Source organism: Lygodium microphyllum, chromosome 16, assembly GCF_053477565.2.
Source record: "Lygodium microphyllum isolate KBCC chromosome 16, Lygodium_microphyllum_v1.1.10, whole genome shotgun sequence".
In the NCBI taxonomy this organism is placed as follows: Eukaryota; Viridiplantae; Streptophyta; class Polypodiopsida; order Schizaeales; family Lygodiaceae; genus Lygodium; species Lygodium microphyllum.
Window position 1 is genome coordinate 106,064,699 of NC_141150.1, and position 144,179 is coordinate 106,208,877.

General features: G+C 42.1%; 1 protein-coding gene across 4 annotated transcripts; it reads left to right on the forward strand.

Annotated features, from left to right (window-relative positions):
• The first annotated feature begins 6,204 nt into the window (after positions 1 to 6,204).
• On the forward strand, positions 6,205 to 116,700 carry LOC148023202 (uncharacterized). 4 transcript variants are annotated; one of them, XM_087696190.1, is made up of 15 exons: positions 6,205 to 6,714; positions 14,619 to 14,686; positions 14,941 to 15,038; positions 15,200 to 15,247; positions 48,155 to 48,227; positions 51,272 to 51,316; positions 52,167 to 52,235; positions 52,325 to 52,357; positions 94,831 to 94,871; positions 94,977 to 95,054; positions 109,067 to 109,171; positions 109,412 to 109,519; positions 114,711 to 114,762; positions 114,874 to 114,960; positions 115,965 to 116,700. In XM_087696190.1, exons 1-15 carry the CDS (start codon positions 6,279 to 6,281, stop codon positions 116,067 to 116,069), a joined length of 1,446 nt encoding a protein of 481 aa, XP_087552316.1. In that variant the 5' UTR covers positions 6,205 to 6,278; the 3' UTR covers positions 116,070 to 116,700. The 4 variants fall into 4 exon arrangements, with proteins under 4 accessions (XP_087552316.1, XP_087552317.1, XP_087552318.1 ...); XM_087696191.1 differs by lacking the exon at positions 15,200 to 15,247; XM_087696192.1 differs by lacking the exons at positions 109,067 to 109,171; positions 109,412 to 109,519.
• The last annotated feature ends 27,479 nt before the right edge of the window (positions 116,701 to 144,179 follow it).

Sequence of the window (144,179 nt, forward strand, 5' to 3'; positions counted from 1 at the left end):
TCTTTCTGCTTGCATGCTTGGTCTATCCTCTTTTTCCTTGCCTTTCATTTGGGAATCCATCCACATTGAGAACTTGGCTGCAAGTGCTTCCTTGGTAGAGGTCATTTGGCGCATCTCAGTCACCATTTGAGCTTGACCTTCCATTACTTCCCTATGCCTCTTCTCGTGTGAACTGAGGGTATGATTGAGTGCATTAAGACTTCCCATGGAGTGAGAGAGGTCTTCCTCTTCAACCTCAAAGTTGGTATCATCCCTTGGGGTGCGCGCATCCCTTATTTGTTGCTGAACATCTTCATTTGCTTTGTTTTTTCCCCTGTTACCCGCCATGTCTAGGTGCAGTCCCGTGAGACCACTTGTCACTGTTTTGGCTATAACTAGAGCTAGACAACTCCGATCGACTTACCTTTTTGTTCAAAACGAAGGCAACGATGCCCTCTTCGAGATGAGCATAGGCACGTATTCCCAAGTTTTATATAGAAATTTCTATAATCAGAAATGTGGGACAACTGTGCAGTCGAGCACCCTGTCCACACCTAGGAGAGGCCTGTTTTGGGCCATAGGTATTTGGTATGCTCCAAGTGGGTATCCAAAACTGAGTAGGGTTTTTAGCAAGGCCTGAAGGTACTCTCCAAGGTCAGTACCTCAATTCTTGGGAGTGGCAACACCTCTGCAAATGCAAGCAATTTCTCCAGCACCCTGAAACAGTCCACAAGAGGGCTGAAATTGGGTTCTCCTTCTATTGCACTATGGGATTCACTGTTTGCTTGGCATCATGCATCACTTGAGCATCCCTTAGCATGTTTGGCATTACTTCGGCCTTACTGAACATAAGAATAAGCATTCCCATGACCATATCAAACAAGATAGGCTCTCATACATTTGTAATCACTGCCATTACTGCATATATGACTGCATAGGTGTATCCAATGATACATACATCCATCTTCAATCCAAGTAAGGCAATGCATTCCCATACAACACTGTATACATAGCTGCATGTGTATCTAAAGATACATTTGCTGAAGTACATCCATACATCCCATGCACACAAGAGTGTGTCATGGCATAGTCATCAAAATTCCATCATGCCAAGTCAATTTCTCAGTTTCCCAAGAACCACCTACACCTGCAAACGAGTTTTGGGCTTCGGATCACCGGGAGGTGGGCAAAGTTCCCCCTGGGCCAGGTTGTGCACCCCTTTAGGGTCTTTGATGGCAAGGGGGATCATCCCTCTTTTGTCTTGCCACCTCGCCTAGCATCGGGCTTTTCCTCACCAGGAATATACATGGCATACATTTATTAATTAAACACCCAGCATGAGATGCATTTTAGGAATGGAAAATTTGGGCTTTTCATGAAGTGCATGGAATTGGATTTGGGAATAGGGATAGAGAGCTTATCGGCAGTGACTCATTGCCTACTCACCCTTATGCAATGGATTTCTTAATCAATTCTTGGTTCAGCCCATCCACAAGAAGCTAAATGGGTTATAAGTAAGCAAAAATATAATCTCAATGAAGCTTTAGCATGAATAAAATCCATTCCAATGCCATAAGATCAAATAAGAATGAGATTGATATTCAGCATGTATACACTGTTTGGGACTCCTATTACCTACTTGGACTCATGCATCCTCTCAAACAAGTGGATAGGATTCAACAAGAGGCTTAATGGGAGAGAATGAGAGCCAAGAATCGGTTACCTTGTGTTGTTTGATGAAGATTACAGCCACTAATGCCACTTCAGTCCTTCATGAGAGCTCCAATTTGATCCCGCATGCTCCATAGCTCCAAAATGGTTGTGCTCTGTCAAGAAGAGATGAATTCAGCTTGGGGAAGAAGGATTTTTCAATGGGGGAAGGGCATTGCTTGCATAAACTGCTCCATAGCTCCAAAATGGTTGTGCTCCATCAAGAAGAGATGAATTCAGCTTGGGGAAGAAGGATTTTTCAATGGGGGAAGGGCATTGCTTGCATAAACTGATCAAGAGAAGGATTGCTTCCAAATGAGCACTCCATAATGCTTTCTTGATTCCAAGAAGCCTTCAAATCTTGAGAATGAGCTCCAATGTGGCTGTAGCTTGGAGATAGGATGGCTTAGGACCTTCCCATGAAGAGCTCTTGCTGAAATTGAAGCTCTACTTCCATAGCCATTGTTGCCCACAAGTGCATGTCTTCAAATCTTGCTTCTAATCTTCTTCCTGTACTTCTTGATGGCCAAATCTTGAGCTAGGCTTGAAGAGGGAACTCCTAGGACTAAGAAAATACCAAAATCTTCAAGTTTTTGAGCTTGATGCCAAGCTTTCATGGCTGCCCTGGACTACACATGATCAGGGTTTCTGAGGTGGAGGAGAAGTCCAAGAAGCTGAGAAAGAAGGCTTCAATCTTGCCCAGGGGACCTGCAATAAGCTGGGAGTGAGAGCCAGAAAGGAGAGGAGGATTGGTGTGTTCTCAATTTGTCTAGGAAGCAGCCCGCATTTTGCATCGAATTTTACAGGGCTGCTCCTAGAGGGTTGAGATGGTCACCACAGCTTCCACACTGCTTGGTCAGTTGCTCTTGAGCTCTAGGAAAGCATGGAAGAGGGCTAACACTTCATGGAAGAGAGGGGAGCAAGATTTGGGGCTGATTTCCTCCATGAAAGCTTGCAAGAAGCTCGAGAAATGAGGAGAGAGAAGACCCTCCCTGAAAACTAACCCCCAACTAGACTTTCTTCTAACTCCTGTGACCACGGTTACTAAGAGTTTACCTTCAAAATGGACCAAAAATGACCCACGAGTTGCCAAAGTCGGTCTTCCTTCCTCCAAACTTGGTCCAAGCCGCCATTAATGCTCCTTCCTATAGTCCTTGTGGTCCATAAATCTTTGGGAACTCCCCTACTACTCCCTATATCTGTGTATGTGCGACTCAAAATTTCGTGTGACTAGAAAGTTGTAATTGGGTAAAATGAGGGACTAACTGGGACCAAGAACCTAGGCACTGATGCCAATTGTCAAGGAGAGGGACTGGGAGAGAGAAAGAAGAGAGAGAAGACTGTAGAGAAGAAGAAGAAGAAGAGCAGAAGAGAGAGAAAGACAGTTACGAGGAGAGAGAAAGACTAGAAGAGAGGGAAGGAAGACATGGAAGCTTGGAGAACAAGGTGAAGGAGAAAGAAGACTTGTATAATTATCGGATAATGAAAAATTAAGTCTCTCTCACCTTATATACCAGCCGGTGTAGCTAGTATTTCCCCGTTATTAAATCCCCCTCTCTTACATAACTGGTACGTAGAAGTGATGTACTTGATCTCATTATATGAAATATATTAAGTTGTCTTTGATTTGAACATTTTTTATCTTTGTGTCATGGATGTTTTGCTTGATTCTATTTGTGCTTATCTCAAATATTTGTGGATCTTTTTGTTGTAATGCTACTAGTGTGGCTATGCCTATTGGAATATGACATATTTGAGTGTTTTGGATTTCTGGTATCCTTGATAAGCTATTTGCAATAATGTTGTGTTGCCCTTTGTAAACTGGATGATGGAATGATATTCATGTAAAGATAGTATCCACATAAGTAGCCTCCTTGGGGGATATGCTTTATTTTGCTACAATAAGATTGCTCCTAAACCTCTATTTGATGCATCTATTTGCAAATTGAATTCTTTGTTAAAATCAAGATAGTGTAATAGCATTGTTGATTGCATTTCCTCCTTTAGTCTCTTGAAGTTGTTCTCACACTGAGTTGTCCATTCATATTTTTGCCCTTTCTTTAATAGGTTTCTCAATGGTTGTGTCTTTGGTGCCAAATTGGATATAAATTTGGTTGAGAATGTTACTAATTCAAGAAAACTTTGGAGTTTCTTTGTTGTTATGGGCCACAAAAACTATTATATTGCATTGATTTTAGTGAGGCCTATACGTATCCTTGCAGGGTTGAAATTATGAATCCAAGAAATTTCAAGCATGTGGCTTCCCATTTGCATTTGCATGATTGTAACTATATATTGTACATTTTTATTCATTCCAAGATTTGGATAAGTAATATTTTGTGCTCTTCCCATGTTTTTGTGTGTATTAAAATGTCAACCAAGTACATGGCTAATTGTTTGAAGTCAATACAAAAGCAGTATGTGCCATCATCTTTCTTTACTAGATGGGGTTGTGATATCCAGTCATTTGTTGATGGTTGAATAATTCCCTTTGCAAGCATGTCTTTAACAGCTTCATTGATATAGTGGTTCTCATTTGGGGATCTCCTCCTCATTACCTTTTTGATGGGGCTTGGTGTCCCTGTTCTTATCTAATGGTATATTGGTAAATTCACTGTGTTAGTGGTTTTATTTTGTTGAAATAATTATTTGAATTGTTGTAGTATTTCTTTTATATCTTTTGTTAACGTTTCTTGTGGAACTAGTGGTTTATTGTCAATGACATGTGCATAGTTGATGTCGTGTTTTTGAAGTGCTATGATAGGGATTTGTGTTCTTTGTACTCTAAATGTGTGGTTCTTGAAACCTAGTTTTGCTTAGTCTTAAGTAACCAATCTAAGCCTAGTATGATGTAGGTAGGACATAAAATTTGTGCGTGTCTACTTTTGTTCGTGTGTCTAAGTTAATTTTGTAGTTTTATTTGTGTGATAGGAATTCCTGTTGTCTCTAAATAGGACTGTAATGGGCAATGTGTGTCCATTTTGTTTACCAAATTTTGGCTTATGGATGAGATTGTACTTCCTATATCGATGAGTGCTTCTACTTCTTAACCTTGGACCTTTACTTGCACTGTGTGGACTTTGTGCTTCAAAGGCTTTGTAGCTATATTACATTATGAATGTGTGGCCCTCATGATCCATTTGCTCCAATGTTTTCTGAAACTATTGTAAACTCGGTTTGCTCTATTGTGACTACCTGGAGATTTTATGTTTGTGTCCTTTGTAAATTTCTACAGTATTTTTTAACATGGGCATAGTTGTTGCAAAAGAAACGCTTTGGTCTTCCTCGTTGATCCCTTGTTGGTAGTAGTCTTCTATTAGTAACATTGCTTTGAGTGTTTGTCATGTATGGCTACCTTTGTATTTTGGTTTGGACATTATGTACATCTATATCCATTGATGTGGGTTGCTCAAATTGTTGCTTGAATTGGTTTGTTGTACTAGCTGTCTTTGTGTGAGTGTTGGATTCAATGCATTGAGCTATCTATACTGCTTGATGAAAATATGTTGGCCCTTGATCCCTCACCCTTCTTGATATATCATGGAGCAGTCTTGGCCATTAAAAAATTAGTTTCATCTCTTTAAGCATTGTGGGATCTGCATGAAGCAACAATTGATTTAATTTTACTACAAATTGAGCGACGAGTTCATGTTGTTTTTTGCTTGAGGTTTTCTATTTGTTGTAGGGCTGTTTGCATTATATTTTGTTATGCAAAATCTCTTATAAGATCTTCCTTCATTATGACTAGCTTGTCTTGGTTTGTATAGGCTGCTACAAAAACCATGTTGTTGTGACACCTTCAAGGAGTGTTCGAATTTCTAGTGACTTCCGCTCATCTGACCATGCATGGTAAGTGGAAAGATTCTCCAATGATGCAGTTAGATGAGGACATCTTTGGTTGGCAGTCCAATTTGCTAAGGTTTGATTAATGTGATTCATGTGTAGCATTAATGAAGATATTACGTGAGACATCAGCTCCGTGCTTATGTGTTGAGGGTCTGGAGTGAAATCTAGTTGCATAGTGGCGTCTTCGTAAGGTGGGGAGTTGGATGTGCATGAGGTGAGCGTGCTTGACTTGATTGCTTTGTAAGGTTGTATCCTAGCTCCTTTTTCAATAGATTTACTAATGGAGAGGTTGGTGACGGAAGAGGAGATATAAAGGAGCTTTTCGAAGGTGGTATGCTGAGAGAAAACAAGGGCATTAGAGAAAATAAGGATGTGAAAGGGGTCTACACACGATTCTACCCACCATCTCCACCAATGTTAAATACTATTACAGAGTTTCTCAGTTGCCAAAGCTCTCTTTTCTCCTCTCTTATACAAATTTTGTAATACACCAAGAAGGTCATGGTCACATCAAACCGTTGAAGCATGCTGGAGATCCTGGTGAATTTGGACAGCCACATATCTTCCATCTTCTACCATTGGTGTAATGCCACGTGTCCTTACTGGTGGGACAGATCATATGATGAACTTGTTGCTAATATATATATACGTTTGCGCGAAAATAGGAAAAAGCCCACAAGTAGCGGGATAAACTTATAGAGAATAGTAGCAGCTGCGCTTACAGCAGCCATTTGAAAATCGCCATGGATGCTGGCCGGCTCTACTTCCACAGCACTGCCACGGCCACGGCCACGGCCACTCCCACTCCCACTCCCCACGAATGCGGGTGCCTTCAATGGCCGCTTACTAGCAGCAAGTCCTCCCCGATAGGTCCCCAAACAGCTGCAGCAGTCTCCCGACGGCATTCTGCTCCCGTTGCTGCTGCTTCTTCTTCATTTGTCCCTGCTGCACGACGACAACATAGAGGTCGAGGAGCTGCTGCGTGCTGCATTGCGGCCTCTTTGATGGTTGCAGCTTCGCCTCCTGCGCCTATCGCTGCTGCCGCTGCCGCTGCTGTTGATGATGATACTGATGGTGATAATGATGCTGATGGTGATGATGGTGCTGATGAAGCCAGTCAGAGTAACGTGGAGAGGCGTCTGGTGTCTGGAGAGCGTGTGTTACAAATTTCCAAGGCAGGTAAACTTCTTGGTTAGAGACATGCCGATTTTGTGGCCGATGGGGATCAGCGATTCATGCGGCCGGTTAACAATTCAGAGCGCCTGTGCCTCCTCTTGTATGCCCAATGCCTCTAGCCATCCATCATGGATGTCTCACAGCCTAGGAGCCTAGGTCTAGGTACCAATATTCCTATCATAATGAGCCACAATCATCTCTCTGTCTCCTTCTCTCCGTGTTCACTTTCTCCTTTCTTTGCGCACTCTCTCTCACACTCATTGAGACAGTACTATAATATAAGAATGTTTGGGAGATGTTGCTGCCCGTCACTTCTTATCGTGCTGTTCTCCTTTTTGAGTAGATTGAAAAGTATTGGCAATCTAACACTCATTGAGACAGCACTATAATAAGAGTTTTGGGAGATGTTGCTGCCCGTCACTTCTTATCGTGCTCTTCTCCTTTTTGAGTAGATTGAAAAGTATTGTTGTGGGCCGCCTAAAAAGATTCAGGATTTTTGTACTAAAACCATTGTGCCCAGCATGTCACAACTCATTGAGATAGAAAATACTGCCAATCCTTTGCTATGTGGAAAGTCTTTAGGCTTCAATTGTGATGAAGAAAAGTCATTGAAGCAAAGTTTGCTTATCATAAAGAATCAACCATTGCAAATCAATGCTTCATTTGTCAGTAGAAGGGCCATTTGGCAAGGAGAAAAGGCTGAAAATCCCAATATAGTCATTGAACAACCCAATGATGATGCTGCTGAGATAGAGTATAGGGAAGATCAGAAATTAACATGCATTAATTTCCTTTGGCAATGGAGCAAGAGCCTCTATAGACATGGCAACCCATTCGGGCATTAGGGAGGATGAGATGGGACCCATGAGAGAAATTGATATGGCATGCAAGGGCCATGCAAAGTCTATTAGATCTCTTATTGGAAAGCTTTGTTTGCACATTTAGAATTATGTAGACAGCGAAGAGTTTTTCATTGTACGATTAGAGGATTGTGATGTATTGCTTGGTATGCCTTGGTGTCATCGTCTACATGCAATGATTGATTCCTAAGATAAAGTTATCACCATTCAGCATAAGGGTAAGATCCATACTCTTGATGTAAAGCTAAAAGGGGAATTAGACCCAGTTGTATCCACTTCAGTTGTTTCTGAAGTAGTAATGAAAATTCATCTTTCAACGTACTTGTTTTTTGTCAAGGATAAAAATGATAGCGTGACTGAAGAAAATATATCTAGTGTATATTCTATGTCATTTTTGAAAATGTATGCTAATTGCTTCTCATAGTCACTTCTAAAAAAGCTATTGTGCAAAATGCTAGAGAATCATGCAATAGGTTTGATCTGCGGTAGTAGCTCTCCTAATAAGCCACTATATAGAGTGAGTGTAGTCCAATAGGAGATAAGGAGCCATGTTAATGAGTTGTTAGAAAAGAGACCGATTCATCCTAGCTCATCCCCTTTTTTCTCACTTGTGCGTTTGGTGCAAAACAAGGATGATTCCTGGTATATGTGTATTGGCTACTGTGCTTTGAATAAGATCATGATCAAGAATTGATTTCTAATTCCACAAATCAATGACATTATGGATAGATTGGAAGGATCAACAATTTTTGGCCGTATTGATTTGAAAAGTAGGTATCATTAGATATGCATTAGACAAAAGGATGTATCGAAGATAGCTTTTAGACGTCATGCTATTTTTTGACTTAGACTAAGTTGTTTGAGAAGGATATGAGATGAAAAATTTACTCTCTATGTTTCATTTTTAGATTGTGTATATAGATGGTAAAAAGAATGTAGAGAGTGACACACTATCTCATAAGCTTCAAATTTCAATTAGTCTTGTTTATTACATTGGGTTGGATATCATGAAGGATTGATATCCAACTGATTTTGATTCCACTAATGTTTATGATTAGCTTAGTAGTGGCGAGAGGATAAGCACATCATGTTAAGAGATGGTTGTTTGATGATGCATGGATGGCCATGCGTCACAAAGCAGCCAATGGTGATGATAGAGTCATGCTTCTCCTTATGCAAGGCATAGAGGTATGGATATTGCAGTCATGGTTGTTAAGTACCAAAAGTATAATATGGTATAGTATGATAAAATATGGTACTAAATGGTATCTTAAGATTCTTTAAGGTACGGTACAATAAAAGTATGTGACTCTATGTTAGTAGAGTATATTAGCTCATGTGCGAGTCTGAGCATGTATTGTGGGCTGGAGATTTTATATAGATATTTTAGGCATTTTTATTGTGTAGCATTTTATGCTTTATAGCATTTATTGTTGCCAATCGGCTAGCATTAATGCTAGCTGATCTAACATATTTTATGGCATTATTCATGCTTATATATTATGGCCGCCTCCTCCCCAGTCAATCAGTTCACCACTTGGAGTTCTGGTGGAGAGAGGAGTTGGTGCTAGTGCCCACGCATCCAATGACTCATTGTTGTATGCGAGAGTCTCATGCTTGATATATGGATTCCATTTCTCGAGCATACATCTGAGTTCTCATCTGTATTGTGTCCTTTTCTTTTCTTTTCTCTTTTGTCTTGTGTTTTAGAAGTTTATTACAGCATATGTTTACGCTTTCGTTGTTGCTCCACTTTTGACATGGTATCAAATTTCAGGTCCTAAGCTATTGCTGCATTTTCTTTGTTGATTTCAGTATATGTTAATGCTTTCATTGTTGCTTCACTTCTGACATGTTACCTGCGTTTTTGCTGACGTTTGTATAAGTACAGCCTGCGTCTTCTCCTCTACTGCCCGCGCGTCAGTTTCAGTTTGCGTTTTGGTATTTTTGCATCTTCTCTTCGCTGGGCGACTACAGTTTCAGGTGGTTTTTGCCGTTTCGGGCAGTTTTTGGCTGATTTTTTTGACTTTTTGTAATAGTTTTCTTCTTGTTTTGGTCAATTTTTGGTGAATATTACATGTGAACTCACATTTTTTTTATTCTGTGCTTATGGTTTGGTTGTGTACCCTCTTCAAAGACCTTCTTTTCTCTATCTCTCTTCTAAATTCTCTTGAAATGGCTCCTCTGTGCACATCCATTGATGATAAGTTACATGGATTTGATTATCTTACATGGAGTGTTGCGATGAAGGCTTGGTTTATATAAAAGTAGTTATGATACGTGGTGTGTGGAGCTATTGAACGTCTTCAATGGCCTTTTCCAGTTCCAGTTGATTTTGATGAAGACAACCATGAGAAAGCGGTGCCTACATGGGATTCGGATGATGCTCATGCTTACTCAGCGTCGCTTCGATGTATTTCCAAAGAAGTCCTACTGGCAGTTATGTGCAGGACATCTTTTGAAGTATGGATGAAGTTGCAGCTGCTGTATACAACACCTTCCACCATGAGGGCAATTACTCTTTATGGCCAGCTTCAACAAATTCCGTTTGAGGCCAAAGATACTATCCGATCTTTTCTACTTTGTGTGACCTATATCTAGGGCCAACTTTGGCACATGTAGTTCGCCCTTTTAGAGGCTCATTTTACTAGACTTCTACTCTCCAAATTCCCTTCGGAGTTTGATGGAGTGGTGAATGCTTTACGGGCGCAGACATCTTCGACTCCTGATAGTTTTACACATATGACCTTGATGCTGCTTGAGCATGAGGCATCATTGCGGTTACAGGGCTGGCTGCGGCTCTTATAGCTTCAAAGAGGGTTTTGAAGAAGAAGTCGAAGACCCAATGTTACCACTGTGGGACGAAAGGTCATTTACGGAAGGATTGTAAGGCTTCCAGGAAGATGAAGTGGGATTTGGATTCCTTCGACAAGTCATATTCTAAATCCAACTTAGATCCTCCGGCCAAGGTAAAGTCTAATGCGCAGAAGGGATCCTCTTCTTCGGATTGTGGGAAAGGCTTGGTGGCCCCTTCTTGAGCTGCTTTCTAGTGGTGATGAGGTCATCCCTCACAACTCTCCAGTGCTAGAGAGGGAGTGTGAGAAAGTGGTGAGATGGGGGAGCCGTGTCTCATCTATATTTCTATATAGATACACAAGATCCAGAGAGGGACGTCCTTGATGCATCAACCCAAGTTTGGCAAGTTCAAATCTTAGAGTTGGGATTGATATCCAGGTTCATGATGGGCTGGTTATTTGACAGAGAGCGGGTGGCTTTCGTCTGGAGCTCAGATGAGGGGACACTTTGGCGGTCTGGCCAAAGGAGGGGGGTCCATTGTCATTTACACGTGCAATATTGGTGACAGGATGGTCACGTGTGCTACATCAGAGGCATTGTTGATAGACATTGAAAGCTGCTATGATCTTCTCTATCTTCAGGAGGTAGTACGATTGACATCGACATCAGGTTCTCTTCGAGGCACCTTGGTGGTGGCTTGATCATCCACTGCTTGGGTATCCATGGCTCTACTTGGTGGTTCTTTGTTGTATGGACTATGATGAGTCATTTATCATTGTATCATTATATTGTATTAGATCACCGATGATCTAAGAGAGGGTGTTAGCAAAGTATGTTAGCTCATGTGTGAGTCTGAGCATGCATTGTGGACTGGGCACATTATGTAGATATTTTAGGCATTTTTATTGTGTAGCATTGCCAACTTGTTGTGATAACAGGCCATGTAGAAGAATCCGCAATATAAACAGCGTGCTCGGTGAAGACAACCCGGGTACCAAGCCTAGCAAGGCCATAGACTAAGAGGAGTGGAAAGCCCAAGTCCGGAACATAAAGAGCTTGTGAAAGGGAGCTCGACGCACAATCGGGATATAAAGGCAAAGTGCCAACACCACAAATAGGCACCGAAACAATGTCACCAACAATGACTAACCCTTAGAAGGGTATAGATCCTGCAACAAATCACCTCGTGGAGTCATATGACTGGAAGCTCCACTATCAACCAGCCAAGGCTCTCAGAAGATGAGGAAACCACTGAAGAAGGCTCCTCCAAGTCAACAAAATGAAGGAACACTGACTCATGGATAATCGCCGGAGTAGAGGTAGAGGCCTCAGATGCTTTAGCTCCATCCTTTGCTCCCGGAGGAAGGTGAGGGTACTTCTTCCAACATTTCTCCTCTGTATGTGTCCCCTTTCCACAGTATGGGCATTAAGGCTTCTTCGAGTCGGAGTCAGAACCTAAAGAACTCTCCTGCCTTTTAGTGTGCGACTTCCCTTTCTTCTATGTCCCCCCTCCCAAACTTGCAACAAAAGCTTTAGTGGAAGTGGATCCACTGGCTACTCTGTATGTGTCCCCTTCCCATAGTATGGGCATTAAGGCTTCTTTAAGTTAGAGTTAGAACCTAAAGAACTCTCCTGTCTTTTAGTGTGCGACTTTCCTTTCTTCTATGTCCCCCTCCCAAACTTGCAACAAAAGCTTTAGTGGAGGTGGATCCACTGGCTACCTCTTTGGTGTGCTCGTCATGCTCCAAAACAAGTGGGGCAAGCTGCCAAAGAAGCATCTCACGGGTCCTCGATGTAAGAAGGCTGGTGTAGAAGATATCAAACCGGGGAGATGGCAGCTGAGTCAAAAGAATCATGGCTGTATCCTGAGATCATCCAGCCAAGGAAGGCAAGCTCATTCCTCATGTCCTCCAACCTGTTGAATTAATCCTTCATGGAAGAATCATCAACAACGAGCATCCATAATTTCTTCTCGAGAGTAATCCAATGGGCAAAAGTCTTTAGATGGTTCAAAGAAGCAAGCTTTGTCCACACTTCCGCTGCTTTCCGGGACGTGTGCACATGCATTAGGACAGAATCGTGTAAGCTCATAAAGAGAAAAGATCGAGCCCTCAAGTTGAGCGGATTCCATAAGGTTGAACGATCCATTGATGATCCAATGGTGGGATCCTCCACTGGACGGGGAATAGGATGGGTAACAAACTCCCAAAGATTGAAGATATCAAGGATACACTCCACCTTATACAACCAAAGTGAGTAGTTGGAACCATTAAGCCAATCTTCTTTACGCAAAGAAGGGAGTACGCTGTATACGGACACTTGTATATAGGGTGCCATGGAAGGCATATGAAGGCCAACAGAACGAGCCTTCTGTGAAACATGGAGAGAACAAGGAATAGAGGGATCTCGTACAAATGAGCTAGGTGACCTCCAATCGTCACGTGAACTAGCACAAAAGTCTCTCCATCTCTCAGAGGAAGGAATAGAGATCTCATCCTCTGAGTCAACAAAGAACTGCTGATAAGACATCTTCATATATATATGCAATTACCAAACAATTTGCAACCAATAGACAGTCAAGATGGAGCTGCCTATGTCAGAAAAGACCGAGAAGATTCTGGCGGCTACAAGAGGAGAGAGAAAATGCTGCCGCTTGGAGAGAAAAATTGCCCCCTATCCTCTAGATGATGACACCTCCTCCTCTATTGATGTGGAAGATGCAAATGCAGGTTGCAAACACCTAGAAAACTGTTGCATGCTCCTCTTGATGCTGCAAAACAGCAAAACACAGGTATGGAAGGCTGTTTTCAGCCTGGACAGCACCACCAGGGGCTGGAAAGGATGGAAAAAGGGCTGCACGCACTTGATGGTGCCCTCCTCTGCAATGGAAGCTCTGCTTTGTGCTCTCAGTGAGGCTCTGATACCATGTGAGAGTGCGTAATGGAAGAAGGAACACGGACACACAGAGAGAGAGAGAGAGAGAGAGAGAGAGAGAGAGAGAGAGCATAAAATGAAGGAAGAAATACTGCACAACCTCATGAATAAAGGGAAACTCAATCGAGTCTAAGGAATCATATTATATTCAACTTGTTGCTCTGTCCGTCCCTCCTTGGCAGAATGTAACAATCATCCACCAAAGCCTTGAATGTTCCATGAGAAAATCCTAATGGGGAGTGTCTAAGTCTTTCAGATTGGCGTGGGTCCATGGTCCATGCTTGTCTCTTTTGTTGCCTTGTATAAGCTCCAATTTGTCTCACCATTGCAATTTATGCAACCTCATGAATAAAGGGAAACTCAATCGAGTCTAAGGAATCATATTATATTCAACTTGTTGCTCTGTCCCTTCCTCCCTTGCTCTGATGGATAGCCAGTATTTGTGGGACCAAATTCCTCTCTCTCCTTGAGAGGAATTCCTCCCTCTTGTTGAGTGCTAAGGGGGGGTGAGAGCAGGTTGCTCAGTCCTACATGGAAAGGATGTTGCTGCCACCAGATGCTCAAGTGTTGGTGCTACTGGTGACTGAGCAGGCTGTTCCTCAGTCACCGGTGGCTTGGGAGAGGGGTGCTCAAGCATAGCCATGTCTGTCACTATGGATGCCATTGCCATAGCAATTACTATGTCTCTATAAGCAACTGGTCTGGTGTCTCTTATGATGCTACATCGTGTCAAGCTGCTGCTTGTGTCCCTCTCTCTCTCAAATTTGTTGCAAAGAAGGTGATTTTCTCATAGTTATGTCATGAGAAATCCCTTTGTTTGTGAGATGAACTATGAATGTGGGATTGCATGGGAACTGTGTAGGGCAAGTTAATTTGGAAGAGTGCACTGTGAAGTTGAGCAGCTGTCATCTATGAGGCAGCAATAGAATACAGTTCATTCCATTACCTCTTCAGAGACTGTGTTAGTTGTGTGCAGGTTGCTAAAGACCTGGAGTGACAAGACGAGTAGTATTTTAGGTATCTTTACTGTTTTCTTTTTGGATGTGATGCTATTTTCTTTATGGATATTTTTAATCCCAGTCAGACCAACTGAGGTTTTAAATACCTAAGATATGTGGCGTAGTTTTTACTGTCAGCTCTTTTTAATGGGACAGTCTACATGAGGGCACTTTAAAGAATTCAGAAGTTTTATGTACTGCTCTGTGTTTACTCAAGGAGATAAAGTCGCGTCTTTAGGTTAGTACCATTCAGCTCTTATGTCATTCCGTGTTCCTGCTCTTGTCATGCTGACAATAACATACAAATTTTGTCTTGCAGATTTCACAGTGAGCTCAGTTCTTGACAAAATTAAGCGTGGAAAGCTCGACTTGCGCCCATCTTATCAGGTAAATTTGTTTTGGGCTTTCCATTATGTTATAAGGCTTATGAAACTGGGCCATGATTGGCATTGTGAACTGTAACATATCATGATCTTAGTTGAGTGCGATATGAAACATAGTGAAAGCAAGATGAATGGTGGTGTGGTACGTAAGGCTCAGCTATGCATATGACTGACGAAATCATTGTGTGCAAGATGAATGGTGGTCTGGTATGCAAGGCTCAGCTATGCATATGACTTACAAAATCATTGTGTCTGCAGCGTGACTATGTTTGGGACAAAAAAACTGCCAGCAAACTGATTGAATCACTGCTGCTCAATATACCTTTACCAACAATGTTTTTCCATGAAAAAAGCCAGTATGTTATTTTTTCAAAGCAATACAAAATTTGAAGTTTGGTTTATGTTTTGGATCAATATTATGGCATTGTAGAGGTTTGTCGGGTCCACTGAGTGCTTCATACTACATATTGCAAGACAAACTTCTTTTCACGTGTACTGAAGCCATTCAACTTGTTAGGGGTCAGTTGGAGGTGGTGGATGGTAAGCAACGACTCACAAGTATTTGGTAAGAATGCTTTTCTAATAGTGTGTTAAGCTGGAGAAGTGCACATATTGTAAGGGTTTTTTTGGTGAAAGGCTAATTTCAAGGGTTTTCTTAAAACAATAGATATTCAAAGTTCAGTAGATGACGGTAACAACTTCTCAAGCTTATCAATGTTTTTAAGCCCAATATCCATGAGGTCTAGTCCATGCATACTTATGTACCTTCCCTATCAAGTACCAACAATTGAGGTTTTTGGTTTGGTGAAAGGCTAATTTCAAGGGTTTTCTTAAAACAATAGATATTCAAAGTTCAATAGATGATGATAACAACTTCTCAAGCTTATCAATGTTTTTAAGCCCAATATCCATGAGGTCTAGTCCATGCATACGTATGTACCTTCCCTATCAAATACCAACAATTGAGGTTTTTGGTTTTGTCATTGATGCTCTCTAGAGGAAGAAATTTGCTTGTATGCAAGGAACCTGTTATGGTGTCCCTATATACATGTTGCCAGACAGCATTTGCAGCATTTGTTTTTGGGTAGATGAGCTGGAATTGCACTCTCGTTTGCATACATCTAGCTTTGTTGTCTTTCTAAGGCGGGGTCTGTATTGCATTATGGTCACCGCTCTTGATCCTTAGACGATTCTTGATGTGTGGGTTTCCATTTCTAGGCAAGACAACACTTTGTAGCTTGGTTGCTATAAGCTATTAGGTGTCCCTATTAAGCTACCAAAACTATCTCTAATAATTTCTCCTTGCGGTGAGAGATCAAACCGGATGCATCAATCTCTATTATGACCTGCAAGAGTTTTCTATTAAGGAAGGGGATGATCTGAAAGTCAAGTATAGGTGGTTACTCATCGAGTTCACCACTACTAGCTCGTTGAAGTCAGATGACAACCATGTTATATTCTTCTTGGACAAGCTGCTCTCTAAACATTTCCACTTTATGCAACACATCATTTTGTTAGAAGACCTCATTTTCCTATTTAGATGGGCTTTGGTAACCACTTCTATGAAGGGGAACATTGCAAGTGGCAAGAACTCTCAAGCTGCTAGGAAGGCAACTCCAAATAAGGGCGGTACCCCTTCCTTAGATGAAATTAAATACACTAAAGAAACCAAACCCATATGGTATCAACTCACTAAAAAGAATAGGTTTTGCACACATTGTTAGAGATTGGGTCATGTGGGCAAGAAGTGTCATATTAAGGCCGAGGGTCTCCCAGCTAAGACATCTTAATCCAACGAGTAATCGTAAGGGCAGTTGTGCACACAGATAGCCTCATATGTCCTTGCCTTACAACACTCTCGAAGGTTTGGGTGACTAGTTTGCTAACGCCACTCCATTCACACTCTTTGTATCCATTTAGGGGTCTCTTGCTACTGCCTAGGACCATTTTCCCACCGAAGACCATTTCTCCACCTCGACACAAGTTTCATTGGTAGAGACTTGTTGATGGCTGTGTGCATTGGTGACCACACACTTAGGCTAGCTGCCTTAGGTTACACTAGATTAGTTTCACATTAGTTAGCACTCATAGTTCGTTATGCTAGTGAGTTGGGCCCATACGCTAATTTGCCCTTAGGTTTTTCAGGCTTTGGGATTTCCTTAATTTATCTTCTGTTGCATTCAGACACTTACTCATTCTAGGCAAGACAACACTTTGTAGCTTGGTTGCTATAAGCTATTAGGTGTGCCTATTAAGCTACCAAAACTATCTCTAATAATTTCTCCTTGCGGTGAGAGATCAAACCGGATGCATCAATCTCTATTATGACCTGCAAGAGTTTTCTATTAAGGAAGGGGATGATCTGAAAGTCAAGTATAGGTGGTTACTCATCGAGTTCACCACTACTGGCTCGTTGAAGTCAGATGACAACCATGTTATATTCTTCTTGGACAAGCTGCTCTCTAAACATTTCCACTTTATGCAACACATCATTTTGTTAGAAGACCTCATTTTCCTATTGAGATGGGCTTTGGTAACCACTTCTACGAAGGGGAACATTGCAAGTGGCAAGAACTCTCAATCTGCTAGGAAGGCAACTCCAAATAAGGGCGGTACCCCTTCCTTAGATGAAATTAAATACACTAAAGAAACCAAACCCATATGGTATCAACTCACTAAAAAGAATAGGTTTTGCACACATTGTTAGAGATTGGGTCATGTGGGCAAGAAGTGTCATATTAACTTGTTGTGGACTGCCTATTGATTGATGGCTCCAATGGCTGTCACCTACTGTAATTTGTTGTCTTTTGCTCAGAAATGGACTAGCAGCCTTCTCTCTCTCCTCCTCTAGTTGAAAACAAGTTTTAATGGTTGAGACCAAGTCCCAAAAACTTTTTCTCAGTTTGCATGGGTACTTTATCCAAGTGGCAACCTTTCAAACCCAATTTTAAGAATCATCAGCCATTAAAGTAATTTTCAAAATTAAATTAATTTCAGCCCTTCTAATCTTGCCTATAATTAAATGTGCCCATTTATAATTAAATTGACTAGGCCATTTGCAACTTGGAGTGGTCCCCAATCTCTCTTGACCCTTAGACTGAAATTAATTAATTAATTAATGCTAGTCCTAGTGTCACTACTGATACTTATTGGCCAAACAATTGTCCTAGGGTTAAAATTGACACCAACTAACCACCAAAGCCTAGCTAGTATAACTTGTCACAAATTTTGCCTTTGACACCTATTGCATCCTCGGGGTCCTTGGCTTGTTACAATGAAATAACTGCCATATGCATGACATGTGCTAAATAACCTTGCACATTTGATTAGTAACTTAATCAAATGTTATTAGCAAGATTAAAGCATCTCAAATTTCATGTCCCCATGGCAAACCTCCCTCTTGAAATCCATGCAATCGTCTTCAATTGCACTACATGGTGCCAAAGAAAAAGCATACTGCACTGGAATATCCATGAGGCATTGGAGTCACAACATTGGCTATGGTTGTCTAACCATGCCATATACCTCGAATCTGCTGAAAATTTCCTACCAACATAAACATTAGATAAAACTGAGAAACAATCTAGGATTGTGCTAGAAGACCATTGGATGTATCCATAAGTCATATTTCTCAACTGTTCTGACTTTACAACCATAGTAAAGCATATTCTCAGCATAAACCATGGCTGAAATTGTCAATGGCATTTAGTAACATGTTGTTGTCCATGGGACCAGCTGTAATTGAAAATAGAGTATAAGCTGATCATAAGTTGATCACTTGCTGATGTAAGAACTGATCACAAATTGTTGCAAATGTGACCCCATATTGATCACAAACTGATTGCGAAATTTGATAAAAAACTGATTCCAAAAGTGTCCATAAATGGTTCTTAAACTGATCAAGAACTGAGCTGAAACTGATTAGAATTTGATCTAAAAAATGAGGCAAAAACTCATGCCTAAACTGATGCAAAAGTATAGTTTTAGTGCCCGGGTGAAACTCATACTCACCTACATACATGTCACAATGACTAGTACATTGAGTAGTGACCCCATGGCAACAGGCATATTGTTAGCACAATACCTTGGATGCACAATGCTCCGGACCCTTGCTCTGTTGAACCTAGCTAAGCCCAAACCAAAGTCGGCTTTAATTGAAAGATATCTAGGTAAAGTTGCAACAAGCGAGGATGGTCTACTAAGTCATGCTCTTCCATCCATTTTGCATCCATTGGTGAATAATTTTGAAACTTCACAAAATATCTCTTGGAAACTTTACCTTTGACCTTTCTTTCCTTATGTGCTAAAATTTGCTCGGGTATCAAGATCTCATCCATCTCCTCAATCTCAGGCTGAATTTCTATAAATACATCCTTTGACACATCACCATGGAAAGGCCTCAACAAACTGACATGAAAGGCATTGTGTATGTGCCAATGTGGTGGTACACAATGGTGTCGTCTTGAGGCGAGGGGAGGCTAGAAACACAAAAATGGGCAAAAATAAGAAAGTTTCAAGAAAAATGAATAGTAAGCACAAAGAAAAGGAAAAAGCTCAAAATGATGCTGAAAAGCAAAGAATTGAAAGTTTGTACGCTTCAAAGAACAAAATTTTGGCTCAATGGCATGATTGTGAGGACGAACGCAGGATCTTATGGGCAACGAAGGTGAAATGGATGAAAACTAGGTATGGATATTAAAAAGGGAAGAGGATGATATGGAAAAAAGATTGAATCGAGTGAGAGATAGACAAGGCGCAAATCTTTGTGTGTTGAATGACAAGCTAGAGGAATGCTATAAAGAACATCAAAATGACCCCAATTATGAGTTGCTACTGGTGGAATAGAGATTGAGAATGGAAATTGTTGACGAGTAAGGTGAGGTTGTAGTGTGAGGGGGTATGCCAGATGAGATGGTAAAAGTTGAAGAACCCCAAGCGTGTCAAGCAAAGCCATGCACTAAAATGCAAGAACCTTAAATTGAAAGTGAGTTAGAAAGTGAAAGGAGTGAAAATGAAGTGAATAAAGATGAGAACATCTATGTTGCAATGAAAAACCAGTTGGTTATGTCTAAAAAGATGATATCAGATGGGCAACCGAGTAGAGCACAACACAATACGTTACAACAGCTGATGACTACATTGAGAAAAGGGCTGGTAGAGTGTAAAAGTCGATATGAGAAACTGCCAAGCTACTGGATACCATTGGCGAGTCTGAAGATGAGGATGTAGAGACCGGTGAACCAGATACCTTTGTAGATGAGCCTTGGTTGAATGAACAGATAGATGGGGATGCTGAAAGACAATTTTGTGAAAGAGATGATGTGAAATGAAGCAAACTAGATTGGAGAGGAGAGGGCCTTATTAGACGAATATCCAGGTCGGTTTGATGATGTAGTTGAAGAAGTGGAAATGCATGGGGGGAGTCAAATGGATGAAATGGAAGAGTGGGTGCCAAATGAGCCATACCATGATTATTTTGACGAACTTGAAGAGAGCTATGTGCACAAAGAGATGATTAAAGATCAATATGCCCAATATGAAGAGATGTGTTGGGAAGAAAGAGATGATGGTTCCAAGACTATTATGAAGAATCTTTTGAACCTGGATATGAAGTTGATGATGGCGAGTGGCATCAAGATGAAAATGAAGAGGCCTACGGGCCGTACTATGATGAGGATGACTACATGTTATGCGAGGAAGAATAGCCATGAGTTGATGGGCCAAATGTTGAGTGGTAGAGTGAAGAACTTGTGAGGGTATGGGCGAGTATAATTGAAACCGTAACCACACAGTCTCTAGAGTACATAGAGGTGGCTTGCGGGCCGAGTTTCTTGTTTGATGGAGTACTCATTGAAGAATGTGTGGAAGTGAAGACGACTTGCGGGTCGGATCTGTTGCCAGACGGAGTAATCCTAGAGGAGTGCGTAATGGGGGATGAGGCTAAAGGAACCGAGTCCCAACTTGATGATCCTTTTGGACACGAAGTCGATGGACCAAGTGATGAGGAGATCGAAGAAAGTGCGGCAGCAAGGCTGAAGACTCCTGTACTTAGAGGGAGTATAAAGAAATCGAGACATACTCAAAGAATCCTGCACCTAGGGGGAGTATAAAGAACCCATGATAGATTGAACCACCATGTGCTGAGGAGCAGGTGAAGCCCAAGTGTTTTGATGAGGTGATGACTTGAGTTGAGGGAAGGGAGTGTGAGGCTTGGGCAACCCCATGTCTCCCCCCCTCCTCCATGGTGGCCATGCATCATGGAGCAAGCATTGTTTTTGCCTTCTGGCGTGCAGGGTTCTCATTTTGAACAAGGCAGCCGGGCCCCCTGCTCCGAGTTCAAGTCGACATGACTCATAGGAGATGAGACTTATGAGGAGAGGGGATTTTGACCCATGTCGCCCTTGAGGCACCGTGGTCCAAGATGGTTGAAAGTAGATTCTTGTGAGCCACCACGGAAGTCTTTCGTGGCGCAATTCGGCGACTCCAAGTGCCAAGTTACCCATGTGCGAGTTAGACAAACGCGTTATGCATGCTGTTAGCGTGCGGCGATACGGAAGGTGTTGAAAAATAGACAAATGGTGTATGCTTCAAGAAGAGCTGTCCTGAATCCCATATGCATAGTGAGGAAAGTGGAACAACCCAAACTCTATAAAGCATTGTACTTGACTATGAAATGAATACAATGTCATGGTGCTTTGTATTTTCAGTTAAGTGTCTTGTCATTGTCAATCCTACACAAGATTGTGTTTACGAGTCCAAGCTTCCATCTTGGAACTTAATTCACTTGTGTAACAGTTTGTCTCTACTTGTCCATGTTATTATGAGTTTGGTCTTCATCTTTCATCCACCATAGCTTGTGTCATGCTCTAGATCCGCATCTTGTAACATGACTTCAGTGAGAAGAAACTGTGAAGAATGTCAAATTTTGAAGCTTTGGCTATGGCTTCCTGGATTAGGGTTTAGACACAGGTCTGGTTTTTTACCGATTTCATGAGCTAGAGTGGATCATTTCTAAAGTTTTTTTAATGGAAATGTAGCTCTCTTCAAGCTCTACAGAAGCCCTATGATCTCGGTGGAAATCACGTTGTGGAGAGAGAATCAATTGGTTGAACGAAACCAGGCATAGATCAGCCAGCGTCTTCCAATTTTCGAAATGCTGAGCAGCTGGGGGGCCAATGTCTAATTGTAAGGTTCCAGATAGGAGTGCCTAGAGTTCACGAATGTTTTCCTAGAAGAGGCCTTGGAGAGATATGGCCTCTATGTGGAGATACAACTCCTCCAAGTCAGGTGGGTGCTGCTGTCCACAGACACAGATATGGCAGCAACTTCAAAAACAGGCAATGCTGAGGCAATAGCTGCCCAATGTCAATGATTGAGGATTTCATGCTTGGAAGGAGAAGGCCATGTATTACCTGATGCGAAAGGACTTGTGGGACCTGTTTGAAGATGATGCAGATAGCAAAGGGGAAGATGATGAAGACGAGTTCTTTAAAGAAGACCAGCTCAAAACCAAAGAATGGATGAAAATGAATAACAAGGCACTAGGCTTCATTGCTTGGGGACCAAGTGATGATGTACTACATCATATATCTGGCATTAGAAATGCTAGAATCGCTTGGGAGGAACTTGACAGAATGTTTGGTACCCAAGCAAAGAACTCAAAGGTAAAATTACTCATGCAGTTTTATAAACTAGATATCAAAGATAGTGCTTCTATGACCACACACATTAACAAGTTCAAGAGCCTGAAAACCCAGCTTGTAACTCTTAAGAAGAATATTGATGAAGATGAAGCAATAGCTGTACTGCTTGCAAGTGTAAACAAGGATCCATATGAGAACCTTGTGTCCACTCTAAGTAATGTTCCCAGTCTCTCACTCAAAGATATTGAGTACTCACTGCTTGATGGCGAAAGCAAATTTAAAAACAAAGATGTAAAAGAGACCAGCTCAAGGAAAAATTTGGTATACAACAAAGGAGCTATTGGACCCAAAGGAAGAGGGTGAGGATTCAACACTGACAACAGAAGTCGAATGCAATGTCATTATTGTGGTAAGACTAGCCATATTGCCAGTGAGTGCTTTCACAAAAAAAGAGCACAACATATGCAAAATGACCACCACCAAGGTCAATTCATGAATGAAGAAGAAGAAAAAGATACTTCAGCTACCATCAACAACTCTGATAGATTATTCTAAGGAATTTGGTGTTAGCCAGTCATTTCCTGGACAGAGTGGACATTAGTACCATGTCAGCAGGTGCCACGTCAGCACCTGCAGTTAGACAGGTTGCTGCAGTCGGACAGTATTTATTGCAGTCGGCTGCATTTAATGCAGCCGACCTGCTGCAATTATTTCCTATTTTTCGGCTATTTAATAGCCGGTTCTTGTGGCACACTTTGTTATTCACTCTTCAGTGATTTCAGATTTTGATCTTGAAGATCTGTTGGCTGAGACAGACTGTGCTCGGGCTGTGACAGAGATCGAGGTCATCAAGTCGGAGACATATGCAGATATTTCCTTTGCCCCCTTGTGTATTTCTGCATTCTTATACAGCATGCTACACTGCAAATTTTCTGCATTTACAATGTCTCCTTTTCTCTTTTTTTTTTTTTTCGTAAATCTCCTTTTCTCTCTCTCTCTTCTCTCTGTGTTCTCTCTCAGTCTTTGTCCTATGCTTTTGCATCGCTGCACTCTGACATGGTATCAGAGCGGTGAAGAAGGACTGACTGAGGGCTGAACCTATCTGAAGAGGAGATTTCATCGCGACACAAGGTTGCGTTTCCAGGTTTCAAGGGCGAGCGGGAGGGCTGCACGTCGGATTAAGGCTGAAGCCAGCATGGGCGTGCGGGAAAGGAGTCGGTGAATTTGCTGCAGGTTATTGCTGTTCGAATGGAAGGAAGGCTACGTTTGAGGCCTTTCATTGCAAATTTTACCTTTTCATGGCCTCCAACTGGTGAAGAAGGTTTGGGCAGCGGAGAATCAGTCCTAGAAGGCTGCATTTTCATAGCTAGAGGGGGCTACTTTTGCATTTGTGTAGGTATTGCAGGTTAACATGTCTTCAGAGATTGAATTGGAGTTCCAAGCGATCATGGACAGGAAGGTGCATGTCCTACCGCCTCTTCCAACGGATCAAAAGCTTGATGGTGACAATTACTGCATTTGGCGGGTGATGATGTTGGCCATTTTAGAGTCTTATGATTTGGCGGAACTCGTGATGGAGGAGATTAACAGGCCCTCGATGAGGGATGAGTCCAAACTCTCTTCCAATGCTCGTGCGGAGTTGACCAAGGCCCAGTCTCATTGGAACAAATTGAATGCCAGGATTTGATCTTTTCTGTTTCTGTCTTGCACCACAGCCGTGATAGCTCATATCGAGCACTTGACAGTGGCTCGTGAGATATGGCTGGAGCTCGATCAGATGTACAACCGGATGACCTTGATGAAGAGGGTTTCTTTGGAGGTGCAAATGTGGACTTTGTCCGTGAATAAGTCTTCTTCGCTTCAGGAACACATCAACAAGCTTCGACAGCTTCAGATGCAGGTTCAAAATGTGGGGAAGCCTATTTTCTTCGAAGACATGGTGATCATCTTACTATTTGAGTTGCCGCCACGATTCGATACTTTTTATTCCGCTCTTATTGCTTCAGGGCGGGAGTCGACTCTTTGGTGGGAAGAGTTCGTTTCTGTGGTCTTGGACCAAGAGGAACAATTGAAGGGACAGAATGCTTTCAAATTGGAGGCATTGGTTGGTCAAGCCTCTCAGAAGAAGGGGAAGGACTAAAAGAAGAAGAAGGAGGACAACAAATCCAAGAAGGACAAGGAGAAGGAATCAACTTGCCATATTTGTGGCAAGACCGGTCATTGGAAGAAGGATTGCTCTAACAAAGACAAGACTGGATACTAAGAAGAAGGACACGAAGGACTCTAGAGCTGTGGCTGCACCCTCATCAGCTGCTTTTGTACACTTAGTAATCATTGAGGACTCTACACCGACAACTTCTGATGTTGCAATGACAGCTCCCTAGGCTCGAGAGTGGATTGTGGACAGCGGTGCCTCACAGGACATGACTCCTTCTTCCGTTGGTGTTGCCCATTTGCGACCTTCGTGTGGGCAGATTCTCATTGGAGACAGCTCTTCTGTGTCTATTGCTGCGTGGGGTGAGATGCAACTTATTCCAGATAGACATGGTGGTACCCACATCTCTAAGGTGTTGCATGTGCCAGGATTGGGGTATCATTTACTTTCGGTTCATAAGATTTGTGCTCTTGGTCTCTTGGTGGAGTTTGACAGTGATACTGTTCGAGTCTTTGATCATGGATCGAGGAAGGTTCTCTTTGCAGGGTATGAGGAGAATGGAGTCTACAAATTGAAGTCTTCTTCAGCTCTTACTTCTCTTCTTCTTACTTCTCAGACATAGTCCGAGCTATGGCATGCTCGGTTTGGCTACCTGAACTATGAGTACCTTTGGAAGGCGTCACGAGGGTCATTTGTCCGAGGCTTGCTAGACATAGTGGTGAGCCATCAGCCATGTGTCTCTTGCATTCGTGGAAAACTGCATCGGGATGCGATTTCCAACAAAGCTTCTAGGCAGACTACTTTACCCATGGAGCTTGTATCTATGGATCTTTGTGGCCCGATGAGGACCGAGTCCTTGAAGGGGAGCTTGTACTTCATGTTGATCGTAGATGACTACAGCAGGATGACTTGGGTCTATTTCTTGACTTTGAAGTCGGAGGCTTTCTCTCATTTCAAGGATTGGCTTCTTTTTGAGGAGAACTGTTCTGGCCGGTGATTGAAGACCTTGCGTTCAGACAAGGGAGAAAATTTATATCAAATGAGTTTGCTCGTTTTTGTGTAGATAGGGGCATTCACCAGGAGTTTGCTAGCACTAATACTCCCTAAGAGAATGACATTTTGGAGCGGAAGAACCGAAGTGTGATCGAGATGGCACGCACCATGATGGAGCATCGACAGACACCTTAGTTTCTGTGGGCCCAGGCAGTGGCTACCGCAGTTCACATCCTTAATCGATCTCCCACTTTGGCCGTTGACAGGATGATACCTTTTGAGACTTACTTTGGGACTAAGCTTGATATCTCTTATTTCAGGATCTTTGGGTGTGATGCTTATGTGCACATTCCGAAGACGTAGTGTGATAAGTTCGAGGCGGCTTCCCAATGACAGGTTTTTGTTGGCTATAGCTACCAATCCCAAGGTTATCGTTTGTTTGATCCCGTTAAGCGGGATGTTTACGCGAGCGGAGATGTGCGGTTTGTGGAAGTACTAGCCATAGAGGGGGGTGAGGAGCACTCCATCCTTGGAGATCCAGGGGAGAGTTGGGCTCCCGAGACAGCTTCTTTGGAGCCAGAGCCTCTTGATGGAGATTTTTCTTCGGATTCAGAGTCTTCTCTTCCACCGGTCGCCCCCGAGGAGCTTCCGCCGGTAGATGTTCCCGAGTCTTCAGCAGATGGAGAGCAACGGGGAGAGGTTCGTCCTCCTCCTCGTTGGGCCGGTGACACACTCCGAGATTTAGGGATCGAGGGGGTCCTTGAGGAGTGGGAACCGCAGGATGGACCGCGGAGGTCACGGAGGATTCAGGCCCATTCTTCGGAGCTTGTTTGCTCCAACTATTGTTTACTGACTCGTGTTATGCAGGATCGAGAGCCCACTTCAGTGAAGGAGGCTTTGCAGTTTGATCATTGGCGGAAGGCTATGGAAGCCGAGTTGGAGGCTATTGAGAGGAATGGCACTTGGTCTCTTGTGCCTCGTCCCTCTCACAAGAAGGTGACTAGTGTCAAGTGGGTCTTTAAGACCAAGTACCTTAGGGATGGTTCTTTGGACAAGCACAAGGCTCGCCTTGTTGCTAAAGGTTTTGCTCAGCGCCCAAGCATTGATTTCCATGATACTTTTGCCTCCACTGCTCGTATGACGACTATTCGAGTTGTTCTTGCCTTGGCTGGCCATAGGAGATGGCCTGTTTATCAGTTGGATGTGAAGTTTGCCTTTCTGAATGGTGACTTGCAAGAGGAGATCTATGTTGAGCAGCCTCCTGGCTTTGGATCCTCGGATGGAAAAGTTTACAGGTTGAAGAAGGCCTTGTATGGCCTCAAGCAGGCTCCGTGTGCATGGAACGAGAAGATTGACTCGTTTCTTCAGTTGAAGTTGGGATATTGGCGCTCCACGGCCGATCCGTAGCTTTATGTACACACTTCCGAGATTGGTCGTGTTATATGTTGATGATTTGATTTTGACAGGGAATCATGCACAGAAGGTCTGAGAGACCAAGACAGCTTTACATTAGGCATTCGAGATGACAGATTTGGGGCTTCTTCATTTCTTCTTGGGTCACGAGATTTATCAGTCTCAGAGGGGGATTTTCATCTCTTAGCAGAGGTACATTCAGGAGCTCTTGGCGACTTTTGAGATGGAGACTTGTCGGCCCATTACTACTACTATGGATCCGAATTGGAAGGCCCCACTTCACACTCAGATTCTCCTGTGATGGATGCTTCACGCTACAGTCAGTTGATTGGATCCTTGATTTGGCTTCTCAACACTCGTGTTGATCTTTGTTTTGTTGTGGGTCTTTTGGCAGGGTTCATGACGGAACCCAAACAGGTGCATTGGCAGGTTGCCCTAAGGATTCTTCGGTATTTGAGGGGAACCTTTGACTTAGGGATTTCTTATCCCGCAGGTACAGATGCTACAGATCTGGTTCTTGCAAGTTGGAGTGACTCGGATTGGGCTGGAGATGTGGACCACTGACGGTCTACTACAGGCTACTGTTTTATCTTGGGTACAGGTGTTATCTCTTGGAGTAGCAAGAAGCAGCCCAAGATAGCCCTTTCTTCTACTGAGGCGTAGTATTGAGCTGCGTCTTCCACTACATGTGAGGTTGTGTGGCTTCGGAGATTGTTGGAGGAGCTTGGTTGCCCCCAGACTCGTCCTACTCTTTTGCGGTGCGACAATGAGAGTTGCATTGCCTTGGTACGGAATCCAGTATTCCATGCCCGGACGAAGCACATTGAGATCCAATATCACTTTATTCGGGAGAAGCTTATGGATGGGACCATTGATGTGGAGTACTGCAAGACCGAGGACAATCTTGCAGATTTGTTCACGAAGGCGCTTCCCCAGGCTCTTCTTCGACAGCATTCCGGATTCCTCTGTCTTTTCACCCGTCCAGGATCTGAGAGGGGGTGTTAGCTAGATTGCATGCTAGCTAGATTGCACGTTAGCCGAAAAATAGTTGACATACACCTAGATTGCATGTTAGTCTTATATGAAGTCATGATATAGGATGTGGATGAGTGGTACCTTTATATTAAAGGACTCTTGCTCTTTGTTTGAGAAGAGTAGTTGATGCTTGCTTACTCTCTTTTGAACAACTTTTTCTTATGCTCCTACTATTTCAAAGCACCTATGCACAACACCACTTGATTAGAAGATTCCAACAATAAGAAAAATTTCCCTATAAAGTAAAAGATTTGGACCTTGGGACACATGGAACCTATTGAGTATTGGGTCTAAATGAATCTATCAGTGTCTAGCAGGTCTAGTGCATTGGATCTTGGGACTTGTGGGACTTATTGATGTGAAGAAGAGTGTGGAGACACTGCTAGGGTTTGCATCGAGGAAACACTGAGTGTACGACCACAACAGAAGCAAAATGAGACAAACATAGACACTGAAAGAAAAACTCAAACTCTACATGCAAAACTCAAAACTCAAACGTAGAAACTCCAACACAAATAGAAGAAGGGATAGAAAGAACATAACTCTGTGAAGGGAATGAATGCTGTAAATGAACATAAGAGTATATAGTGTGCCGAAGGGCAGGGCATTGCATTGGAGAGTAACGTCCACTAGAGACGGATCCGAAGTGTTGTGACCCATCAGTCGGAGTGAGAGAAACATGAAACACTGAGATCACCAGTGTGTGAGGAGATTGAGGCGACTGTAGAGGAGGATGCCCGATGATGTGGGCGCAGTAGTAAAACGCAAGGGTAGAACAACGCAGTAAAATGTGGCACCAAAACGCAGCGGTAGGACGTTGCAGTAGAGGAGTAAATGAGGTGATGGCAGGAGTTGCAAAGGTTGGACCGCCACGTGGTGGGAGACTAATGGCTGAGAATTGCACACAAGGGTGAGAAACTTGCAGGGAAGAGATATGGCCGAATGGGGATAGGCTGTCTATGTATAGATAAGGATGGACCCTCCCAAATTAGGGTTTCATTGAACTCTCTCAAACCGCTCCTCGTTTTAGGGTTTTCATTAAATTAAACTTGTTTTGGGGTTGTTTAAGTGGCTAATTAGCATGGAATGCATTTCTTAGCTCAACACCCCCTCTCAAGCCCAAAATAGGGTGAGAAAAGAAGGCCAACCTAGTTTGCCCAAGGCGTCCCACCCCAAAGCAGCCAGGGCATTGGACAAAGGGTGCATAGTGGATGCCCATTGGCCTACCAAGACTACAGAGGCGATGATTATCTTACAGAGGGAGTCCAAGTAGTCATCCCAAAGAGGAGAGGGTATCGAACAAAGGTTGCTCATCAGTTGCCCAATGGCCTACCAAGCCCTACAAAGGCGAATGGAACTACAATGAACTTTGATTTTTGTTTTGTTTGTTTGTTTTTTTTTTTTTTGGTGTAAGTGAGATGGTTTGCGGTCTACTGAGAAGAAGACGAGAGAATAAGAAGGGATTGTTAGGTCCAACCCATCACAAAACAGACAAGTTACCCATCCACTCGAAGATGTTGATGACGAGGGAATGGTGATGAAGTAATGGTGGTGTGGTGTACAAATTGCCGGTGGAACCAACTTAGGATCCATGTAGTGGTGCTCTACACAGTGAGTATGCTATATGCTTTGAAATGCTCATGCAGTAGGTGCCATTTGGACAGTGTCCCTTGTGGAGAAATTGTTCACTTACCCAAGTGCATCCTAGTACAAAGACGATGAAATCATGCAATGCAAAGGGTGAAGGTGCAAGGGGGGGGGGGGGGGTGAGGGGCGATATCGAAGACAAGTGCCGAAACTTGTAGAATACCAAGAAGAGTAGGAACCCCCCCTCAACTTGGAATGGCAACGTTGAAGGAGGAGGAAGAGCCAAATGTCTTCATGTGGTGCCGAGAACCATGATGAGAAAGAAGCATCCCAATCGGAAGAGCGAGATAGAAGTCACCGCTATGATAGCATCAAGAGAGATGCTGTACGATTCGCCTCAAGAGGGGAAGGCTCCATGCTGGTAGAAGAGCAAAACTCCTAGGAAGATGAAACCATGAATGGATCAGTGTGCATCCCATGTCTCTAGCCCAAGTAGGACTAGACAAACCTGTATGTTAGCCTTGCATGGAAAACAAAGTCTATAAAAGAGAGTAAGCTTTGCAATCATAGAGATCAGTAGTGAGATGCTGTCCAGTAGCCATGGGGATTGAAGGAGTAGATGGGGCAGCAATGGGAGCCGTAGCCCCACTAGACTGTGTAGTCGTAGTAGCTTGTTGCAGTTTTCTAGGATGAAGACCTTGGGCCTTGGTACGACACTCCTCGTCCACATGGCCCGACCTCTAGCAGTGAGTGCAAAACCTATTTTTCTTAGGACTTTGCTACCAGAGGAGTCATGTTTCTTTGTTTTTGCCGGAGGAAGTGGTGTCACCCTTGTTTTGGCTTCCCTTCACATCTTGTGAGTTCTTGCCACTATTGGTTTTTCCTCCCAAAGAAGAGGCGACCAACCCTCACCCCTTTGAATAGATGTGAGTGGAGGACTTCTTGTGGACTTGATCACGCAGTCTCGTGCAATGCGAGATCTGAGACTCAAACTGAAACCAGCCTTCCTTCTCGGATAGGGTGGTTTAACCTGATTAAGCACTTAATTATAGCAATTAGCAAATGAACATAAATTGAAATGCTCACTTACCTTCATAAACTTGGACAGTGGACACCCTGTTGGCCCCAAAACTGGGGTCCCTTTCGGTATTTCTTTAATTTCAATTACTAATGGATAAATTACAAACCGAGATTTCACGATCTCCTTGGCTGATTCAAAAGCCCCTTGCTGTTCCAATAATCAGCAAAGCATTCGGGCAAATTGCCCCTTGATTTTCACCCAGGACTTGCTCTAATGGAACCCCAACTGGTCAAATGCTGCCCCAAATTCACAATAGATGGGTTGGCATCTGAAATCCTCACAATCCCACGAATTCCCGGTGTTGATTTCAGTGTACAGTGCCTTTGACTAATGGCACGGGTCCCAAGGTGGTTGCTAAACCCTAATTACTGCTATAATTGAGGGTTTACAGCAGTAAACTCTCTGCTGTCCACCAAATTTGGCTATACTCTGCTACCAATGGTTGAGAATTACTGAGAATGCTTGAGCATAGACTAGAGGAGATGAGAGAATGCTGTAGAGAGAGAGATAATCAGCTGAAATGTATCTTTTGATTTGTAGCTCTGATGACAAATCTAATGGCACCAACAGCTTGAAAAGGGGGGTAAAACACCAGCTCGATTGGCGAGCCCTCCGCTTCTACTGCCGCCTCTCTTGAGGAAGAAGAGAAATCCTGTTGCCCCCTGTCCTATCGCGGCGCGCGATCAGTCGTCGTAGCCTCTCAGAGTCCATCTGATCACCTCCTCTCCCTCTACCAAGCTCCGAACGGTTGCAATTCCACTTCCACCACCCTCCAACAGCCTTCTCCCTAGTTGCATGGGAAAGTTTTGCCAAGTGGCAGCCTTCCTAATGCATTTTCAGCCATTAAGTTAAATTTTCAGAATTAAATAATTCTGAAAATTAATTTCAACCCTTTTGACCCTGACCAAAATTAAACATGCCCATTTCTAATGAAATTGGCTAGGCCATTTGCAACTTGGAGTGGTTCCCAACCTCTGTTGACCCTTAGACTAGCATTAATTAATTAATTAATGCTAGTCCCTAGTGTCACCACTGACATTTAATGGCCAAACAATTGTCCTAGGGTCCAACCTGGCACCAGCTGACCACCAAAACCCAGTTGGCATAACTTAACACAACTTTTGCCTTTAACACCCACTGCATCCTCGGGGTCCTTGGCCCGTTCCCATGAAATAACTGCCATGTGCATCACATGTGCTAAACAACCTTGCACATTTGATTAGTAACTTATTCAAATGTTACTAGCAAGATTAAAGCATCTAAAAATTTCACGTCCCTGGGACAAACCTCCCCCTTGAAAACCTTGCAATCGTCCTCGATTGCACTGCACTGGGCCAAAGCAAAAGTATATTGCATTGGAATTTCAATTTGGCATGACAGTCACCACAACATTGGCCACTGTTGTCGAACCGTTGCATATGTGCAAAACTTATTGAAAATTTCCAGCCAGCAAAACATAATACAAAACTGAAAAACAGTCCAAAACTATTGCTAGAAACCATTGGATGCATCCATAACTCATGTTTCTCAACCATTTTGACTTCAAAACCACAGTAAAGTATACTCTCAGCATAAACCATGGCTGAAATTGTCAAGACATTCGTTTACATGTGGCTGTCCATGGAATCAGCTGTAAACCATTAAAAACTGAGCATGACCTGATCATAAACTGATCATGGACTGATATGAGAACTGATCACAAATGGCTGCAAATGTGACTCAAAATGGATCACAAGCTGATGGTAAAAAAAAACTGATCAGAAACTGATCCCAAAGTGATCATAAACGGTTCTCAAACTGATAAAAAACTGAGCTGAAACTAATCAGAAATTGATCTCAAAATTGAGGCAAAAACTCATGCCAAACTCGTTCAAAAACTCATGCATAAGTATAGTCTCAGAGCCGTGGTGACAACCATACTCATATACATGTATCTCACAGTGACTAGTACATCGAGTAGTGACCTCATGGCAGATATTGTTAGCACAATACATTGGATGCATGCTGAATAGATCCGAGATCCACTCCATATGAGAGCTGTCCAAAACCGGTGGAGTGGACGTGCTACCTCCCCCTTGAGCATCAGGCAATGCTCCGGACCCCCGCTCTGAACCTGAGAAAGCTCGATCCAAAGTTGGCTCTAACTGAAAGGCATCGAGATAAAGTTGCAACAACTGAGGATGGTCTGCCAAGTCATCTGCTTCCATCCGTTTTGCATCCATTGGTGAATAGTTTTGAAACTTCACCAAATATCTTTTGGAAACTTTACCTCTGACCTTCCTTTCCTTATGTGCCAAAATCTGCTCGGGTACCAAGATCTCATCTAGTTCCTCAACCTTTGGCTGAATTTCAGCAAATACATCTTCTGGCACATCACTACGAAAAGGTCTCAACAAGTTGACATGAAAGGCATTGTGTATCCGTTAATGTGGAGGTAATCGTTGATCTTTTCCAGCACTTGAAAGGGCCCATAGTATCTCATGCTTAACTTCGGATACAACCTCTCTCTTCCCTTCATCTTTTTCAGCCTTGCCTTTTCGAAACGCAGCAATACTTAATCGACATCTGCAAATTGCAAAGCATGTCTATAGCAATCAGTTGCCCGCTTTTGCTTGTCCTGTGATCTCTGAAGTGCATACTTTATCTTTGCATAGGCTGCATCCAAGCTTTCCACAAAGCGATCAGCCTCAAAGATCTTATCCTTAGTGTGCAAAATAGGTGGAACCTTCTTGCCACCCTCAACCACCTCAAATGGAGCCTTGCTAGTGGAACTATGCACTGTATTATTGTATGCAAACTCAACCAATGGCAAATACTGCTCCCACTGTGTCTTGTGGTCTGAAACATAGTACCTCAAAAGATCCAACACTATGGAATTTGCTTCCTCAGACTGACCATCTGTCTGCGGATGGAAGGATGATGAGAATTTCAGCGTGGTACTTTTGCCTTTAACATAACTTATAGCAACTTTTGCCTTCGACATCTTGTGATTTTCTCGGGTCGTGGGCTCGTAAATTTACTCTAACCTCAGTTGCACCTCACATGTGCAACATTTACTTAATCATGTGATTAAAAATTAATCCACATGCTAAGTGAGGTTTCAAAAATACATGTCCTCATGACATTGACCAAATCGTAAAATTCAACCCATTGAAACGAGTCTTATCCGTGAAGGCATTCTTGGCCGAGGCAACATGAGTGGTATTGCTCGGATAAGGTTGATAGGGTGGGTATTGTGGTGGAAAGGAGTACACTTGGGAATGGGTCCCATAGTGCCCACTAGGCATTTGGGAAGTGTGCATGATGGATCCAAACGTATGCATGGGATGGCTAGGCATGGGCATTGCCTCCGCACGAGGACCCCATGGTGGAGGGATAGGGTCACATAGAGCAGAGGATTGAAATCCTTGCATAGGAGTGACCCATGTAAAGTGTGACGACGCACCATAAGTAGATGATGGAAATCCTTGCATCTGAGAGGTCATGGTGTGGGTGTAGCTGGGGGTAGTGAGGGGGATGCCCATCATAGCCGTCCTAGTAGGAAAAGAGATGCCTACATAAGAAAAGGCAGAGGGAACTACGTTAGAGGGTGGCATTCCCTGTAACGAAGTCTCATAGTGTGGAATGGCTTGTGGAAAAGGGTACATGACAATGTTAAGAGGTGGAATGCTCCTTAACGAGGCACTGTGATGTGAATATGGAATAGAGAATGAGAATGTGCTAGGAGTAGAGACAGAAGGTCTAACTCTCAGTGTGGTAGAGGCAGATGTGGAATGTTAGCCGAGGTTGTGAAATGAGTGTGATATGGTTGCAAGAGAAGAGGGTGAGATGGAGGGAGAGAAGAAGAGTAATTGACTTGCTCAAATGAAATAGAAGGTGTAGGTATACTTGATGATGAATGCTTGCTTCTTGCACCTCTTATATTAAGATTTACATACATTTGACCATTGTGCACATCGAAAGGCAAAATAGGAGAGGGTTTTGATTCGAATGACTCAAGAGGGTTGTAGGAACTTGACATGGGGCTTGGCAAAGATGATGAAGATTGATCACCAGTCATTCCAAATGTCGTATTGCCTCCATGATAGAAAGGTGGCCAATCTCACCAACCGGTTCGGAAGGAGTAGCAAAATTGGAAAAAGGGATGTCTTTTGGTTCATACTTGTTGCGTAGGTACTCCTCAAACTCCTCCTGTGTGAGGTCAATGAAATCTGGAATATTTGGCATAGGTGTAAACATTAAGGGTGATGGTGAGGGTGAATATGGAGTGTTGTCATCCTTGCTGAGTCCATAATGCCTCCTCAGGGCCTTCAATGATGGAGAAGCCATGATAAGACATCATGGGGTCATGAGCAGAAGGTGTCTGTGACATTACGATTCAGTTACGAGTCGTATTGTGTGCCTTGTGCAAAGATTAGCACTCCACAATATCCGCAAGATACTCTTTATAAGAGCACCAACTCTAATGCCATGTGAAGAAGAGTGTGGAGACACTGCTAGGGTTTGCACTGAGGAAACACCATGCATGACCACGACAGAGCAAAACGAGACAAACATAGACACAGAAAGCAAAACTCAAACCCTAAATGCAAAACTCAGAACTCAAACACAAGCAGAAGAAGGGATAGAAAGGACACAACTTTGAAGTGAATGAATGCTGTAAATGAATGTAAGAGTATACAGTGTGCCGAAGGGCAGAGTAGTGTGTTGGAGAGTGACGTCTATCAGAGATGGATCCCAAGCATTGTGACCACTAGTCGGAGTGATGGAGTAAGAAAAACACCAAATGTTTATCACCAGAGTGTGAGGAGACGAGGTGATCGCAGCAGTCACGAAGGTTGGACCGCCACATGGTGGGAGATTAATGGTGGCGGATAGCTCTATACACGAGGGTGAGAAACCTGCATGTAAGAGATGAGATTGAATGGGGGTGGCTTGTCTATTTATAGATGAGGATGGGACAAGAACCATCACTCTTTGGCGGTGTGTGGGGTACGGTGTGCATCCAAATGCATGGATGCTTACTGGTGCACCCAAGTGAGCTAGTGTTAGGATATGTGGTCCAAAAGGTCCCAAGGTAGGTACCCACATAGGTGCGAGTGAGTATCTCTATTCCAAAGGTCACTGTGTGTCCCAACTTAAGGAAGCTCCAAGTTGTCAACTCGAGGTAGGACTTTGAACTAGTTTGTGTATCCATCTCACGATGGATGTCCAAGTCGGGGAGAGGATGGCTCTTTGTGTTGCTAATTGGATCATGGATGTCCACTTTCGTGGTAATAGATCATCAGCTCAAGTAGATTAGGCATGACTTGAGGTAAGTGTTTGATGTCCAGCTTGAAGTGGTGTATGATGGCCAACTTGAGGTGGTTAGTGGGTGCAACTTAGGTTAAGGTGAATGCTACTTATAGTAGCTAGGCTTCTTAGTTGAAGAGAAAAGTTCTTGAGGTATAAGAAGGTGTTTAGTCAAGGTATTGAGTCTTGTCACTTGAGGAATTAGAGGTGCAAAGAGTTGAGGTAAAGAAGCCAAGGACTCAAAATATTAGGTAAAGACTTGATGTATCAAGGTATCTAGAGCCTAGCTTGAGGTATTGGGGAGGTGAGCAATCAAGATATTGGGTCTAAGCTTGAGAAATTAGATGACCAAGCATGGTAGATAAGCCTAGATGACGTATTGCAAAGCCACATGGGCTCCTCATGGTGAAGGGGCAACAATTGGTTGGATGTGGTTGAGGGCTGAGATAATGCCTTGCGATGGCCGAGTTGGCTGATAGGTAAGGCCACAAGGGCCGAGAGACAAATTGGCAGCAACCAATTGGGCAATAAAACTCTAACTTGTGCAGCCAAGATAGTGAGCCGAGTGAGGGAGCCCCTTAGGAACAAGGATAGTTGTCCAAGTGGGGAGAGGGCCAAAGCTAATAGTAAGGTCTCCAGATTGATGATCATGGACAAAGCTAGGTGTTGGGGCCAAAGATCATGTGCTTGATCGATAGGCCGAGAGGCTTGGGCAACGCCAAGATAATGCCTTGCGATGGCCGAGTTGGCTGATAGGTAAGGCCACAAGGGCCAAGAGACAAATTGGCAGCAACCAGTTGGGCAATAAAACTCTGCCGAGTGAGGGAGCCACTCAGGGACAAGGATAGTTGTCCAAGTTGGGAGAGGGCCAAAGCTAATAGTAAGGTCTCCAAGTTGATGATCATGGACAAAGCCAGGTGTTGGGGCCAAAGACCATGTGCTTGATCGATAGGTCGAGAGGCTTGGGCAATGCCAACATCCTATTAAGCGACTTATGTGGTATTTTGATGGCTCCCCCACACAAGGAAAAAAGCTAACCCTATCTTAGCACAAGAAGGAAGCGAAGGATCCTGAATCATACTTTTGTGTCAAGGGTGAAAAGCCACCATTGGAGCTTGATCTCTACCTTCTTTCTCTCGGCAAGGTGGCTGCTCCCAAACCCTTCCCGACTTGTATGGGACAGCTCTTCTTGATGGGCACCCTCTGTTAGAAGTGGTGCAACAATATCTTTGACCTTCAAATTGGTGTTAGGTACCATTAAACGCCACTTCTCTAGTGTCACTAACTGACACTTATGACCTAGGCTAACAACTGGCATTGAAGACCACCAAGTACGTGTGCGACATAACTTATAAGAAGTTCTCTCGCTCTCTCTCTCTCTTTCTGATTACAAGAGGCACGAGGGCCCTAGGCCAACGTGGGGAAAATCCCAGTAGTAATGCACTAAAAAGTTACACCAATCATGGCAACGACCCAGAGGCAATTGCCATATGCCAAGGAAGCAAATCCTCCCGAGGGAGCAAGTCGGCGTGTCGGATGAGATCTAACTGCCAGTGCAAGAGGCCTTTAAGCCTGGCAATATGGCGCGGTACATTAGAGGCCGAATCAAAGAGAAAAGCATTGCGCGTGGTCCAAATGTGCCAGCATCCCCAGTATCTGAAAAAGTGAAATAATATCTTCATATGCAACTGTGGCGGTGTGGGATACTTCGGGCGCACAAAAACCCAGTCGAAAGGAGTTAGTGAGGACCCCACCACAGTGCGCCAAATGTGCGACAAGAGTAACCAGATATTCTTGGCGAGCGGGCAAGAAAGAAAACGATGTCGAGCCGACTCCGCCGTTGTGGTACAGAAGAAGCAATTGCCATTTGAGATGCGACGCTTGGCAAGGGCCGAGGCAAGAGGAAGACCACCAATCATTACCCGCCAAAGAAAGACCTTGCATTTGAAAGGTGCCTTATTCAGCCAGCCCTCCATCAGCGTTGTCTGCCACCATGTCAGTGATTTCCGCAGTCCCCAAACAGTATTAGCTTTGTCACCCAGCCATTGGCGATCCTGAATGAGAAGATGATACACCTGATTAGTAGAGGCCTTTTCCAGACTCAACCGGCCTGCAAGGTCCCAGTCCTGCCAAGGGCGATCCACAGCCAGGGCAGGAAAGGGTTGCCTGCCCTGAAGCTCCGCCGAAAGCTTTCCCCATAAATCACGGTATCCGCGCGGGATCTTGAAAAGTCGCCTAGCAGTTCGAAAGGATACGAGGACATTGCGCGTGGCAAGGGTAGCATCCGCAACCGACGTCACACCTAAACGGGCCATGCGGTTAAATCGCAGTCTGAGCTGATGTTTATCTTCCCATGAAAGTAGTCTCGATACTGCCAACAATTCCAGCTGAAAGGAGTTAGTCTGCAAGCGGTCCCCTACCGGGTGCCAACGGGCCTTTTGGAGCACCACTTTCCAAGAGTCGACCAAGTGTAGTAACAAAGCGGAAGAGGGGCTGGAAAAACGGGAGTCAGCATTAAGGACATGCCACCAAGAGGCCCGAAGCCGGGTGTTACCATGGCGGAGCCCGCTGTCCTCAAGAAAATAACGGGCTATAATGGTCCACGGGTGATGATCCACACACATGGCACGAAAAAGGGACCAACGGAGAGCTAGCATATGATTTTCTGCATCCAAAAGAGCTCCACCACCCATGCGTTTAGGGGTACATGTATGTGACCATGAAATCCAAGAAATGCCTGCCTGCAGAGAATCCTTCTTCCATAGCATGAAACGGATGGGATGAGTGAGAGGCTTCAAAGTAGTAGGCGTCCATGGCAACAATGGCAGGAAATACGATAGCATTGGGAGCATAATTGACTGAGCCACTTTGAGGCGGACATGGAAGGGCCACGCTTGCGACTTCCAATACATAAACTTTGCCGCCAGTTTTTGTGAAATCCAGTCCAGCAGGTCCTTTGGCCGTACATCCACCCCCACTGGGTATCCAAGATGCCTGACAATAGAGCCACGGGAAACCACCTGGCCTTGCCAGCCTAATGACTGTAAATTAGGCTCCGTGCAACTGAGAATGGCGGACTTAAAGGCATTGATGCGAAGCCCAGAGGCTTGACCAAAAAGCGTCCAAACATCTAATGCCTTGCAAATGTTGTCCCTGTCCGCGTGCAAAATCATAAAGGTGTCATCAGCCAAAGATTGGCTAATGAAGTGTTGGCCCAAAGGAAGAGACAGCCTTGCCAGCTGAGCAAAATCTGCCATGGAGGATAACATTGAAAGGACCGGGTGAGTCGCCAGGGCAAAGAAGAGCGGACTCAAAGGACAACCCTGTCTGATTGAGCGTGCAAGGACAAAGGGCTCTGTAACCCCACCATTGAGCATAACTCTAGATGAAGCCGCAACACTAATGGTGTAGATCAATCGGGACATTCGGGTACCAAAGCCCATAGCAGACATGAGATCTGCAATGAAAGACCAGTCCACATAATCAAACGCCTTTTCCAAGTCCAATTGAATCAATACCACTTCCTGACCGAAGTGTCGCGCATAGTCAATAGTCATTTGCACATTTAAGATATTATGCAGAATGTTGCGGCCCTTAATGAAACCATATTGGAGAGGATGCACAATAGCGGGAAGGTGCTTGTGAAGCCGATTCGCCAGCACTTTGGAGTAGATTTTATACATGGAGCCCATCAAAGAGATTGGTCTCCAGTGTTGCAGCTTTGACGGTGAAGGGACCTTTGGAATCAGTTTGATAAGGCCTTCTTTCCATGAGGAGGGCATGACCCCCGTTTCCCAAACCTGCTGAAACAAGACCACCAATGGCTTCACCAACTGCGTGGCCGAGCTCTGAAAGAATTCATTAGTGAGACCATCCCAGCCAGGACTTTTATCCGTCGGCAGGTGCAACAAAACATCCATGACCTCCTCCTCGCAAATATCCGCCTCCAAAGTGGCTTGCATATCCAATGGAACCTGCTGGCGGACCAGATGATAGAAGACCGAGCGGGCATGCGTAACCTGGCTAGAAGGCAAGGGAGAAGAACCAAGGAGTTCCATAAAATAATTTCTGCACATATTGACAATGGTCTGCGGATCAGTGACCATGCGACCCTCCGAATCCTGGAGTCTGGTCATATTGTCGCGAGCCGGAGACGCATGCAAGGCACGAAAGAACTTATGAGACTGGCAGGCACTATCTTGCAATGTGTTAGTCAAGTTATGCAGCTTGGCCTGCTGATAAGATTTCAACTGAAATACTTGAAGAAGATGGGCCAAACGCCTCTCCAATGACAGCAGAAAATCATCATCTGGGGAATCCAGGAGCAAGGAACGGACCAAAGCCAGTAGCTCCTCTGCTGCAGATCGACGACGGCGACAAAGCGAGGCATGATGGATCCCATACTGCCGAGCAACACGCTGTACATTAGAGAGCAACCGTGCAAATGAAGGCAAGCCCTCAGAGGCGAAGTCCAATAAGAACCTCTCGATCAATTGCTGCATATAGCCCTGAAAAATTGAATGCTTCAAATAAGAGGAGTTGAAACGTAACGGGAGCCTTTCCAGCAACTGCATAAAAGGTGCAACAGATTGTGCCCGCATCTCCAGCTGAAGGGGGAAATGATCCGACAACGCATACTGCTGCAAGACCTTCATTTCCAGCATCTCGGGAAGAAAATCGTCCCCCTGCATGATATACATTCTGTCCAGCCGCGACCAAGTAGTTGCATATTGTGCGGAATGAAAAGTAAACCCCGAAAAAGAAGGGTGAAGCCAGGACCAAAGATCCTGCTTAAGAACATGCAAAGCAAAGGAATTCCACACCCGGCTTTTCGGCGCATCCATTACCGAATGCGCTGAAGTGGACTGAGAAGAGTGAATACACATATTGAAATCTCCCATCAAAAGTCCCCTTCGGCCACGTGACATGGAGGCCTGCAAAGTGGACCAAAGATCCCGTCGGGATGCGGGATCATTCGGCGCATAGAGGCCCAATAACCATAAAATCTCTCCTTCAAATAAGACTTCGATAACCAGAAAGCGGCCCTGCACATCATTTTTAATAAGGACAGGCTGATATTTCTCATGGACAATCATCAGCACGCCCGAATAGTGCGTAGCATGGGTGTCTGCATAAAACAGACGGAATCCATGACAATCCACAACTTTTCCTGCTTCACCGTGACTTTTGTGCTCAACTGCACACAATACATCCCACTGATTTTCATGCAAGACGGTCCACATGGCATGTTGCTTATGGTGAGAGCAAATGCCTCGCACATTCCATGTGGCTATCTTCATATATCTTCAAAAAAGAAAGTCAGGAACGAGGCACCTGTTGCCTCGATTTCACCTTTTCCGCGAGAGCATCCAGGACGCCCTCATCGAGAAAATCAGCCAATACTGCAAACGAATTCTGGCGACCTGCTTTAGAGGTAGAGGGTAAATCCACTGCCTTGGGAGTGGGGCGGGGATAACGCCGATCCCAGGGTGTAATCACATTACCTTTGGTATCAAACGCCAGCTTAGCAGGAGGGCCTTTGGGACCATCGGTATAGACTTTCCTTGGAGCCTGATTACGGGAGGCAGACGGGGCCGTAGTGCGCGGAGCCTGCTGTGAAGTGACCATTTCTTTTCTGCGCGTATACGTGCGCACGGAATCCTGGGAAGCAGTAGGCCCAGGATCTGCCAGGCCTGCATCCAACTTTTTACATTTTTTGGGACGTGCCTCAATCCAGTCCATGCGACGGGAATCCAAACCCAGGACCGGTTGTTTGCCTTTATCCATGACTTCCTGGGGCGGAGCATCAAGCACCATGTCATCCTTGGGCAGCACAACCTGCGCATCCTCCAAAGACGGTTGCCTTTCAGGGCATTCAGCCATGAAATGCCCCAATTTCCCACATGAAAAGCAGTGCCCCGCAAAGTTGCCCCATTTCAAGCGAAAATGCAGAGGATGCATGCCTGAACAACTGAGGCGAAGCCAGGCGGGCCTTTTCCTGGCCGTGTCCCATAACATGCATAAACGGTTCCGGTTCATTGCCCTGAGGCTTGGGGGAACCAGCACCGTTCTCACAACCGCCATCGCATCCTTCAACATTGGCCAATAGACCGCCGGACAATTTTCCACTTCCACCCACACCGGGCATTCTCGTTGAAGCAGACGCTGGAAGTCGGCCATGGGGCGCCATGGTACAACATGGACCAGGCGGCGATCAAAGAATAGTGGCAACTTGGACAGGAGCTCAGCTCGATGCGTTTCCGATTTCAACAGCACCTCATAAAAGCCGCGAGGTCCAAGGAAGATCTCCTCAACACACTCCCCTTGCAATAAATGGTGAATATACTAGCGAATATGCGACAGCACTGGGATCCTGCCAGTGAAGAAAATGATAACTGCACGATCATAAAAAACCGAGAAGGATCTCAAGACTGATTTAGGGTCCACCGTAGCTTCCAGCACATCATCCGTTCCCGCTTCAGAAAAAGATTCAGTATTATGCTGGACATAATCGCCAAGCAGAGTATTGGCAAAGTCTAGCAAATGCTCCCAGTCAATTTCCTGCGAATCCACAGGATCAGAGGCCACTTGCGCATAGGAACGTTCCTGAGGACCCATTGGCTCATCAGAAGTATGCTTGGGGCGTTTGCCAGCAGGCGGCAGTTCAGAACCCGGAGGTAGCTCCTCCGTGCATGGCACCATATCCTCTGGCTCCTCTGCATCGGAATCAGGGCCAAGGGCTGCCACCGTCCGGTCGAGAAAATCCATATCCAGGCCAGCCATATTGCTGTCTTCTCGTTCGCGCTCTCTCTCTCTCTCTCGCTCTCTTTCTTTCCTGTATAGCGGCGCTGTCCAAGGACGGATTCCACAAACACAGCCAATGAAACCGGAGCTTTACCTGTCAGCCTGAGTCGTGGCCTGTCCCAAGAACGCGTGTGGCAGGGCGCAACCCTAACAGTGCAAGGGCCTGAGGGAGGAACACAGGTCTGGCAGTCGACGGCAGCGCGGGATAGTCGAGGGCGCAGGGCAGGGGCCTCGCCAGCAGAAACCCTAAACACAGAGGGCGAACGAGCGAAACGCTGGTGCTGAGCCCGCCGCTCAGGCGGGCGATAGCAGGGCGGGGGTCGTTGACGATGGGCCGACCAGCAGCGGGGCGGGGGACTCAGTCGCAGCTGACGGGGCGTGGGAGATACGCAACAGGGCGCCAGGGGCAGCCGCGGCTGACGGAGCTTCAGGGGCAGGCGACGGGCCTGCGGGCGACGGGCCATACGGCAGCTGCAGGCGACGACGTGGAAGCAGACGCTCAGGTGCTGACGACGGGGAACCAGGGTATGGCGGCGCGACAGGCGACGCATCATTCACTTCTCTCTCTCTCTCTCTCTCACAAAACCCTCTCTCTCAACATTCTCTCTCTCTCTCTCTCTCGACTTCTCTCTCTCTCTCTCTCTCTCTCTCTCTCGCTGGTTGCTACGATTGGTATGGGACAGCTTTTCTTGATGGGCACCCTCTGTTAGAAGTGGTGCAACAATATCTTTGACCTTCAAATTGGTGTTAGGTACCATTAAACGCCACTTCTCTAGTGTCACCAACTGACACTTATGACCTAGGCTAACAACTGGCATCGAAGACCACCAAGTACGTGTGCGACATAACTTATAGCAACTTTTACCTTTGACATCCCGTGATTTCCTCGGGCCTGGGCTCGTAAATTTACTCTAACCTCAGTTACACCTCACATGTGTAACATTTACTTAACCATGCGATAAAAAATTAATCCACATGTTAAGTAAGGTTTCAAAAATACATGTCCTCATGACAACGTGCTCTAACTAGCATGCACTGACTCACACATGAGCTGACAATTGTGCTAATACCCTCTTATCTCTTGCAATCCCTACCTCTTCTTCACTGTGATGCTTTTCCTCTTTTTCTCTCGAAATACAAAAGTAATATAGAAGGTAAGTTTGTTTTTTTCGATCCCGAATTCCAATCTCTCAACCTTAGGATTGTGGGTGCCTTATGTTTCCTCCATAGATATTTTCACAAAGATGTTACAAATAGTGTTTTTAATGGTTTTTTTTTTCTTTTTTATTATCTTTTGAGTCTAGTTTTCATTCTTTTCTATCTTATCTGTGTTGCAACCAACAAATTTATCCAAAATACCAAGAGCAAAATAATACCCTTAGGATTTGTGTGTCGTTATCTATTTTGTGCTCCACTTTGCAGTACAAGCTCCAATTTATGTTCAATGGCGAGAGATGTTAGTGGATATGTAAGTTCATTTGTGAGTCTGTGCATGCCATTTAGGGTTGGGCACATTGTTCTTATTTTAGGCATTTTTGTTGTGGTCATTTTATGCCAGTTTTGGCTTTTATGATGTGAGTCAGCCAGCATTAATATTGGCCGACCAGCATTTATTTGAGGCCTATTTCATGTCTATACATTGGGGCTGTTCAGGTTCTGGTGGAGAGAGGGAGTCGGTGCTGGTGCCTTGATGGCCATTGACTCACGTTGGATCTGTACTGTTTCATATCTTGGAATATGGATTCCATTTCCCGAGCATCCCTTTGCTTCTGAGTTCCTTTTTGCATTGTTCTTTTCTTTTGCAGTGTTTCTCTTTTCCTTTGTCTTTTGTGTTCAGCAGTCTATTATAGCAGCAGCGTGCTTCCATCAGTGCATCCACTTCTGACATGGTATCAGATTTTAAGATCACGGTTCTTGCTGCTGTTTTATGCTGGTTCAGGTCTATGTTTTGACTTTTGATCTGCTGTTGGGACATGTTCTTGACTGTGCGACTGATTTACAGCATGGGTGACCATTTTCTACTAATTTTGGACCTCTTTCCATCAGCGTTTTACTGTCTGCCTTCTGCGTTTACAATTTTTTGGGTTGTTTCAGGGCTGGGGACCTGTTTCCATCAGCGTTTTGCTGTCCACCTTCTATACTTACAGTTTTTTGGGTTGTCTTAAGGGTGGGGACCTGTTTTTGACCCTTACTCTTATGCGTTTTGGGGATGACAGGCTGAGGCGACCTGTTTTTATGCAGATCAGCTGCATTTAATGCACTTACTGACTGCTTTTACTAATCTGCCTCTGCGTTTTGCTCTTTTGCTTCTGTGCAGGGTTGTGGCAACAGTATTTTAGGCTGGTTCTGGTTGTGCTTGGTCGGGGACCTGTTTTTGACCCTTACTCTTATGCGTTTTGGGGAGGACAGGCTGAGGCGACCTTTTTTTATGCAGATCAGCTGCATTTAATGCACTTACTGACTGCTTTTACTGATCTGCCTCTGCGTTTGACCCTTACTCTTATGCGTTTTGGGGATGACAGGCTGAGGCGACCTGTTTTTATGCAGATCAGCTGCACTTAATGCACTGACTGACTGCTTTTACTGATCTGCCTCTGCGTTTTGCTCTTTTGCATCTATGCAGGGTTGGGGTGACAGTATTTTAGGCTGGTTCTGGTTGTGCTTGGTCGGGGACCTGTTTTTGACCCTTACTCTTATGCGTTTTGGGGAGGGCAGGCTAAGGTGACCTGTTTTTATGCAGATCAGCTGCATTTAATGCACTGACTGACTGCTTTTACTGATCTGCCTCTGTGTTTTGCTCTTTTGCTTCTGTGCAGGGTTGGCGCGACAGTATTTTAGGCTGGTTCTGGTTGTGCTTGGTCTGTATTTTCCCTTTGTGATCCACTGCTCAGCTTTAGAGAGAGTTCATGTGCATCTGTTTGTCGTGTTCTCATCACTATACTCTAGTTACTATTGATCTTTTCTCTGTGTGCTTTCTTTACTGCTTTGAACTCGTGCAATCCTTGTGAGTATGTATTTTTGGCCTCCTTTTATCCCTCAAAATCCATGGAGCTTCATCCACCTTAGCATCAACCCTACAATGGTAGCAGAGCAGATCGATTCTAATAGTCGCCTAGTTGCTGTTCCAGCAGAAGAAGGCCATGTTGCGGCTTCAGCCTGGTAAGGAGGAGGATAAGGAGGAGGAGGAGAAGGAGAAGAACGAGCACTCTACTTGTAGTTGCCTTCACACCTATGACTGGCCCTACACTCTACCATTTACACCTACCACACACAACTTGTTCGTCTTTAATGTTGGCTTGTAGTATGTGCTTTGCTCCATTATGTGTTTAACGTGCTATTTGCCAATTGTCACCAAATCCGCCTTTAACTCGTTCCGGTCTCTTGTCTTGACTTCCTACCCACGTTAATTGCACCAATTGACAGTTGCCTGTAGCCGGTTGACGTGTGCGGTGCATCACCCATGCTTGACCTCTTGCTCGACACTACACATAGCCATCAGGTTGTTCGACCCTTGTCATGGTAAGCTACATCATCAAACTTACACTTTAAATACGCATTAATTTTTATGTTTGGGAAAAAAAGAGACTCTTAGGTAACATCTTGATCATCTAATTCTCCTTTTCCAACAATTAGTCACCTTGAATAGTCATCTAGGTAAGGATGATAAGAAGGCTGTCCTTCTCAACAACTTGCTAAGAGAAGCAAAATTTAGTGAAATTGTGATAGCCCTTAAGGAGGCAGATATGTATGAGGAGATGATCATCATTCTTTGGATGATGATGAATGGTGGAGCAAAGTTGCAAACATAGGACTTGTAGCTTTGTACACCAAGAATCTCCTTTTTCAACAATTAACCACGTTTAATAGTCAACTCAATGATGATGAAAAGAAGGCCATCCTTCTCAACAACTTGTTGAGAGAAGCAAAATTTAATGACATTGCGATAGCCCTTAAGGTGGCTCGAGAGATGAAGTATGAGGAGATGATCACCATCCTTTTGGATGATGAATGGTGGAGCAAAGATGCAGACATAGGACCTATAGCCTTGTACACGAAGAAACCCCTAATAGTCAACTTGATGAAGACGATAAGAAGGCTATCCTTCTCAACAACTTGTTGGGAGAGGCAAAATTTAGTGAAATTGTGATAGCCCTTAAGGTGGCTTGGGAGATGAAGTATGAGGAGATGATCACCATCCTTTTGCATGATGAATGGTGGAGCAAAGATGCAGACATAGGACCTGTAGCCTTGTACACGAAGAAACCCCTAAATGCCAATATTGCAAATGTATTAGTCACATTGTTGACCAATGCTACAAGAAGAAGGAGAGTAGGACAAGCAACACACACATAATGCCATTGTTCATTGTTCGTTCCTTATTTGATAGTGACTTCGACAAGTTCATCTACTACTTTCAATAAGGCTTTTATAATGTATATGTTCAATCATTTGCTTTTTAGTTTAAAACAACATAAATAAATAAATAAATAAGCAAAGTGTTTGGAATTAGACATTGACATGCCACTACATGTGATAAGACCTTTCCTACACATCTCGATCGTGTGTGGAATATTTTGCCTGAATTTCTATTATTTGAAAAGATTTGTTTTTTCCTTTTTATGATTTTAGTAAGAGTTATGTTGCGGGGGCCAGAGGGGGGGGGGTTTGTAACCATTTTATGCATGATTCATCAAAGTCTAGTGTGTGGGAGATCACTCAGTCCATTCGGTTCTTGCTAGGAACGAAGGATTCTATGCAATAAAGCATCTCTTGGATCTTTGGGAATCATGTTTGCACCCCTCTTGTAGTGCGCCTTTGAGTCATACTGGCTTTTGATCAGCCTTTGAGCTATGCACACGTCCTATGAACCATGCCTTACTCTGGATCTCTGAGCTTGCCGGTGATCATCCTCATGTTGCATCTTTCTCATTTATGTATCTCCTTTCTAGAATAATTGTATGGGATTAGGCATCGCCTCTTTGAGGTAAGACCTTCCCATTTTCCTTTTTTCTTTGTTTTTGGTCATGGGTTTAGTCACCCATGACCTGAAGGAGGGTTTGTTAGTTTTATCCCCATGTGTAAACACATCGTAGGTGTGAACACCTTTTACATGTCCCAACATTAAATAAGGGTCAAAGGTTTGGTGGAAACCCTGAACCTATATAATGAAGCCCTAAGTATTGGACTTTCATAATTAAACTATCACATCCACTTATCCTCTTTGTTGTACGTGTAAAAAACAAAAACACCATGGAGCTTCATCCACCTTGGCTCCAACCAACCCTACACATGATTCAACTATTATAAACTGAGCACACAAGACTGAAACATACAAGCAGTATGTTCAATCTTAAGTGTTAACCTAACAGAGGCTACCTCTTCAGGTGATGATTTTTGTTGATTGTTCTTTATGTATCTGTAGAATGAACGGCAAATTGATTATGCAAATTGTTTATTCTGGTTTTTCAGGTGTTTCATGGAGGAGGAAATCTTCCCAGATGGCTCAGATTTTGCACTCTGTGGCCTTGATGTTCTTTGCAAGGTATGTTTCTCTCTATACTTTAACAAATGATGTCCCTCTTTTCAATACGAGCCTTAATGGAGTTGAATTTCTTTGCTGCTTGTTAACTTCTGGACATATGTCACTGGCTATTGAAGTTTTTGCATGGGTTCACATTTTGACATCCTAGATAATTAAAATTAAGTCAAGTAAAGTGTCTAACTCAGTGCTCTTAGATCAAGAAAATCAGATGTAGCAAAGATTACAAATGTTTGACTTTTCTCAGACAGACTCATCAACAACAGTGATAGCGCAGAGTGAAGTCTTCTCAATTATGACACGTAAGAACCTGAGTTGTGCAAACCACTCCACAAACAAGAACTATAATCATTGCGTGGATTCTGGAATGATAAAACTTAGTAGAGCATGTAGAGCCTTTTCTTATTTTCAGGATTTTTGACATTTCTCATTATGATGAGACTCTGCCCATCCTAGCTGCACGTTTTTGATGTACCTATGGAGTAGGAATGCCGTTGAGGTTTGAGCCAGAAAAATGTACCGATGGAGTTAGGAATGCCTTTGAACCCTCCTTATTGATGATGAAGCTGACTCCTCAAAGCTAAGGTGGTTCCCATAGAAAGAAGATGCTCAACTACATTCACCTATGTTTTTGAGCTTTCACGTAGAGGACAAAGAAACATGTCAGAAGGGCAGGGAATTGGAGATGCAGCAGATTTAAATAGCTATATGGCCCTTTTTTGTGCAGATAGAAGCGATCAGAGCATCTTAAACCTTTCTTATTCGCATGAGTTTATCGACATTTCTTATCCCTTCTATTCAGCCAATGAGATGTGCATGGGTCATGACTAACTGACAAAAGGCTAATAATTAAACTTCTTCTATGTTTAAGCATACTATCTATACGTAAATAGAACCCAAGAAGAAAGGAGTCACTTGGAACATTTTTATATGGATAACTTTGATCTCATGAGAAAGGAGTCATTTTCGATTTTTTTTGTATGGGAGGCTCAAACTTTATGTTGTCTTCTCTTCAAAATGAAGTCCATAAGACATGGGGTGTCCATTCTTTCAAGCCTGGGAGTGGGTTCCACATGGTTTTACTGATCATACAAGGTTGAGATGTCTTGGCAGGTGGGGAGAAACAACTCTATCAAGAAATTTCAAATAAAAAAGTGGGCATTTTTGATTTCTTGTTTTTTGTGAAATATTACCTTTGACATGGAGCAACAATGGAAGAACATGGCATTAGCATGAATCATTTGGGCGAAGCATGGGAAGTCTTGCAGCCAGTCCTACTTGTGGAGTGATTGCAGACAAATGCTGATGTATTTATCCTTGGATGTGGGCAAGAATGCCTTCAACTGAAATTGATCATAAACACTGTAAAGTGTGTCATCAATAAGTAGCAACTCTTAATGGATTGCCCATCCTTATCTTACTGCTTTTGAGTTTTGCGTTGGTGAGTTTATAAATACTAGAAGAGTCAGAATTTTGAATTGGCTCAGAATTCTTAGTATCCAAAAGCTAGGCTCTAGTTCATGTTACCAATGTTCTGATATAAACCTTTTGTCTGTGGCTCACTGTTTTTGACTTGGCACTGCCAACTTAGGTTGATCTGTGCCCCTCACTGTTAGAATGACCAAGTTTATAACAATGGTAAGATGAAAGACACAATTTGAGGTTTTTTGAAACCTCAAGGTGGCTTTATCTTTTAACCTACTTGAAACCTCAATGAGAGCACTGTACGGTCATCCATGATACGGTCATTCATGATACATGTATTGGAGCAATGTTGCAGTGAGCGGTTCATTGGTTGCTTATGAGAGGGAAATGCCAAAATGTCTAAGCTTTGATGCTGTACAGCTCATTGTGCCCATGTTGGACCAGTGGTGGTGGCTACTTGATTGGGCAAGATTTTGTCCTGCCTACTTGTCATCAAGTTTGACTACCCCCAGACATAATCCCATCAAGATGTGTTCTTTTTTGCCGGGGGGGGGGGGGGGATGCGGAAGAAAATAAACCCTAGAAAGGTGTCACATTGAAGGTGGCAGTTTTCTTCAGAGGTCCATTTTGATTAAAACTTCTTGAAATATAATCATCGTTGGAGATGCCCTGAGGAATGTCCATTTTCTGTGTTGGTGGTAATTTAGAGAAGATGGACTGTTCTGTGCTTATCAAGGAGTTGCACAACAGTCATCCAGTTGCTGATAGAAGTGCCAGGAGGATCTAAAGAAGAGTTGACACCAAATTGGCTGTGATATTGTGACCAACTGGTTATTGCCAGTACAAGGGGTTTAAGAATGCTTGAGGATGTTTATGATATACTGGCTATTTTGGAGGCGAGGGCAAATATTGGGAAACCTTGTACTGCAAGCCTTTGGCCCTACATGAAGCACAATCTTTATCAGTCCATGAAGTACTGTGCAACATGTTAGAGTTTGAGATCGGATATTTGGAAGGTGGTGAGTGAGTTAGTTTGCTGATTTTCAACTTGTCTTTGTCGATAAAGTCATTTAGGTCTCTATTGTCTAAAAACCCGTAGCTGACCTATGTTCTGCACCATTCACACTCTTACCAGACTGAAATATCGCAATTGGTTGTGGTCATATGCGTTGAACACAAGCCACTTAATTTCTGTATGTTGCACCTGCTTTGATGATATGTTAATTTCAAGGGATTAGCAAGTTTCTACTTTGTAATGTAGTGGGTTGGCATCTTGAAGATTGTGCGTAATGATGCCTTGGGAGAGATTAAGCACCTGCTGGCATAAATGATAAGCTACATAAAGATCTGGAAAATGGTATATGTTTACTTATCATGAAAGCGTGACTCAATACTTGAAATGTTTTGTGTGGAAGCTTTATGTATCCGGTATTTGACTGGAGGCCTAGCAGAAGTAAGTGCGTTGCCTGTGTCTACAGAAGTTAATAGTTCCTTAAGGCTATGTGTAACGGCTTTTCTGTTTTTATTATGGGTCATCACTTGTGGTTACACACGACTGCTAGAATTATAATAGTACAGAAATTGGATTCCAATTTCATGCTAACAACGTCTTTTGTTTCCAGTTGAATGGTAAAAAATATTCAGATCTTGAAGATTCTTTACAAGAGGTATGCATACTATCATAACCCAGACCTACATTTCTCTTTGAGAGCAATGGTGTCAAAACAATGTACTCCACATATATGCACTTGCAGAAAATTATTCACATACACATAATATAAATAGCTTTGTGTTTATATATGTGTCTGTCCCTGTGTGTATACATGTATACCTATATACTCATTGTGCTTGTAAACTTGTGTGTCTTATCTACTTAGGTGCAGTTATGCATCTGTACACCTATTCAGGCTACACATACAGATGTACCTAGATGCACTGCAGTGTGCAAAGGCACATATGCACTATTGTACCTCAGAAAGTGCATGCACTGCAGTGTGCGAAGGCACATATTCACTATTGTACCACAGAAAGACTACAACCCAGGCTTGCATGGCATATTCTTTCTCCATCTACCCAATGGCACACTTGCTAATGCAAATTCTGGCCTCTGAATATGAATTTCTAGCAAATTCTAATGGTGAAAATTCAAAAATTCACTTGGCCATGCCTACAAACTGCCCACTGCCCATCTATAATTTAAAATGCTAAGCCCTTTGAACTTGAAATCTTTGAACTTTCATTGATCTTAGTTCTAAGGATCAAGCATTTAATTTTCTTTAGCCCAATGATATCAAAATCTTTGAACTTTCATTGATCTTAGTTCTAAGGATCAAGCATTTAATTTTCTTTAGCCCAATGATATCAAATGTTTAATTGACTTGTAAACATTGCACACCCACACATGCATGCATAGACGAGCACATGCACACAATATCACCATGTGTGATATGAAATGATTGGTTTGATAGATTGAAACGACAATGTACTTATTTGATATATATTTTTCTTTTTGTGCAGATTATGCGAGATTTTGCTCTAAACGTTCATACTATCTCAAGAAACTCAGACGATGAAGTTGTTTTTGAGGTGATAGAAAGTTGTATCCTACTTTTGAGATTTCTTCTATATGCTTGGTTTAGTAAGTATACTAAATGAGAATCATTTTCATTGTTTAGGTATTTGAGCGCTTGAACATGGGCTCCACACAGGTGGTTACTTTGATCTAGTCTCAATAGATCGATTGAAATATAATCATAATCTAGCTCTTCTTCTTATTTTCCTATGTTTTCTTTTTTAATGCAATTACATATACAAGTGCTTATGATGTATATTACTAGGTAGATACACAATGTTTGAACAAAAATCACTAGGGCAGTAATTGTTGCCTTTGTAGACAACTATAAGGTATAGTGAAGAAAGATTAGGTCATGCCAAACGTCTTTCTTTGCCTTTTTTCCTTGGTTTTTGCCTTTAGAATGCTGTTAGCCAGCCAAGATTTAATTTATGTAGCATATTGCATTAGTTATACTATTGGATTTAGGGTTGTAGGAATGCAAGTACACAACTAGGAGAAGAAGCAACACAACTCAAAGTGTATAGAGAGAGATATAAGGAGAAAATTTACAAGACTAAGTATGCCCTAAAGTGAATAGACATATATAAAAGGCCCGGTGAAAACGACCTCCTAAAGAGGGAAAAAAATACCTCGGTGCGCAATGGATTGGACCAATCCACAAAGGGGAGTAAGCCCAAAGCTTTGTGAAAAGCTTTGAACTTCTAGAGAGTCTCTTCATGACATAATGATAGTGCATCTCAATGTGCTTAGTATGTGCATGGGACATTGGATTCCGTGCAATTGTCAATGCACTCTAATTGTAGATAGTGGTGGCAAATGATTGTCCAACACACAAATCAGCCAAAAGGTGTTTGAACCAAATACACTCAACCATAGTTGTGATATCTATTGTGTACTTGGCTTCATAACTAGAAGTGGTCACAATGGGCTCCTTCTTGCTCAACCATGATATGCATGAGTTGCCAAGTATGAAGCAAAAACCACTCGTGGATACATGAGTATCATAACAACTGTCTCAATCAGAATTTGAAAAAGCATGTAAATTTGGTAGTAATGATCCTCCCTTGGGATAAAATAACCCAAGGTGCTAAGTACCAGTCAAGTATTGAAAGACCCGATTCAGTGCATGTCAATGCTTAGTGTCAGGGCTATGCATAAATCTACTCATGTGTGAGATTGCAAACTGAATGTTAGGCCTCGTAATGCACACATAAATCAAACATCCAATAGCTTGTTGATAGAAAAAGACATTAAAGCAATCTCCAGCATCATGGAGGCTCAGCTTCAAACTTGTCTCCATAGGAGTTGCAATAGGTTTGTAGTCTTCAAGACAATCTTTGCAATAATGTCTTGACATTAATTGTTTGATAGAAAGCAATACCTCTATCTCACGCCTTGATTTGAATGCCCAAATAATGTTGCAATAGGCCCAAATATGACATGTCAAAAGCTGAATTCAACTCAGCCTTGAAATCAGTAATATGTGTCTTATTAGGACGAGTGAGCAGCATGTAACTGATATAAACCACAATGATCGGAGGTATATCACCCTCATGTAAGCATCATTTTTGACAATAGCATCGTGCTTAGATTGCATAGCAGCCATTCAATTTTTTGAACTTTGTGCCTCTTTAAAAGACACAGGCTCATCCACATCACCTAGACTAGAAACAAGCAATGCATAACAATTTGATACATGAAGGGCACTATGAGAGCATGAGCAAGTATGACTAGCCAACAGTGCATCTAGGTTATTGTGTTGCAATGTTTGCACCAGCCACTTTGGGATAGTCCTAGATTGCTTAATCTCTACTCTCTCATCAAGAAGTGCATCATTCACATTTGCATTAGAAACAAGCTGATTTATGTCATTATGAGAAACCTGCATGGGCTCAAAAATTGCCTCATTTGGTATTGCATATGATTGCACACCACTAAAAAGAGGCAACAAAGTGTTATAGATATCTTGTGAGTGTACAATTGTCTCTTTCGTACATGAAAGTACAAGCTAAAGAACATCTTCCACAAAGACAACATCAGGGTTGATTAAGAAATGCTTACTTTGTGGATGATATGATTTACAACCTTTTCTTTCATTACTACCCCTTGTCATTCAACTTCTTGCATTGTTGCACTGGTAGCAAAGCATAAGCCAAGCAACCAAAAGTACGCAAGTGAGCCATAGATGGCTTTCTGCCATGCTAAGCCTTAAACGGAGTGAAAGATTGCAAAGCCTTAGTTAGATACGTGTTAAGTATATAGACTGCACATAAAATAGCTTCAAGCCAGAAACTATGTGGCAAAGCTTAACTCTTGATCATGCATCCTGCCATCTCCATGAGTGATTTAGTTTTCCTCTTAGAGCTACACCATTTTATTGTGATATATATGGCTCTATACATTGGTATTTTATCCCACGTTCAACTAGATATGCATTGAATTTCTTATATATATACACCTTGTTAGATTGATTTATTCTCATATGTGTAGACTTATTTATCCTTGTTTGTGAACACACATTATTGTGTGTAAAAGTGTGCGTTTAGGAATGAATACATTTTACACCACTTAGCATTAAATAAGAGTCAAAGGGTTATCTATATACTTTAGTAGAGCCCGTTGCACACACCCAACTAGTCTACGCTCTTGTAGGAGGCATCATCTACAGATATAGAGGATACTACACCGCTTGCGGGGGACTCTATCTTACTGTTTCAATCTCTTTATGCTAGGGTTTCTCAACACCTCCAACTCTGGAAGTCTAAGGTTCCTTATCAGAGTAAAGTGTTCATGTAGAGGTTACTTATTGGGGGTCTTCCAAACCGAAGACGTATTGCGTGCTCACAAGATCTCTCGTGGTCGCTCTGTATTTTGCACTACGTGTGATGAAACATTACTTCATCTCTTTGTCTCTTGCCATGTTGCTCAACAGATTTAGAATTTTGTTTCCCGTGTGTGGTCCTCGGCAACTAAGCAGTGGATATCAGCTCGTTCATGGATTATGGGAAGGATGACTTAATATTCTGCTTTGCAATCAGATCATTCCTGCCTCTTCCATTTCCTTAGATGAACAACTTTGAGGCATATTTGGCATACTTGGAATGCCTTTATTTTTTATTCGGCTTCAAGCATCCATGGTCATGTGGCCCGTGTTCGTGGTTTAGTGTTATAGCAAATCTCCTCTGGATGTCTCTTATGGGTCTATCTCTTCATCCGTAGTTTGCGTTTTTGCGTTTTTGCATTTTTGCATTTTTGCGTTTAGGGTTTGCAGCCCCAAAAAGGGGCGCCACCCTAGACTAAGTGTGCCTATTTATAGGCCACTGTCTCACTCATTCTTTAGGGCTAATTCATTCCGTTTGTCACCTCTTCTCTCCAGCCTCTCCACTGCCCTCACACCCTTTCAGGAGGACATTTTGGTTCGTGGTTCATGGCTGTCTTCATCATCTTTCTTGTGCTATGGCACTCTTGTTCCCCACTATCACATTCACTCCATGATTCAGAACTTCATCATTCCATTCATTAGAGTTTCGTCTCTTCTCTCTTCTCTCTTCTCTTCTCTTCTCCATGTTTGCCGAGTTCACTTTGTGTTTCTCCCCGCAAACCCTATTGTCTCACTGGTACGTCATCTTTTGACATGGTATCGGAGTTGGATCTGCTCAAATAGAAGCAAAGATCCTCCACTAGAGTGACGACAAAGATCGGTGGCGACATCCACTTCTCTTCTTCTTCTGCTGCATCAAAATCTCGTTTTTGCAGGTTTCAGGTGTTTTCAGCTTGCTGCCCACACCTCTTTTTGGAGGACATCGCAGTCTCAGCTGTTACTTGCTGTCATCTACAGTCTAGCGTCTGTTTCCAGGCTTCCACCCATAGTTTGCAGCTATTTACAGTAGAACGATTGTTGCTGATCACTCTCCATTTAGAAAATAATCTTGTTTTTGCAGATTTTAGGTATTTCAACTTGCTGCCCACACCTCCGATATGGAGGACATTGCGGTCCAAGCTGGCCATTGCTGTCTACAACATTCTGGCGCCTGTTTCCAAACTATCACACATTGTTCGGAGCTGATTTTAGCATGATGACTCATACTATTGGCTTTTCCTGCGTTTCTAGTCTTTTCTCTCTTCTCACTTGTGTTTTTCTACTGGTTGCAACCTCTTACTGCTAGTCGCATCCTCCTCCCACTAGTAGCTCACTTCCAGCCCTTTCACTGCCCTCCTAGCACTTGAGGTGGACATTGCAGTTTATGGTTCGTGGCTAACCTCCTTCTTCTTCAGTAAGGTACACTGGTACCCATGGCTTCTTTACCAATAGATGACCATACTATCGGGTGCTCCTACTATGGCATCACTGGACACACCACCGATGCTTGCTGACTTCGACCTTTGCTCCCCACTCCCCCGGAGTATATGCGTCTTCCACCAGGGACTCCTTGTGCCACCTCTCCTTTCTTGGCCACAGGGATCGTTTTGCATCGGCTATCAGAGTACTATGCTTAAGGCAATAAGACGCATCGGATGCGCACTAAGTCCTTTCGGGCACATGGAGGATCTATTGTCTCTACGACCTCTTGGAGATCGTCGCAATGCCAACAATAGTCTTCTCCCACCTATTTTCGGGTACAGTAGCTAGCATGGTCTACGGTTCTGTAGTCCGCTCCATTGAGAGACAGTGATTGTTTGATATCGTCTCCTTGTCAATATCTAAGCAGCGACTATTGCTCACTCATTGCTTAGTCTGAGCCCCACCCTTCACCCTCACCTACTCAGGTTCGAGAGGCCAATTCTGGGCGTTCTTCACCACCCCAAATACCTTCTTCGGCACGACCGACGACACTTCCTTCATCCTCAGACATTTTAGAGTCCATGATCCATGAGTTTTTGGATTCCCTATCTACCTCACAGGGGGATTCAGAGGGAAATGATCTTTCTTTGTCCTTCGAGGGGGCATCTACATCTTTCTTTGCCCTTCGAGAGACAGTGGCTGCTCGATTCCTTCCTCTTCTTCGACTTCCCGGTCCGCTCCATTGAGAAGCAGCGACTGTTGCCCACTCATTGCTCAGTTTGAGCCCCACCCTTCACCCTCGCCTAACCAGGTTCGAGAGGCCAACTCTGGGCGTTCTTCACCATCCCAAATACCTTCTTTGGCACGACCGGTGGCACTTCCTTCATCCTCTGACATTTCAGAGTCCATGATCCATGAGTTTTTGGATTCCCTATCTACCTCACAGGGGGATTTAGAGGGGAATGATCTTTCTTTGCCTTTTGCGGGGGCATCTACATCTACTGCGACTTCAGAGGGGGCTCCTGTTCTTCTAGTTTCAAAGGGGGTCCCCATCCACTGCTCAATCCCTTGCACACCTTGGAGGAGGCCTTTTACCTTCTTCTTCTTCTACCCTTAGATGGGGTGGCTTCCTTCTAGTGGTCATCTCACTTATTGATTCCCAGGATCTCGAGGATCTACCAGGTTCAGGCGCGACTTGGTGACAAGGCCTTCATATTCCTTCTTGCATGGATGCGGCGGAGCTAGTGGCTTCTCTCATGAGGTTGAGTTTTGGGTTCTCCAGTTCACTCTGTCTACTGTTCTTTACTACAGGTTACCTTTCATGTGGAAATCTTGGATCTTAGGGATCCTCTATATCTTCTTTCTCCTCTTCTCTTCTTGCCTTGGTCACTTGGTCAGCATGGAGCCAACTCTCGAGATCGAGTACGGGCATATCCTTATGCTTCTGGACACCACACAAAGTCCGACATTCCTCCTGTTCATTGCATGTTTTCATCATCTTTGTACTAGGGCACTTGGACAAGTGAAAAATTTCCCCATGAGGGACACTGCCCAAGTGGCACTTGTTGCATGAGCATTCTTCACAGCATGTAGCATTCCATCTTCACCTCACTCTCTCTTCTTCCCCCTTTTGGGCCTGAGAGGGGGTGTTGAGAAACCCTCACCCTTCACTCGCATTTTGCGTTTTTGCGTTTCTGCATTTTGCATTTAGGATTTGCAGCCCCAAAAAGGGGCGCCACCCTAGATTGAACATGCCTATTTATAGGCCACTCTCTCACTCATTCTTTACGGCTGATTCATTCTGTCTGTCACCTCTTCTCTCCTGCCTCTCCACTACCCTCACACCCCTTCAGGAGGACATTGTGGTTTGTGGTCCGTGGCTGTCTTCATCATCTTCCTTGTGCTACGGCACCCTTGTTCCCTTGTATCACATTCACTCCATGATTCAAAACTTCATCATTCCATTCATCAGAGTTTCTTCTCTCCTCTTCTCTTCTCCATGTTTGCTGAGCTCACTCCATGTTCCTCCCCGCAAACCCCTATTGTCTCACTGGTATGTCATGTTTTGACAGGAGGAATCTTTCTTGGCACTTCTTTTTGTTATCCCGAATATGCCATAATATATTAGCCTTTCTAGTGACCCATCTCTTGGCCTCGATCATCTGATGATAGATTTGATTAGTTGATCTTTTCTTGAAATCATTAGGAATAAGCATAAACATCCAATCTCGCCAGGGAGACGATCGTTGTAAAGCAGGCAAAGGAGAGAACCTCAGAAGCTTGTCCTGTATGGATGAACAAATGCCATGATAGCCTCGAGGCATCCGAAAGTGCTGACAAATATGTCACAAAGAATAAAGATGGGGCTGCCTAGGAATGACACCATCATGGATTGTCTGCAATCCCAAACGAGCCATTTGATTAAACCTATCTTGCTGCAAATCTTTATCAGGCCAATCCAACAACTTGGAGGTAGCCAACACTTCTCCTTGCAGCGAATTCTCCTGCTTTTGAAGATCTGGAGGGCGCCAAACTGCAAAACGTAACATCTCCTGCCAAGATGCAATCAAATGAGAAGGGAGAAAAGATTGGGAGACCTTAATAGGCCTCTTGGAGTTAGCACATCCCCCAAGAAACTTGAATAACCATGCTACCATGAGAGATACTAGTCTTTTCTATGAAAATTTTTGCAATATCTAACTAGGGATGACTCTCTCTACGCATAGTGCTTGCAAAAGTGCTAGTCTCAAAGTAGCCATATGCAAATTAACATCCAATAAAGTTGCTCTCCCCAACCTTTTAGGAGTAGTCACATGCTGCCACGAAATCCATACTTGGCCCAAATGACTCCTTTTCTTTTTCCAGAACATGAAGTGGATAGGCTGAACCAGTTCCAAAAGAGACTTCTTAGTCCAAGGAAGTAATGGCAGAAAAAACCAGGCCATACTGATCATGATGCATTGAGCAACTTTAAGTCTCACATGAAGAGGCCAGCCTTGAGATTTCTAGTACATGAACCGTTCATGAGTACGGGATTAGATCCAATTAAGCAAGGCAGGAGGAGCTACATCCACACTAATAGGATAACCCAAGTGTCGGGTAATATCCCCTTTAGAAATCACAACTCCTTGCCAACCCAAAGCTTGCAAATCATTCTCCCTACAAGAAAGCAACGTACATTTCTGAGCATTAATATGAAGTCCCAATGCTAAAGCAAAGAGATTCCATGTAACCAAATTTACCGTTTTTTTACCTGTAAATGTTTAGTGCAATTAGCCTTAAGAAACATAAAGGAATCATCAGCAGCCTCTATCAAATCAGCACATTTATGCTTAACCTGATTACTAACCAAATCGCAAATGTATTGATGAGCAGAGTGAACAACATTAGAAAAAATCTCATGTGGACCCAACAAAGATTTATAATACTCAATGCACATTTGAATGATGGAAGTAGGATCAGTCACCCTAACACCTTACTCATCCAACAAACAATATTTTCTCGAGCGTATTTCTAGCGTAAACGAGCAAAAACTTGATGAGATTGACACTTATTATCATGCAAAGCTTTTGCTCGGGCCAGCAATTTCTACTTAGCATATCCCTCCTCCTGAAGAGATTAAACTCTACATTTCAAACATTCAATGCATGTGAGCAAGTCATCAGCTGTATCCCCTAACTGGTACAGAGACAACGAGTGAGCCAACAAAGATTGCGAATGGTGCAATTCAGCTCGAAAAGAAGAAGCATGCTGAATACCATACAGTCAGGACAACACACGTGCATTATCTAAAAACAACCCATACTTCCATCCCTCCAGATAGGACCCTCGAGCTAAAAGAAGTAATCAATTGCTGGATACATTTCAAAAATTGATTTTGCAGCAGAAAAGATTGGTTGAAACGTAGAGGCAAACGAGCAAGCAGAGCCTTAAAGGCATGAATAAGCCAGTGGGTCAAATCCAAAACCAAAGGATAGTGACATGACAAGACATGTTGTTGCTTTACCCACATATCAATGACTGCAGGAAGAAAAGAATCACCTTGACAAATCTAGATTCTATCAAATTTGGCCCAGGTGTTTGGATGCTGAAGAGAACGATGAGTATATCCAAATAGTGAAGGATGCATCCAGGACCATATGTCCTGTTTCAAAGACACAACTGCCAGTGCATCCCAAGCCTGCCGCTTAGGACCATCCATGACCGAGTGCGATGAAGTCGCCTGATCCACAGATACACATGCATTAAAAGCACCCATAACAAAACCTTGACGAGCCATGGAAATGTAGTGCAAGTCATCCCAAAGCTAATGGTGTTCTTGAGCAGTAGGAGCATATACGTCCACCAGCCACAAAACCTCTCTCATATATGATTTCCAGCATAAGAAATCTATCGCGAGGATCCTAAGAAACGATGGATGGTTGCAAGGAAGATCTAACGACTGACATGACTCCAAATTTATGTGGAATCTAACCACTAAAAAACATTGTATAATCCTTGTATACATAAGAAGATCTAGCCAAAGCATACTGTTTGTGCTCCAGAGCACAAAAAACATCCCAATTACCAGCCAGCATAATTTTCCACAATTGATACTGCTACTGCCCGAAGAAATGCCTTTAACATTCCATAAAGCAAGTCTCATGTTGAACCACAGGAGAGAAAACTACTGAATCACCACTTTTCCTTTCCCTTTAACATTTGTAGCTTTAGTTGCCTGAAATCTCTCCATCTCTATATGAATCACATCTACAAGATCCGCCCTTTGCAAACTAGCAATTGAAGCACGAGAAGGGAAAGTGCTATTGTTGAGAACGGAAAACATCTCGAGGAGGCACAAGCCTCCCACATGCGTCAAAGAGCAAAGCAGAATTAGAAGCCCTTTTGTCATCCACACCAATTGTAGGTACACGTGAAGATTGAGGTTTCATATAAAACCCCTTACCTATGCATTGAAAAGGTTTGAGTAATAGGGTGAGGAGATGGGTGAGCAAGAGTCGAACAAGATTCTTGTCTAGCATTATGTCTAACCACAGTGACCCAAGAATCATCCTAAGGAGGTAAATTCTGGCCAACCAAATGCAATGCACACTCAATATTAACTTGGGAGACATCCTTATTTCGATCATCATATCCATGCAGGGCAAGAGGCATAGGAGCAACATCTTGTTGCTAAGCCATCTGTTGGGGATCATGCTCTTGCGTATACATGTTAGGATCCAAAGAACGCTGCAATACCTTAGGGCTTCTATCACATTCAGAATTAAAAGGGCCCAATTGCCCACATCGAAAGCAGTGTCTAGCAAATGTGCCCCATTCTCAAAAACCAATGTTTGCAACCCAAGGACCTCAAAACGAATTTTGGTTGGTTGAGATTTTCTTCTATCCCAAAGCATACAAGCCCTATTCCTATTGCGGTAGGCCAACCAGGGCTCCACCAACACCTCACCAAGGGTTCTCAAAACCAAAGGAAAAAGTCGCCAAAGATGTGCAAGAAAATCAACCACCTCCACCTAAATTGGGCATGCTTGCCTAAGCACCTCTTGAAACTTGGCCATAGGCCTCCATAGGACCATATGTACTAGCTGACCATCCATGAACAAAGGAATATGTTGCATAATGCGAACATGCACATCTAGGGTACGAAAAAGGACTTCAAAGAACCCTATCGGTCCATCATAAATCTCTTCAATGAGAGGGGCTTGCACTTGCCCTGGAACATCATCTTGATGCGCATCAACATTTACAAGCATGGACTGCAGCTAAGCACAAATCCTAGTAATCAAAGGTGTCCTTCTTCCGGTAAAATAAAAGATGGTTGCCGTCTCATGGAAAGTAGCAATTTGTTGTAAAACCAGGTCAGTTCCCATGACAACAACCGCTTGATACCCTCCTGGTCAAGAGCTCGCTTTACCCTCATTGGCATGAATATAATCCGACATAAGATTGTTGGAAGTGGCAAGCATAAGCTGAAGAGACCCATCAGTCTGTGAGCAAGAAACATGAACATCTTGCTGAGGCAAATTCGGAGCACATAAAACCGGTTCATCAACCGACATCTTACGACCTTTTGCCCGTCTCATCCCCATCCATCAATTGCCTAGAATCCCCAGCCAAAGAGTCACCATCCGATACCATTGAATCTTTATCATCCCCATGCCCTATTTGCTGGTCGAGAAAAGCCACATCAATACCATTTGACACCTGCATATTGGCCATATCAGAAATCTCTCTATCTCTCTGTCTTTCTCTCTCTCTCTCTCTCTCTATTGCTGAACTCAATCTGTGTGCCTGTCTCTCTTACTGCTGAGGTCGCACATCCGCTGAACCATAGATCTCTGTCTGCTGTGCCAGAAACCTGCACATCTGTGTGGCAGATCTGAGAACAATAGTGCTGTTTAGGGCTGTGCAGGTTTGCCCTTCAATTTCTCTGCAGGTCCTCACCTGAACAGCGCCTGCCACCTTCTCCAGGTCGCAGGGGGCGACATCCTTTTGGCCTTCTTCTGCACGGCTCAGTTGCGTGGCAGGTTGTCCGTGTTTGTAGGCAGGTCGTCACTGTTTGTTAGTTGCATGGCAGATCGTTATTGTCTATAGGCAGGTGTCATGGTTTCGCAGGTCATCAGATTGAAGATGAGGCAGGTTGTAGGTTAGGCAATGTGCCTTAACTCTGCTGGAACAGGGCGCTGCAGGTCAAAGGCGCAGGTTGTAGCAGGTCAAAGGTGCAGGTCGCAGTTATAAACATTCTTGTTCATCTCTCTCTAACTTTCTTTCTCTCTCTCTCTCTCTCTGTTTTCGTAAAAGGTAATTGTATTAATTACAAAAAAAGTACAAGATTACATGGTTACAAAATACAGTATGGCTCCAGGCCATTGTCCATAAAATCTAAGACATCACAATGGGGGTACAAAAGGAAGCAGAGGTACTAAAGGGAGGCAAATGAAACTGCAGTGTGTCAAACAGTAGATCTTGTCAAGCAAGAATATCTGTTAACTCAATCAAGTCGAGTTGCTAATGAAGAGGCTCTTTGAAGCCGGCTATATGACTGTGCACATCCGATGAAGCATCAAAGATAAATGCATTCTTCATGGTCCATATATGTCAACAACCCTAGAAGCATAAGAAAGAAAAGAGCACTTTCATATAAGCTTGCACAGGGTCCACAAACTTGGGATGTTCAAAGACACAGACATTTGGAAGCATTAATAGCCCAACTACTCGAAACCAAAGGGCCGATAGTAGTGATCAAACCTTCCGTGCCACAGGGCAAGTAAGGAACCGATGGCGGGAGTTTCCATCGACATCTGACAAAGGAAGCAGTAACCATTGGAAATCCTTCACTTGGAAAGCATAGAGGCAAGAGAAAGTGCACCAATCAACATTCGCCAAATGAAGACCTTGGATTGGAAAGGCGTTTTGTTAAGTGAGCTTGTCATTACCACAAATTTTCACCATACTGGGCCTTTTCAGAGACCCTAGGTGGCATTGCCTTTTGGACAAGCCAGTCCATATCATGAATAAGCAAATGATATAGCTGATTTGTTGAAGTATGACCCAAAAGTAACCGACTATTAATCATCCAATCCTGCAAAGGGGCCTCTTGATCCAAAGAGGGGAGAGGTTGCATGGCACGTAAAGAGGTGGATATGGTGTTCCAAAAATTCCGATAGCATCAGGGAATAAGAAAGTAGTGTCAAGCCAATCTAAAGAATATAAAAACCCCATTGAAGGTAGAAGAGCATCAACAACAGTGGCGGAGTCCTAGGTGCGCCATACTATTCAATATCGAAACCAAAGGGCCGATAATAGTAATCAAACCTTCCATACCACAGGGCAAGTAAGGAACCGATGGCAGGAGTTTCTATCGACATCTGACAAAGGGAGCAGGAACCATTGGAAATCCTTCACTTGGAAAGCATAGAGGCAAGAGAAAGTTCACCAATCGGCATTCGCCAAATGAAGACCTTGGATTGGAAAGGCGTTTTGTTAAGTGAGAATTTTCACCATACTTGGCCTTTTCGGAGACCCTAGGTGGCATTGCCTTTTGGACAAGCCAGTCCATATCATGAATAAGCAAATGATATAGCTGATTTGTTGAAGTATGACCCAAAAGTAGCTGACTATTAATCATCCAATCTTGAAAAGGGGCCTCTTGGTCCAAAGAGGGGAGAGGTTGCATGGCACATAAAGAGGTGGATATGGTGTTCCACAAATTTCAGTAGCATTAGGGAATATGAAAGTAGTGTCAAGCCAATCTAAAGAATTTAACAACTCCATTGAAGGTAGAAGAGCATCAGCAACAATGATGGATTCCCAAGTGCGCCATACTATTCAACATCACCCTTTGTTCCTCATTGCCTTGCTAGAGAGAAGCATCGAAACTCCTAGCACTTTCGCTCTTAGAGTTTGTTGCCTCTCGATCGGGAGGTGGGTGTTAAGAAGATTTAACAAGCACCGATCTGGAGGTGTGGACCAAATGATTCAATAGCATAGAAGACTTAAGATGGATTGGATGTTTGGCAGTAACCACATGTCACCATGAGGAAAAAATCCCGGTGTTTCCATGCTTGATACCTTCAGTCTCAAGGAAAAACTTGGCAATTAGGGTCGCCTACCCTCGTTGAAGGCCTGGAACTATGACTAACAAAGAGCAATCATATGTGTCTCCAAGTCCTAAACAGGCCTAGTGCCCATTCTTTTGGGAGTGCAAACATGGTGCCAGGAGATACCCATCCATGTAGAAGCTTTTTTCCAAAGCAAAAACTTGATGGGTGGAGTAATCCACTGCAAATGAGACTTCAGCCAAGGGAGCAAGGGAAGGTAATATAAAGCCATTTGTATCGTGGTTGTTTGCACTATTTTTAATCCCACATGAAAATGCCAAGCTTGTGATTTCCAATACACAAACTTATCCATAATACTTGAGGAGATCCAATCTATTAGCACTTCAGGCGAAACCTGCACTCTCAAAGGATAGTCGAAGTGCTTGAAACTAGAGCCTTTAAGCACCGCCTCACCTTGCCAGCCCAAGGCCGGGAGAACACTCTTTGTGCAATTGTTAAGGGTTGACTTAGATGCATTAATGTGTAGTCCTGAGGCAAGGGTGGCCATTGCACTATTTTTAATTCCACATGAAAATGCCAAGCTTGTGATTGCCAATACACAAACTTATCCATAATAGTTGAGGAGATCCAATCTATTAGCACTTTAGGTGAAACTTGCACTCTCAAAGGATAGTCGAAGTGCTTGAAACTAGTGCCTTTAAGCACCACCTCACCTTGCCAGCCCAAGGCCGGGAGAACACTCTTTGTGCAATTGTTAAGGGTTGACTTAGATGCATTAATGTGTAGTCCTGAGGCAAGGGTGGCCATTGCACTATTTTTAATTCCACATGAAAATGCCAAGATTGTGATTGCCAATACACAAACTTATCCATAATAGTTGAGGAGATCCAATCTATTAGCACTTTAGGTGAAACTTGCACTCTCAAAGGATAGTCGAAGTGCTTGAAACTAGTGCCTTTAAGCACCACCTCACCTTGCCAGCCCAAGGGCAGGAGAACACTCTGTGCAATTGTTAAGGGTTGACTTAGATGCATTAATGTGTAGTCTCGAGGCAAGGGCGAATAAGTCCCATTTGGCCATTGCTCTTTGTATATTAACCGGATCAGCTCTAAGAAACATGAAGGTGTCGTCCATAAAGGTGTGCCCTATCAACTGCTCTTGTGAAGGGAGAGAGTGTCCGACCGCCTCACCATTGGCCACTAGATGAGACAACATCGTCAGAATGGATGGACATTCAAGATGCATGAACATTCATGCAACTTGTTAGCTGGGACTTTGGTAAAGATTCTTACACACAGAGCCCATCAACAAGATTGGTTGCCAATTCTTCGAAGCTGAGGGGGATGGCACTTTAGGGATCAGTTTAATGAGACCCTCCTTTCAAGAGGGTGGCACATGTCTAGTTGTCTAAATCTATTGGCACAAGGCTGCCAAAGGTGCATCCAAGTGAGTGGCATAGGTCTCAAAAAACTCATCAGTGATACTATCCCACCCTAGGCTCTCGTCTTTAGGCTAATGCTAGAGGACATCCATGACCTCATCTTGTGTAATGTCCATATCCAAATTGTTGGCAACATCTGATGGGATTCTATCTTTATAGAGATCACAAAACAATGAATAGGCCGTGTCAACTGCATGAGAAACAGAGGACTGTGATCCGAGCAAGTCCATGAAATAGGTTGTGCACATTTACACAATTGCTCACAGATCTCTAACCATTTCTCCGTAAGAGATGCTTAGATGGACCACGTTTTCCCTACCAAAGGAAGCATGCAGGCCACGATAAACTTGTGCGATTGACAATTATTGTCTAGTAGTCCCTCTGATAGTGTAGCAAGTTTGGCCTATTGGTATTATCTCTTTTGAAAAGTATCAACAAGTAGTGCCAGTCTTGTGGAGATGGAAAGTAAAAGGGGATCTCGTGGCAAATTCATCAAAACAAAGTGTGTCAGAGCCAAGAGTTGTTTGTTAGCTTGCAACCGTTGCTTGCGCAAGGTGGCATGATGTATTCCATATTGTCTAGCGACTATTTGCACATTTCATATCAACTGATCGAGGGAAGCTGCTCCTTGGAATGGAATGATGTAGCACTTGTTGCATATAGCCATCGAATATGTCATGCCGAAGGAAGGAGGAGTTGAAACACAACAGGGGCTTGTTCAAAAGGGCTTGAAAAGGATCAACATGATGCATATGCATCCCAAATATCACGGGAAGTGATCAAAGAGAACATAGCTGCATTGCATCTCAAATATCATGGAGAAGTGATTAGAGAGAACATAGCCTTGCAAAACCTTGATTTCCAAAACCTCCGGAAGAAAGGAATCACATGCATAATGTAGAGTTGATCCAAGTGGCTCTAGGTTTGCAGCTGTTGCACCAAATGGAAGGTGTGTAGCCTCCCTCTAGGGAAGTTAACCAATACCACAGATCTTGTTTGAAAACTGTTGAGGCAAAGGTGTTCCAGTCTTGGTGTTCTAGGCCATCCATAAGTCCATGTTTGGAAGTCGAATGCGATGGATCAATACACATATTGAAATCTCCCATGATAAATCTAGGCCTTTCGAGGGAGAGACATGAACTCAATTGGTGGCGGGAGAACTTGTGAGGACGACCAGGGACATCATTAGGAGTATAAAGATCCACTAGCTATATTATTTTTCCTTTATAAATAATTTACACAACTATAAATCTGGCCGATACACCTCTCTCGATTACTATTGGTTGAAATTTCTCTATGACAATTAGCAACATGCCAGAATGGGTTTCTGTTGAAACACCAACATAAAAAAGTTTGAAGCTATGATAGTGTAGGATTCTCCCTACTTCTTTGTGACCCTTGTGCTCCATCATACACAAAATATCCCAAGCATTAGAGTGTAAGGTTTGCCACATAGCTACTGTTTGCCACATGAACAAGTAGCTCGAATATTCCTTGTAGCAATTTTCATGATGAGATGGGAGATCAACGGTGGGGTTGCAACTTTATTTGCCAAAACAACAAGAAGATTCTCATCCAGAAGCTTTGCCAACATAGCGAAGGCATTTGTCCCAATACCATGTGCTTTTCAAGTCGAGGGCTAATCCGCATCCATTGTGCTATTGTGCGGGTATGTGTGGTTCCATGGAGGATCTTATTGCAATGTCAAAGGCTAAACACTTAGGGGAGGCACATAATGACTCCTGTCGAGCCTTAGGATTAGAGGTTGCCTTGATGATCAAAGGTACAACACTAGCACCTTGGGATAAATGCTTCTCCTTATGAAGCACATAGGTGCGTAGGGCATTCTGTGTATCCTCCAAGGATCCAATGTTTTGAACATCGTTTGACTTTTTACCCTTTTTTGACTGCACCTCCCACCAACCATCGACACCATAAGGGAATGGTGAAAGCAATTGTTTGCCTTTGCTCAGATTTTCCTCCATGGGTTGGGCATATATATGCACATGCGAGCAAGTATCATCTTGTTGTACAACAGTAACCTCATTTATTTGTGTTGTCCCTTCTTTGGCTTTAGTACATTCTGCCATAAAGCGACCCAATTTTTTGCAATTGAAGCAATGTTCCACAAAGGCTCCCCATTTGAGATGGAAATGTAGAGTGTGCATACCAGGGGAATTCACCTGTAGCCAAGTGGGATGCTTATGAGAAGTATTCCAAAGCATGCACATTCTGTTTCTATTGATGGCTCGAGTACTGGGGTTTACCAACACCTTGCCAATCCTGGACATGGCATTAAGCAAAAGGGGCCAATATACGGTTGGGCAGCCCTCCACTTCAGACATTCTTGCTTTAGCAATTCTATGAAGTTGGCCATGGGCCACCATGGGACAACATGCACCAGATTGCGATCATAAAACAATGACAGCTTACTTGAAATCACTCATAATGAGGGGATTGGATCAAGGCCTCATAAAACCTCGTGGAGGCCACAAAGATGTTCTCCACTTCACACAGTCCTCTTGCACAACATTCATCAACCATGAGCGTATCAAAGACATTGTAGGAATTTTGGTGGTAAAGAATAGGATGACTGCTTTTTCATGGAAGGAGGAGAATGAATGCAACACTGTTTTTGTATCCACAGTAGTAATGATAACATCATTCTCTTCAAAGTTAGTGCAATTATTGTGATTATGTTGCATATACTTCCCAAGTCCCAATCCAAGTCTTGTTGGGAGTTGTGCGGCCGCCCTGCTGCCTGAGCATAGGACAAGGTGTGACCCATCCTTGAAGCAGAAGGAAATGTTTGTGATTCCTGGTAAGACAATGCATTTGTCTTTTCCACGGGAGAGGCATCAACACACTTGGAATGCTTTACAAGGGGCTCAGCATGTTCCATGTCTAAATTCGGGATCATTTGATCCTCATGAACGTCCAATTGCAAGGTGTCTACCTTTGCATTATTGAAGGCATCCGCACAAAGATCCCCTTGTGTATTCTAGGCAGTTCAACAATTAGGTATTTTGCATGCTAGCTGTTTGCATGTAGTCTTTACCTATTTGTTTTTGCAAAGGGAACCTATTACAAATAGGGTTTTATTGCAGAGTCGTGCTGCTGCAGTTGTGAACAAAAACAAGTATGTCTCTTTGTATCAGCAGCCGGGACAAGAAGGCAGGCCTTGAACATGCGTAGCACACTAGGGCACTTGCGCGCAGTAGGAATTGGTATAGCAGAGGTTGAGCAAATGCAATAGGTGCTGTATAGATAGTTACTGAACCAAATAGTAGCAGGGTGACACTTGCCTGGTGTCGTCTGGGTCTGGTGGTTGTTGGTGAGTGCGGGTAGCGGAAGCGTGAAGATTTGCAGCAGGGGAAATGTGCAGGTGAGTGAGAGTGAGAGTGACGAGCTGATTTAGGTGTACCAACAAATGTGTTGGTACACAAAGAATAAAATGTATTTATACTTAGGGCTCGTAAGGGTGCATTCACATGTACAACATAACAATACACGTGTAAAATACACGGAGGTGAATAAAGGACCTTTACATCCCAACAACCTCCCACTTAAAGGTCCGGAGTGAACCTTTAACCAACTCCCACCAGTCGTATGCAATGCTCATGCTGAGCCTTGCCTAGACTTTTAGTGAGAACATCTGCAGGGTTGTCCTGTGTTTTGATCTTGGTCAATGTGATTAGACCATCCTCGAGAATCTATCTGATAAAGTGATATCGCACATCAATATGCTTTGTGCGTGAATGATACATGGCATTTTTAGCCAGATACACAGCACTCTGGCTATCACATCCCAACACTGGAGTACTTATAGACATGCCAAGATCCTTTGCAAGTCTGCTCAACCATATAGCTTCCTTAGAAGCTTCAGTAGCTGATATGTATTCAGCTTCAGTAGTACTCAGTGCTACGATGTTCTGCAACCTGGAGCACCAAGAGACGGCCCCTCCAGCAACTGTAAAGACATACCCGCTAGTGGACCTGCGAGTGTCTAAGTCACCTGCCATGTCTGCATCACAATAACCCTGCAGATTAAGTGCACCCTGCCCATAGCAAATACATTTTCTTTGTATACCCTTTAGATATCTAAGAATACACTTGACAGCCTCCCAATGTGGTTTGCTAGGATTTGACATAAACCTGCTGACAACTCCCACTGCATGAGCAATGTTTGGACGAGTAGCCACCATAGCATACATAAGAGAGCCACAAGCTGATGCATAAGGGACTCCCTTCATAGCATTGGCTTCCATGTCATCTTTTGGGCTGTTGGCTTTACTAAGCTTAAGGTATGTAGGTAAGGGTACTCCGAGAGGCTTAGCTTCAGCCATGTTAAATCTGTCCAGTACCATTTCAATGTACTTTTCTTGAGATAAGAACAGCAATTTCTGCGTTCTATCCCTACGAATCCTCATGCCCAATATATGCTCTGCATTCCCCAAATCTTTCATGGAAAAAGCTGATTTCAGCTGATCTTTGAGAGCATCCAAGCTAGTCTTTCTCTTCCCAGCTAGCAACATATCATCCACATACAAAACAAGTATAATAGGGCTGCCATCTGTATCCTTTTTCATATACAAACAATGATCTGCATGGCTGCGAGTAAACCCATGAGAGAGCATAAAAGTGTCAAACTTTTTGTACCACTGCCGTGGTGCTTGTTTCAGCCCATATAAGGTGCGTTTTAGTTTACACACCAACTGCTCTTTTCTAGGAACTACAAAACCCTCGGGCTGTTTCATGTAGATCTCCTCATCAATGTCACTGTGCAGAAAAGTTGTTTTCACATCCATTTGGTACAGCTCTAAATTCAATACAGCAGTGAGAGCAAAAAGCACATGCAGTGTGGTTATCTTCACGACAGGTGAGAAGACCTCCTGGAAGTCAATCCCTTCCTTCTGTGCATACCCTTTGGCAACCAATCTTGCCTTGTACTTGGGTTTCCCATCAACTGTCTTTACTTTGTAAACCCATTTGTTTGGAAGAGGCTTTCTTCCTTTGGGCAATGACACAAGATCCCAAGTATCATTAGCATACAGAGATTTAATCTCTTCCTGCATAGCTAGCTCCCACTTATTGCTGAATTTGCATGACTTGGCCTCTTTAGATGTCAGAGGCTCACCCTCATCAGTAAGCATCACATAATGCAAAGAGGGGTCATACCTATGTGGCTGCCTTCTTAGGCGTGTAGACCGGTGTACCCAATGATCTACATTCTCAGGAATCGGATCTACATCTGGAGGCATGTTATTTTCAGCATTTATTGGCTGCTGTAAGCCATTTTCAGCATGCTGTTCATGCTGTACAGCACCTTCATTTTCATTTCCAGCACCTGTATTTTCATAATCAGCAAGTCTATCTTGCTGTCCATGACCTCCCTGTGCTTCTATTTGCTGTCCATCATCATCTGGCTCAAAGATAACCGGCTGATCATCAGTTTCAGCCTGTGGTACAGCACCATGAGGCTCATCATATGAAGTAATAGGTGGCTGCAAATTCTGAAATTTGATTTTTTTCATGTCTTCATCAGAGGCTAAAGTACTTTTCAGCAACTTTGCCTCATTAAACACAACATTACGGCTGCGAACAATTTTCTTAGACTAAGGTAGCCACACTCTATAGCCAAATTCACCCTCATCACCATAGCCCATGAAAATGCCTTTGGTGGATTTTGGGTCAAGTTTATTCCTCAGCTCATTTCTAACATGCACAAAAGCATCACAGCCAAATATTCGTAAATGGTCATATGAGGCCGGTTTGCCAGACCAAACCTCCTCAGGGATGCCATTATTTAAGGACCTGTTTGGAGAGCGGTTGCAAATGTGAACCGCGGTTTTAAGTGCCTCTCCCCAAAATTCATGAGGGAGATTAGCAGTGGACAGCATGCACCGCACTCTCTCACATAGGGTCCTATTGTATCTTTCAGCCACACCATTTGAAGAAGGGCTGTAAGGGGCTGTAAGCTCCCTCTTGATTCCATGCAAGTCACAAAAGGACTTAAATTCATTAGATGTGAACTCACCCCCATTATCAGTTCTCAAGCATTTCCGCTTTCTATCTGTCTGAGTGGTCACAAATGCATGAAAAGTTTTAAAAACAGTAAACACTTCACTTTTCTTTTTCAACAAATAAGCCCAAATATTCCTGGAACAATCATCAATAAAAGAGGCAAAGTATGCAGCACCACCCAACGATTTCACAGGCATGCTGCATACATCAGAATGCACTAAGTTCAAGACATTTGACTTACGGGAAAAGGAAAATTTCATTTGCTTTCCAAACTGATAGTCATTACAAAAATCAAGTTTAGAGCCTTTTCCATCAACCCTCTTCAAAGAGGTAAGGACATCAAGTCCTTTCTGGCTCATATGGCCTAATCTCTTATGCCATAACTCCAAATGATAGCCAATTTCAGCAACTGCAAGAAACTTGCTATTCAAAGCTTTACAGTGCAGACAATACAAAGTGCCCTTCTTGGTTCCTTTAGCAATCAGCATGGAACCCCTTTTTAATTTCCACAAACCACCACCAAATAGTGTGGTGTAACCATGCAAGTCAAGCTGTCCAACAGATAGTAAACTCTTCTTGATGCCAGGCACATATCTGACATCTTTCAACACAAGTTCTTGCCCATGATCCAAAGACAAGTGTATGGTGCCAATCCCATCAATGCTGCAAGCATGATTATTTCCAAGGTAAACCTTGCCATAACAGCCTGCATCAAAAGTAGCAAAGCACTCCAAGCATGGAGGCACATGGAAAGAGGCACCAGAGTCTACAATCCAAGTCTGAGTGACACCATCATCAACTGACAAAAGTGCATCAATCACATCAGCCTTGGTGATCTGCATATCCTGCATGTGATATACAAGGGCATCATAATCCACTGCACATAATATATCAGCCTCTGCATCCGAGAGCTCCTCTATGACAACACTGGAGGCCACATTGGCCTTTTCCTTGCCTTTGCCTGCCTTAGATGCATTTGTCTTTTCCTCTTTCTTCTTTTTGTCTCCTGCATTCTTCTTTCTCTCTTGTTCCTTCTTGGAATACCTGCAATCAGGCTTCTTGTGGCCCTTCCGACCACACTGATAGCATGTAACATCACTCTTTTCTTTTCCTTTGCTCTTGCTCCTGCTTCTCTGTCCAGCATTTGCATTTTTCTTTTCAGCCCTGCCTCTAACATTATAAGCTGAGTTGCTGCCTTCTCCACTAGACTTACGTCTAATTTCTTCATTCAAGATTGAACCCCTCACACCATCATATGTGAGATTGGGGTTATTACTGAGAGAAACAACCAAAGTCTCCCAAGAGTCAGGCAATGTCATGATAAAAAAGATCGCCCTCAACTTATCATCAAAATCCAAATTAGCATCCTTGAGCTGATTTAAAATACCAGTAAAAGCACTCAAGTGCTCAGCTGCAGACTTGGACTCATCCAGCCGCATATTCACCAACTTGCGCATTAAATGCACCTGATTAACGGGTGTGGTGATCTCATAGGTAGTCTTCAACTTCTCCCATATTGCATGACCATTGTTTAAACCCTTAATGTCTGTCAAAATGTCATTAGTGACACCCATCTTTATATAAGCCACAGCCTTTTTATTGACTTTGGCCCAATCTGCCTTAGACATTTGTGCGGGTTTATCCTTCTGCAAAGCATCCTCACAATCCTTTAAGAACAATATGCCCTGCATACGATCTTTCCAAAGATCAAAACCCTGACCATCAAACCGTTTGATTTCCATCAAACTCTTAATGTTAGAACTGGAAGAAGTTGCAGCCAGTTTTATCACAAACACAAGTGTAAGTGCACTATTCTGCAAGAGCACAAGCTGAACCAGCAAATACACTGCTGTTCTTGCCCAACCAGCAATAATCCTTTGCCGTTTTTACATAAACCAGCCACCGCACAGACAAGTAATGCGGAAATTTATCAAATTCTGCATAAAATCCCAAATTACCAGGTCCAAATGTGCGCAAATATTAGCCAAACTGACTCAGCTGAGCAAAACTACATCAATACATGAAAAACCCCAATTTTTATTGGTCCAATGCCAAGAAATTTTACTCGGATGAGCAAAATTCCAACAAATTTGGCAACCCAAATTTCCAGGCTCAAATTTGCACAAATCTGAAAACTGTGCTTCCACGCACGAACCGAAGCTCTGATACGAGTTGTTGGTGAGTGCGGGTAGCGGAAGCGTGAAGATTTGCAGCAGGGGAAATGTGCAGGTTAGTGAGAGTGAGAGTGACAAGCTGATTTAGGTGTACCAACAAATGTATTGGTACACAAAGAATAAAATGTATTTAACCAACACATAAGAATAAAATGTATTTATACTTAGGACCCGTAAGGGTGCATTCACATGTACAACATAACAATACACGTGTAAAATACACGGAGGTGAATAAAGGACCTTAACATCCCAACAGTGTTGTGTGGCGATCCTGCAGAAGCCTATGCACAGTAGGTAGGGTGGCTATCATGGGGACGTGAAATTTTGAGATGCTTTAATCTTGCTGATAACATTCGATTAAGTTATTAATCAAATATGCAAGGTTGTTAGCACATGTGATGCAGACGATAGTTATTTCATGGTAAGAGGCCAAGGACCCTGATGAGGATGCAGTAGGCGTCAAAGGCAAAAGTTGCAATAAGTTATGTCTGACAGGTACTAGCTAGTACTCGGTGAGAAATTGGTATAGCAGAGGTTGAGCAAATGCAGTAGGTGCTGTATAGATAGTTGCTGAACCGAATAGTGGCAGGGTGACACTTGCCTGGTGTCATCTGGGTCTGGTGTTGTGTGGCGATCGTGCAGAAGCCTACGCACAGTAGGTAGGGTGGCTATCACGGGGACGTAAAATTTTGAGATGCTTTAATCTTGCTGATAACATTCGATTAAGTTATTAATCAAATGTGCAAGGTTGTTAGGACATGTGATGCATACGATAGTTATTTCATGGTAACAGGCCAAGGACCCTGAGGATGCAGTAGGCATCAAAGGCAAAAGTTGCAATAAGTTATGCCTGACAGGTACTAGTTGGTGCCCGGTGAGAGATTTGGGCCTAGACTAATTTATTGGTCACTAATGTTAGTGGTGACATTAGAGACTAGGCATTAATTAATTAACTAATATCGATATAAGGGCCATAAGTGCTCAAGGATACTTGAAAGACAAATTGGCCTAGCCAATTTAATTATTGGCTAGTGAAATTAGTTTTTTGAGCACTAGAGTAATTATTAAATCAATTTTCAAAATTATTCTGAAAATTAATTTAGTAAGCTAGAAATGCTGGAAAATGGGATTAGGAGGTTGCCACTTGGCAAAACTTGCCCATGCAAGTGGGAAAAACGTTTTTAGGTGTTGGCGGAAGTCTATTCCAGCTATTGTGAGAGAGGAGATTGTTAGAGAGCAAGGAGATATTGTTGATGTGATTTGCAGCCATTAGGGATCAGTTCTACAGCATGTGATAGGAATTTGGAGCCCTCCAAGAGTAGGTGATAGAAGTCCAAGGTCCTTCTGGTACAGATGACAGCATACAAGAGGGGGCAGCAGTCTTTTTGGTGGTCCTAAGCTGTAGGTGATAGCTCCCATGATAGAAATTAGGGTTTGACAGTCACCTTGGGACCTGTGCAAATTGGTGAAGTCATTGTACACTGAATTCAGCACTTGAAATTTGTGTGATTGTCAGGGAATTCAGATGCCAACCCATTCATTGTAATTTGGAGTAGTGTTTGGCTAGTTGGTGGTTCCATTTGTGCAAGTCTTGGGTGAAAAATCAAGGGGCAATCGGCTTGAATTGATTGCTAATTGTTGCTACAACAAAGAGGCTTTTTGGAACATCAAAGAAGATTGTGAATGCTAGCTTGTACTCATTTTATTAGCAATTGAGTAAAAAAATACCGAAAGGGGTGCTCGTTTTGGGGCCAACAAGGTGTCGAATGTTCGAGACATAGTTGCCTTCGTATGACATACGGTACTGTTCGTACCGTATGATCCATACGATACCATACAATACATATTCGTATGTTTTCGTATGTTATTTTGGGTCCATTTGGGCCATCGTTTACATGTCCCGCATTCCTTGTACCCCCGCCTTTACTCTTGCGTGTTGCGCCTGCCTGTGTGGCACTTTTTGGGGGGACTGGGAAGCCTTGGATACCTCATTCTACCCCCTTTTCCAGCCATGCAGTGCCCCCCCCTCCCCCCCAAGCCCTCTTTGGATTCCTTCCAGTTGCTAGCCCTCTCTTTGACCGTTCACCCCTCTTTGACTATTTGAACTTTGGCCCTTCTTTCATCTACAAAAGGTGCTCCTCTCCTCCATGCTTCCACACCAATTCAGCAAGCACTTACCATTCTCATCTTCTTCTCTTGGATCTTGAATGGACTTGTGATTTGTCATTCTCGAATCTCATCTCCCATCCCCTATTTTCCGCACCCTATCGAAGCATTTGTTATTCTCAAATCCCATCTTCCATCCCCTCTATCCCGTACCCTATCAAAGCATTTGCCATTCTTATCTCCCATCCCCTCTCTCTCACTCCTGCTCTTTTAACTTTACCCCAATCCTCCGGCCTCTTGAGTCTGTCTCCCTTTCAAATTTCAAGACTCGAGTTCCAAGAGTTGAGACTCAAGCATCTCTCTCTCTCTCTCTCTCTCTCTCTCTCTCTCTCTCTCTCTTCCTTGGGCCTCTTTATCTGCCATCGACACCATGACTCGTGAGAAGCACAAGGCCTTCAATTTATATGCGATTCATGTGGAGAGGGACACAAAGAAGTCCAACTCCCACCATTGGAGATGTAAGTATTGCTGGAAGCGCTATACAAGTGGTGCAACTCGGCTTCTCCAACATCTTTTCAAGATGGGGGGGGACTAGTTGCTCCATGCAAGGAGATCCTTCAAAATATTGCGGAGGAGATTCTTGCCAAGATGAGAGGGGGATCCACAAGAGGAGGAAGTGGCTTATCGGCACCAACTCCTATGCCTACTAACGAAGAAGCATCAAATGTGGGTGTATCTTCAACCAATGCGGGAGAGGCCTCTACCATTGGTGGTGAGGGCTCCACATTTGTATCCATCTCCATTAAAAGACAAAGAGTGGAGGCTTATGCAATGCCGGAGAGACAATTCTCTCTCTCTCAAGCTCTCGGTCATGTGCGTGGATCGGTTGCCTTTCTTAGTAGAGAAAGGCAACGACTTGGAGACATTGAAATTGCACACACGGTGATTGAGTGCAATCTTGCATTCAATGTGCTAAAGCAAGAGCAATGGAAGAAGATGGTAAAAGCCATTGCCAATGTGGGTCCATGTGAAGGATGGACCGGTGTTACATACAATGACATGAGGACGAAAAAGATTGATGAAGAGAAGGAGAGGATTGATAGAGCCCTTGATTCTATTCGTGCTAAAATATGGTTGCTCCATTCTCATTGACGGATGGAGTGATCGTAAGAAACGGGGCATTATCAACATACTCATCTCATGTCCACTCGGCACTTACTTTTTGTGGGCCATTGATACCGGCAAGAGGGGGAGGAAAATGACGTGGGCGCATTCATCTATTGCCACACTCGACAAGCTATCATTGAGGTATATATTACCTTTTAAATTTGTTTCACTTTCTTTCATTATAATAATTGATTTATGCATAACTGTCTATCTCTCTATTCTAATTTCTCTCTAGTATCTATCTTGATTGTCTCTTTTCCCTTGGGCCGCAAGGCTCCCAGTCCCCATCTCTCTTCATTCTTGAAAGTTGGAAGTTGAAAGGCTCAACTCTCTCTTTCTCTCTCTAGCCTCCAAGTATTGTTAGTATACTTGTAATTTGTAAATTGTGGTTGTAGGTGGGCCCCTCAAATGTGGTGCAAGTTGTTATTGACAATGCATCGAATTATTGGCGCATGGGCTGTTTGCTTGAGGCCGAGTTTCCCATGATTGTGTGGACTCCATGTGCAAGTCATTGTTTGTACTTGCTCATGGAGGATATTGGGAAGCTCAAGCGGGTGAAGAGGATGGTCCGCAAAGCTACATCAATCATCACATTCTTCACGGTAAAGGTAAAGGTGCTTGGGATGTATCGTGAGGATAGCACACTGGAGTTGAAGAAGCCTTCTTTAACTCGCTTTGCTTATATGTGGTTATTGCTGGAGTGCCTTTATGAGGTGTGGTCTGCGCCTTGTGCCAGACAGTGGTGTCCACTCTATGGAATGAGTGGGATGAGTATGAGACAGAGGAGGCCAAAGCCATGCATCGCTTGTGCCTTAACGAGCAGTTTTGGCGAAAAGTCCATGCTGTTGTCATTGTCGTGACTCCCTTTTATAGGGTGTTACGTATGAGTGATTGCGAGGGTTCCACCATGGGCCTTCTCATTCACTTTTTTAGAGTAGCATTGGTGGAGGTACGTGCTTGTACAGTGATCATACAGACAGAGCGTGTATATGTTTTAGAGATAGCAGAGAGGAGATGGGCATGGATGCATAAGCCCATCCATGGTTTTGTCGCATTGGTATATCTGGTCTACAAGTCGTCGATGGTCATAGATGATAGAGAGTTCCGTTCGGACCAGCTTGCTGATTTGACTCGTGTGGTGTCTATAGATGACCACAATGCAGTGCTGGAGGAGCTAAGATGCTATGCAGATCAGAGAGGGCATGTGGCTTTTGCTTCTCCTACTTGTTGGAGGAGAGGGTCACTTGTGAAGCCTTTATTTTGATGGCAAAACTTTGGATACACATTGGAGACCCTTCAGCCCTTAGTCATGAGGGTTCTTGCCCAAGATTGCTCTTCAGGTGCATGTGAGAGAAACTGGAGTGTCTATTCTCTCATTCACACAAAGATTCGCAATCAGCTTAGCACAGGACTGTTAGAGTGGCTAGTCTGTTGTTGCACTAACTTACGCATGATGAGGGCTATGATGAGCATGGGTAGTACGAAGTAGGTAAAGTTTAAACACTAAACCATAACATTTAAAATTTGCTGTTTTAAACTTTGGACTTTGAAGTTTATACTTTATAATTTAGACTTTAGCATTTACAATGATCAATCGTACGTGCATCACTGCATTGTGTAGGTGAATGTTGATACATTCAAGTTGATGGGTGATACTCTTCTGAGTATACATCAGGAGGTGGACGAGGAGGGGGGGATGATTTTTGTAGAGCTCTATAGAAGCTTATAGCAGCAGATACTCGTGACACTCGCAGTCAGAGTGCTCGTGGGCGAGGAGTTGGAGTAGGTGATGGCAGGGGCATGGTCCTTCGACGCCCTCCAACCATCATCGAGGAGGGGTGGTTCGAGTGGCTTGCAGACATATGTAAGGTGGGGCTCTAATAGCTCACATCGTGTGCCTCATGTTTGATGACGTCCCCCCCTTGTCTATACAGCCGCCACCTAGGGAGCCATCATTTGATGATGATGGTAACCTCATCAGTGAGAATGATATAGCTCACATCGTGTGCCTCATGATTGATGATGTCCCTCCCTTGTCTACACAGCCGCCACCTAGGGAGACATCATTTGATGATGATGGTAACCTCATTAGTGAGAATGAGTATGAGTATGTCTCGTCATCCGATGCCGAGGAGTCATCTTCAAACTCTCTTGATGAGCACTCAGATGGTTCTGCAGATGATGATGATAGTGATGCCTCATCATAGGTTCATAGGTATCTCTCTTTTTTGTATCAGATATACTAGACTATAGTTGTATCGTATGTTTTTGCGTAGCCCATGCGACCACGATGGTCACCCTCATGTATTCATCTTATTCTGTAATGAAATGGCTATTTCCACTTTAAACATGTATTCTATGATTTATCATTTAATGATTTATGGTTTTTGTTATTTAAAAAATCATCCTAAATTTTTTGGTACTAACATCATACCATACCTTATAAAATCATAAGGTACAATTTAGTACCGTACCGTATCGTACCTTTCGTACTTCACAACTATGGTCGGAGATTATTAAGGTCATTTGTACATTTCAAGTTATATTCATTTGCTGATTTCTGTAGTTAAGTGCTTAATTAGGAAATTACCACCCTTTCCAAGAAGGCAAGCTGGTTTCAATGGCATAGGCTAGAAGTAAACAAGGTGACACGAGAGCTGGCACATGAGCTGACACATAGGTCATGAACTAGTGTACACAACAAGAGCAGTTGCATAGGACAGGAGGTGACAAATAGGGCAAGAGCAGGCGTACTGGATATGAGGCTAGGAGTTTTAGCAGATATGTTAGTTCATGGTTGACTATGTGCATGTCAGTGGGCCAAGACATTTCCTAGATATTTTAGGAAAATTTTTATTTATCATTTTGATGGTGTTTATGGCATTTATTTCTGGCTGACCTGACATCATTTATGGCATTATTTTTTCCTATTTACTCAAACTCCTTTGGCATTCATCATGTGAGAGGTTTTGGTGGAGGGAGAGGAGCAATTGCCAGTGCCTTCATAGCCGGTGACTCACATTGGTTATGTACTGTTTTATATCTTGGTATATATACTCCATTTCTGGAGTATCTCTTTGCTTTTGAGTTCTTTGTACAATGTTCTTTTCTTTTGCAGTGGTTTTTTTCCCTTTGTCTCTTGTGTTCGGAAGTCCATTACAATAGTTTTTACGCTTTTATCATTGCATCCAGTTTTGACAATGAGGGCACAAAGTTGGCGCATAGAAACCCTAGGGTAGGGCCCATCTTGCCATCGCAGCACCATTCTCTCTCTCTCTCTCACTTCTCTCTCTCTCTCTCTCATGGAGTTGCATCCACCTTAGCTCTCTCTCTCACCTCATGTTGCTGAACCCAATAGTGGTATCAAAGCAAGAGAATCCAAGAAGCATGTTGTTGTTGCTTGAAGAAGAAGAAGTTGAAGAAGAGGTCTTGTACATTGTTGTTGCTTTTCCTGCTAGGCTTTACGTTGCCATTGTTTGTAGTTATGTGTTGCTTGTTCGTGTGTGCTTGTTGTACAAGAAGAAGAAGAAGAGAAAGAAGAGGAAGGAGGAATGCGTGCTTATCATTGCGGCCTTGTGCAGTATTTTGTGCACTGTCTCCAAATCAGTAACAACCCTTCCAACAGTGCATTGACTCTTATGCCTAGGATGTAACCTATTTATGCAGCCTTGTGAAAAGTTGCCTGCAGTTTTCAGCATGTGCCATATGTATCTTTGCGATCACCATGTATTTAACTTGCACCTGTCAAGATTCTAGCCATTCGTCATGTGCTTATCATCCACTAGTTGCTCCATCTTCACCCCTTTGATTAGAGGCAATGATAAGGTTTTCTTAAATCTTAATCCTTTTAAATTTTTTTATTATAGGTGTTGCTCTTATGAAATTGAAAATTTTGATTTTTAAGTCAAAAATTCAAAATTGTGCTCAATAAAATTTGGGGCTTTTTGCAACGATCATCAAATCTCACGTCAAATCACTTGAATTTACCCAAATCTTATCCTCATTTCACAAAACCGCAACCCCCTCTCCCCCCTCCCCCTTACCCCCTTGCCGCATCGTAAGGGTATGGGCTTTGTAGCTATACCATGGCGTAGGAGCCAGAAACACCTATATAGGGAGTAGTAGTGATTGTGAGCTCAGCTTGGTTTCCACTCTACGCGTGATTCCCTATACTTAGTGGTGAACCCTTACATGTGCGGTGTCACGGGGTGTAGTCTTGCGATGTGTCTCAATGTTGTATCTTTCAATATCATGAATACAAGGATTCCTTATTGATATATCTTGTTCGCCATTCCACTGTGCCTTCTTGTGCCTCATAATAGGTTATGACTTGAAGCCCCGTGAAGGTTGTAAAAAACCACCCCCCCTAAAATTTCATCACAAAATTTGGGGATTTTTGAATCTGAGCCTTCTCCATGGCATCTACCATCGGGATCTCAAGACATAACATCACAATTGAAAAATTCTCAGGCATCGAGTTCTCCATGTGGAAGATAGAGATTTAGTTCATACTAATGCAAGACGATGCATGGAGGGCGTGTGAAGATCCCCAAGGCGTCCCATCCCAAAGTAGCCAAGGCATCGAATAAAGGGTGCACCTTGGTTGGCTGTTGAGTGGCCTTCCAAGACGACAAAGGCGATGGTTTCTTCTGTCTTGAGCTTAGGAAGGATTGGTGCAAGCCTATATGTTAGCCCTACATTGAAATACAAAACCCTGCAAAAGAGATCAAAATTTGCAAGCACAGAAGTGAGCAATGAGATGCTCCAAAAAACAAAACTGAAAATAAAAGAAAGCAAAGCTAAGTGCAATGCAATGGGTATGTAAGTATGTAGCAAAAGTCTAAAAAAGGGAAAGGCTAAGTGTGTGGGCACCATCGTGTACAACAAGGTGGGAAAATGGTCCTAGAAGGTGCAGTGGATTCCCTAGGAATGGATGCGTAGTGAGCAGTGAGATGCTCCCCAAAACAAAACTGAAAACAAAAGAAAGCAAAGCTAAGTGCAATGCAATGAGTATGTAAGTATGTAGCAAAAGTTTTAAAAAGGGAAAGGCTAAGTGTGTGAGTACCATTGTGTAGATCGAGGTGGGGAAATGGTCCTAGAAGGTGCAGTGGATACCCTAGGGCTACTTGTGAAGAAGAATGTAACCTGATTGTTGATTGATTTTGGGGAGCTAGTAGTGGCAAACTCAGTAAGTAACCGCCGATATTTGGCCAACTTGATTTCGTGATCATTCCCTTCCTTAATGGAAAACTCCTAAAGCTCAAAATTGAGATTAATACGTTGAGTGCGATCTCAAGATGCATAGTGGTCAATGAGATGACTTCAACGCTCAGATGCAAGGGAAAAATGCTGTAATTGAGAGTGGAACTAAGGAAGCAACCCTTGAATAAGCTCAACATTGGTTGTGTCATTACGGGCTATCCATTGACTGATGCGATCAGGGTGAGCTAATTGAGGGTCTCGACACCAATGATGACGCCCCAAATGCCGTGAGATTCAAGTACTTATTTCATGAAGTTCGACCAAGTGGTGAAATTGGACATGTTAAAACTCGTAAAGCTCAAAATTGAGATTGATATATCGAGTGCGATCTCAAGCCACCACATAGTGGTCAATGAGATGACTTCAACGCTTAGATGCAAGGGAAAAATGTTGTAATTGAGAGTGGAACTTAGGTAGCAACCCTTGAATTAGCTCAACATTGGTTGCGTCATTACGAGCTCTCCATTGGCGCAAATGATTGGGGTGAGCTAATTGAGGGTCCCGACACCAATGATGATGCCCAAAAGGCTGTGAGATTCAAGCACTTATTGCATGAAGTTCGACCAAGTGGTGAAATTGGATCCGTTAAAATGTATCTTATCCATGAAGGCATTTTGGGCCGTTGCAACAGGAGTGGTAGCGCTAAGAGATGGAGCAAGTGTATAAGGGGGGTAGGGTGAATACGGAGAGGGAGCGGAGTACACTTGGAAAGGAATCCCAAAGTACCCACCATGCATACGAGAAGTATGCATAGCGGATCCAAATGTGGGCAAGGGCGGACTAGGTTTGGGCATGGTAACCACCCGTGGAGCCCAAGGTGGAGGGATAGGGACATGTGGAGCAGTGGATGGAAATCCTTGCGTAGGAGTGACCCAAGGGATGTGTGAGGACAGTCCATAAGCAGAGGATGGACATCCTTGCATGTGAAAGGTCTTGTGGGGGGTTTCTGAGTGTTCAAGGGTAGTGAGGGGGATGCCCATCACAGCCGTCCTAGAGTGTAAGGATGTGGTAAAGTGGGGGTATGTTTAAAGGATGGCATTCCCCCTAATGATGCACTAAGAGGTGGAGTGAATGGAGGGTAGGTAGATGATGGGATAGAGAAAGAGTGTTAGAAGTGGAAATGGAAGATCCAACCCCTAGTGTGCTTTGAGCAGAAGTGGAATGCAATCTAAGATTTTGAATGAAGATGTAAGTAGAACAGAATGTGGAGAAGATAGTATTCCCTAGTGTGCTTTGAACAGAAATGTAATGTGATCTAAGATTTTGGAATGAAGATGTGAGTAGAACAGAATGTGGAGAAGATAGTGGTGGGATGAGAGGGAGTTGAGAAGTATGGTTTACTTGCTCAAATGAAACAGATGGTAAAGATATACATATAAATTTTATTTCATTCGAGAGCCTCCTCTATTAAAGTTAACATATTGAAAACCATCTTGATTCTGCACTCTAAAAGGAGAAACAGAAGAGGGTTTTGGCTCATACGACTCAAAAGGGTTATATGAACCCGACACAAGGCTTGGCTGTGATGATGGAGATGGATCGCTAGGCGTGTCAAATGTTGTGGTCCCTCCAAGATTAGGGAGATGGCCAGTCTCACTAATCAGTCCAAACATGGTAGTAGCACTTGTAGGAGTGTAAACCGAACTATACGTGATGCACAAGTACTCAAACTCTTCATCTATAAAGTGACCAAAATGAGAAGAAGAAGTTGGTAAAGGTGAAGGTGTGTGTGTATCTTCTTCTTCAGACCATAATACCTTCTCCAAGCGACGATGGAGAAACCTAGTAGGGCATTATAGGATCCCTAGAAGAAGGTGCGCGAGATATTAAGAGTCAGAACTGAGTCCCGTGTGAGTCTTGCACAAAGACTAGTCTCCACAGTCATCACAGGATACTCTTTAAAAGAGCACCGACTTTGATACTATGTGAAGATATGCTAGGGTTTGCACTGAGGAAACACACATAGACTTAGATATAGACAAGCGAAACTTGAACCCTAAACACAAAATGCAAAACACAAAAACTCAAAACTTAAACACAGAGACAAACATAGAGAGAAGAAACTCTGAAGTGAATGAATGTTGTAAATGAATGTAAACGTGTATAGAAGGCCCTTGTTGTTGTTGTTATTGTTGTTATTATTATTATTATTCTTCTCCTTGCCACTAAGTTTTTATAATCCTTGCGTAAATGTCCCTTCTTACCACAATGATAACACTGGGCCTTAGACTTCTTCTCCTATCACCCCTTTTTGAAGCTACAAATGCCTCATTGGAGCCACTATACTGAGGTAGAAGCCTCCCTTGTAATCGCAAAGAAACCTCATACTCAAGCAACATCAAGGACATATGGGCAAAGCTCATTGGCTTCAATGATCTCTGGGCCCATAAAGCATTGGATACTCCATCAAACATGGAAGGGAGCTTGGATAGGATTCTTCGGGTCAAACTTCATCTGTTGGAGCCGTCCATAGAAGGTACCTGCATACATGTTCGAGGGAGCCACATACAACATCTGAAACTTCTCCCATACTGCTGAAGTCATCTTGCAAGAGGTGACTACTAGTAGAACCTCTTTAGAGATACATTGGACAAGAGTAGAATAGGCACGAGTATCATTGTAATCCCATGTAAGCACAATTCCTCATAGTTGTCTTGGTCCCAATCATTTAGGGGAGGAATGGGAAGGTGAGGATGGTCAATCGTGCCAGAAACCATGTGTCATAATCGCTTCTATACAAACCATGCTTTCATTACAACACTCCATGTTAAGTAATTAGGACCATGAAGCTTGTCATTAGGGGAACAGTAGGGAGGAGCCATTGGGTGAGGATAGGAAGAGAAGATAAAGAATAGAGAGAGAGAGAGTATAGCCAAACACAACACATTTTGCATTGGCAAGAGTTCACACATAGTGGCAATAAGAGCTGATGGCAAAATGATTGCAAAATCAGGGAGAATTAGAGTGATGATGGCCAACAAACATTGTTTGAAGCCGGAAACACTATCGTCCAGCTTGCAAGGGTTTCACGGGGTAGTTCCCAAGATCTTGAGGAGTTTCTTTAGGTATTGCAATCATCTTTGGGCCTTTCCTTCATACAACAAATTAGGGAGAATTAGAGTGATGATGGCCAACAAACATTGTTTGAAGTCGGAAACACTATCGTCCAGCCTGCAAGAGTTTCACAAGGCAGTTCCCAAGAACTTGAGGAGTTTCTTTAGGGATTGCAATCATCTTTGCGCCTTTCCTTTATACAGCAATGTCTTTTCTTCGTCATCAAGCCACCATTTCTGCCACCTGGCCCTTTGTCCCTATTGTTTCTTTGAAAGTTATGGCACCTTTGATAGCTCCTCACTATCATCTCTAAGTTGGGTTCAAAGGTGTAAAAATGTAGAAGGTTGAAGGCTGTAAACAGGCAGAAGATACAGAGAAACTGGTTGCCCAAGCTGGGGTAGACAGAAGAAGGCTGATCAGCACCAGAAAATTGTGAGAATGAAGTGTTTATAGCATAAATCAGCATCCAGTGCCCAAACAAAGACATCTGATACCATGTCAGGAGTGGTTGCAGTGATGGAAGCATAGAAGATGGTTATAATAGACTGCACAACACAAGAGAAAAGAGAAAAGAAAAGAACACTATAAAGAGAACTCAGAGATATGCTTAGGAAATGGAGTCATATACGAAACATGAGATAGTCGGACAACAATGAGTCACTGGCTGTGTGTGTATTGGCACTAGCTCCATCTCTCCAACAAGACTTGCATTGGGAATTTGCAAATGATGAATCAATATTGTGGAGGATGGAGCTTGAATACATAGCACAAAAATATGCCATAAAAATGATCAAGTCGGCTACCATTTGGGACCACAGCAAATGCAATAGGCTAGCAAATAATGGCCCAAATCACCATAATAATGTCAATAAAAAATGCCTAAATTAAACATTAGTTAATGCCCACCCCACTATTACACATGCCTAGACTTACTCATGAGTTGACTTAATTGCTAACCTATGCTCCATGGCACCACTGTTAAAGTGCCATACATTGGAATCCATAATAGACATGTAAGAATCATGTAAAGAAGGATCATTATTGCATCGTGCACTAAATGTCCACTTTGTCTTGCACAACATTTGCAAATTTTGACATAGAAGGAGAGGCATTTGCAACAACCATATCAGGCTCTTCCTTCTTAGCCTCTTTTGCACAGCCCAATTTAGGACTGTCCTTAATGACATGATCTTTTGCCTTACAATACTTGCAAAACATTCGACTCTCTTTTTTCTTCTCATCCTGGTCAACTCTCTTTGTTTTAACAACATTTGTAGATTTGTAGTTACTAGCACAAAAGCAACCTTTTTCTTTACCTTTCTAACTAGCCACAAAAGCTTGATTTGCAATATGCATAATATACTTGTTTTGCCTAGATTGTTCTTCTTGTAGCAAAATAAAAACCAACTCATTAAATGAAAAAGCAAAGCCAATGTTGACAAGCATAGTTGTCAGGTAGAAAAGATATGATACGGCACGATACGATAAAATATGGTACTAAATGGTACCTTAAGATTTTATAAGGTACGGTACGATATAAGTACGAAAAAAAATAGCTTGATTATTTTAGTCTAAAGATAATAGAGTAGATGTTTCATGTCTAAATAGCAATGCTATTAGAGTATATAAGATGAATACTTGAGATAACATGTCAAAACCTGATGTTGGATACGCAATATGTGCTACTGCTACCTACATCTTACAACTACGTAGATGGGAGTGAATACTTATGCATGAATGATCATATAAATGAGAGAGAGAGAGAGAGAGAGAGAGAGAGAGAGAGAGAGAGAGAGAGAGAGAGAGAGAGAGAGAGAGTTATTGCAAGGCTTAAAGGGCTCTTGCATTGGCAGCTAGATCTCATCAGGCACTCTGACTTGCTCCCTCGGGAGGATTTGCATTCCTGGCATTTGGCAATTGCCTCTGGGTCCTTGCCATGATTGATGTAGCTTTTCTAGTATACTAGTTTGGGGATTTTCCAGAGAGAAAGAAAAAAGAAAAAAAAGAGAAGAGAGAAAAAAAAGAAAGGAGAATAAAAAAAGGAGTGGCCAAAAAGTGCATATTTTTTCGTATTAAATTGTATGAATACGTACTGTAGCATACGGATCAGTCTGTACTATATACGAAAATAACCCTGTTGACAAGATACTCTTCAAACTTGTCAGACCATGCTCTAGGTGCTTTCTTTAGCCCATAGAGTACTTTCTTTAACCTGCACACATAGGAGGGATGTTCTAAATCCTCATAATCTGCTGGCTGCTCCATATATATCTCTTCTTGCAGTTCACTACGCAAGAAGGCATTCTTGACATCTATTTGCTGCAAACTTTAATCTTTGACTGTTACCAAAGCATTCACGCATCTAACAATTGCCATTCTAGCTACTGGACTGATGTCTCTTCGTAATCTATGCGAGATGTTTGAGTATAGCCTTTTGCAACTAGCCTAGCCTTATACTTGCTAACAAAATCATTTGCATTATGCTTGATTTTGTAAACCCACTTACAACCAATAGCTTTGTTGCCCTTAGGCAATTGTACTAGATTCCATGTGTTATTGGTTTCTAATACAACCATCTCCTCATCCATTGTTCCATTCCAATGAGCACAACTAGCAGCATCCTTAAAGGAAGTGGGCTCAACATTCTCAACTACCTTTATCATATAAGCATAATGGTGAGTTGCATAATCTTCAAAATCAAATATTTTAACAGGGTATTTGACTTTGCTAAACTTGCGTACCACTGGATTTTTTAGTGGAGTCTTTAGATTATCATGTGCTCTTTGCACATTTGGTGTCTTGACTGAAGGAATATCAAGCTCATCATTCTTTTGAATCATTGGAATCTCTATCAAATCCCAAATGACTAGTAGATGCATCATTACCATTCAATTCTTTCTTCTTTCATTTGTCTTTATCTGCAACACTAGTAGATTTACCTAAAGATGTAGGGCTACTCCTTAGTCTCCTAGACCAAGGGTTAACGGTAGATATAGTACCAGATGATGCTTCTGGTCCACTAAGGCTCTGTGATTTTTGCTTTTCTTTTTGTACATAACTATCATGATCATCATTCAATGTATCACCACTAGATGTATATTACCTGCTCATTCCATAAAAAATTAATATTTCTCACTCTGAACGTACATGTGATAGGGTTATAAGAATGACATCCTTTTTGCTCTACAGAGTATCCAATAAACATGTATTTTTCAACCTTTGGATCAAGCTTCTTTCGCAACTCATTTGACACATGAACATATGCAATACAACCGAACACTTTCAAGTGTGACAAATTAGGCTTCTTGCTTATAAAGCATTCCTCGAGGATCATTCCATGAACTGCAGCTGTGGGAGTTTTGTTTATAATATAGACAGTAGTATGAATAGCTTCAAACAAATTTTTTTTTTGACATATTCTTTTTAACCATCAATGCTCGTGCAAGTAAAATGTCTCTTTATCCTATGAGACATTAAGAAGACACTAAACTCGTTAGAGAGATACATTCCCCCTCCATCTGATCTTAAGCACTTAACTTTCAAGCTTGTTTTTGTTTCAACAGCAGCCTTGAAAGTTTTGAAGTGTTCAAATATATCACTCTTTTCCTTCATAAATATACTCACAGCTTCCTTAAACAATCATCAATAAACGTAATAAAATATTTATTATTACTAAGAGATATGTTTTGTGTAGGCCCTCAAGCATCTGTATGCACAACATTAAGTATGTTTCGGCTCACATCTCTGTCATGCAAAAAGGGTTTCCTTGCTTGCTTGTTACGAAACTAACACGCTTCATATACTTTATGAAAATCTGCAACTCTAAAAGGATGCAACCTTGTAACCAATCTTTTGGACTGCATTATTTTCAAGGTTTGCACATTTGCATATTCAATATGTTTATGCCATATTTCAATGTTTATAATCACTCCTTTTTATTTAGTATACATAGCAGCATTGATAGCAAGAATTCTAGCATCTAAAGTGAACATGTGGTTAACTCAGCTTCCTTTTGCGACGAATGTGCACTTATAATTAAAGTCTTCTACAAAACAACGTTTTGCATTAAATCGAACTTGCAACCCTTGCTTTACCATTAGGTCAATAAACACTATATTCTTTGTGATTGATGACACATGTAATATATCTGATTGACTCTTTGTCCCCGACTATCATGCAAGGATAAGAGAAACTTTTCAATGTATGAAATTGGGTCGCATAAATCATCATCCATCTACATATAACCTAGATTTTGTAAATTCTATATCTCTCGAAACCATTCAGCATGATTGGTCATATGATTAGATACACATGAATCAACATACCATACATCATCTTGCGTCCCCTTTCCTCTAACAACATTCATCATATGTTGCATAACAAATAAACTCTCATTTTTGTCTTCATTCTGTTGTGAAGATGATGCATAGTTTTCTTGTTGTAATTTACCATTGCGTATATCATCCTTCTTAGCATAATAAATATGATATGTTTTGCCACAATAATGACAAACAATACTAGAATTATCGGATCCTCTGTTTTGCCATCCATCTCTTTTTCTAGAGCTTTCCCTGTCTCTAAAGTTTCCACAGTCTCTTGAAATTTACATTTCATCGAATTGTTGATTCAACCTATTTTGGTGGTTACTACTAGCACATTCTATACTACAGCCTCTTGAAGAGGATTTGCCATGTTCCCTTCTTGAACTTGAGTAAAAACCTATTTACTACATCTTTTAGATGACTCACTTTGCATATTGATCTCTTCTGTGATTATGAAAGAGATTAACTCATTAGAATCTAAAAATGGCTTCCGTACATATATAGAAGTAACAAATGATTTCCAAGCCTTCTCATTATTAAGGCTACTCAAGGTAGATGAAACCAAATCATCATCATCAGACATTGTATTAATCGCTACCAAAGCAACTGCAATGCTCCTCACCTTGAAAATATACTTGTTGACAAACATTTTTCATTTCTTTAAAGTATTCAACTCTTGCTTGAGTTGAATCTTTCGTACCTTTGTATTTATTGAAAGCATGTTCTCAAAAATTGCCCAAGCTGCATGTGAAGTTTTTGCATTTATGATATACCCAAGCATAGTATTATCAATGATTGTGGATAGCTAATACATCACCTTTTTATCCTTTGCATTCCATTTTTTCCATGCTTTTAATTCATCTGCAGACGCAATGTTACTCAGCTCCGTGTTCTTTTCTTCACCTGAAACGAACTCGTAAAGTCCTTTTTCAATAAGAAAGTTTGTCACACGGAATTTCCATGATAGGTAGTTATTCTTGTCCAGCTTATCAATGATGGGTTTTCCATTGTTATCTACCATTATCCAAAGAATGATACAAAACAACAAGTCTTTTGCAACCTTTTACAATAAGTGTACAACAATATACAAAGCAACTTTTTTCACTATTTACTCAACAGTACATGTAATCTGCAACCTGTTTGTAGACAAAACTTGTGTTTACTCTCTGGCAAACACCTTAGAATTTACAGATTTGAAATCTGTAATCTGTGCATTTACTTTCAGTCGACAAAGCCGAAATCGCAATATACCCTGAAATTGCCATCCTTGCAGCTCTAAAATAGGGCTCGAAATGGTCTCAGATGGACAAAAAAGCTCACAAGTAAATCTCAGAGCAATCTGAGATTTTTGTTCTGCCTTGCTTTCAGTTCCTTCACAGGCACTATCCAAGAGAAAGAGTGTAAGAATGGAGTCTAAGAAATATAACCCAATCTATATCGCTCCTACATCATTCAAGATACTCCCCTTGACTCGAAATAGACCATTAGAGGAAAACATCAAGATTCACCCATATTTGGATTAGATTCTCAATAAGGTAGAATTTCACATTGCCAACAGAATAGGTTCCGATAATGTTCTGATCTACATTATGCATATTGGCATGCATATATACAATATGAATCATTATGCAGTATTTGAATATAACCCTAGTGGCGTTGCTGTGATACCATGTTAAGAATTGCGTGGTGGGAGGACTTGCTTGAGTTGTTGCATCGAACACACACCATACACACAAGAGGAAGCTCACTTGAGAACTCAGAAGAAAGATGGATGCCAAAATGTTTTCTTGTTGGTTTTTTTTTTCTTCCTTTCAAAATACAATGTACACAAAGTACAGATAAGATACAACATAAAGAAAAGTGGCCTACTAAGTCAAGCAATGCATAACTGACTATACTAATCAATTGGTAGTATGACTTTGCCAGTTGAAGGTAGGTGCAACAAAGCAACTATAATAAGTGATAAGTTAGTGGCCATGTTTCCATAAAGGAAAGTGGCCTACTAAGTCAAGCAATGCATAACTGACTATACTAATCAATTGGTAGTATGACTTTGCCAGTTGAAGGTAGGTGTAATAAACCAAATATAATAAATGATAAGTTAGTGGCTGTGTGAGGATGATCATGACCACTGACATGCTAAGTGTAGACGTGGGGATCCATCTAATCGGGCGGTCCACCATCAAGGTCTGCTCGTGTTGAGCTTGCCATCTCAACAAATCAAAGTATGAGCCTCTGCATCTTTGCCATTCCAACGAATTTGCTTAGGTGTAGGTGGTGGTGGTGCTCTAGTATTAATTGGAGCAAAACTTGCAACATCCATAACAACATCTATTTTTGCTGTTTCTTTTGCACTTGCACCTTTAGAAATACTAGTTGGACCCATGTACAATGTTCTAAAGCCCCTTTGCAAGCAATACATGACACATCATATAAGCCCATATTGGATAGTTAATTTCATCCAACTTGTCCCTAACAAATAATATATGGAATACATCATTGTTGCTAGCCATGGCCATTGATTGTACTTGATGCAAAAGTTGCATGTATAGAGGAAAATATGCACAAAATCAACTTATGCCACGTGGTATAGTATGAAGGAGATTGTAAGGTATCTTACGTGTAGAATTGACTAATGTCAAAAATTTGTATAAAAGGATAAAAGAGTGCGTGTAGTACTGGCAATTAATGCAAACGGATGCCAAAATGAACTTGTATCAAAAATCTGAGGATGCTCAGCCCTAAAGGGCTGTCCCATAGTACATATCAACTTGAGAATGCTTGTCAAATTTCGACCTAATTTGAGGAAATCAAGTGGAGGGTGCTTATGAACCTTTTCAAGAGGTCGAAGCTTGCTTTGATACCCATTGTTGGATTTAGGATTGCAGGAATGCAAGTACATAGCTAGGAAAAGAAGCTTGAGAGAGCACAACTCCAAGTGTGTGGAGAGATGTGTAAGGAGAAGATTTACAGGACTAGGTAGGCCCTGAAGTGAACAAGCATATATATAAGGCCAAGGGAAAAAGGCCTTCTAAAGAGGGAAATAGGTGCCTTGGCTTTTTTTCGTGTGTCCACATAGAACACTACCGAAATGTGGTAATATGTAGATGGCTAAGAGGAAAAATTAGTTGATGTTAACCTTTATGTTTAGGCTACCTATGTTAAGTAGACCATGTAGGGGCCACGGGAAAAAGGCCTTCTAAAGAGGGAAAAAGGTGCCTTGGCAGTTGTAAGTGTGTCCACATAGATCACTACTGAAATATGGTAATATGTAGATGGCTAAGAGGAAAAATTAGTTGATGTTAACCTTTATGTTTAGGCTACTTGTGTTAAGTAGACCACGTAGTTTTGGTTTGTTTAAAAAAGATTGTGTGGGAAGAAAACTTGGATGTGACTAAATAATTGATAATCACTCCTATCATCATCAGAATATAGCCCTATGGATGTAATCTTGTGGTGCAATTTAAGCTTGGTTTGTTGCTTTGATGTTGGTTTCTCTGATCCATGTTTCACTTTGGAACTCAAGTTATTTCTTGGAGGGTAGCTCCAAGGTATGAACAATAACAAGTAAACCTCACCTTTTTTCTGTTTTGTTTCAAAACATGCAACCTTCTACTTGAGACATCATTTTTGCTGTCTCCTCCAAACAAGCACTGATCTACATAGTGTGAAGCTTGTTATTTCTCAGTTCTTTGAAAGGTGGTAAACAAGCACAAGCTTTTTGGAGAATGGGGAGGAGGTCAAGCAGCCATATATAGTGCTATTCTAGTGTGTGATCACTCCTATTTGCTACTACAAGGGAACAAGTATTCAGGTGCATTGGTTAAGAGGCTGCCCTCTGTTGGCAGTAAGAAAACATTGCCCAAATGAAGTACATATAGCCTGGGACTTATTGGGCTTACTTTGATACCATGTAAGCAGACATGGCATAATTGTCATGAAAATCAAACTTGTGCGCACTAAAAGCGACTAGTGTGTGCAGGGAAAGTGAATGCCATGTGTTCGGTCTTTCGATATCCATGAAATCATGTCTTTACCTAGAGTTTGCTGTTTCTCCCAGTTGTATGTACAGTCATTGTGTTTGTTTGTTTACGTGAAATGACTAGGTTAGCAAATCTCAACAGTGTCCATCTTATTGACATGCTATTTTTTGACATTAAGTTCGTTGTTTCTCCGTGTTCTTTTTTTGGGGAGGGGGTTTTCTTAAATGCAGCTTAATGAGCAAGAGCTTCGCAATTGTGTCTTTCAAGGCAGGTTTGGGTTTCTTCTTAGGGTTAATTTTCAGTCTTTTAAAATCATACCTTGTTCATTATATTTTGCTCTAACATTTTTGGTTCTCTCTTCTATAATTGGGGTCAGCTATAATCAACTTCTCGATGAGCTCGTTAATCATCCGCATATGCTAGAAGCTTTTCGTCAAGACACTCCTCATAAGAGGTAGGCTTTGTTGAGAAAGGCATGTAAAATAGTTTTTGATAAAGTAGCAAGTTTCTTTGACCTGAAAGGATAAAGTCTCCCTTTTACGCTTCATGTATTTTCAGATTCTAATTTATACAATGATTTGCTTTCTTCTTAGTTATTATAAAATTTGACAAAATTTCGATTGCATGTTTGACTTTTCAAATTATGACTTAATTAGATTGTCCTTGTTTTTTCCCCAAGAGGAGAAATTTCTTTTAAAAAGAATATACACCTTAGTGAACATTATCACCATGGTTAATTGCAAAGTACAAGATTCATTATAAAGGAGTGCAGTTATAGCAAGGAATCAACAAAAATGACTCCCTAATTATCTATACCAAGGAGTTGTCAAGTACAAGGTTAATGAAATAACCAAGAAGGAGGATTGTAACACCAAATCATGTGTGGGGCTCCTAGAAGAAATTGCCATGCTGAGCGCATCCCTTTGTTTTTGGATGGGCAACTGGTTCACATGGTCCCTTGGAGGTCCATGGCCGAGTTTCAAGAGGTGTTGAGGCAGGCATGCCCTATTTGGGTGGAGGTGGTTGATTTCCCTGCGCATCTTTGGAGACTCCTCCCTTTGATCTTGAGAACCTTAGGCGATGTGTTGGTAGAGCCTTGCCTGGCTTCCCGCAATCGGAACAGGGCATGCATGCTTTGGGACACATGAAAGCCTCGCCCGATCAAAATTCATTTTCAGGTTCTAGGACTGCAAACCTTGGTTTATGAGTTGAAATGGGGTACTTTTGCAGGACATTGTTTCTGATGCGGCCAAGTGGGTCATTTTATTTCGGAATGTGACAAAAATCCGGAGGTTTTGCAGCGATCTACAGATTCAGACATGGATATGCAAGATCACCATTCTCCCCACATACATCAGCAGCTTCAAGCTGATCTTGAGATGCGTCCCCAACATGGTCGTGATGAAGGTAAAAAGGAGGTTTCTCAAGTGGGCCCTGAGTATACTTCCCTCCCTGTCGATCGGAATGTGTCTTCTCGGGAAAATTTTGGGTATCGGTGGTTAGACGTAATGCAAGACAAGCATCTCGTTTGGTTCCTGCCCATCCATCGCCACACCCTATCACTCAGACCTTTCAACGCAGAGGTAGGGGGTTTTATATGAACCCTCAATCTTCACGTGCTCCGACTAGGGATGATAAAAGGAATTCCAATTTTGCTTTACGCTTTGATATGCAAGGGATGTTTTTCGTTCACAGCAACAAGAGTTTTCTTCTCGTGCTTCGCTTGCTGGTTTGCAAAGGGCAAACCTTGTAGATGTAATCCGAAGCGAGATGGAAAGATTCTAGGCAGCCAAAGTTACAGATGTAAAAGGGAAAGGAAAAGCGGTGGTTCAATAGTTTTCTCATTTCCGATTTATTATGAGGATTTCTTTGTGGAATGTGAAAGGTATCTCTTCGAGTAGTAAGCAATATCGGTTGTGGAAAGTTGTGTTTGCTAGAAAGTGGGATGTATTTTGTGCGGTGGAGCATAAACAAAATGCTTTGGCTGGATCCTCCTATGTTTGTAAGGATTATGTTGTTTTTTTCAGTGGTCGAGCTCCATATAAATCAGGAGTTATGATGGTTGTCAAATCCTGTCTGCAGCCATTGCTGGTTTCTCAAGACCCTCGAGGCCGATTTGTAATTCTGGAGATACTGTATGAGGGAGAGGTTTTGTGGTTGGTGGGTGTGTATGCTCCCTCCACGGTAAGGGAGAGTCGTCAACTTTGGGATGACCTACGCTGCCTTTCCATGGCTCACCAAGGTTTTTTCATGGGCAACTTTAATGCATGTCTATCTGGGGATCAGGCTACTTCTCTGTACTCGGTTATGGATGGTCAAGAGATAGGCTTGGGATGCCCTTGTAGCTGGATCTTTAAAGCAGGACATGTGGTCCTGGATGTATCCATGACAATCTGGTTATACCTATTGATCTTTGCAACATCCTAACACTTGGGCCAGACTGGATCGGATATATATTTGTCACAGTGATTCCTTTCTTCCTGTAGTTATTGACATGTGGGTGGAACGACAACATGTCTTATCAGATCACTACCCTTTGTTCCTGGAAATGACCCATAGACCCGTTCATGTATTTAAGGCTCTTCTTGCTCAATTGCCACTTTGTTTTAATCAATCTTTTCTGTAGCAGAATTAGTTTTTGGAATATGTTCAGTAACTGATCGCTTCCTTTAGCTTGAAGGTCCTATCTGGAGGGAGGGATGCATGGGCTGTTTTCAGGGACAATGCCTGACAATTATCCCGTCAGTATGGCATTCAGTAGGCTTCCTCTTTACGAGCTGAATTGCGGAATGCCCAATCTCTATTGGCCCACTTCTTGTCTTTAAGTCAATCAGGGGATTCTAATGATGAATTGATCACATGCATTGAATGGTTGAAAGGCAGGGTTCATTCTCTTCAAGAACAGGAATATGCAAAATACAAACTGTTGGCTAGACAAAAGCTTTATACGATAATAATACTTGCCAATCCCATCAATTCTTTGCTCTCCTGCACCAGAAATATGCTGGGGAAAATATTGTGCGCTTAATGGATGAACAGGGTGTTATGGTGACCGATCCGGCTGCCATCATTCGTATATGTGTCGACTTTTATAAGTCCTTGTTGGGACCGCAAGAGAATTCTTCTGATGCTGTCCTCTCTGCTTGTTGTTATATTTGTGAGTTGGTAAGCAACCAGGTCAAACCAGAATGGGTGGACTTAATGAAGGCGGATATTTCAGAAGATGAAGTGGAAGAAATGCTGTCCCATCTACCCCGAAGGAAAAGCACTGGCCGGGATGGGCTTCCTAATGAGTTGTTTTTAGCTAATGTGCAGCAGCTTAAAGACCCATTGACTTGCTTGTGCCAACAAGTGTGCAACTCTGGTACCATGCCATTCGATTGGAAGATTGCTGTCATTCGGTTGTTGCCCAAGGTTCCCTCCCCTATCTCTTTGAAACAATGGAGACCTATTTCCATTATGGGTTCGTTATATAAAATCTTCTCCAAAATCATTGCGAACAGATTGCAGAAAGTTTTTCCGCACCTGCTTCATCCATGTCAATATGGTTTCAATAAAGGTCAGACTATCATGCATAACATCTTGAATGTTTAACTGGGAATTGACTATGCTAAAGCTTCAGGACAGCAAGTGGTGATGCTTCAGTTCGATACTGAGAAGGCATTTGATCATGTTAGCTGGCCTTTTTTACGGCAATTATTGTCTACAATTGGATTTGGCCCTCACATGGTTTCTCTTGTTAACACTATTGGTCAGGGAGCTGTAGCTCGTATTGCTCTTAATGGAGGTATCACGGAAGAAATTGCCTTATCTCGATCTCTTAGGCAAGGCTGCCCTCTCAGCCCTTTGCTGTTTTCTTTGGTCACTCACCCAATGCTCTCATTGTTGGACAAGTTGGCTTATCAAGGCGAGATAGTTGGCTTGACTCTTCCAAGTGGTACTCAACTTGTGGGTCAATCTTTGGCAGATGATTCTTTTATGTTCCTTAAGCTGATTGCACTAATGTTAATCGAGCAATGGTGGCATGGAATCTTTTTGCTTTGGCATCTGGTCTTCATATTAATACGCAGAAATCTACACTTCTCTCTTGTACGGAGACTGATCTGTAGGCCTTGGGCTGGCATGGAATTGTGATCCCAAAGGGAAATATAACCGGACACTTGGGATATCCTATTGGGTTGGTGGTAGCACCCCGGGCCTGATTGGATTGGATGGCCTCTCGGATTCATGACAGGTTCATGTACTGGAAATCTCAAGGCTGGCCTTTAGATGTCAGACTGAAAGTTGCTCAAAGTATTATGATCAGTATGATATCGTTCTTTTTGCCACTCCTTCCTTGGACTAAGAAGTTCCTTTTGGAACTTGTTCAGCTTATCAGGTTTATGTTGTGGAAAAAGAAGGGGAATTGGTTGGGTCAGGTTTGGATTTCGTGGTAGTATGTGACTACGCCTAAACGAATGGGGGGAGCAGCCCTGTTGGATGTTAATTTGCATATGAAAGCAAGCGTTATGTGTACAGAGTCATCCTTGGTCGGACATTGCAAAATTTTTCATTAAAAAGATTGGTATCTCTTATGGTAATACGGTTATTTGTGCCTCCTGGTGGCATGTGCTCAATGTAACGTATCCACCTGTTCCCTTCAGGACACGTCTTAGCAGTCCATCAGAAAGGAGGTCTAGAAAGCTCCGCGCGGCACTCCCATGGAATGTTACGGGGTTTGTGATCTGGGACTTTCCGCGTCTGCCACGTAGCGGAAGTATTCTGGCCGTTCCCACTTAGGACCGACCTAAATCAGGGTTTCTCCTAATGATCATTTCCTAAACGGCAACTAGCGTTGAACCCCAAGCGAACTACTTTACGCAGAAACGCCAGGGCCAAAGCGGATTCACGCTGCACGAGAGGGATGCAAGGCTCGACCTCTTTGCCATAAGGCATAGTCCCATTCCGTTCCCCTAAAACAGCATAAACCGGAATTATTATAACCTAGATTCTAGGTCAGCGCCCTTGCTATTTATTTCCTTTGAGAAGATCTCCTTGCTGTCCATTGAGAAAAGTTCCCGGCCAACTGGGACCACCCATTCGTAAGACGGACCCATGGCCACATCCACCGCACTTTTCTCAAGGTTGCTTTAGTTGTCTAATTATCTACCACATTTAGTTGGACATGCATCAAGCAGCTCCCTTAATTAGCCCGTTAGACCCCGGTTCTTTAACGTAATCTTAGCACTTGACATAGAAAAATAGTGTCAAACAAGTTCCTTTTCAACATGTTATCATATTTATCTTTGGAATATATTCATAAAGTCCAGCCCGCAGGCTTATCCATAATCCGCCCGTAGACTAGTATGCGGGTCTCGAGATCCAATTCCGAGTCACGTTGGCCTCTTGTGCAAGGCCCGGAAGGCGAGGGATTTACGGTGAGAGCCTCCCTTGGCACCCAAGCGTCCTCTTGCTCCAAGTAGTGTCCAACGGAGAGACCTCACGCGGCGGGTTCGGTCCACGTTCGTGGCGCGGCTAACAACCCCCTTGGTTAGGGTCAAGCAGACAGTCGGGGGTAACTGAGGCTGCCTCTCCCTTCAGGCCTTCAATCTGAAGCATTAGATATCTTTTCATCCTTTAGTTCCTTGAGCAAACAAAGCAAACAGTGCTCTCTAAACTGTTACAAGCACAATCATTTCCAGTGGTCGTTATTTGGCCAACTGCTAAGGAGTGAATCCTTCTCTCTGAATGCATCCAGCATTCGATCCGGGGGATCAATTGCGACTTGGCAAGATCCCCAAGGGTTTGTATGTTCTCCCTTTTGTCCTTGGGTTAGGGCTGTACTTTATTAACTCAACTCAACCAATACCTTAGGTTTTATTAACAGTAAATCATGGCGACTATGTCGCTCCAAATTATTGATTGGTCCTTTGTTTCCAAGCAAATACCTAATTCCCTTATCTTGGTAACTTTTCCCCCCAAGAAAGGTGCTGTAGCAGGACGGCTACTCATCCTCTTGCAAGTTAAACTCGCGCAAGAATCTGCCAATCTCATTCCAAGGAATTGGCAACTCTCTTGTGATCAAACCACAAGATCATGAGATGTTGTAACTTGTTGCACAAGTGTCGCATCTATTCCATGGGATCATTTCACCCATCGAACAGCGTCTTTTGGTCACGGAATCATGATTAGATAAGAAGCAGGGTTTAGGGCGTCTTCATATCCAACCCATTCCCGATTGCACTAGGCCGACAAAGTTCCGTCCTAGGGGTTCCAACTCAATCCGAGTTTCAACATTTGATTGAGTGGTCCTAGGGGTTCCAACTCAATCCGAGTTTCAACATTTGATTGAGTGGTCCTTAGGGTAGAAACCCTAGATCGTTTCTTGCAAGTGCGTCCAATTGTCCCTACATTCTGTGAATGTGGGCAGGACCTTAGGGTATGAGGGTTTTTACTTGGCAACAACTGCGACTAGGTCAAGTCCTTAACATGCTAAACCCTAGTTAGCACTTGGGGTATATTGTATCGATTTAACCATCCTATGCGAATCCTTTGCGGTTTAGGTGTTTTAGGTAATCCAGTTTACTTGTCTTACGACAAGGACGGCCCATTCCTAAAGATGTTGTTTTGATCAAAAAGGGGAAAAACTAGTTGCATTACGATACAATTCTCGTAAGCATACGATTCATTGCCTCTACGTATGATTAGGTTCACAAACCCTAACTTTTCTTGTTAAGACCAAAGCGCATGTTAAATTTCGGCATAACTTCCATTGATCCTACTAGGACATGCATTCACGATTCATGCCACTAAGCTTTTAAGATTTTACGCTTAAATGAACCATGCAGCCTTTTCCTAACTACATCTCTGAATGAAATTATTCGTACGATGAATGTGCATTATGCAACCTTTCCTAACTACTATGCAGTTAAATGAGGTTTATGCCAATTGAAGCTAGAGTTAACCTACTTCATGCAGCCCTTAGAATCTTTTCCATGCCTTGCAATTTCCTATAGTTGATAACGACTTTTTTAATGAATCATTACGAAGAAGATTTGTCTAAAATTGCGACATGCGATTTAATCTTTCCATGCATAATCAAAGGTGTACTACAATAATTTCGACTTTGTAATGATAGTCATTAGTTGTTCTAGACTCGTCACTTTGCAATGCACCAAAAGGCAACTTGCTAATAAGGTACTAAAATGCATAGACACCTTATCTTCTTTTTCGTTCATTCCAATGAAAATACAAACGACCAACTTCGTATCGTGAATTACTTTAAGTGAATTTCAACTAGCCAATTTACTTCAATCGCATTTAGCTAGGTGGATTTGACAAGCATAAGTGCATCCCAGTTCCATGAAGTAACCATGCATAATTGCAATACTTCTACGTAAATCAAAAAATAGGAAGAAAACCTGGACTTGTGGGCTCGGTGAAATATCCACATGAATATTAGGAGACGATCCCCCAGTGGGTGTGCGCCTTGTGACTTTTTAGGGGCCATCATGATTTCGACTTCTGGTTTGCCTTCGCAAATTCGAATTACTTGCCTTGGTTCGCAGCCTTATGATCTTTGGCCGTCTCCCTCGTACGCGGGAATTTCCTTTGAAATACGACTCCTTGACAGAAGTACCGACTTGCGGAATTTGGATTATGGAAGGTCTTAGGATTCGGAGCTTGGGCCTTCTTTCTTTCGGAAAAAGAGAGGGTTCGTGAACGGGTTCTTGTGATGGACCTTGCGGGAGTGGAGACTTTAAATCCCGAGCCTAGGGCTTGTGGGTGATTGGTGGGAAGGGCTTTATAGGCTTCCACTTATTCTCTTCAAAATCCCGAGGGGTAAAGATCTTGTGGAAAGGGGTTTAAGGAAACCCTCTTCGTCTCTACAAAGACCCGAGGCCTAGGGGCTTGTGGGAGATTTGGTAGGAAGGGCCTTATAGGCTTCCTCTTCGAAACCCGGGGGAAAATTGGGCTTTTGGAGAATTCAATAGGAAGGGGGGCTTAGAGAAGCCCCTTAGAAGCTTCCTAATAAGAAGCTTCTAGGAGCTTCTGATTACAGACAGCAACCACGATACCAGTGGTATAAGATGACGTCGATCGTTGGACAGAAGAAGGGTGGGTTTGACTGGGGATGGTGGCGGCGTGGTAGTCTATGGCGGAGTTGGCGGCGGCTATCTTCTGCAGCGCGGCGACTCAGCTTCTCCTCCTCTATGACGTCTCGTGCAGGCTTACGCAGCCTCTCTCCTCTTTTTCTACCAATCCCCCCTCCACTATGGGGAGTTTTTATAGTCCAGGGGGGAGAGGGGACCTCCCCCCACGTGGTACTTTGCATGGCTCTCTCCCCCCCTTTCCTCATGGAGCCCCTACTAGCCCATCTCCCCACACTCCCTCTCCTCGAGCCGTGCATCGGCTGGGGGAGAAGGAATAGTAAAAAAAAATTTGAAATTAATTTCATCATTATCCTCTTAACCTCCTCCCAAGAGGATGTTTTCCCGCGGCTATGCGGGTTTGAACCTCGGCCCCGGTTTGCCAATGCGGAGTTCTCCATTTCTCGCGTGCGGTTATAGATTAACTGCCGGCATTGGGGATAACCTTTGCACGAGTTTACGGTGCGCGGGTGGTTGGTTTAGTAATATTTTTATTCAAACGGGAATATTACACTCAACCCCTTGAGATCAATTAAGACCACCCAGTGTTTTCTTCTTTCTCATTTGATTGCATCGTGGCAGGAGATCTTACGTTTTTCAGTTTGGGGCTCTCCTAAGATTCGCAAGGAGGCAAATTCACTGCAAGGAGAGGTCTTAGCATTCTCCAGGTTGTTGGATTGGCCGGACAAACATTTGCATAAACTAGGATGGCTCGTTTGGGGTTGCTGACAGTTTTTGATAGTGTTATTCTTGGGCAGTCCCGTCTTTACTCTTTTCGGCGTATTCGTCAATACTTTCGGGTACCCCATGGAAATTGTGATATCTGGTCATCCATACAGGTCACACTTCAGAGGTTCTCTCCTTTACCAGTGCTACAGCCATTGTATCCATGGCGTGACTGGAAGTTTGTGATTCCAGATGATTTTGAGAAGAGGTCTGCTAACCAGATATACCATCAGATGGTGGAGGCCAAGAGATGGGTCACTACAAAGGTGAATAAATTATGGCATATTAAGGACAACAAAAAGAAGTGGCAGGAAAGATTCCTTCAGTTTTGGAAGTCTAAGGTTCCCTATCAGGGAAAAGTCTTCTTGTGGAGATTGCTGATTGGTGGTCTTCCAATTGGAGAGGTGCTGCGTTCTTGAAAGATCTCTGTTGGTCGTTGTGTATTTTGCACTACATGTGATGAAACATTGCTTCATCTTTTTGCCTCTTGTCCGGTAGCGCGACAGATTTGGTGTTTTATTTCTAGCGTTTGGCTCTCGGCGACTCAGGTCCGGATAACAGCCCGGTCATGGATTGTGGGAAAGCTGCCCTCCGTGCCTTCTTTGCATTCTGATTATTCCTGCCTATTCCAGTTCCTTAGATGGACTGCCTTATGGCATATTTGCCGAACTCGGAATGCCTTTCTTTTTGATTCGATCTCGGGCATCCATGGTTATGTGGTCCGTATTCGAGGTTTAGTGCTATGGCAGATTTCTTCTATGATATCAGCTGACCTGGTTCTTCCTGACATTGCTGCCCATTGGGTGGCCATTGTTCGCTCTACACCAGCAATATGATTTCCTCTTTGTGTCATAGTCCTAGTAGTCTTTCGTCACTTTCTTTGAGGACTTGATGGTCTGATGTAACAAAATGTAAACACAGAGAGAGAGAGAGAGAGAGAGAGAGAGAGAGAGAGAGAGAGAGAGAGAGAGAGAGAGAGAGAGAGTTTCTTGGATGAATCGATGGTCTGATGTAATAGAAAGTAAGAGATACAGAGAGATTGCTGACCTGATGGTCTGATGTAAATATTTACTACTTAATTCAATTATCTTTAAGAGAGAGAGAGAAAGAAAGAAAGAAAGAAAGTTATATTAACGTCTTCTAAAGACCAAAACTGGCCTATGAGACAAAGTGTGATACAACTGATGAGGTCTAGCTATCCAAAATAAAAGTGCTGAATGAAAAGCTAAAAACTGGAAACTGAAAATACGGTGCTGTGAGTGTGATAAGTGTCGTATATGTGTATGTGCGTATGTAGCTCTGGTACTCCAGATAATGGCTACAAAAGGGGAACAAATGTCGACTGTGATAGGGGAACAACTGTCGGCTGTGATAAAGTGGTGCGATGTGTATATGTAACAGAGGCAGGGAGATATACTATCCTGGGATGTAGTAGCAGTCGTTGAAGTCGCTAATAGCAGGTGATCCCTCTTGGATGCAGGATGTGGTACATCGGTGGTGGAGAAAGAGCAAACTGGAGATCTGAGATCCAATGTGTCGAGTGTCGTCGGATCTCAGTTTGCTGTCGATGTAGATCAAGAATCCTCCGGATCTCCTGTCGGTGTGGCTGTGGGGTTCGAAACCCCCGGATCCTCGTGCGGCGTCGGGTACGCTGGTCCTCAGTCTGCTGTAGTGTGAGCCCGGAGGTCTGGTTGGAGGCTGGTATGGTAGCTCTCACTCTGTCTGTCTGAAAGAACTGTGTAATAGTCGTCTGGGTGGGCCCCTCTCTGACTGGGACCCGCTGTGTGCTCTGCTCTCTGATGTGCCATGCCTCTCCCAGAAAACGGCCAAATGATCTCTGATCCATATCAGTCATACATCCCTGAAGTGAGCTGCTCAATTGAGAGAGAGAGAGAGAGAGAGAGAGAGAGAGAGAGAGAGAGAGAGAGAGAGAGAGAGTCATGATCATTCAATTATAATTTATAATACGAAACTCAAAATCATAGTTGCATTTGTACTACGTACGGACTAGTTCGTTCCGTGGTGCATATTGTATTGTATGGTATGTATCCGTACCAAAAAACAGACTATTTTTTACCTATGAAGACTAGACCACACAATATCTTCCAACTCCTAAGCCTTTTGTTTATTATCATAATTTCAAGTCACACACACACACACACACACACTCTCTCTCTCTCTCCCAACTTCCAAGATGAATATGTAATTTCCAAGAGCATCCCTCCCCCCCCATGTCTCTCTCTCTCTCACACACATACACACAAAAGAATGAAGAGCCTCTTTGTCCATTCACCCTACACTTTGCTTTGTTGTGTGATGTATTACATATACACTCCCATCTATCTTCTTGTAGCGTGTTACGCATGTTGTGCATGAGGTTTACCTTGTTACCCTCATGTATTCATCCTATTAACTCAAGTGACATTGCTATTTTAGCTCTAAACATGTATTCTATTATCTATAATCCAAAATAACCAAGTTTTTGTTTTTGTTTTTTCGTACTAATATCGCTCTATACATTATAAAATCATAAGGTACCAATTAGTACCATATTTTATTGTACCGTATCGTATCGTACCTTTCGTACCTGACAACCTTGCCCAAAATTATGAAAGAAAAAAATTCAAAAAGACAATGTATACCTCAATGATAGCTTGCCAAATGTGGCAATAGATGAATGTACCCATCGTTTTCCTCCCTCTCTTGCTGATGTCTACAACGCGCAAAAAGTAAGTGCCAAGTGGACATATGATGAGTATTTTGATGATGTCGTGTTTCTTATGATCACTCCATCCGTCAGTGAGAATGGAGAAACCATGTTTTGTCCATGTGGCTTGAATAGGATCAAGGGCTCTATCAACCCCCTTCTTCTCTTTATCAATCTTTTTCGTCCTCATGTCATTATACGTGACATTAGTCCATCCTTCACATGGACCCACATTGGCAATGGCTTTTACTATCTTCTTCTATTGCTCTTGCTTTAGGATATTGAATGCAAGATTGCACTCAATTACCATGTGTGCAATTTCAAGGTCCGCAAGTCGTTGCCTTTCTCTAAGAAAGGCAACCGGTCCACGTAGAAGACTGAGAGCTTGAGAGAGAGAGAATTGTCTCTCTGGTGTCTCGGGAGTCTCCACTTTTTGTATTTTGCTAGAGCCAGATGTGGATATGGAGCTTGCACTACCAATGGTGGAGTCCTCACCTGCATTCATTGATGATATGTCCACATTTGATGCTTCCTCATTAGTAGGTATAGGTTGGTTGTGCTGACATGTCACTTCCTCCTTCTCTAGTGGATCCCCCTCTCATCTTGGTGAGAATCTCATCCATGATGTTTTGAGGGATTTCCTTGTATGGAAGCGACTTGCCCCCTTGTCTTGGAAAGATGTTGGAGAAGTTGGGTTGCACCACTTGTGTAGTGCTTCATGCAATACTTGCACGTCCAATAGTGGGAGTTGGACTTCCTTGTGTCCCTCTCCACATGGTTGGCATGGAAATTGAATGCTTGTCACGATTCACGATGCCAATGGAGAGGGAGAATCAGAGAGAGGCTTGAGAGAGAGAGAGGGATAGTGAGAGGCTTGAGCCTTGAGAAGGAGAGGAAGAATGAGAAGCTTGAAAGTTACAGAGAGAGAGAGAGGGGGTGGGGTGGGCTTGAAAGTTGATAGATAGATAGCTTGCTTAAAGAGAGGGAGGCTTGAGAATGTTTGTTGATTTGGTGTGGAAGGATGGAGGGGAGGAGCACCTTTTATAGGCCAAAGAAGAGAGTGAAAGAAGAGAGGGATTGAAGGTGGAAGAAAAGGGGAGACTCAAGAGAGTGCAAGAAGAGCATCTAAGACTAGAGCATGATCCAAGGGGACTGAGGTGGCATCCAATGATCCAAGTGGCAAGGACTCCAAAGTGCCACACATGCAAAAATAGGTTGAAAACACACTGGAGAAGACTTTGACTAGACGCGAGACACACCCAGATGTGGTGGATGAAGTATGTCAGTGTTTTCATATGAAATTGTGCAGAAATGTACCGTATGGTACTCTACGGGTCATACGTACAAACTTCAAACCTGTCCATACCAGGTATGAAGGCAACTATGATCAGCTTTGTGTCTCTATTGTTTGTTATTTTCTTGAAGACCAGGGAATTGTGCATGGCAATGCTAAAATTTACGATTGGTGGTGGTATATGCTCAATATGGAATCCCAGTTTATGATTCCTTCTTTTGTAGGGGTGATCCATTTGGTGTGCTCATGGAAGGCGGTCCTTTAGAATGTGAATTGGCATCCATTGGAGAATAGATTATCTACTAATTCCTTGCAGAATGAAATTTTGGTTGTCTCCGGGAAGGGAAAGAAGAGGATTGCCCCAAGTTTATCGGATGGCACGTTTGGGCTTGGTCTCTATTGTAGATGTGACTCTATTGGCTTGCAGTGATGATTTCTTTGAGCACAGACAGACGGGGTTTCTAGATTTCTCGTGGATACCATGATTCATGGGGCAAGATCTAATGACAGTTGGACTGGCAGCCCTTTCCTACCTCACTATTGTGGGGCTGTACTCTTGAGGACTGTCTCTCTAAGCTGCCGGATCTCCAGGAGGAAGAGGCCAAGGCATCTCTGATTTGCATAATCCATGACTGTCGATAGAGGGCCAAACCCATCTCTGAATAGACAATGAAAGCCGCCTTGGATCTTGTAGTAAGCTGGGAAGTTGGCAGATACAGTAATCCTCGGTCTCTGGCTCAAGATGATAGATTTGACATATGCACTCCTCCGGTGGTACAGATCTTTATCTGCCAGTCTCAATCTCTAATTGATGTGATGACGTGCGCAATTGGCCAATAGCACATTTGATCCCATGAGAGAGGTGGGTGTCCATGTATCTCAGTGGACAATAGAGCCATCATCTTGAGAAGATGCTCTTTTTAGAAAGCCATATTCGTCCCTAACTCCTGCATTGGTGCCAACCATGTCCTCTTGGTATTGAGCTGGGATGTCTACGCTGATGACCTTGATGATTTCTGATTGGCTCAAATCAAGGGAAAACTGAAAGGGGGATATTCTGTTCATGCTGAGGCTATGTAGCTCAAACCAGGCTAACATTTGTGCATACCAACACGAGCAAATTTGGAAAACCATATTGTCAGTGGAACAAGGCCTATTTCTCTGGAGGTTTATGATATAGACAGTGCCACGTCTTGTTTGGGTTTGGTTGACGATTTGGACCCAAAGTATTGTGGATTGCTGGTTGCTTAGTGAATTCGGCCAACTGTTTCTATGCTTTCTGCAGCAATCCTTTTATCATAGCTGCTATGGTTTGAACATTTCTCATGCAGATGGGTTTACAGCAGTATTTTGGAATTTTTTAGTATAGACTTTGTCCTGAAGTCTGTTGTCCTTATCCATAAAGGAGCTAATGAAAAGTGATCTTGCAAGAAAAATGCGTGTGTGTGTAATGTGGATAGGCATTTTCATGTCTAAAAGTACATACCAAGGACAAGTGCAATCGATCAAAGTTGATTGCTTATGCATGATAGGTCTTCAGTACTTCCCGTTTTGAAAAACTTGTCAACTAGTGAGTGAGTTAGGAGATTCACTTTCCCATTTTGGAACAGGATGAGGGACAAAGAATTTGTGCTGAGGTTTTTCTGTTTGCGGCATGGTGGCCTGGATGGCTTTAAACTACCTGTAAAGACCTGGCTTAATGAGGAGATGAAAAGGTATACATATGCTGAAGCTAGAAGAAAGAAAGCTCTGATATTTTCGTTCCCAACTTATGACTGGGATGCATGGATAAGTAAAGAAGTTGGAAACTATAATAGAGGAAGAAAATGCCCCTATGTATATTGCTATAAGTTAAATATAAGATTTGCATGATTTGCACCTGAGCATTTGCTGTTTTTGAATGGGAGGCATCTGTTTTCCCTTGTTTACTTACGATCTTATTTGTACCATCTCAGAAATCAGTTTGTTCAAGCTAGAGAAATAGAGGAGATGACCCTTGACTTTTATCGATGCATCTCTCTCTCTGTAGAGGTGTTTAAAGATCGGGTCTTCAGAATAACACGGTAACCATTTTGTTGTTGATCTTAAAGTCAAATGTATTTGGGTGTGTTCAAATAGGAGTAAGAGTCTGGGAAGGATGAGATGATCAAGTAATCTTTTTGCTGATGCTGATTGTTCATTATATGGACAAGTTTCAATCCATAGTGCTCGTGTCTCTAATTGATCTTCAAATTTCTACCTGCCATCTGTTCTCTGTCTCTTATTTTACAAACAGATCACTGCTGCAATTATGTGCAGGACACACTGATATGGAAACTCTGGAATATTTGTGACATGTAAAATCCCTCTTATTTGTGGAAATGTTTGGTTGGTGGCACTCTATGAAAAAAATCAACCTCCATAGTTTGGAGATTTTCGGGCATGTATTATGTTGGGTTGTGCTTCCCTTCTCATAGGTTTTGCAAAACTTGCACATGATCTGCTAGCTTAAGATAGTAATCCATCCAAATTTGACAAGTAAAATTCATGTCGTTAAGCATGCAACTGGTACCATCTATTGAGTGTGGTGCAATAAGTACTAATGCATCATGCATTTAGATGGTATGTGAAATTCAATATGTTTGGCATGAACACTTGCAAATATTGGCTGCGTCTAGAGGGGTAAACATATGATTCCATTTATGCAATTCAGCGCTAAGCATGTGACAATTATGAGTTGAATTTTTATCATGATGTGGAGAGTTTACAAGCACACAGTGCTGCAACTTCATGAATTCAATCATAAACTGCTGCGAATTTATAAATTTCTCCCTGCAACATGCACTGAATGAACATCCTTCACCCTTGCTGAGCAGTATGTGCCAACAGTGGCTGCAAATTATGTCTGGCCAGCATTGCAACCATAGAGAACTGTCAATTGCCCGTGTAAAATATATTCTGCAAAGAAACCATGTTGCCCAGGAATCTATGTTAGCCCATCTAGATGCATTTTCGTTTACGTAATTCCAAACTAGCCTCCAGCTATTTACATTATAGAGGCTTTATGTGTTGTAAATGACACACTTATTGCCATCATCAACTTATTGCCATGTCTTCAGGCTGATCTTTTTCATTAGAACCACTAGGCTGCCTCAATTATTCATTTCACAATCAAGCAATACCTTTTTCAGTACATCAGCTGATGATCTTGAAGCTGAATGGTTGCCATTAAAAGCTTGTCCTGGGGAATTGGAGAGTTGGCACTTGTATTGGCCTTTGTGGCAATGCAATCAGATTCTTGGGTTGTTGCCATCCATCATGAACACCCCCATCTTGTTGCTTCATCTTTTCCTTGTCTTTCTCTTTAGCTTTCAAAGCAGCATTTAGTTGGATAATAGGTTGATTTGCCTGTCAAACAAGGTCATCAAGGGCTTTATGGACTCGAACCTTAGCAGACAAAGTAGCCTTTCTTGAAAGTGATTGAGTGTCATGACATGAGTAGGTAGTTGATACGGAGATGTTGCGCATTCTATGGCCAAATGTTGGAATTCATGGAATGCAAAGCAAGCTTTTGCAAAATTAAATTCTGTTTCCTGTAGGTCAAGGAGAAATCAATTGCCTCAAGGAAGTGACCAATCCTGGGTATTCTGCTTTGCATGTAACACGAAAATTAACAACCTTAACCCGGACTTGGCAGTGATGTCTTATGAAGCTCTGATTGTTCTTGTGGAGGCCAAGAAAGCAGATGAACCATTTGAAACAACATGATGCAAAATAAACAGTTTTAGTACTGCATCCTCTGAACAATGACTTTATTCATTGGGTTACCTAGCATCAGTCATTGAAGGAAGCTTTCTAGGAAAAAAATGGTGACAACTATTTGTAATCACTTCTTGATTGTTTGAACATTGGCAGACAATTTCATATTGAACTTGATAGTTGCAGCATGCCGTACAACTCTGTTAAAATTCTTAATTGAGTGTGAAGGACATATTTGGCATCAGAATTGTCCTCAATAGTAGGAGGGTGAGCATCCAATTGTCTTTTCTATGGTTCCTATGATTGTTCTTGGTGGCTGTAGGCAATTGTATTTTGTGAAGTGGCTGTACTAGATGTAAATACATGGAATAAGTTGAACTTTATCTTATTGTAGAGTAGGTGCTGTATTCAATAGGAACATCAAAAGCACATTAAACATTCACATATCATGGTCAATTTTAGGTACTCCACACACATGTGCGCCCACATTAAGCTGTGTGCCCACATTAAGCTAAAAAAGATGCGTTACACATTAAACATTCATTAGCCCTTTAAAATAGCTCCAAAACTCACTGATTACCAAAGTTTTTGTGTCACATAAGCCAAAGCCCTAATTGTGGGAGGATCCCCATTTAAAAATAGGAGGCTGCCCAGTTACTCTCCTTATTTCTTTTTTTTTTAAAGGTTTCAGCCATCAGCCCACGCCATCCAATTAAGTTTTTGTGTCATGTAAGCCAAAGCCCTAATTGTGGGAGGATCCCCATTTATAAATAGGAGGCTGCCCAGCCACTCTCCTTATTTCTTTTTTTTTCAGGTTTCAGCCATCAACCCATGCCATCCAATTGTTGTCCAGCCTTTGTGATTGCTGCCACGTCATCACCAGCCCCAACTGCCCTGTCTATAGTTGCCTTTGCAGTCCTACTCCTGACATCAGCTGTCGCACTGTCTCTTCCACCTGTTCAGCCTGCATTTACACCACTTGCTGGCTAGGTGGCAGGTTTCTAGACATCTTCATTGACTTGGACAGACTTCACGATTAGTGCAGCTGCTGATTTGGCTGTTCCAGCTGCTGCCCTGACTAGATTTGGGGCAGACATTGCTGCATTTTGATTCAGATCAGTTTCTCAGCTGGTGCTAAGTTCTTTGAGGCCTCTGTCAGCCTATCTCAGCTCCACCGGGTGGTTACAACCCTCCAAACCTGTCTCGGGTAGATGTCACTCTCCAACTACTCTGTTAGTCCATTCCCATGAGAGTCCTAAGTTGTTGGACCACATCAGAGTCGTTAGACACAAGGTGTCTACACCACACTTTTGATACCTAAATAAGTGTCCACATACCGCACGAATGAAATTGGGCAGTGCCCAGAATTGACAAATTCTAATAGAGAGCTGGGTGACAGCCGAGGGAGGTGTATTGGATGTAGGGCAGCCTGCAGAGCTATAAACGCTTGCACAGAGAACATGCTTGGACAAAGACAGACAATAGGGCGACCTGCTTCAACAATGAACAGCTGCAATCTAGAGCTCCAAAACAGGTTGCAGCCTGATGGAGGCAGCAAGTGGCAGCGCTAGGCAGGTTGCTAGCTGATGTGGAAGGCATGGTAGCAATCAGTGAACTGATGGCTGGCTGCCTGGTGAGGAGAGCTGAGGGCTTAAACCTGCAAAAAGAGATTGAGGTGGTGGATGGGCAGCCTCCTATCCATGTATTTGGATCCTCCCAAAATTTGGGTGTTTGCTTATAGGAAACATAAACTTTGGTTTGATGATAAATGCTCCTTTAGCTTAACAAGAGCCTTTGAGTGTATGTGACCTTGGTAGAGCTGTGAACATCCATCATCCATGTAGTCCACAGTCGTTGGGACCGCCGGCGCTGCAGGGAGTCCCGGGCCTGTCAAGAGCTCCGACAGCTGTTCTTACTCACTTGGGGTGGCCATGGCCTGTTTTTCATGATGCAGGCTGGCAGCCCTTGGGGCAGTACATTCCCCCTCCATGGTTTCTTTCCTCCATACCCCCCAGACCACCTTGAGAGACTTGTATATATGATTGTTTTGTGATTTTGAGACCCTAAATTCATCTAAGTAATATAACTAGCTCGGTTTTTTAGTGCAAAATAAGGGGACTTCAGGTTTGTCTTCATATTTATCTTTAATTGTGACTGTTGTTGGCATTTTCTATATGAGGAATGACATCTGCGATTCAACATAGATATACATTCTAATGATATGTGCCCGTGCCCAAATACATGGCAGGCAAAATATGCACCTGCAAACACTCTCCATTCCCATTTCTATCAAAATGGTCGGCAATTTCTGCTTATCAGTGTCCCCTAAGATACAAAATGTGTTTTTGTTACCTGTTGGCCGAGGCAGAGACACCACCCTTACCACCCTTTTGGAACTAGCTAGTATTCTTGGGAGATGTTCTTGCAAGTATATCCACAACTTCAATCCATGCTGAATCAAAGATGGATAGTCTTTAGAGGGAGACCATGGCGAAACATGAACAAGTGGAGTTCTGTACAACAAAGGCATTTCCCCCAACAAGGGCTGTTTTTGTTAACTATCATTGAGCAATACATCATAAAAAGCACAAGTACCAAAATGAACGCCCTCTACAGGAGAGTCGCCCCAACAATTGATTGCACCCCTTAAGCAACATCTTAGAATGCATTTTCTTAGGAAAGAATATGATAACTGCTTTACTTCTTTAGTGGAGAAATGATGGTAGGCACCCTAGTTTTATAATAAAAGGTGGGGAGGACCAGTCCACTTAGTTTGGCTTTCAAGAAAAATTTCATGAAGCCCATAAAAGGAAATTGTTCCTTAGGAAAATCTTGCTATCAAGCATAGAGTTGTCTAGCCTTTTCCATCACAAGATACTTGTTCAAGAAAATTTCATGAAGCCCATAAAAAGAAATTGTGCCTTACGAAAATCTTGCTATTGAGAATAGAGTTTTCTAGCCTTTTCCATCACAAGATACTGTTGTTTATTGTTATCAGACATGTTATTTTGATGACCATAGCCTTGTAATTCAGCAGAAATTCTGGACAAGGCTGAAAGTGAAATCTATATGTAGGAATGGGCTGACTGTTCATATTAGACTGACATCTATATTAGCCAAATTGCCTACCCAGCCACGAGCTACCATTTGAGAGAGATCGTAGCAGAATTTTCTCTTGCTCTTGCTTGCATGCTCTCTCTTGCACATATATGCCCAATCGTTTTGAACTTTGTACCTCAATGAGATTTTCTGTAACATGTCATTGATAGAGTTTTCTTCTGTGAAAAAATAAAGAGAAGACTGCTATAAAATCTGTCATACTAGATAGAGAAGAAAATAAAAACTGAAGAACAAAAGAGCTCTGCTATAAAAGAATGTCACACTAGATTTAAACTGTTTTCCCACCAGACATAAATCAAGGCTCATAGAAAATTATGCAATGCATGGAACACACAGTAAGCTGTTGAGTTTGTTTCTTTTAAATTTCTCATTTCCGATATCTTGGACTTTGTGCAGGGGTCTGAAATACGATGTGGATCTAAATGCATGCCTTTGGGATACAGTCATGGTATGATGTTCTATCAAGCAGTCTCTCTTGGTGGTCATCAAAATTTTGGGGGCTTTGCCACTTTTTGGGTTGTTTGCTGAGTCCTTTTTGTGATGTGTGCCATTTTTTCAGCTGGGGTTTCTTCATTACAAGGACTGCAACTTAGTTCTTTCAAGAAAAGATGAGATAAGACAGGCATTACACAAACTTCTGGTGGAGGTCTCTCTCTCTCTCTCTCTCGCCAAATATCATATAAAAGTGTCCCTGAAGGTGCATTGGTGCACAATGTAGACCAATGCCATGAGAGATTGCCCCTTCATTTGTAAGGGCAGACTTAGGAATAAGGCCACTTGCTCTCTTGGTTTGCCAGGAGCTTGAGCTTGGGTGGTCCAGTCAGGACTTTTCTGCTAGCATACTTCCACAGTAATAAAGAGAGACGTGAGAGATTGATGGGTATAGGCTATGAAGGTTTATAATAACTCTTGGAGTTACTAAATCAACAGCTTCTGTTGCATCACATCTTTAGTAACCCAAACGCAGTTGTCACAAAACTGGCTGATATTATCACCAAGGAAGTATAAAGAAAGGTGTACCCTTATCATTCCTAAGAAGTAACTGAATACTGGAGCCGACATATTTATACCGTGGTTTGAAATGACTGTAGAGAGTTAAGGTCCTTGCCAGTGCTTATATTAACCACAATAGACACTTGGACAGCAGTATCCTTGACGTCTACATCTACATATATATCTTAGGCTGGGTTCAGACAGAGGCGGCAGCACTGCAAACCATGACAAACCTTCCGCCTCCTTTGTGTGAACAGTGAAGCTGGAGGCATAATGTGCTACAAAAAGGTAAAGAGAGGTTTTTTCTTAGTGACAAGGCTCTTCCGAGGGGGAGAGGTCGGTAGAAAGAGGGTGGGTCTGGCAGAAAGAGGAGTGAAGTCTCAGCCGTTTGGGGGATGCCATGTCAAAAGCACGCCCCTTTGATATATCTTTGCTGCCGCTCGACTGAACCCAGCCTTAGATTTTAAACCTTTTTTTCAGCAAGCGATTTCCCATATGATTCTAGTTGAAGAATCTCCACATTGATATGCTAAAAAGAGCTTACTACTTAATCATTAGCTTTTGGGTGCCTGTGTTTGAGGATTGGCATAGACTAGATAAACTGCTTGTATTTAAGGTGATGAATGTGTGCTGATGAATTTAAGGTGGTGATGGCAGGATGGGGAGTTTAGAGGGCAGCTTGTTTCAAATCCTAGGGCTCTGAGATTTCGAACCGAGCGATGGAATGGCATTTTGGCCCAAATTCTTGGGCCACCCAGTTGAGAAATCACCACATTATGCTCTCTCTCTCTCTCTCTCTTTTCTATGTAGAGGTTGCTGAGATTAAAGAACTATCAGATGTACAGCCAGCATGAGAAAGCCAGATTCTCCACTGAGAAAGACCAAACACAGTCATATAATTCTTTTCCCATGACTGTAAGCTGTGGGGGTACCTTGCAGTCTTGCACATCGCCAAAGCTATGCACCCTTTTCACTGGAGAACAAAGGTCCCCATAAGGTGTATCGAAAGATTTGTATGGCATGGTTCATTTCTCCTTCCAAAGCATGGATTCTGTAACACATCAGAAGGCACCTTTAGAGTCACTCCTGTGCAAGATCTGAAGCTATGCCCTGCAGGCCATATTGGCAGTATCTTCCTCAAACGATCTTCATATGTTAGACGAGCTATTTACTTGAGAAACAGATGGATATCCGACATATTGAAGGCTAAGAGTCAATGAATCCAAAGGATAATGATTTGCATTTGATTTAACCATAGTCTACTAGGCCATGTGACTGCATCTTATAAAATAAAATTCTTTAATAAGATGATATCTCTCATGTTCCATATGCAAGATGTTTACTACACAAAAAAGGGGGTCCCTTGTGTCGATTGAAAAAATAATGTTAAACATTGCACTTTATTATAGACATGTCTAAAAAGGACTTATTTTAGCATATAAATATACTTGGAACTTACCCTAGAATTGACGTAAGCATGAAAGTTTTGAAGCCTAAGGTATAATAATTTAGACACTGGGTACATAACTTTTTGGGAGGTCACAAAACACGAGTCTTAAGGAAACCAAAATCATATGCAAAGTTTTATAACAAAAACATGTGTCAATGACCCTTCTAGCAATGAAATTTATTTTGCATCATCACATGTATATCAAGTGAAAAGTTGTATATCATTAAAATGCCAATAATGGTTATTGCAAGTGTGCAAATGCTAATAGACCTAATGTTGGATTACTATGATTCACAAACTTGAACCTTGAAAAAGAAAGTCGGATTTGAGTGATTAGAAAAAAAACCATCTATGATCTTTGATCTCTTATCCCTACGAAGCAAACCCAAGTTATTCTATGAACACTCAATGAATGGTTGATTAATCTCAATTATATAAGATTTCTTTAATCATTGCATTGGTCAAGTATAGTAGGTCAATCATCAAAATGAATTTGTGCAAAAGTGATTGTGTATTTCAAAAGTAGGTGATAAAGTGGGGTTGAAAGGGAGAAATTATTAGGCTAGAAACTTCAAAGGAGCAAAGGTTCAAAGTACATTTGGTTTGGGCTAATGCTTAATGCCAACAAATTTTTAGGTATGAAGAATGCTTAGATATACATGACTCCCTATCTCTACAATTAAATGATTAAGGATAATTGTGGACATATTTGTCGTATATTTTTTGTACCTAGTTGGTAGCAACTAACATGGTTACCTTATATGTGCGCTAATGTTAAATGCATAGAAGTTGAGGTCATTTAAGAAATATTTCACTTGAAGGATCATGAGCTTTGATATGAATTTTTTGAAAAGCCACCCAAGCATATCTTAGTTGTCAACTCAAATATATATGATTATGGTGTTATGGTTAAGTTTCAACAAGGGAGATAATGCAGGGTGACACAAATATTGTGATCATAGAAATGGAGTACTCTAGGAAGATATAAGATATTTTGTATGTTGATTACCATGAATTCAAGATGCTCCCCTTGTATGTCCAATGCTGTAGTGTGGTAATGGAGAGGCAAAGTGTACCATCCAACTCTCATCACTAGGGGTTAACATGGTTGCTCTATATGTGGGCTAATGTTAAATGCATAGAAGTTGAGGTAATTCAATTGCATATATCAAGGCTACAAATATTTCCCCTGAAGGATCATGAGCTTTGATATGATTTTTTTGAAAGACCACACGAGCATATCATAGTTGTCAATTCAAAAATGTATGATTATGGAGTTATGGTTAAGCTTCAACAAGACAAAAAGTGTAGGGTGACATGCAAATATTGTGATCATAGAAATGGTACTTTGGGAAGATTTTAGAAATTTTGTATGTAGATCACCGTAAATTTAACATGTTCCCCTTGGATGTTTAATGGTATAGGGTGGTAATGTAGAGGCCAAGTGCACCATCCAAAGAGGTTCTTCAAGATCTCTCAAGGTGCATTGCAGAAAGTTGGTACACATTGTGCCACATTTTCATAGGTTGTATGAAGAGTGTATCCTAATCGAAGCCATTAGTGAATCTATTTGAATGGATGGATACTCCAATAAGGACAAATGAGAAAATGTTTCCAATGAGCTTGAGGAAGAGTCTATTGGACTAAGTGCTCTTATAGGTTGTATAAAGAGTGTATCCTAATTGAAGCCACTAGTGAATCTATTTGAATGGATGGATACTCCAACAAAAAGGACAATTGAGAAAATGTTTCCAATGAGGTTGAGGAAGAGTCTATTGGACTAAATGAAGATGAGGATGAGGAGGAGCTTGCATGCATGGATGAGAATGAACAAGATATTACAAAATACTACATAAATATTAAGACATTTATATTGCTCTAGGTCAAGATGAAGTAGAGGACATTATTTAGAATCCTTAAGCCTTGTTGTAAACAAAACAATCATGAGAAAGAAATATATTTAAGATGATTTGAACTTGTAATCGTACATAGTGACTTAAACTCTACAATTCTATGAGTCTCTCAAGTTTCATGTGGATTGATTGTACAATGCTTTGTTATGACAAATCTTAATGGACGAGAGAGAGAGAGAGAGAGAGAGAGAGAGAGAGAGAGAGAGAGAGAGAGAGAGAGAGAGAGAGAGAGAGAGAGAGAGAGTGTGTGTGTGTGTGTGTGTGTGTGTCGGAAAGAGGGAAAGAGAAAGAATGTATAATTGATTAGCTTAGTAGAGAGGAAGAGAAATTTCATGCTAATTTGTTTGTTTACATAGTTTGATGTTGTGCTTGTTACTATGACCTGATTCTATGCAGACAAGGAGCTTATGTGCATCATGGGAGTATTGGACCAAAACACATAGGATCGATTTTTAGTCATGACACAAGAAGCATTGATGTGGATATTTCTTGACACAAAGTTGGAGCATTTGCCTCACTCTTTACAGAGCCAATGTACTTGTTCAATGTTCATGTTGTTACATTTGTGTTGACTGCAAGCCTACGAAGGAGATGATGTCATACCCTCTCATTTTCCATACAATCCATCATACCATCAATGGCTCCCTTAGCTCCTGAGTCTATCGTGTCATTAGTGGCTTCTTCATATTAGCCCTCTCAAGTAGGTTCACTATGTCTACGAGGTAACACATTAGTCCCATATGAGACTAGCTTTTTGGGTTTCACCATACATACATTTCTAGGGTTTGGTATCGATCTACCTTGGATAGACTTCCACCATGCTTGAGGCTAGCCCTATACAAATCCCATCACAAGGTGATGCCATCTCCCAATTTAAGATCACCACACACTATAAAAGTAGGTTACCTTCAACCATTATCAACTAGTTGTACATCATAAATGACCAAACATGCCATCTAATCATGAATGATGAAGGCAAGAGATTCAACACTAGGATGCATGAGCTTGTCACATAATAACTCTAGTATATCATCTTTAAAAAATGGAGAGACTAGGGCAGAAATTAAAATAATGTCATATGCATCCTACAAGAGGAATTTCCAAGCCTACTTGTAATTTTCCAACAATCATATGATGTTATGTTTATTAAAAACATGGTTCATATTTTTTTGAAGGCATGCAATTCCTATAACAATCGGTTAAAAAAAGCATGGGTGGCTTGATCAAGACCAATGGAAGAATATTAAAATAGATATGAATGAAAATTTGAGCATGTGGAGGTAGCAAAAAGAGGTAGTGAATTCATCAGTTGCAATAGATTTGATATTGTAATTTGGGAGTGATGGTTGGGTCTCCTATAAGACTAACTTTGTAAGTATTGTGCTTCATCTTTTTAACATTCTAAGTTTGGATTTCGTAAGTCATTTCTATATTCTATCCATTTTCTTAGTGCATGATTTTAGTTATTATTATTTTAGATTAGGTCAGTGGATGTCTATTGGCAAGGCTAGAGAAGGAATATGTGGCATAGTTGAAGCTTTAGGGGCTTGCTGAGATTGTATGGGTGTAGGGTGGACACATAGAAAGTGTATAGTTGCACCATTCTCATAAATGCATTTTATTTTTCATTTGATATTTTTAATTATTTCCATTTGTTTCTTGTTGCAAGATTGGGCACAAGTTTCACAATGTGAAGATGATAATTTTTATTTCATATCTTATCATTTTATACTTAATAACATCTTTGGCTTATCAATTGTACCATAATCGTGTTGTTTAGGACTTGGTTATTGTTAAGAAGAGCACTTAGAGATGAGATAAGAGTGTAGAAGAGAGGAAAAGAGGAGAGAGAAAGCAGATTAGTGAAAAATTACAAGTTGCAATGCATGTGGCTTAGTGGAGCTATGCTTCAACCATTAAAGCCTTTGGAAGATATGGAAACTAATCTAGAATAGAATCACTCCTCTAAGAAGCTTCTTCAAGTGGTAATCCTCTCCACTTAATCAAGTACTCAATGATAGACCTAGAGCGAAACTTCCTCTCACATTGTCCTATGATCTCTTGAAGGGTGTATGTTATGAGACATTCTTCATTAATGGGAGGCAACTCATCTACGGTATCGACCTAGATGCCATAAAACGGTTTGAGCTGACTAATATGAGACACAATGTGAATCTCAGTAAAAGAGGGTAGTTTTAGTCTATATGGCAAGTCTCCTATGTGCTTTAGAATTCTGTATGGTCCATAAAAATTTTGAGCAAACTTATTGGTAGAGCCATCTTTCAAAGTAGAATAGGGAGACTTGGGTACCATTGAATATACAATGCTCATGTAGCAAACACACTATGTAGAGAATGAATACTGTAGCCTTCTTGGAACTCCACAAGATATCTCTTCTCATTGGCATACATCTTCATTTGCTCTTGGGTTTTCCTAAGATTCACTTTACATTGTTGAAGAAGGATCTCCATTCTCTCTAACTCCTCTTTCCCAATGAGGGTTTATCTTCTTATACTAAAAAGAATTGTGGGAAGAGGCACTTTACAGCCATACAAGGCCTCAAAAGGAGAAACTCCAATATTGGCATGGGTAGAATTGTTATAAGCAAACTCAGCCAAGTGTAACCAAGAGTCCCATGCATATTGCACATGATGATAGAAATGTCTAAGATAGGTCTATAACTATATATTGACCATTTGTGTCTGGACATCAGTTTGCAAATGATAGGCTATAGAGGAAGATAACTTAGTACCCATGGAGCTGAATACCACCTCCTAGAAGTTACTCATGAACTTAGAGTCCATGTTATGCACAATCACATGTGGTAATCCATGTAACTTATAGATATGCTCCATGAAGAATTGACTAGCCACCTGTGGTCCAATAAATTGCATCTTCATGGGAATAAAATTGGTTGCCTGGGTGAGTCTATCCACTACCAAATAGATGTTGTTCCATACCTTTTTAGTTGTAGGCAAGCCAGTAATAAAGTCCATGGTTATATGTATCCACTTTCCTTTAGCAATGGGTAATGGTTGCAACAAACCACCTAGCTTATGAGTGTCGTTCTTATTGTGTTGGCATGGGATACACTTCATGACATAATCCTTTCCATATTTTCACAATCCCTTCTAGTGAAAACCCTCGAAGATCTTATCATAGGTCTTGATTACACCTAGTTGTCCAACTATGGGCAAATAATGCATCTTCTCTATAATTTTTAGCTTGAATTGAGAAGAAGAGTGAATACTAATCCCACCATTAAACCAAATGAGGCCATTCTTAAGTTGAAAATGTGAATTTTCTTCCATTAATCCTTATGGTAATTTCTAAAATGTATGGATGAGCTCGTCATCCAAAAAGTAAGCTTCATATAGCTCTTCAACCTAGCCACTATGAAATTCATGGCTGAAACTTTACATGCCTACATCCTAGAAAGAGAATCAGCTACTCTATTATCCTTGCACTATGTGTGTGTGATATCAAAATCATAGTTTTACAAGATGGCCATCCACCATTGATGCTGCTTAATAGGAGTGAGATTTGACTGAGTAAGGAAGTACTTAAGGACCTTGTGATCACTCTTGTCCCTACATTCTTTGCCATACAAGTAATGGTGCCACTTCTTGCTAGCATAGAGTATAGCCAACATCTCTTGCTCATACACATTAATAGTAATCTCTTTATGTATAATGCTTTATGAGCATGCAATAGAATAATGATAGGCTAAGAAATTCTCTAAGATAAGCAATGTTTGCAGGTGTTAGCCAATCTTTGATACATTGCACCTTCTTAGGGTAAGCTTGGATACATTTTTCACTAACAATATGGCCTAAGTAGTTCATCTCTGTTTGCACATAAAAGAGCCCTTCATCTCCTTAACAAAGAGTTTATGGTGTCAAAAAATCAAATACCTTCCTCATATGTGAAAGATGGTTCTCCAATGTCTTACTGTAATTGATTATGTCATCAAAAAACAATAGAACAAACTTGAAGAGGAAAGGTTGAAATATTTTGTTTATCAGACTCTAGAAAGTGGCTAGGGCATTGCTTAGCCCAAATGACATAAATAAGAAATGATATAATCCATGATCAATCCTAAAGGTCATTTTATCCTTATTACCCTCTTGTATATGGATCTGATGATAACTTGACCTCAATTCAACCTTCATAGAAAACTTAGCCCCCTTTAGCTCATCCAATAAATCATCCACTTTAGGAATAGGGTCTTGTTCTTCATTGGGATTTTTAAAAGATCTTTGTAATCTATACACATTTTGAAAGATCCATCATTTTTTAAAAAATACTAACAAGACCAGTGAAACGTACGATAAATGAAGTGCTAGATCTACTAAAGTTGGTTTCAACTAATTTAATACCTTGGAATAGTGTGGTTGGTTTATGGGCCATGATACTAATAGAATAGGCTCTTAACTATATATGTATATATGTAATTTTGCATCATCACTCACACTCTCCACATACATGGTAAGGTTCAAGAGCATATTGGTATACTCTCTAATAGTCAAGCTTTTTTGGTCCAACTAATACCACCTCCTAGCCAATTTCTCATTATTCTATAGCAAACACAAACACTTGAGCCATCTTTGATTTGAAATCCTCTCAATTGTCAACCTGCTAGTTTTCTCTTTTAATGTACTCCACTATATATGAGCAAATCCCCCAATGTGAAGTGTAGCACAATGGATATTTTGATCATCAAGTAAGACTCTCATTTGGATGTCCATTCCTCCAAATTTGATGGGGAAGATGAATGGCCTTCTTTCCCATTAAAAGCTTGGGGATGTGTGTCTATGTAACCAATGGAGTTGAAACATTTGAGGCACATCTGAGATATACTGTTTGGAATCTTCCTGGAGGTAGAGGTGGCTAGCTTCTAGCCCTTGGAGAGTTGGATGCATGAATACTCAATATTGGCTCATCAGTCCTAATGGATGTCTTCCTTACTCCTAGTTAGATAGTGTAAGGTATGCATTTCTTTCCAATGATTCCAAGCTGAGGATTAGGATTAGAAGACTAAAATGACAATTTATCCCTATTTTCCTTGTCTACCAAATGTGCTGCCACAAGTTTAGATATTTGAGCAATGAGCTTGTCCAAAGATTCTTTAGTAGAAATAATAAATTTATTTAAAGAGTCCTTAGCGGAATAGTCCATTCACTCCATTTCTTTGCTTTGAGCATTAGAGTGAACTTTCAAGATGCAGTTTAGATGCATGCGATCCTTCCAATTCTCTTAGTGCGGTTCTATGCAGGATTTCCCAACCAACATGCACGTTGTGCGTTTAGTATAGTTGTCCCCTAAACGGCTTTTATCTCTCTTTATTCCTGGCAATGAGTACTTATCTCTAATGCACCGGATCACATGTGACTTGCGTCTATGGAAGACTAGGGTTTTTTTTTCTAATGATGCAAGTGTATCTTATGAACAGAAATTAACATTTCATGTGTTTCTTTTAACCATGATTGCGCAACGTGAATTCTAAATGACTATTCATGCACTGAACTGGTTAAAAAGCTATCATTTTATGTGAAATAAGGCGATAACCTTATCATTTTATGTGAGTAAAAGCTATCATTTCTTGTGAGGTAAGGCGTTAACCTTATCATTTTACGTGCGTAAAATCTTATGGGAAATCAACCTCTACCGTTTCGTGCGTACAACTTAGTTCTTAGAATAAACAAAAGCTTATGCACGACATTATCCCTTCCACGAGAAATAAGTCCTAAATTAATAATTTTTTTAACGCTTGGAACCTGGGCTTGATTCGTGTGTGTTGCGTTGGTTGTTCCACTCGTCCCTCCAACATTACCGGTGGTTTGGGTGCCTATGCTTCCCGCGACTTTCTTCTTGAGAGCCATTCGCCTCGTGGAGATTGGGTAGTCCGGACCTTAACATTTTCGGTTAGACACGATCGGTTGGGAAGACCACCGAATGTGGTTCGTTGCCAGGAGAGTGGTTTGGGTGACCTTGTAGCAGTTACCCCTTTTCTCTCTCTTCTTCCTCTACCTCTCTTCTTGTCCTTCTCCCACTTCTTTCTCCTTCTGCTCCTTCCTCTTTTCCTTCCTCTACCACTTCTCACCTCTCTTCCTCTACCTCTTCTTCTTCTTCCTCTACCTCTTTCCTTTCCCTTCTTCTTCTCCTCTCCTCCTTCTCTCCCTCTTCTTTCTCTCTTCCTCTACCTTCTTTTCCTCCCTCCTTCTCCTTCACTCCTCCTTTTCTCCTTCTCCTTCTCTTCTCTTTCTCCCTTCTTCTTGCTCTTCTACCTTCTTCTTCTTCTTATCCTCTCCTCCTTCTACCTCTCTCCTCCTTCTACTTCTTATCCTCTCCTTCTTCTACTTCTTATCCTCTCCTCCTTCTACTTCTTATCCTCTCCTTCTCCCTTTCCCCTCACGGCTGGTCAGGGTGGCAACCAGGGAGAGAGGCGACGTGTTTGGGGGGCCTGGAAGTGTCAACCAGGGAGGGAGACGACATTTTTGAGAGGGCCCACCTCTCCTTCTCCCTTTCTCCTCACGGCCGTCAGGGTGGCAACCTCGGGATGGAGGTGACATTTTTGGGAGGGCTGTCTCTCCTTCTCCCTTTCTCCTCATGGCTGGAGGTGGCAATCAGGAAGGTGATGGTTTTGCTTGGAGGACCCAGGGAAGGGTCCCGTGTCGATTGGTAGACGGGGAGGGAAAGCTGACTGCCGTCGTAGGCCCAGGGCCGTTCTGTAGATGGGGGGAAAAAATGCCAGTCGGAGGGCTCCGTAGCACCACCAGTGAGGGGAGGGGGAGAAAACCCCTTAACTGAACGGGGAAAGGACCTTGCTCAGACGGCCAGGGAGGGGGGTGGTACAGCAGCAGTAATGACGTAGCCTCCTCCTTCTTTTCTTTTTTTTCCAGGGGAGGGGAGAAGCCTCCCCTTATATAGGGGAGGGGAGGAGGTAGGTGGCATGGCCACCCCTCCACCTGGAGACTGCATGCCTCTCTCCCCCCCCATCACCACTCCCACTCTCTCCCCCCCTCCACCGACTGCTGTTGGCGAGGAGAGAGGGGCGGAAGTAAAAAAATTTGAACTGGTAATATATATTAGAGAAAATGTTCCCTTGAAATTGAAAAGAATGGGGGGTTCCTATTGGATGTCACATCCTCTCCCCCTTAGAGGAATCGAGATGTCCTCATCTCGAGAGGACATGGGGGTAATGTTGGTTGAGAGTATCTTTGTCCATCTAGGTGGTATCCTCTTCGGGATAATCTTTCCATTGGACGAGGTATTCTCTCAAGGTCCTTGACCTCAAATGCCTCTCCTTGACATCTAGGACTCTATCAGGCCGTAGCTCAAGGACTCCTTGGCTAGGCATTACAACTTGCTGATCATCAAGTACATGATTTGGATTAGGTAGATACTTTTCCAATAGGCTAATGTGGAATACGTTATGAACCTTTAGGGTTGCGGGCAGCTGTAGTCTGTAAGCATTAGGTCCTAGGCATTTAATGATTTTATAAGGTCCACAATACCTTGGACTTAGCTTCTTGTATTCTCCCAATGATAGTGAACTCTTTTTAGGGCGTACATGGATGAAGACCATATCACCCTCAACGAAGGATCTGTCTTGCCGTTTCAAGTCCGCGTAAGCCTTCTGTCTATCCTTGGCGGCTTGGATGTCTTGTCTTATTGATTTGATTTGGTCATCCATATCTTCCAACATCTGCTTTGAAGCTTCAACCCTCATGGTTGGATCCGAGAAGCTTAAAGGAGTACGTCAATTGTGTCCATACAATGCTTGAAAAGGGGTCATCTGAATGCCTTGTTGATAAGAAGCATTGTAGGCAAACTCAACCAGTGGCAAATATTGAATCCACCTTTTGGGTTCGCGATAGCAGTATGCCCTAAGTATATCTTCAATGACTTGGTTGACTCGTTCCATTTGACCATCAATTTGGGGATGGTAAGCTGTACTGAAACAGAGTTGAGTCCCAATGGCCTCGAAGATAGCCCTCCAGAAGTGTGATGTGAAGAGAGAGTCACGATCACTAATGATTCTTCTGGGTAACCCATGTAGTTTGAATATTTCCTTGATGAATAATCTTGCGATTTCTGAGGCTTTATAGTTTGTCTTGACAGGGATGAGATGTGCAACCTTGGTGAGCATATCTACTACAACCATAATAGAGTTGTATCCTCCCAACAACAAAGTCCATACTAATGAATTCCCATTTCATTTGGGGAATGCCAAGTGGTTGCAATTTCCCTGGCATTTTGACATATTCTGCCTTAATGCGTTGACAAGACAAACATTCCGTGACATATTTGAGAACTTCACCCTTGAGCCTATCCCAATAATAGCTCTTCTTGACCGCATTAAGGGTCTTGGCATAGCCAGGATGTCCTGAGAAAGGGGAGTCATGGGCTTCCCAAAGTATCTTCTACTTGAGAGATTGGCTTGCGGGGATACATAATCTTGTCCTAAAGTAGACAAGTCCACCACTGACAGAGAATTCTTGATACTTCATCTTTAGCTTCAGGTCTTGATCTTTGATGGGGATCTCCCTTAGCAATTTCTGGTAGATTGGGTCATGACATGCCTCTTCTCTAGCTAGCTCAAGGATTGGGTTGTTTGGCATTGATACCTTTGTGGCTAGAGATCTTGCTATTGATGGATCTTGCAAAATAAGAGAATTCAGAAATGCCTTGCAACTGAGTGCATCGGCAACAACATTCTCTTTTCCAGGCCTATATTTGATTTCAAAATCATATTCTTCCAGCACTTCGATCCATCGACGTTGCCTCATGTTAAGCTCATTCTTGGTAAAGATCCATTTAAGGCTCTTGTAGTTCGTCACTAAGGTAAATTTGTTACCCAGCAAGTAATGTCTCCAAAGTTTGAGAGCATGGATGATAGAGAATCTATCTACTGCAGCTGGCATCGGAAACTCCTCGTGCAAGGATGCTACTATGTAGTCCTTGCTCCCCTCCGGTATGTTCTTCCAATGATCCAGGACGTTGTGCCGAAAAACTTGTTGGCACAACTCTCTCATGCGAGCCATCACCCTCCTCCCCTCATCATTCATGATGATGGCTCCTGACCTACTATCAACCAGGTATCCATAACCCCTAGGAGTCTGCCTAAGATGGGTCCTCTCCCATCTTCGTCCACGCTCTTGGGCATATCCAGGAGACCCCTCTACATCCGGTGTACCGACGGGGGTAACCTCTCTCGGAGTGGCACTCAAAGGGGTGCCACCTGCTGATGACTGCGCAAAAGCCGGAGTAACTGGAGTAGATGTCCCCACAGGTGTGACAAATCCTGGAGGTGACGCAGCTCCAGCTGAACGACGAGACGGAGACACCACATCCGTGTCTCCACAGCAGCACCCCCCTGATCCCGATGCAGTCCCTCCCTCTGGCCCAAGTCGTGAGCGTCGAGATTGTTTGCTTGAAGCTGAAGCATCTGATCACGCTGAAGCAGATCTAGCAAAGCGCCCTGACGAAGAACGAGACAGCTCCTAGTCTACCATCTCTCTGAATCTCGCGAGCTGGTCTGGAGACATGTGTGCCATCATGTCCTGAAACTCCTCATCGCTCATCCCTCGACTCATCCTGAAAATGTCACCTGCACAGATAAAAAATGGTGTTAGAATAATCAATCTAAACTATACAAAGCACAGTAATATAAATCATTTTTGAAAAATCCCTCTTAAAATGCATATCTTATGTACCTTTATGGAAGATCTAAACAACGAATTGAGTAATACAATTCTCCAAGAATGAAGTATTCTATGGTCCCATGTTAATCTCCTGACACAACTCTGCATACACTGGAAGGTCGATAGACATGTCACCACAAAAGAACGAGTCTACCTCATTCTCAAAAAATTCTTGGACTACTGTATTTCCATCATTGTTAGCCGATGCGGGCTCCAAGCTTGCGGTGGCCTCCACCCCTTATAATATCGACCCCTCTATTTGCATATTATCTTCATCTATGCCCGGAACATCGCTTTGATCATATACTCTTGCACTTCGAGGAGTTGAAGGTATAACATACCACCATCGAGGTTGTCGGGGGTTTGGATAGAAGATTACCTGTTCACAAATACGTACAAAGCGAGTTCAAACCATTGTGACATAAACCATGTCGTATTACAATTAGCAAGCAAATGACTCTATGCACCTATTCACAATGGGCCGGCAACACAAAGGTGTCGTGAAAATCCGTCCATTTTTTTTCGGAATCTATTTTGAGAAATCCAGATGGACCTCGTCGAACTGTTGCTCCAGCTCCTCCAAGTACCACTTTGAACCACTGCACATCGAATAGTATCATGGAGAAGCTACGGTAATCCACCGTAATAATACTTTGCAAGTTTCCAAAATACTCCATCTCATCCACAACCGTGTTCGGATCCGTTGCTCGTCGCCGGCTCTCTTGCTCAAACCTTGCCATGACACCACAGTCCATTATGGAGCGCATTTTGTCAATACGCTCCACGCGAAAATGCCATCCGTGCGACCACGCTGCACTATATATTTTGTATTGTACATTGAAACACTCAAATTAGATGTCGCATATAAAATTTAGATACAACATATTCTAAACCCCTCATCACCTTTGGACTACATCCCCTCGAGAACTCCCACTCCTCCATTGAGATCTCTGTCCCTTCGCTGGATGTTGCGGTCAAGGCTCCATGCAACCATCGTGTTGACATAAACCACGGCATCTCCTCCATGCCTTCGGGATATCGAATCGGTCGATGACGTGTACTGCGTCGGAATTCAGCTCGCGCTTCCTCTCGATCTTGCCTTGCAATCTGGTACTTGGCGAGCCATGTCTCCATGGAGGCATGGTGCAACATACAAAAGTGATTCACCTTCTCTTCCATTGAGGCATCCATTCTTTTTTCTACCCCATTTCCAACCACCACATCACCAGTTAGTCTATCATCGTCCTTCAGCGTCCATAGCATTTCATTGTCTGGTTCCATCGTTGGTAGCCATTGTGAGATATGCACTAATGCCTCTGACACCAACCAACCTTCCGCCATGCTACCTTCTGGACGAGCCTTTCAGGGTTTTCATGAAGCGCTCCAGGAAGAACATCCATCGCGTATGGATAGGTCCAGCAACCTCCACTTCGTCCACAAGATGCACAAGAAGGCGAACTTATATCGTGAGCATGCTAGTGGGCAGGTATTTCTCAAAGAGACAGACCATCTCCACTGCTCCCCGCCTTGCGGATTCAATAGAGGACGTCTTAATCTCTTTCTGTGAGATCCATTGCACCAAAATCGACAACTTGTAAATGGCCCCGCGAATTTTTGGAGTAAGGCATCCTGTGATCGCGATCAGTAGGACAAACTACCACAAATGAGAAAGCATTATGGATAATGGCCACTTTTCAAATTGCAAAATTTCCATGCTAATTACAATCCATTCTGTTCACAAACCTGACATATCTTATGCCAATCATGGGATTTTAGCCTCGACAATTGGTCATCTTTAGAAAATGCGGACCTGAGAGAACGCATCATACCCGTCGGAGTGCGGATAGACCTGATTACTTGCTTCACAATGCGCTCTTCTTTGGTGGACAAAACCCAAGGAGCGCGAGGAAGCTGCAGTCCCCCTTCAGCACTCGACCGCGGCCAAAGCGCCTCCATCTTACCTACCTCCTTCAAATCCATTCGTGACCCTATAGTGTCTCTCTTTCCTGTGATGTGGTCCCATAGCAAGCTGCCCACATTCTTGAAAATATGCATGGGATCCAACAAGTGGTTGACCTGTAAGTGGGTCCAATATGGCAACTTGTAGAAAACTGAGAACCGTCGCATTCCATTTGGATGTGATTCCGGGTTTACCATTTTCAGCTCGTACCAGCTTGCAGCGTTCATACGTGTTGGAGGTCGTCCAAGAAAACCTTCCCTGAGTTCATGATCCTCCGGCAAGAAAGCGGCGTGTCCTTGATATACCATCTTCTTCATGGTTCGTGACCTTCGGGAGTCTAACTGTGGCCCACACAATGGACATGCATGATAACCTGAGGTAACCAGACCTGTAAGGCAAGCCACGACCTAGTGAATACTTGATTGAATGAAATAAAATATAGATATTACCAGCGAGAACGGAGGTCTGCTCACTTGAGCACTCTCCCAATCCCGGAAAGTCATGCATCGTCCACATGAGAATGGCTCGGATGTTGGCTGACCGCCGACCATCGCGCCTGCTCATATCTTGCACAGTGACCCCCTCCTCCCACAAAATCTTAAGCTCATCTACTAATGGACGAAGATACACGTCCATATTTTTTACTTTGTAGCGGCCCGAGACGAGCAAGCTAAGGATGATATGTGCTTTCTTCGTAGAAAGCCATGGAGGGATGTTGTAGTTGACAAGCACTATAGGCCACACACTGTAAGAAGTCGAGCGTAGACCGAATGGGTTCACACCATCGATGGCGAGACCGAGCCGAAGATTCCTTGGCTCTCGCGCAAAGCCTGGGAAGGTAGAGTCAATGTGGCTCCATGCGCGCGAATATGCTGATATTCGTTGAACTCCATCCGTGGACCTATTCTGCACATGCCACGTTGTCAAGCTTGCCATGCCAGACGTGCGAAATATGTGGTTTATGCGGGGGATGAGCGGAAAGTGTCTGAGAACTTTTTGAGGGATGGTTTGCCCTTGCAAGTCCTGTCGATACCTGTGAGCACCACACTTTGGACATGTCTCCATAGTCTCGTATTCATCTCGAAACAGTATGTAGTCGTTGATACATGCATGGATGTTATTGTAGTCCATGCCAAGCTTCCGTAAAACATATCGTGCATCATCACGAGACTCAGGCATGGTATTTGCAGGTGGTAATATATGATATTTCAATAACCTGAAAAAAATCATAAAACACCTTGAAAAAGCACAAATGTTTGCAATAATACTGTAAAAAATAAAAATCAATGAAGCCTATGTGCAAGGTACCTGAATAACTCAGTCACACTCGTATCGCTCCAACCGTATTTTGCTTGCACACTTAAGAGTGCAAGCAATGTCTTCAACCGAGATACTCGGAACCCATCATATAATGGTATGGATGCTTCCTCTCTAAGTGGGTCAGATGTCTCAACATCCATGGGAATCAATGCATCGATCATTGCCTCCATCTCAGGCTCCAAGATTGTAGGTAGGTCGGGAAGGTTGTCTGTCTCCTCTGGCATTGACGGTATAGATGGGCCTTGCGAGTGGTGGATTGGCTCCTGCAATCCATCCATCGCACGTCCACGAACTCTTCTAATTGGCCGCAAAGGGTGTACTCCCCCTTGGGTCGAGACATTACCCCCTGGATAGAAAATTTGCCAACAAGACCCAATCTTATTGTATATGGTTTTCAATTAGCTTGCGAGTACAATGCATGATTAATATTAACTTCAAATTACCGTTTGCTGAAAATCCGCAATCGCCTGATCAATGATCTCAGATTGAAACTCGCCAAATCGTCGTACGTGTTCTATAGACAATCGGCATTTTCGTCTAATTGCCAACTTGCATTGAGAGCAAGGACATGGGACACGCTGATTAAGATACATCTCGCGATCTTGAACAATAAGACCTTCTTCGTTTTCCATCTTATCTACATTACAGCAAACGAGGCTTAAATGGATAGCTTTATGGAGATGTACGTCAAGTTGCAAGTTGACCATAAATCTTGCATTGTACATAGTAGTTGAGAGATTTTTTGATGTTATATCTCGGCCTTGTATCATGCTCAAGGATTTGTTTGTCCCGGTAGATAATTATTCGTTATTATAATAAACTGCACTAGAGGGCTTTGAGTATAAGTAATCCATTTATGAGCATCATTGAGGATTTCTTAGTCTAATAATAAATCAGTCTCAACAAAAAGCATCTTAGAAATGTGGTTTTTTTGTCCTAGGATCGTGTATTAAAATTAATGCCATCTATGAAATTTATCAACTATAGTAATAAAATTTATTTCAATCAATTCTACTCATAGTCATAAGACCTGAGAGAAAATATCCTATACTCAATTTAAGGGATTCTTCTTCTATAACAATACTTTTGGGTTCATTTTGATGAAGTACTATAATGACCATTAGCTAGGGTATCATTTTCTTTTAGTCCTTCCCTTGACTAGTTGGCATGATTTCTAATTTGTTATGCCTATAAAGTTAATACAAAAACAATGAATTATGCATATCACAATTAGATCCCCTACTTGGACATTATGAAGGACATGACCAATTTTAAGCCATCTTAAAGAGTCACCAATGTACGTGGCCCATGGCAAAGCACATTGCATACCATTATCGATAAGTCTATTGTCGTGCATCTTAAATCTCCTAATTAGACTTTATAAACGGTATGACTAATTTTTAGCCCCCTTAAGGAGTCGATGTAATGGTACCCATACAAAAAGTAAAGTGGATACCATTACCATAATCATGGATATGCTATCATTCCAATATATGTTATCTTTCTCTTTCTCTCCCTCTCCCTCCCTCTCTTTCTCTTTCTCTCGTATTTCCTCTCCCTCTCACAATATATCTTAACACTCTCCAAAAGCAAAAGGGAGAGGGAGAGAGAGAATGCACTCTCCCTCCCTCTCCCTCTCCCTCTCCCTCTCCCTCTCTTTCTCTTTCTCTTTATCTCCCTCTCTCATTTCCTTCCCCTCCCTCTCCCTCTCTTTCTCTCCCTCTCTCTCCCTCTCCCTCTCTTTCTCTCTTTCTCTCTCATTTCCTCTCCTAAACAAGCAAAAAAGAAAGTGATTTAAACATTAAACAAGAAAGAGGGAGAGTGAGAGAGAATGCACTCTCCCTCCCTCTCCCTCTCCCTCTCCCTCTCCCTCTCCCTCTCCCTCTCCCTCTCGAACAATGGCGGCGGTGGCGGTGGCAAGTCTTCTTCCTCTCCTTCTCTCACGATGGTGCTCTCTCCCTCGCTCTCGCTCTCAAAACTCACAAGCCGCAAATGCGAAATGAAAACCGCGCTCGGTTTCGGCCGCTTTTTTTCCCTGTGGAGCGACGCAATTTGCGACGCAAATAGCGACGCCAATAGCGGCGCCGCTATCTGCCGTCGCTAATCGGCGTCGCTACTAGCTCAAATCCTTGTAGTGTTTCTCATCATATATGTGGATGATCTTATTATTACAAGGAGCTCTACTTAGGAGGTTGAGGGTACTATGGAGATTTTGAGACAGTGGTTTGACATGATGGATCTTGGGATCCTCCACTTCTTTCTTAGATTAGAGATCTATCAAATGGCACATGGCATTTTTATTTTGAAGCGCATATACATTTCGTGAGCTTCTCTCAAAGTTGGTATGGTCAATTGTTGGCCTATTTCTTGCCCCATGCACTAAGAGTCCAAGCTTTTGGTAAGCCAACGTTCTCCTTACAGATGCCACCCATTATAGGTGTCGTGTTGGTTCCCTCATCTAGCTTACTCACACTTGGTCGGATATATTTTTTATTGTGGAGTCATCATCATATATAGAGGGGGATTACTCTCTTTGGTTGAAGTGATTTTGATTGGGCAGGTGATGTGGATTTGTAATGGTCCACTATAGGTTATGCCTTCTCCCTTTGATTCAGAGTTATCTCATGGAGTAGCAAGAATTAGCTTATTGTGGCCCTTCTACAGAGGTAGAGTATCATGCTTCATATTCTATAGTTATAGAGGTAGGTTGGCCTTGCCATATATTGGCAAAGATTGGGTTTCCTCAGCCTGGACCTATGGAGCTACATGTGGACAACCAAAGTGCTCTAGCTCTGGCAAAGAACCTTGTATTTCATGCTCACACCAAGCACATCGAGGTTCAATACCACTTTGTTCGAGAGCAAATCTAGGATTTTGAGTTAGTGGTGGTGGAGTATCCCATGTAGGACAATGTGATGGATCTCTTCATGAAGCCTTTGTCCAAGGATTCTATGCTTCATCACATGAGGTTGTTGGGTCTTCAGACACTCCTAGGATTTGAGAGGGGGTGTTAGCGTGCCTATGTTAGTTATGTAAGTTTGTCATCTCCTAATTTTGAGCTCCTATCATAGTCTATGATGACAAAGACATAGGAGCTTTGGCAATTTAGGTGCATTTTCTTTATTTGTTGAGTTTTTGTGTGCATTCCTATGCTAGTTATTGCTTTCCATAGTTTGCCTACACTTGTTAGACATTGTCATTGTTATCTAGGATTTTTTGGGTCGCTCCTATTTTTCCTAGTACTTTTCCTTCATTGACCAACATTAAATGCTAATCGAAGAGTATTTATGGCCCCTATAGGATTTGGCTGGTCAGGTTTTTAGGGTTTTGGCTATTTATAGCTAGGCCCTTCCACTTGGCAGACACACACACTCTTCAGTCTTCAGTCTTCCCTTTGCAGGTGCACACTCTGACACTTTGACTCTTCATGCCTGGTGCTACCGTCATCATCACTCTGATATGGTTCCCTCTCACTGACGCTTTGGGCTGCATGCATGGATTGATCAATCCATCATCATTATATCCACATTCTTCTTTAGCCAATGTAGTATTCTTCCTTCATCCTCTGCTCTCTCTCTCTCTCTCTCTCTCTCTCTCTCTCTCTCTCTCTCTCTCTCTCTCTCTCTCTCTCTCTCTCTCTCTCTCTCTCTCTCTCTCTCTCTCTCTCTCTCTCTCTCTATGTGCTTCTCTTTGTGTTTGTGTTTCTCTTCCATCGTGCATGCTCACATATCCAAGCCATGCATCAGGTGGTGTAATGTCCTTGGCCTATCCCAAAGCCATGAGGCATGTGAATTGGGGGATAAGAAAATGGAAATAATTGAAGAACTTTGTAGTCTTAAAGGATTTTTGTATTAAATTTTAATTCCCCTTTATATTTTTCATTTAATTGCCATGCATGACCCTCGTCCTTATAACTAACAAATTGACATGATACCTTGACTGGAGTACTCCCTTAAAGTATCGTGTAACTCAAAGTATCTCATTAATTGCACCCATGAAGTCTAGAAATGAAAATTGGGACATCTAAGATACACCACTAGTTTAAATTTATTATTTCACAACAAATAAAAAAGTGATTGAACTAGTTTTTTAAAGGTGGACCAATGGGAGGGGGGTGGTGTGCATATTTTATCCACTTTCTCTTTTCCCTTGGGCCCACCATAAGTAGGCTTGTCTCCCTATCTTCACTTTTACCTCCCCCTTCCCAAAATTTTACATATGTGACAATATCTGCTCTCCCCCCACTATACTAGGTGGGTCTAATAGGGCATTCAAAAGGCAACAAAAAAGTTTGAATTATTTCTCTCCTCTTCCAAAAGCCCCCTTTTTCTCCAAAAACTCATCTCATGTTATGGATCCATATCACTAGCGGAATATGGTTGTCAATGTATGTAAGCACCAAACTTGTGATACCATTCCCTAAGTGGTTGCTTGAGTCTATAAAGACTCTTCCTCAACTTGCACACTAGATATTCCCTATGCCTTTGCATAAAGCTCTTAGGCTACTGCATATAGATGTCCTCATGTAGGTCTCCATGTAATATTTTTTTTTTCACATCCATCTAGTACAAGTCTACATCAATTTGTGCAATCAAGGATAAAACCAAGTGAAGGGTAGTCATCTAGACCATATGAGATAATATCTCATCAAAACCGATTTCCTTTTTCTATTTAAAATCCTTGGCACTAAACATGTCTAATATGTTGGCTTGGGTGATAAGCTCTTCAACTTATATACCCACTTGCATATCAATGCATGTTTTTCACTAGGCAATAGAATCAAATTCCACGTATGGTTCTTGTGTAGTGAATCTAGACTTTTTATGTGTGTTACGAGTCTAACTACCATTTACACAATGATTGCATGAATCAAAACATGAAATATCCAAGACTAGGAGATACTAAAAATGAGTTAACTCTTTCATTTCTTTTAGAAACATATACCCAAGACGATGACCCCAAAGAGATACATGTGAAATATTATTCACAACTAAAATATGATCATTAGTACCAGATACAAGTAAGGGATAAAGACTAACACTCTTGGCACCTCTAGCTAAAATGAGGTTGCCACAAGTGTTTTTCCATTCAAAAGCACCATAGGAAACACGATGCCTAGAATCATCTAAATATCCTTAGAGATAAGACTTTTACTCAATGCTTGCACATGGTGTACATTGTGCAACACAAACAAAGTATCAGTAGCAAACTACAAATGAACATCTTCGATGCCAACAATGTACAAACATGATCATCTATTAATCTCATAGAATCTTCATTGGGAGATAGGTTTAGAACCAAGCACAATGTGGGGTCACATGAAAGAATCACCTAAATCAAGAAACCAACACTGAGAGAAAGATGACTAAGTATTACTCAAGACATCAAGAGAAAAAGAAGCCAAACTGTACTCATCAAAATTGTACTCCAATGTATTCATTTCCTCAATCTTGACAGTAGACTTTGTGATGCTATGATCATCCAATGTCTTAGCATTATCCTACACTTTTCTCTTGCCTTTATCTTGTCTATCTTGGCACATTTTCTTGGGGGGTCCACCTATAAGAAATCATCTATATAGCATGCGTTCAAAAGTTATTAAGAAATACCCTTTCTTTACATGCTATATGGCCTTAAAATGACCTTGTTTACTTTACTAATGTATGGATTTTTGCCAAACTATAATTAACAAACCATTTTTGTGAATATAATCACATAAATTTTGTAAATATAATCCTATAAATATAATCATTTAAATTTTACTAAATATAATACTCTTTCTTTTGAACTTACATGGTATCTTACGTGTTTGATAAGGTAGACTCCTTGGGCACATTTTATGGCACTATGGTGGACAAATATAATCTCACTACCCATAGTAATGACATGTAAGAGATGGCTTGGGGCTGCAAGATCTACTACAACCTTGCCCATGAGTTCTAGACTTTGACTAGCCCTATTGCACATCTCTACCATGGTGGTCATTACCATATCTGCCATTATTAGAGTCTCTAATGGTGAGTGCATGAGAGATGCAAATTGTATCAACATTCTTCCAATTTATTTTCTCACAATAATCATGGCACCCTCTACATCTTTGAGTGTAAAACCATTTATAAGAGCATTAGTACTTATGGCAATGTGAAAATGATCCCAAGACTAAGGAAGAGGGATAAGACAGTACATAGATTTGACATTTTCCTCATAGGTAATCCCTCTATGAAGTAAGTTGGCTAGAAATGGAATGAAACTTAGTTAAGTGATTTGATATAGTAGTGCCTTCCTTTATATGAATCTCCATGATTTTCTTAAGCCAATACAACTATGAAGTAGGGCTTTGCTTTATCATAGAGACTACATATCTTCTTTCATAACTCCCAAGGATCACCCTTTGTCTTAATGATATTAAAGTAAACTTGATTTGACAAAGATAAGATAGTAGTGGAATTATAGCAAGCCTCTACATCAAACTCTTTAGGCTTTATGCATTTGCATTTCAATGGTCTAATTTATTTCTTTTATACCAAAAATTGCTATATCTGGGTCTTTCAATAATTGGAGTTGTTGCCATCTAACTTGTTTATGTTGAAAATATCACTATTTCCAAAAGTAGAATGCCATTATGATTGCAATCTAAAGAGTCAATGGGTTGCTATAATAATGACAAATCAATCTAAAATTGAATGCAAGAGATGGGGTGCAATCAAATGCATGGCTTGACATTTTCCTCATAGGTAATCCCCCTATGAAGTAAGTTGGCTAGAAATGGAATGAAACTTAGTTAAGTGATTTGATATAGTAGTGCCTTCCTTTATATGAATCTCCATGATTTTCTTAAGCCAATACAACTATGAAGTAGGGCTTTGCTTTATCATAGAGACTACATATCTTTTTTCATAACTCCCAAGGATCACCCTTTGTCTTAATGACATTAAAGTAAACTTGATTTGACAAAGATAAGATAATAGTGGAATTATAGCAAGTCTCTACATCAAACTCTTTAGGCTTTATGCATTTGGATTTCAATGGTCTAACTTACTTCTTTTATACCAAAACTTGCTATATCTGGGTCTTTCAATAATTGGATTTATTGCCATCTAACTTATTTATGTTGAAAATATCACTATTTCCAAAAGTAGAATGCCATTATGATTGCAAAGTAAAGAGTCAATGGGTTGCTATAATAATGATAAATCAATCTAAAATTGAATGCAAGAGATGGGGTGCAATCAAATGCATGGCTATCCACAAATAAATGCACTAGAGTGCTTGTAACATTAGGGGAGATTTGAGGTCAATTTTTGGTTCAGCCTTTAATGATATGCAAGATTTGATAGATGGAAAATTGAAATCAAGAAATAGGGGTTGGCTGAGTGTCTTCCTAATGAAATTGAATGGATCACTGATTGCAAGTACTTACCCTTTACAATATTTCTTTCGTGGGCAAATATAATCACATAATCAAAAATTAGGGTTCTACATCAAGACAATGTAAATGACATTCATGATGAAATAGGACTGAATGAGAAGAGACACTAATATCTAATCTATTGATCAATTTCATAGAATTAATTGATCAAGAATCTCCCATCAACAAGTGGACAAGCTTTAAACAAGTGGATGTTGAGAGATTTTAGAGATTAAGCAAGTAAGATATCTTAATCAAGCTTAAACAAGATAATGGATTTACTTGGAATTAAGCTTGACTCCAATGGTTGAAGACATTTCCATTATCTATCATCAAGCTCCAATAATCCATAGAAATTAGCTCATACATGCTTGAAGAAGATTAAATCCTTGAAGAATCGATGCTCCAAGCCTGCTTGAACACTTGAATGTCAAAGATTCCAACTCTTTGAACAAAAGCCCCAAAATATAACTCCATTATGAGCTTTAAGAGGCTCAATGTGCTGAAATCTTTGAAATGTCTTCAATATTGAAGTCAATCTTGCTCCCAAATGGTGGTAGAGAGGCCTTGGAGGTTGGAAAGAGTCAAATATTGAAGAAATTGAAGTTTTAAAACCTGTAGCTATGGCTAACCTACCGTGTATTAGGGTTTTAGAGAAGGAAGATGAAGATCAGAGGCTTCAAGAAGCTAATCCTAGAGCTAAGAATGATATAGAGCACTTGTCCAAAAGTGAGCAAGCAGTATAGAAGATATTAATCGCCTTGAGCTGGAGAAGAGGAGCATGAAACCAATGCAATTTGCAATGCAAATTTCAGGCTTAACCTAGAGTGCTTCATGCAATAATTATTCATAGCATTTCTACATTAGCAACTCATAATCTTTGGAATGTACATTAGTTAAATATCAAAACTACATTTCTAAATGGTAATTTGGATGAGGAAGTGTATCGCTTCTATCCTTGTGGTTTTCTATAGAAAATGTAAGAAAACAAAGTATATAGATTGAACAAGGCATACATCTCTTGAAGCAAGCATCTTGAGCTTGATCTGAGAAGATACATGCATACTTAATTACACATGCTTTTCAGAATAGTTATACCGAAAGCATCTTATAATATGTCACATTAGGGAAAATATGGACTCAAAGAGGGCCTTGTGTAAGAAATGGATTAGGGAAATATTACCCTTTCTAATCTGAAGATTTGGAGGGTCCTGAATGTCATGATGAGGAAAAAAGATATTTTGGAAAAACCATGGTTGTTTGGTTGAAAGAAATGAAAAAAAACAAAAGTAAGAATTATTTCTTCTTTAGTTATCTTTTTGATGTGTCACCACAAGACTAGCTTGTAGCCTAGTAGTAGGTTCATAGCCCTATGGCTAGTAGGCTAGGGGTTCAAACCCCACATGAGTGACTTTGCAAAATGTCATTAAAAAAGCCTTTTTTTGCCATAAGGCTAGCATGAATCATGGTAGTTATTCCCCAAAAAGGCGTATTTTATTTTCCACGATACGGTCCCCATAGACGTGGTGCCTAGACATGGAATTTCAAAAAAGGTCACTCTTGAATTCAAATTTGAAATTTTCTCCTTGAATTGGCTGCTCACAACTAGCATTCTTGATTTTCTAAATCTCAAACCCACTAGCTTTTGAAGAAAACCACATTCATGGACCAAATGTGACAAACGAAGTGGATAAAATATGCACACTATCCCCTCTCCCATTGGTCCACATCATAATCCTTTTTCTTAGCAAAGTAATTAACTCCTAAGCTAAAAGTCCCCTTTTTGATTCCATACTTTTCCTAATGGACACAAGGGTGATGTGTGTAACATTCTCAAACAACCCATGTGTGAAGGGGGCTTAAGAGGACGAGGTAAATAAAAGCTTTAAACCTTAGTGTTTTGGGAAGGAATAATAATGATAATGATCCATCGAATTACCAAGTGATCACACTGCCATCAATTGCAACATCCACCTTGATCCTATCTCAACTATCTGCTCAATTGATCTACACAATCATCAGCCACTCGTCAATGGAATTGAAGTTACCATGCCTTCACCCATCCACTGAAATAAATCACCCAGTCAAGTATGAAATAATAATACCATATATATATATATATATATACACCATATTGGGGAATATGGGAATTTTCCATAAGTTTGGGACACGTGGTCAAATCTTTGGATTTGTCATAACTTGAATACTATAACTCCAAATCAAGCGCTCTATAGCTCAATAGATTCCATTTTTCAAGCGCTTTCAAATGATAGGTCACATCATATGGTTTTGAGAAACTTATGGGCATGTTATCCGGGTGCCACCTTTTTAGTATTCAAAAAATGGAAATTGGGAGATTCCCAAACTCACTAATATTATGTTTATATATATATATATATATATATATATATATAGAGAGAGAGAGAGAGAGAGAGAGAGAGAGAGAGAGAGAGAGAGAGAGAGAGAGACTAATAATGTTATTCTCCTATCTTACTTTTCTTCTTCTTCTTCTCAAGATAGGAGAATAGTAGGAGAAGAAGAATGATAGAAGAGAAAGAGAGGGAGGAGTAAGGTAAGATAAGAGCAATAGGAGACCATCATCATCAACAACCACCGCCTAAGAGAGCACCACTCCGACTTGCAGAAACTTCATCCACCCTCTTGCCTCTAGCATCCATGCAATGGATCATTCTTCTCTCTACAAAGTCTCTGTCTCACAAGGGATCCACCTAGTTGCTTGAGGTTTTTAACCATATCTTCAAGGTTGATGAAGCTCGGAAGGCTAGCATACAAGGACCTTATTCGTGATGGCCCCAAGAAGAGACGATATTCTAGAGCGGGAGTGCGGGAGTTACAAATGCGGTCACAAACGTGGACAACACACCATCACACACAACACAAAACCAGGTTCTTTCGTAGATTAATATTCATTTAATAAAAATATTAGGAACATAAACAAAAGATATTTCAATATTCAATGAATAATTTATAGCTTAACAAATAGGCAAAAATGAGAATTCAATAGGAAATGAATGTTAGAATAAGTAGGAACTCTTAATTTATGTTTTAATTTTTGAAAGGTAGGATAAATTGCACAACATCGTAATGCATTGAATTAAACTCTTCTTTAGTTGCATATAAACAAAGTACATGAAAGTAAATCCATTTTTAATTTAGAGAGATCCATAAAAAAATCAATAGCAAATTAAGAATCAAGTAATTGCATCAAGAATGATTTTATTGACATTTATAAACTATATAAAAATAGGAAAATATTTTCTTGGAATTTATAAATTATCTAAATATAGAAAAATATTTTTTATCATTTACAAGTTGTGTAAATATAGAAAAAAGTGAATTAAGATAGTAGGTCATTAAATTCATTGAGTAGACCCTCTTTAATAAATAAAATCTCACTATTATTAATTAAGTTGAAATGATCAAATTGTGTATATAGCCATTAGAAATTATTGAATTGCTTATGTAGCTATTGGAAGCCTAGGATATTCAAATCAACTCACTTTGCCAACGTGACAAAGTGAAATACAAACCCTAGTTCATGAAGCAACCAAAGCTAATATAATTGTCCTTCCTGAAAATAGAAGCCTAAAATTCCTGGGAAAAATACTCACCCTATCGACTTATGTAGCTTCCTAAGTAAAAATCAAGATTTCAAGATTTCAACTTAGTTTTCACAAATTATGATAAATTTTAACTATATCATAACACATAGAAGTCTAGAACTAGAAAAATAGTCAAGACTCATAAACAAAGGTTAGATCAAGAAAGATTGTGAGCAAATACCAAAACACATTGGAAAAATTAATAAAAACTAATGAAGGATCCAATGAAGAAGACAAATTGGGATCTGATTTCAAAGGGAACTTAGTAAAATCCATAGGAAAACTAGGAGAAATCCAAGAAGGGAATGTGATGAAGCTGGAAAGAATTGCCACCATGTTAAAACCATACTCTGATTGCCTCCCTATTATGTAGAAATATTACTTGAAAAAGAATTTCTTGTGCTTGCAAATGGTGTATACAAGTTTACTTGATGTAGTTAGGAAGTTTGATTGAATTGGTCAAAACCCTAATATACCAAATTTACAATAGGATAAAAAGGCAAGCGCACTAGACCTCCCCACAAGGCTAGGAGTGGATCCCTTCACCAACAAGGGGAATTGGTTTTTGCTTTCTCAAAGACTTCAAACTCACCCCACAAGTGAGAGATCACTCCGTAGGGGATCCTTGACTAATAGGAGTTGAGGGTGCCAAGATGGCTCTCACCAATAAACTCTTAGACTCCTAGGAACCATCAAAACCCTTGTGTGACTTAGGATAGACTTCTTAAGGGCCCTGTTGCTAGTTAGGAGTGAAAATCTTGGTAAAATAAAGGCCTTTGGGTCGTTCTTCCATATGGGAAAAATGTAATCACTTGTATAAGATTCTCCAATAAATAAATGAGTTGCATTCTAAAGGGCTATTTTCATTGTTTGTATTTTGTAAGTAAGTTACGTGAATCAACATTGTGACTAAAAGGGCTAATTTAGGGAAGTTAATTTTATTTGTGCCACATAAACGTGTTAGGTAAGTAGATAACTAAAACTATCCAACTTAGGGAAGTAAGGGGAAAGATTCGTAATGAATCCGCCTTAAGGCAAGGTGGTCTCAGTAAGCTGAGAGCTTCTTTACAATTCGATGTGTTATAGTATATGAAACATTAACTACATAGAATCAATTAGAACCTTAACTTCGTATCGTTTTAGGGGAATGGAGTGAGACTTTGCTCTATGGGCACATGGGTCGACGTACCCATAATCCCCTTCATTTCTCACTCTCCTTGAACCAAATGTGATAGAAGTTAGTTTTGGTTCAAGCAATCTAGCATAAGCAGATGCTCAAAGACTGCTGCTAGTTTATTTAAATAGGTGACCATTTATAATTTACTTAGAACCCAAAATTCAAGTCGATTCTCATGGGAACGGCCAAGACGTTCCATCACAAAGTGGACTCGAGAGAGTCTAGGCAATAAGCCTCATGTTATTCAAAAGAGTACCGATGAGGGTCACTTAAAAAATCCTCTCTATGGACCACTAAATAGTGCCACTAAGGAT

Bases quoted from the DNA above. Each gene is read 5' to 3' on its own strand.
- LOC148023202 (XM_087696190.1), top strand. From the start codon at position 6,279: ATGGATGCTGGCCGGCTCTACTTCCACAGCACTGCCACGGCCACGGCC. The intron at 48,228-51,271 runs GTATGTTTCTCT...TTTTGTTTCCAG, and splicing joins GCCTTGATGTTCTTTGCAAG to TTGAATGGTAAAAAATATTC. The intron at 109,172-109,411 runs GTATACATATGC...GTACCATCTCAG, and splicing joins CTTAATGAGGAGATGAAAAG to AAATCAGTTTGTTCAAGCTA.